Genomic DNA, 112343 nt, shown 5'->3' with positions numbered 1-112343 from the left:
TATGCAGAGTACGTCATGAGAAACGCTGGCCTGAAAGAAGCACAAGCTGGAATCAAGATTGCCAGGAGAAATATCAATAACCTCAGATATGCAGATGACACCACCATTATGGCAGAAAGTGAAGAGGAACTAAAAAGCCCCTTGATGAGAGTGAAAGAGGAGAGTGAAAAAGTTGGCTTAAAGCTCAACATTCAGAAAATGAAGATCATGGCATCTGGTCCCATCACTTCATGGGAAATAGATGGGGAAACAGTGGAAACAGTGTCAGACTTCATATTTTGGGGTTCCAAAATCACTGCAGATGGTGATTGCACCCATGAAATTAAAAGACGCTTACTCCTTGGAAGGAAAGTTATGACCAACTTAGACAGCATATTAAAAAGCAGAGACATTACTTTGTCCACAAAGGTCCGTCTAGTCAAGGCTATGGTTTTTCCAGTGGTCATGTATGGATGTGAGAGTTGGACTGTGAAGAAAGCTGAGCACCGAAGAATTGATGCTTTTGAACTGTGGTGTTGGAGAAGACTCTTGAGAGTCCCTTGGACTGCAAGGAGATCCAACCAGTCCATTCTAAAGGAGATCAGTCCTGGGTGTTCACTGGAAGGACTGATGTTGAAACTGAAACTCGAATACTTTGGCCACCTCATGCAAAGAGTTGACTCATTGGAAAAGACTCTGATGCTGGAGGGATTGGGGGCAGGAGGATAAGGGGATGACAGAGGATGAGATGGCTGGATGGCATCACTGACTCGATGGACAAGAGTTTGAGTGATCTCTGGGAGTTGGTGATGGACAGGGAGGCCTGGCGTGCTGCAATTCATGGGGTCACAAAGAGTTGGACACGACTGAGTGACTGAACTGATTGACTGACCCACTCCAGTATTCTTGGGCTTCCCTTGTGGCTCAGCTGGTAAAGAATCCACCTGCAATGCAGGAGACCTGGGTTCGATCCGTGGGTTGTGAAGATCCCCTGGAGAAGGGAACAGCTACCTACTCCAGTACTCTGGCCTGGTGAATTCCAGGGACTGATAGTCCATGGGGTTGCAAAGGGTCTGGCATGACTGAGCGACTTTCACTTCACTTTAGGGGAAGTTTCAAAGGGAGAAGCAGCCCTGAGATAGGAAATAACAAGAGGACATTCTTGAGTAAAGAAGAAAGAATAAAGAAAGATGGAGAGGAAGCAGAGCTCAGAATAAGTTCAGAGGACAAGGAGTCAGCAATCTGGTACGTGTCAGGGAGCCATGGTGGTAAGTTGGATTCATATTGGAGATGCGAAGTCTATATTAAAAAAAAAAAAAGGAAGAAGAAGTCTATACTTAATCCTGTAGGTGTCACAGATGTTTAGTTGAGGAGAGACGAAAATAAAGTAGTGCTTTAGGGCAATTACTGTGGTGGCTAGGGTGGGGAGGGATAGCATGGGGGTAAAAGGAACAGGTGAGGGTGATGGCAGAGCATCACAAAAATCTTCCCTGACCTGCAGTGAATCTCTGCATCACACACAGTAAAGGAAGAACTTCCCTTCTAGCACTTACATATTCAGCATTTTCTCTTAGCCCAATTCGGTTTTGGTGAGCCTCTCTTTTCCAAGCATGACTCCTGGCTCCTCATCTGGCCTGGAGAATTCCATGGACTATATCCATGGGGTCACAAGGAGTCGGACACGACACAGCGACTTTAACTACACTTTGCTGAGAACAGGGCCTTTATTTGTTCCTTTCCTCTTCCTCCTCTCTGTGCCAGCAGCCCAAATGCCCTCTCTGCTATGGCCAGCCATAGTCCTCACTCAGGGTGGAAAGACTGGAACTTTCTGCTTTTGTTTAAGCACTTTTCAACATCAATCTAGGACATCCACTTAATTCAGAGGTTAAAAAAAAAAGGAAAGAATTGATAAGCAGATGAGGGAGGAGGAGATGTACCTGTGTCATAATGAAAAGCCAAGCTTCAATTATGATCCTTTAAAGAAAAATGCAAGACAGCATTCTTTGAACATTATTATATATCTTGTATTTCACATGTGTTATCTCATTGGGTTCAGTTGGCAATCCTGTGAGATAGTTACTGTTATTTACAGGTGAGAAAACCACACAGAAAAGTTCAATAATTTGGTCAATAGTCCATAACAAGTGACAGAGTCAGAATTTGAATGACGTCTCTCTGCCCATAATCTTAACCTTGTGGACCTAGATGTTGTTGTTTAGTCGGTAAGTCCTTTCCAACTCTTTGCGACCTCATGGACTGTAGCCCACCAGGCTCCTCTGTCCATGGGATTTTAATTCCTCAACCTGAACCCTTCTGCAACACAAAGCCACTGTTGCTTAAATGTCTACTGAAGGAGTTGATCCCATCAGGGTAAGACTTTTTTCAGTTCAGTTCAGTCACTCAGTCGTGTCCGACTCTTTGTGACCCCATGGACTGCAGCACGCCAGGCTTCCCTGTCCATCACCAACTCCCAGAGCTTACTCAAACTCATGTCCATCGAGTCGGTGATGCCATCCAACCATCTCATCTTCTGTCATCCCCTTCTCCTTCCGCCTTCAATCTTTTCCAGCATCAGGGTCTTTTCAAATGAGTCAGTTCTTCTTCACATCAGGTGGCCAAAGTATTGGAGTTTCAGCTTTAGCATCAGTCCTTCCAATGAATATTCAGGACTGATTTCCTTTAGGATGGATTGGTTGGATCTCCTTGCAGTCCAAGGGACTCTCAAGAGTCTTCTCCAACACCACAGTTCAAAAGCATCAATCTTTTGGTGCTCAGCTTTCTTTATAGTCCAACTGTCACATCCACACATGACTATTGGAAAAACCATAGCTTTGACTGGATAGATCTTTGTGGGTAAAATAGGTTGGTCATAACTTTTCTTCCAAGGAGCAAGTGTCTTTTAATTTCATGGCTTCAGTCACCATCTGCAGTGATTTGGAGCGCCCCCCCTCCAAAAAAAAAGTCTGTCACTGTTTCCATTATTTCCCTTTCTATTTGTCATGAAGTGATGGGGCTGGATGCCACGATCTTAGTTTTCTGGATGTTGAGTTTTAAGCCAACTTTTTTGCTCTCCTCTTTTACTTTCATCAAGAAGCTCTTCAGTTCTTCTTCACTTTCTGCCATAAGGGTGGTGTCATCTGCATATCTGAGGTTATTGATATTTCTTCTAGAAATCTTGATTCCAGCTTGTGCTTCATCCAGTCCAGCATTTCTCATGATGTACTCTGCATAAATAAGCAAGGTGACAATATATAGCCTTGACGTACTCTTTTCCCAGTTTGGAACCAGTCGGTTGTACCATGTACAGTTCTAACAGTTGCTTCTTGACCTGCATACAGATTTCTCAGGAGGCAGGTCAAATGGTCTGGTATTCCCATCTCTTTCAGAATTTCCCACAGTTTGTTGTGATCCACACAGTCAAAGGCTTTGGTGTAGTCAATAAAGCAGAAGTTGTTGTTTTTCTGGAACTCTCTTGCCTTTTCAGTGATCCAACAGATGCTGGCAATTTGATCTCTGGTTCCTCTGCCTTTTCTCAATCCAGCTTGAACAGCTGGAAGTTAAGCATTCTTTGGCATTGCCTTTCTTTGGGATTGGAATGAAAACTGACCTTTTCCAGTCCTGTGGCTGAGTTTTCCAAATTTGCTGGTATATTGAGTGCAGCACTTTCACAGCATCATCTTAGGATTTGAAATAGCTCAACTGGAATTCCATCACCTCCACTAGCTTTGTGGTGATGCTTCCTAAGGCACAATTGACTTTGCTTTGTTACTGGGGATTAAATTGTAAAGCCCTAATATTTTCAATGCTAAATAGCTCTCAGGTGGAAAGATTTTAGCCTGACAGACAAATTTCATTTTTAATTAATTCCATATCATAGAAGACAACCAGACCTCCTAATTGAGTTGATGGGACTTCAGACAAAAACAAATGTGAGTGACCTAAAAAAAAATTGACAATTTCTATTAGGCTTATTTGAAATAGAGAGGGGAATTCTCAGGTCTCCTTGGAGCCTCAGTGTAGTGCCCTGAAGAGTAGTAAAAATTCTGTTGCTTGAGTGTCTGGCATTGTCTAAGATTTGATAGGAAGGGAGCTAAGAAAGGGAAGAGAGTGGGGCGTCTGAAGTATGAGGGAGGAAGGGATGCTGAAAGGGAGGGAAGGAGAAATTAAGGGGAAGAGAGATTTTCTGGGTATTCTGCCTTGAGAATGATGCTTTTAGCTTTTGGTGAATTAATTAAGTTAGAGTCTCCTTTGGTTCAGTTGAGAAGGCAGTATGATAGGATGGAAAGATCGTGGATTCTTAAGGGAGGCATGTTTGGATTTCAAGTCCTGGTTTTCCCACTGCCTGCATAACTTCTGAGTCTCCTGAAATAGCTAATTTTTTTAGGATTGTTTTATATATATATGAGAGGGTGAGAAATGGAATATTTCCTGCCATATCAGTAAACAAAGGATTTCACAGTCATCAGAGATTGCAACCCACCAAAGTGAGCCCCTGAGTCTAAGGAAACTCAGAAAAGAAAATACCCGCCACCTATCAGCCATCAGTCTGCAGCCACTCCCTGCAGTCACTCCCTAGGGTAAGTGTGATGTCAAAATATAAGATACTGACCCCAGATAGCATATCAAAAGAATAATTTCAGTGAGCCCAGATTCTTACATCTTCCCATACAAAGAAAAGCACTAAATTCCTTAACTTGGATTGTCTGGTTTTCTTTACTTAACAATCATTTTTTGATATTCTGACTACCTGCTCTTCATTCCAAGACTTCTATAGAGCCCCTGGCTCCTCCTCTTGGCTCCTCAGAGCTGGTTTCTCAGGATTACTTGAGATGCTGCCTCCGGGCTTAAGTCCTAAAAATTCCCACTGAGTAAAACCTAGTTCTCCACTTTTCAGTTCAGTTCAGTTCAGTCTATCAGTCGTGTCCGACTCTTTGTGACCCCATGAATTGCAGCACACCAGGCCTCCCTGTCCATCATCAACTCCTGGCATTCACTCAAACTCAGGTCCATCGAGTCAGTGATGCCATCCAGCCATCTCATCCTCTGTCGTCCCCTTATCCTCCTGCCCCCAATTCCTCCCAGCATCAGAGTCTTTTCCAATGAGTCAACACTTCGCATGATGTAGCTAAAGTATTGGAGTTTCAGCTTCAACATCAGTCCTTCCAGTGAACACCCAGGACTGATCTCCTTTAGAATGGACTGGTTGGATCTCCTTGCAGTCCAAGGGACTCTCAAGAGTCTTCTCCAACACCACAGTTCAAAAGCATCAATTCTTCGGTGCTCAGCTTTCTTCACAGTCCAACTCTCACATCCATACATGACCACTGGAAAAACCATAGCCTTGACTAGACGGACCTTTGTGGACAAAGTAATGTCTCTGCTTTTTAATATGCTATCTAGGTTGGTCATAACTTTCCTTCCAAGGAGTAAGTGTCTTTTAATTTCATGGGTGCAATCACCATCTGCAGTGATTTTGGAACCCCAAAAAATAAAGTCAGCCACTGTTTCCACTGTTTCCCCATCTATTTGCCATGAAGTGATGGGACCAGATGCCAGGATCTTCGTTTTCGGAATGTTGAGCTTTAAGCCAACTTTTTCACTCTCTTCTTTCACTTTCCTCAAGAGTCTTTTTAGTTCCTCTTCACTTTCTGCCATAATGGTGGTGTCATCTGCATAAGTGAGGTTATTGATATTTCTCCCAGCAATCTTGATTCCAGCTTGTGCTTCTTCCAGCCCAGTGTTTCTCATGATGTACTCTGCATATAAGTTATATAAGCAGGGTGACAATATACAGCCTTGATGTACTCCTTTCCTATTTGGAACCAGTCTGTTGTTCCATGTCCAGTTCTAACTGTTGCTTCCTGTCCTGCATATAGGTTTCTCAAGAGGCAGGTCAGGTGGTCTGGTATTCCCATCTCTTTCAGAACTTTCCACACTTTATTGTGATCCACACAGTCAAAGGCTTTGGCATAGTCAATAAAGCAGAAATAGATGTTTTTCTGGAACTCTCTAGCTTTTTCCAGGATCCAGTGGATGTTGGCAATTTGATCTCTCATTCCTCTGCCTTTTCTAAAACCAGCTTGAACATCTGGAAGTTCATGGTTCACATATTGCTGAAGCCTGGCTTGGAGAATTTTGAGCATTACTTTACTAGCTTGTGAGATGAGTGCAATTGTGTGGTAGTTTGAGCATTCTTTGGCATTGCCTTTCTTTGGGATTGGAATGAAAACTGACTTTTTCCAGTCCTGTGGCCACTGCTGAGTTTTCCAAATTTGCTGGCATATTGAGTGCAGCACTTTCATAGCATCATCTTTCAGGATTTGAAATAGTTCAACTGGAATTCCATCACCTCCACTAGCTTTGTTCATAGTGATGCTTTCTAAGGCCCACTTGACTTCCCATTCAGGATGTCTGGCTCTAGGTGAGTGATCACACCATCATGATTATCTTGGTCATGAAGATCTTTTTTAAACAGTTCTTCTGTGTATTCTTGCCACCTCTTCTTAATATCTTCTGCTTCTGTGAGGTTCATACCATTTCTGTCCTTTATCGAGCCCATCTTTGCCTGAAATGTTCCTTTGGTATCTCTAATTTTCTTGAAGAGATCCCTAGTCTTTCCCATTCTGTTGTTTTCCTCTATTTCTTTGCATTGATCACTGAGGAAGGCTTTCTTATCTCTCCTTGCTATTCTTTGGAACTCTGCATTCAGATGCTTATATCTTTCCTTTTCTCCTTTGCTTTTCTCCACTTTTAGGTTGTGAATATTTTTTAAGTCCACAAGAATATAAGTTTTTAAAATTCTTGGTGATAGTACGCATTAAATGAAGGCCCATTTATTCAAAGTCTTGAAAACTGCCATCTTGTAGTAATTTAAGAGGCCTCAGAATTAAACAATTTGCATAATTCACACCTTCTTTTGTAATATCAAATCTGTTATTGCTAAGAAATAATGGTTGAATTAAACTAGAATGACCTCAGATAATTTTAGTAGATGATAGTGGCCATCTGAAACAGGAACAACCTTAATGAATTTGCTGATCCATTGGGAAGAGAGAATGTTGGTGAAGTCACCAAATTGTCAGGATTTTTCATTTAGCTTTTCTAACATCATCTCGATCAGTTTTAGAGCAAAATATAATTATTTCCAACATAAGAATCACCAAGAATGTGCTAAGTTGCTTAGTTTCAAATTCGATCTTGAGCCAAGATGTGTTTGTGGGTGTGTATGGCTGTGCAGGGTGGTTTACAGGATCGTGGTACCCCAACCCAGGGTTGAACCTGGGCCCTCAGCAGTAAGAGTGTCGAGTCCTAACTACTGTACTGCCAGGGAATTCCCCCCAATTTTGTTTATTTCTGTTTTTAAGAGTTCTCTTTCCAGGATCTGCTGGGTTGGAAGCTTGATACTTCAAGGGTCTAGTCTTAGCTTCGAAGCTTTTCCCTGACTTTCCTGTTTTGTTTTCTTGCCTGAGGCCAGATGTTGAGCTCTAGTGCCAGGGTCTTATCCAAACAAATGACCCTATCTCTCCGATCTCTGTGGGAGATGTTGTGGGGCGCGGGGTAGGAATGGGGTGGGTGTGGAGGGCTGGCTCTCCAACACTACTGTAAGTGCCTCTTAAGCAAGGCTATTGTGTTGGGGGGGCGGTGTTTTTGTTTTTATAAATTATCCCCAAGTAATGACAACAGTTGTATATTCAATAGATATTCTTGCTGGATTTCTGAGTTCCTTAATTTCAGAAAGTGTAAAAACAATGTGCTTCCATTGTAACCAATTTCAAAATTCAGGGAATGAGCAAGATAGGTGTGCATGCTGTAACTTTTCCCTGCCCAACACAGAACTGGTTTGTGGGGGAGGGGTGCGGAATAGAGTAGGGAGGAGGGGGTAGATATCTTTCTCTCTTCAGTTCCAAGTATTATCCAGAGATGGAAGTTGAATATCAATGCAATTTGTCAGATTTCCCTGAAATTAGGAATCCGATGTGTTAATGTAAGAAAACAGCAAGACTGTCACAGGCTCTGGCAGGATCTCTGCCTGAGGCTGCCTCCCTCACTTTTTCATTTGGTTAGAGTCAGCTCAGCCACCACTCCTCAGGGAAATCTTTCCAAATTTTCCAAAAAAACCCACCTCTCCAAATACTATAGGTTAGGGGCTCAAACTTCCTTTTTACACTGTCTTCACCTCTGTGTAACACTCTCAGTCATTGATTACAAGTTGATTGCCTTGCCAGAGCATTTGTTTCTCAATAGATTTTTTTTCACTCCATTTGTTCAAAGTAGGGGAAGATCTGGTATATGATAGGCATTTGAGAACACTTCGCTCACCAAAGGAAGGAAGGGGGAGGGAGAGAGGGGAAGAGGAAATTCCATTCATCTTTGTCCTCATTCTCCACCTCACTTCTCTCCCTACCCCTACCCTCTACCCTGCTCTGCTTGATGAGGTAACAGTTTCTACCTCAGTTACCAGCAGAGATCCGCAGTAGAGGTTCTGTGCATTAACAGGAAAGGAAGGAAGGAAAAAAGAAACAAAATGCATTTTGCATTCCCAGTTAATCAAAGTTTCTCCTTTTACTAGGTCTCTTCAATCTGGCACTGAATAATTGAGAATGGCAGAAAGCCCACACAAAAACGGACAAGACTTTCATGCACCAAAATAGCAAACTTTAAGAATTCTCCCATTCCAATCAAACCTTTTGTTCATAGTCACATCTAGCTAGCTTCCTGCAAGAAAAGAGTTGTGAGTTCTAACTTTGGTTGTGATGGGAGTGGTGATTTGGGTTTTCCTTTTGTTTCGGTTTGTTCATCTGTAAAATGAGTCTGTGTTTCAAAATGTGAGTTGTAATTCATTAGTAAATTATTTTATCAATTTGGTGGGTAGTGACTGGCAATAAAATTGAAACCAGAGTGTAATGATTTGGGTAAAATAAGGATTGTTTCATAAAACATGGTTTTGGTTATATTGTATATATACTAGAGGGTTCCTGGGTGGCTCAGACAGTAAAGAATCTGCCTGCAATGCAGGAGACCTGGGTTCGATCCCTGGTCAGGAAGATCCCCTGGAGGAGGACATGGCAACCCACTCCAGTATTCTTGTCTGGAGAATCCCATGGACAGAGGAACCTGGTGGGCTAGTCTCCACAGGGTTGGAAAGAGTCAGATACGACTGAGCGACTGACACTATAATTGTGTGTACTAGAGGTACTAGGTCATGGCGTAAAATGTACTTCTTAACTGTGTCATCAAAGTCAAAATTTAAAAAAACTGGATTGTATGATAAATGAAGCCCCTCTAATCTTAATCTGTGTGAATTTGGCAGGGCTGCAGTGTAATTACTCTAACAGAGGGGAAAGAGGGACTGGCAAGAATTAAAGAGAGATCAGGACAGTTTAGAACAGTAAACAGACTATAAGAACAGGAGGAACTGACAAAAGAGCACCATAAAGTTTCAAAATAGAAATCCTTTACAAAATTGTGCAATTGGGCCCTTCCCACCTTCTGAGTCTTAAATCTCTGACCTGTCTGTTACTTTTATTTAATGAGTTGGGAAGAACAGTGGTATTTTCATAAATTGTTCCTTCTGGCCCCACCCCTACTGTTCTCCTCTGCTTATATATAACTCATCTTCTTCCCTCTTGGCAACCCCCCCTCCATCCCATCGCCATGCTCCCACATACATGTGCTCACACCTCTTTCAATTCATGTTTGTTGGTCAGTTGCATGTACCCCACATGGAGCCAAGAAGTGTGTGTCAGTGTCAGAATGTGGGGTCTAGACACATGTCGGGTGGGTAAAGAGGTGGAATGATTCCCTGCAGCATCCTGAATCTTCCCAAGGACACAGATCAATATAAATTCAAAACACATATGTAAATCCCAAACATTGTTTCAATTCACATTAAAGGACTATATCAGTATTTATTATTATTAATTTTTAATCAAGAAGCATTATGAGCTTTAAAAGTTTGAGAATCACTGGTCAATAGAGTCAAAAGTGCTCCCCTCTCATTACCCAGTAACTCCAATCACCTGTCTTTGTTTCAGGGTATTAAGGCCAGCCAGCATCAAGGAGATCCAACTAGAGAGAGATGGAAGTGGGTCTTCGAAACCCTAGTGCAGAATGACTGGTGGGAAGGGTTTGGGCCACAAAGCAAGGACTGTCTGATTTCTAAAGTCCCTCCTAGTTATTAGACTCTTAAAATCTAAGATTTCCAGCATTTAATGGACAAATGAGAAGTGATAGGAGGTTTTAGCAAGTACCTACGTCTGTTTTGTGATTAGGGGGTCGAGCCATAGGACAAGGAGACAAGAGAACTTTGTGTATAAGCTTTGGCTCCCTATTGTGGCTATGGATGCTTCTGGACAATGCTTAGCCGAAACCTGTGAAAGAATGGATTGTTCTCAATGTTTGTGTCAGGAAAAGGTGTTAGGAACCTTTGCTCCAAGTTCTCTAGTAAGCTCTGAGTCACTGCTGGAAATTAGAGGTGGGTGGGCCATATCCTGGCTTCCCAGGGTTTCAGTTCTTTGCAGCTGACCAATCAGATGACCTTTGACATCTGGCTTGACCTCTGTTTCTCATTCCTTTTTTTTTCCTGTTAAATGAGTACGTTTAAAAGTAGTGGTAGTAGTAGAAAAAGTAGTAGAAATGGAAGAAGCAGTAAATATTTTTCTCATTTTACAAATTAGAAGAGAGCTGATGCACAGAAAAGTTAAATACCTTGCCCAAGGGTACCTGGGTATTCATGTACGTGACTGAGTCTGCAAACGCCTGAGTCTGTGTGACTTCAAAGTGAGTCATTGGTATTGGTTGCTGGGAGCTGGGGTGAAAGGGTCTGAGGAGAAAGCTGAAGATTGGTCTGGCCCCGCCCAATGAGTCTTGGAATGGTGCTGAGTCACAGCCCTTCTAGATTACCACTCTGAAAATGTCTATAGCCTAGAGCCAAAATCCTCAAATGTTTTTGCTCCTGTATCTTTCTGAAGGAGGTTTGAAAAACCATATCTCTTCATATATTTTTTTCTTTTTCAGTCTCTTAGTCGTGCCTGAATTTTGTGACTCAACTGCCTGTAGCCTGCCAGTCTCCTCTGTCCATGGGATTTTCCAGGCAAGAATACTGGAGTGGGTTGCCATTTCCTTTTCCAGGGCTTCTTCCCACCCCAGGAACGAACCTGAGTCTCCTGTTTGGCAGGCAGATTCTTTACTACTGAGCCACCAGGGAAGCCCTCTCTATATACATTTTAAACTTGACATCTAACATTTATCATTGTAAGCTTAAAGAGTTGTGACTCAAGGGCTTAGTTGCAATGTGGCATGTGCAATCTTCCCCAACCAGGGATCAAACCTGTGTGGGAGGCAGAGTCCTATCCACTGCACCATCAGAGAAGTCCTGAAATCATATTTTGATCCCTTTTTTTTTTTTCCTTTAAAAAAATATGATTATTTATGCCCACATAGCAATGAAGACCAAGCACAAAAATAAATGAAATTAATTTTTAAATGTATTATTTATTTATGTGGTTGCACCAGGTCTTAGTGGCAGACTGTGGATCTTTTAGTTGTCAAACTTGGGCCCCTGCATCACTGGACCACCAGGGAAGTCCCAACCTTGTCTTAATATAATTTGGTAACAAAGTATTTTATTGATTCTCTGTTATACATACTTTTCTGTCAGAAAAAAAATACATGAATTGACATTCATTTTATTTTATTTTATTTTTCATTTTAAAATATTTCCAATGACAGAAGGTTCTAATTATTTAAAAAGTAGTGCTGTTACTAGTAGTAGCATTTATCAAAACAACAGATATTACAACTCTTTATAATTAGTCAGCATTATTTCACTTCTTAAGAATTAGCATTATTTCACTTCTTAAGGAGTGAAATTTTATTGGGAATTTGTCTCTTCGGGAGATGAAAAAAATGGGGAGGTGTTTATGGCTCCTTGGATTAAAATAATTGTGGGATTGTCCCTTTGAAGTCCCAGAGGATTTTATACACTAGAGCAATGAATGCATCATTTAACAGGATTAGGGAAAAGGGAGAGGTAAATTTTTTTTTCCTGTAAAATGGCAAGAGGGCAGTTTCGAAAGAGATAGGAAAAGAAAACCAGGGTTGCAGATGCCCTCTGAGGCACGCCAATTTTATGGAAGAACACGAATGAAAAGAGTGGAAATTGAGTCCTTCAAAACAATCTGTGGTCCTATACCCTTCTTAAAGGATTACCATGCTGGAACCCCTAGCAGCCCTGCCGGTCTCCATGTTAATTGGATCCCCTCATGAGCCCAGGTGAAGAAACTGGGTCATGGTAGCAGTAACCAAACAGGGCTCTTTGTTCCCTACTCCAGGGAAATGGCACCTCACTCCAGGGTTCTTGCCTGGAGAACCCCAGGGACAGAGGAGCCTGGTGGGCTGCTGTCTGTGGAGTCGCACAGAGTCGGACACGACCGATGCGACTCAGCAGCAGCAGCAGCCAGGGTCTTTAAACAACCTAACCTCTCCTTCGTGATCCTCCTGAGTCATTCTGGAGTCACTGGGAGTGGCTTTCTTGTGCTCACAAAGCGATCTTCTGGGCTCTTTTGTAGTTTCTGCACGTTTGCTAATCTGCTATAGCCTGGCACAGCCAGCTGCTAGCCCTTTAGCTGCCAGAGCCAAGTAAAGGGTCACGCAAGGAAGCTGAGCATCAGTCCTCTAGACCCATCGATCTCCTCTGGCTCACACAGTGGCCCCACCCCAGCCCAGTGTCTTCCCGGGGAGCCAGAAGGTCTCAGCAGGGAAAGTTCCTCCAGCTGACAGTTATTAACAGGAGTTTGTGAAATCTAATCTTCCCATTTGGTCTCCCATTTGGTTCTGGAGTGGTAATAAATGCCCAAAGTGGGCTGCAATACCAGGTGCTCTGAAAGAGGACCCTCATCCCAGCCTGCCTTTTATATTTCAGCATTTCCCATCCCAAGCAGATGGCTCTTGCCCTTGACTTTTTGTCTTCTTGGTGAACTCATACTGACCCTTCCCATCTCAGTGCAATCTCTCTTATTTCAGGATGACTTCCCTTTCCTCTGATGGCTTCAAGGTTGGTTTGTTTGTTTTTTGCTATCTCTCTGCTCATTTTGGTACATTTGCTCTCACATATTACACTTCTTTCTCTCCTATGGACCTATGGGCTCCTTAAGGACTAGGACTGGGTTTGCTAGACTTTTCTCTGTCTTGTTATCTTTTGGTGCAGAAACAGAAGCCAGTGGCTCTCCTTAAGACACTCTAAGTGTCTTTGAGTGCTCAGCTATCTGGAGAATAACCGGCTTATTCCACAAACCTCTGAGACTATAGAGAAGTTTGAAGGATGCTGAAGGTAGGGGTCAGAGGCCTCTGGGCCACAAGCTGTTGAACACAGCCATGGTAGAGACAGCATGCAGACAGAATCTCCATTCCCTGCCTACTGTGAAGCACGGCCTATGGGATCTCCTGCTTTTGGGGATGAGATAAACAGTTAACGGAGAACCAGCCTATTATTTGAACTCATCCCCCTCCAAACAATGCTCTGCTTGATAAAGTCTCTGATCCTTTTCCAAGGGGAGGCAAGGGCAGGAGGCTGAGCGATAAGATCTTCTGGCCTGGATTTGGAAGGATCTGGACTGTTCTAGGGGAATTCACCTTATCAGGATTTTATTCAAAAAAGCCCCTGACTCAGATCTGTAGAGTCTATTCACTGCATTTGGTGTACAACAGTGCTACTCAAGATGTGATCTACCACTAGCAGCGTGAAAATATCTTGGGAGTATGAAGAGTGTAACTGTTGGGCCCCTCTCCAGACTTACTAATCAGAATTCCTGGGTGAGGCCCAGGAAGCCGCGTTTTAACAAGCTCTCCAGATAATTTTTCTGTATACTGAAATTTAGCAAGTACTTGCATTGGATACACACACACATTCCTTCTCTGGCTCTCTCTCTCACACAGACACAGACACACACAGACACAGACACAGACACAGACACACACACACACACACACACACACAGAGCTGCCTATAGCTGCTAATGCCACTTGGTCATTTCCCTGTGGTTTCCCTCATCAGGGCCCTGGGATTTGTTTTTCTCCACTGTGGACCTTGTTCATTTCCTGCAGCTTCCCAGAGGTTGGGAGAGGAAAGCGAGACAGCCTGAAGGCAGGAGGGAGGGGGAAGGGGTTAGCTGAGGCAGTGAGCTTTCTCGAATGAAAAGGAAAATGCTTAGTGACAATGTTCCTTTGTGAAGAGGTAGCTTTATGTTGATGGAGCTGCAAGTCATTAGCGATCTGGGTGCGTGCGAGAGGCGGGAGCTGACCCGGTCATTCTCCAGGGACAGATCGCCCTCTGCTGCCAACGGATAAATAATACTCTGGGACTCTAGGACAGCCAAGGAAAAGAGAAAGAGTCCCTGGGGCTGGGGTGGGAGAGAGGACGTGACTAAGGCCAAGAGGTCACAAAGTCAGCACTTCAGGCAGTAGATGAATCTTGTTCCAATCTTGTTTGCAGGAAGGACGAAGAAGCCAATTCAGTGCGCGTTTCCAGGACCCATTCAACAAATAGCCGAGTTCTGCCAAGATCGCTGCTGGCTCCCATGATTCCAAGCTCTCAGCTTGACTTGGCTCAGTGGACACTCATTCCCCATTACCTCACCTTGAAAGGAAAAGAAGGGGTGTTTAAAATAGGAAGAGGGATTACAAAAAGAAGAAGTTTTTGTTTTTGTTTTCCCGGTGAGGGCATCTAGGGGGAGTCAGTCAAGCCTCAGACTTTTTTCTAAAAATCTCATTTTCTCAGAATCTCTCATTTCCTTTTGTCTCCACGAAAGCATTATGTCTCTCCATCTTTCTTCTCTTAGGAGGGAACACTTACCCTGCAAATGTGGAATCAGCCCTTCTTTATTGCTCCATTTTATTGCTGTTGAGAATTATGGGTCATGTGGGTCACTGGTGAAGAGAGCAAAGATTTGTTCCCAGAATAAAAGCTCAGGCACAGCAGTTGCTCCTGCCAAGCACGGGCAGTGACCCATTTCTTCCAGGTTCTTGTTTTTGCCATTTCCCAGCTGTGACTGGAGCTGAGCACCAGTAGACCATCAGCTCTGTATCCCCAAGTCTTGGAACTTCTATAGACTATAGGACTCCTGCTGGGGAGATACCATGAGGGTCTGGTCTAGAAAGTTACTTAAACTGCCCTAAAGGGGTTAAGGTGGAGTGGAGGAAGGGAGGAGAAGGAAAGGGTGGGAGACTGGGGAGATGAAGGGTGGAGGTGAAATGAGAACAGCAAAATTTTCAGAATGTTCTGGTATCATGAAACATTCTGGCTTTTCCTCAAAACATCTATGTGTAGAGTAAGTCTGTGTAGTTCCAAATCCCTCAACCAAACCATGTCTTAGGTAAACTTGGTTGTTTGCTTGGTTTTTGGTCTGTGCTGTGCTTAGTTGCTCAGTACTGTCCAACTCTTTGTGACCCCATGGAATGTAGCCCGCCGGGCTCCTCTCTCCGTGGAGATTCTCCAGGCAAGAACACTGGAGTGGATTGCCATGCCCTCCTCAGTTTTTGGTCTGCTTGGGACCAAATATCTTTTGTAAGTCGCTCGACCCTATGGACTGCCAGGCTCCTCTGTCCATGGGATTCTCCAGGCACAAATACTGGAGTGGGTTACCATTCCCTTCTTCAGGGGATCTTCCCAACCCAGGATGAAATATGCGTCTCTTATGTCTCCCGCATTGGCAGGGATGTTCTAACGCCACCTGGGAAGCCCCGTCTGGATCTTTAGATAACCACATTTGGATGATCTGATCTGTATGACCCCCAGATATACGCTGGTTATCTATTCATATTAAAATCAGAGCACCTTATACACTGCCTTGTGGTTATGGTACTTGGCGGACGGACATAAGTGACCTACTTTGTTGTGGGTAAGGTTGGATCTCTGGAACAGTTTTGTGCCTGGAGTTGGACCAGAACTCCAGGTACAAGGGGCATAATCATAGACACTTTGGGTGGTGAGAGTGATCTGGTCTCTGCAAACATAGGCAGGTCGGGAGTTTGGGAGAATAATGCTTTATAGAGGGCGTGATTGTAACAACGTATGGTGGTGAATTGTAACCAGAATTATTGTGGAGATCTTTTCACAATATGTACAAATAGTGAATCATTATATTGTATACCTAAAATAAATATACTGTTATATATATGCCACTTATATCTCAATTAAAAAGTAGAGAGTGTAAGTAGCTACATAATTTGCAAGACTCAAGGCAAAATGAAAATTCAGGGCCTCTTGTTCAAAACTGTATTAAGAATTTCAAGATGGAAACAATAAACATAACATTGTAAAGCTCCAACATTGTAATACTCCAACACAAATTACTTAAAAAACCAAAACAAACAAACAAACAAAGAAGGCAACAGCAGAACATTAAATGTGGGGCCCTGGTAAGCATGGGGGTCTGTGTGATTGCACAAGCTGAAGGCCATGGAGCCAGCTCTGATAGAGGCTCGCCCTGTGAGTGTGTGGACTCACAAACTCAGAAAGCTGTGATATGTCCTTTCCAGTTTAGGAGTCTCTCCATTTCAGTGTCATGACTCCCATGAGACTCAAATCTTCTGTCAGACATTTTTTGGACACTCACATGCTGGTCTTCTCTGTGCTTTGGGGAGGGAAGGATGAAGCCTATGTCCATGTTGGGGAGACACGCCTTGGGGAGAGCAGCAGCAGTATCCAGCGTCAGGGAGGAGACAGTCCAGTCCTGGGATGGCATCTCGTGGTCTGGGAGATGTGGAGCAGCGGCAAAAGTGGCAAGTGTACCTGGGGAGGAAATTGCAAATGTCAGGATCATGTTGGGTTTCTTCTGTGATTCCTGCTACCAACAAACAAGAAAGAAAACTAAGATCCAGTGGGAATCAGCTACTCACATTCTAGAGAAGATGACTTGGAGTCATGGTTCGGTTCAGTTCAGTCACTCAGTTGTGTCCAACTCTTTGCGACCCCATGAACCGCAGCACGCCAGGCCTCCCTGTCCATCAGCAACTCCCAGAGTCTACCCAAACCTATGTCCATTGAGTCGGTGATGCCATCCAACCATCTCATCCTCTGTCGTCTCCTTCTCCTTCTGCCCTCAATCTTTCCCAGCATCAGGGTCTTTTCCAATGTAGTCAGCTCTTTGCATCAGGTGGCCAAAGTATTGGAGTTTCAGCTTCAACATCAGTACTTCCAAAGAACACCCAGGACTGATCTCCTTTAGGGTGGACTGGTTGGATCTCCTTGCAGTCCTGGAGTCATGGTAACATGTATATTAAAGAGGTGTGACTTTATAGTTTTGGGCTAATGAAATCTTGGGACACTTTGGGTTGCGTAATCAGACATAACTGGTCTGACATGCCTTGTAGCTTAGTCTCATCTTTTTTTTTTTTTAGTCTCATCTTTTAATTTTCTACTTATTGAGAGAGTCAATTCCTAGGCAGGTTGAAAGAAGTCCGGGGTCCCCAAGGAGGAGAAAGGGGTCTGGGGCTCTCCAAGCAGAGATAGGGGGCTGGAATTCTCAAGGAGGAGGAAAGGCAAACATCTTTTTTTTCTCTACATTCCTTAGTCACATAAAACGTTTTTTTCTTTAAGTCCAGAACTGATGATTACACAACAAACAACTCAGTTTAAACTAAGGATTATATAACAACATGGAGAAGGCAATGGCAACCCACTCCAGTACTCTTGCCTGGAAAATCCCATGGACGGAGGAGCCTGGTGGGCTGCAGTCCATGGGGTCGCTAAGAGTCGGATACGACTGAGTGACTTCACTCTCACTTTTCACTTTCCTGCATTGGAGAAGGAAATGGCAACCCACTCCAGTGTTCTTGCCTGGAGAATCCCAGGGACGGGGGAGCCTCGTGGGCTGATGTCTATGGGGTCACACAGAGTCGGACACGACTGAAGTGACTAAGCAGCAGCATATAACAACAATGTATCCTGCTTGAGGACAGTTTCTCCTTCCTGAAAACCTTCTGGCTAATCCTGTTATTTTAAAATGCAAATTATGGGAGTGAGTCTAGTAAGATCTTTACTGCATTCTTTTGATGTATTGTAATAACTAATTTAAAAAGTATCTAACTCTCTTGCTAACACTAGTGAGGGGGGCACTCTCTGTCCCCCTTCTGATGTCTGTGTCAGAAGCTTTCTCTGTCCTTTTTCTTACTTTAATGACACTCTGCTTCACAAAAGCTCTTGAGTGATCAAGCCTGGTCCAGAGATCATGAATCAATGACTTCGTTCACCGTAAGCTATCGTTACCACCTAGCCCCCAACTGCCTTTAGTGGTGGGAAGTCCAGTATCTCCTTGGAGACCTTCCCATCTCCCTTTGGAATTGTTTAGGAATAGGGGGCTCCTGCAGGTCTGGCCAGGTCCTTGCTTGGAGGGAGAAATAGCAACTGGGAGAACTTGAGAGAGTGGAGGAGGAGATGCCTGGTCATTCACTGAAACCAAGGAAGCAGCACCCCTCAAGTTCTACTTGTGATTTCCTTCCCCTCTTAGGCAGAATCGGGGCTGTATCTGTGGGTGAACGAGCCAGTTACATCCTTCTTCACTTTTTCTCCTCAGAATTAGGATACCCAGATGAGTTTTCAAAACCTCACTTTTCAGTGACATCAGACTAATTAAAATATCAAGACCTAAGCAACACACTGATGACATTTCATATTAAGGAAGTTAATAGAATATATTAAAATATGTTTAAAATGTGTGTTTTGAAAATGAAAGTGTTAATCTCAGTCGTGTCCCACTCTTTGCAAACCCATGGACCGTAGCCTGTAGCCTGCCAGGCTCCTCTGTCCATGGGATTTCCCAGGCAAGAATACTGGAGTGAGTTACCATTCCCTCCTCCAGGGGACCTTCCCAACCCAGGGGTCAAAACTGTGTCTCCTGTGTCTCTTGCATTGCAGGGAGATCCTTTACTGTCAGAGCCACAAGCATAAGGAAGTTAATAGAATATTAACATATTAAAATATGTTCAAAATGTGTATTTTAAAATGTGTTTAAAATATGTATTTAAAATGGTTATAAGTCTCAGTAATTAAAATTGCAGTTTGGACTGATAATTGATTGTTACAGATTCTTTCTTTTAAGGAAGGTAACAAAATGCGTATTGATAGGGAAATGAACCTCTACCTTGATTCCTGATTTTCCCAGGGGCTCTTGGGGAATACGAAGAGAAAAGGGCTCTCTAAGTGTCCCTGAAAGGTTGGCTCTGGGGAGAATGCTCACTGGTTAGCAGAGCACAGTCAGGAGTCTGTCTTTGTAGAGAAGGGTTAGGGTTGAGTTAGCCGGTGAAGAGGTCAGTTGTTTTGCATAACAGAGATAGGGGAACAGCGTTTCTGAGAGGTCAAAGGAAGGGGAATGGGGTTTGAAAACTGGATAAGCAAGGAGGCTTTGGGGAAGAAATGATGATCAAGTTCAGTTTGTTTTTCTATAATGTCTCCTCAAGTGTTCAGTAATGTCTACTACACACATGCATGCCTTGGGCTAACAATGAAACAACAGATAATACTTGCTGTGTATCACATACTATTCTGAGTACTTGACATATACAAACTTATTTAATCCTCACAATAATTGTATGAAGCCAGTACTGTTATCCCATTTTTATGGATGAAAAAACTGAAGCACAGAGAGGGTAAACAAATAGCCTAAAATCATTCATGGTTATTTTGAAATTTCACTAGAAATTAATATGCTTTTATTTATTTAAATGCAAGTAATTCAAAAGGTTCAAAAATTATACATCAAAATACCTGATGAATGAATTTTAAGTTATCAAGTTTAAAATTAATGGAGAGATGTAATAAGGATGAGTGTGGGCCAGGACTGACTTTTGTTGATTTGGCTGTTTTCTGTTTTTCTTTCTCACACTAAAGAGGCACTGAGACCACAACTCTAGACACACAGACACTGTAAGGTAAAAGGAGCTAGTGTAGCAAGGATAAAGACATGAACAATGCTGTGAAGAAACTGAAGTCAGAGCAAGTAAGGAGATGGTAAATGAGCTTTTAAAAAATGTTCCTCCCAAATTTCTTTTAAAGAATGCCCCCCAAATTTCTGGGCCCAGAGAATTATATTCCAGTAGTAAAATAATTTGTTGATGGTATCACGGATCTACCAGCAATTTTTTATCTTTGAGCATAAAGTTATAAATATTTAACTTTAAAAGAACCCTTGAGAAGTTGTGGCAAAATGAAAGGGTGTCAGAAGGCAGGAAACATGAAAACATCAATTCCATAAATGAGAAAGGGGCAGATTTCAGAACCTCAGTAGCAGGATATTGATCACAGGAAAAAATAAATCTCAGAATAGTGTATTCAATCATTATATTGACACTTCATAAAGAAAGATGTTATCACTTGGAATGAGTTTTCTAGGAATATTTCCTATCAAATTGTATTTTATTTTATGATTAAGTTACTAGATGTGTGAATTCGGGTGATGCAATAGTTTTGCTCTATCTTGATTTTAGCAAGACATTTACAGAGTTCATTGATATTATCATGGAAATGATGAAAAATGTGACAAGATTCTAATATGGTGTGCTAGGTTGTATGGGTTAAACAGCTCATGTCAATGTGAACTGATTCAGGGTCGTTGGTCCTGTCCTCCTTGGTATTTTCATCAAGGGCTTAAGAAAGTGTTTTTATTAAATTGGTAGATAACAAATTTGGGAACAGTATCTAATGAATTAGCTAACAGGGCCAAGATTCAAAAAGATGTTGTTATTTTGGAATAATTACCCCAAATCAATGAGAATATTGCATCCTGTAATTAAGTCTAGAAACAGATTGAACAGGTATGAGACTTTGAATGAATGATTCTAAAGAAAATCCTGTGGAAAACCCTGAGGGGAGGGGATCTTCATTATTTTTTTTTTTTTCCTTTTTTTTTTAATTTTTTTTTCCTTTTTTTTTCCATTATTTTTAGTATGACTACTAAAAACAGATGAAAAACAAAAGAATTATTCCTGGAGTGGCCATATCTGGAGCCTTGCATGTGGTTTGGTGGATGTTCGTTTAGGCAAATCTTTAAAGAACTGGAGGATATTCCATGTTAATAACACTGTGCAAGAGGCTTTAGTATATTTTCTTGTTTAATCCTTGCAACAGTCTTATTTGATAGCTCTTACTATCTTCATTTCACAAATGAAGAAACTTGGACATAATAAGAGTAAACATTTGTGCCATATCACACAGCTATAATTAGGATTGAACACAGATCTGGCAGGTTATCCCACACATACACTTAGCCACTATGCATGCTGATTTTCAGAATGACCAGGTCAGTGTGGTCTTAAGTTAAACTGTGACTTAACACAAATGGTTAGTGAGTCTAGGTCTGTATTTTCAAATATTTTTTCGTTTCATGTGGAAAACTTGGCTCCAGAGGGCATAATTAAGACAAAAAGTGTAGTCAATATCTGCTATGCATAAGGAAAGACTTTATAATCATTAGAACTGTCCAAAAATGAAATGAGCTACTTAGAAAAAAATTTTTTGTTTGTGTGTGTGTGTGAGAGAGAGAGAGAAAGAGAGAGAAAGAGAGTCCAGGCTCTAGGTGCTGGAATATGGCAATGATCAAAATTCCTACCCTGAGGGAGTTTCTTGTCAGTGTTTCATTCCTTGCACAGTGTATTCAGGATGACTGGTGCCTGTCCAAATTCTTCCCAGAAGTGATGGTGTTTGAGTTGGGTCTGTACAAGGTGGGAACTTGGGAACATGGACTGGTGAAATCAAAGTTTGCAGTCAACTCAATGATTCTTATCTGTAAATGTTTAGATAATTTGATGCTTAGGATTTTATGCAAATATTAGCTAAACATACTAAAAAGAAACAGTATTTTTGAAAAATATTTGAAAATGCAGACTCAGACTCTTTAACCATTTATGTTAAGGCACAGTTTAACTTAGGACCGCACTGACCTGGTCATTCTTCTGAAAGATAACATGCATGCTGGCCAAGCATATGTGTGGGATAGCCTGTCAGATGTGTGTTCAATCCACATGTCACCACGATCACTCACGGTTGTTGCTGTTGTTGTTTTAACAGTTGTTCAAATCAGACTGGCTTTTATGTCTACACAGACTTGTACACAAACGTTCAGAGGAGTTTTATTTGTAATAGAAAAAAACTGGAAATATCTCAAATATCCATCAATAATGGATGGATAAATATATTGAGATATATCTATAGCATGGAATATTACTCAGCAATAAAAAGGAACAAAATATTGATGTATACAATAACCTGTTGGATCTCAAAATAATTATATTGCATGGAGTAAGCCAGATTCGCCCCCCCCCAAAAAAAAACAGAGTACTTTTTGTCCTATTTAATTACTCTAGAATATGTAAGCTAATCTATAGTGATAGAAGGCAGATCTGTGGTTTCCTGTAGACAGGGCTGGGGAGTAGGGGAGTGAGGGATGGATTACTAAGGAACAGAAGGAAATTTAGGGAAAGCCATGGACAGTACATTATCTTGATCATGGTTATGGCTTCACAGGTATATATGTGTGTTAAAACTCACCAAGTAGTACTCTTTAACTAAAGGCAGTTTATGATTTGTCAGTTACACCTCAGTTAAAGCTGAAACTAAAAAAAAAAAAAGTGTGAAAGGAAATACAGGAAGCAATAAGCAATAATTACCTCTTAAGTTAGGACTAGGGAGGTGATAATTTATTTTCTCCTTTTTGTGCTGTTTAAGTTGTTATAAAAAAAAAAAGGAACTTAAAATGTTTGAAAAATAGGACCACACAAGCCAAAAAAAAAAATCAGGCTGTTTAGAGCCCAGAAATTAATGGATTTGGGGAGACCTCAAAATGGTTACATGCAGAACAAAACGGGCCACTGTAAGAAGCTGTTCAGAGGTGGCCTAATTACTAGAACTGCAAAGGCTGAGCCATATAAGCTCCCTCAGGGGCCTCACATTCCTCTTCCCTTGGGGTCAAAGTCTTTGGGATTCAGCAGTAATCAGAGAATAGCATTCTGCCTCTCTGGGATTAAATTAAAGGTCTTTAAGAAATCTGACTATTGTTCACTTTTTGGGAAAAAAAGTTATTTATCTGGCTGTGTTGGGTCTTAGTTGTGAACTCGGGACCTTCACTGCATCCTTTGGGATTTTTCTTTGCTGCGCACAGACTCTTTAGTTGTGGTGCATGGGCTTAGTTGTCCCAAGGCATGTGGGATCCTAGTTCCTAGACCAGGAATCCAACCCAAATCCCCTGCATTGCAAGGTGGATTCTTAACCATTGGACCACCAGGGAAGTCCCTATTGTTTACTTTCAACACTGTGCTTAGAACATGCAAGGGACTGGGATGGTACTAATTGTCTTTGCTGTTAGTTGTAACCATTGTCATAGCTAACCTGTGCAAAGCCCTCTGCCAGAGGACTGTGTTTAATTTTAACAGTCATCTATGATATGGATATTATTTTTAAATCCCCATTTTACAATGAAGAAATTGAGGCAGAGACTCTCTTATCCAAGGTAATATAGCTAATAAGAGGAGGAGCTGGGATTTTAAAGTAGGCAATGTCCCTCTAAAACCAGTTTACTGAACCACCAGTTTATACTGCCTCTTTAGGGATATTGAGATGAAAAAGACAGAAGCCCTGCTCTTGAGGTGCCACGGCCTCGTGGGGAAGACTGGCACAGAAACACTGGACCGTAGCATGTGAGAAGCACTATGATGAAGGTGTGTACAATGGAGTGCCACAAAAAGACCAAGGAAAGCCTCCCTGCCCTGCCTCTGAAAAATGGGGGCAGTGGCCCTTGACTTGCACCTTGAAGGTGGATTTGCCATGTAGAGGAGGGAGAAAAATATGGCAGGCAAGGGGAACTGCTTGTGTATAAGGTACTGGCGAATGGAACATGAAAGCACATTGGGTTTGTATGTGTGCTCATCGTGTCTGACTCTTTGCACCCCATGGACTGTAGCCCACCAGGCTTTGCTGTCCACGGAATTTTCCAGGCAAGAATACTGGAGTGGGTTGCCATTTCCTACTCCAGGGGATCTTCCCCATCCAAGGATTGAACCCATGTCTCTTGTACTTCCTGCATCAGCAAGCAGATTCTTTACCACTGCACCACCTGGGAAACCCCATATTGGATTTGGAGAATAGCAAATAGTCTGACGAGAGAATAGGGTAGTGCAGAGGGAGATGAGGATAGAGGCGAGGCGGCTTGTTAAGGGTCCTTAACGGGTGTTCAGGAGCCATGGAAAGTGTATGAGCAGTGTACTGGGGTCCGAACTGTGGTGGTGATGCTGGTGTAACTGCCCCTCAACAGCTTAACAAGGAGAACCTAAGACTTTTGCCATGGGTTCGAGACCTGAGTTCAAATTGGTTATGACTTTGAAAGAAGAGTTTTTGCTCTGTTTGTTTATTGTTTATTTGCTTTTGCTTAGAGAAGCCTACCTTGGGCTATGCGTTCTAGAAAGAGAAGGAAGAGGCTCTAGCAAAATACTTGTTATTTTCTTGTGAAATAGGAAGAAACACTAGACATTCCTTGTCCATTGTTACTGCTACCTATATAAGAAATACTTTTCTGGAATGCTTTCAAACAGAAAAAATAGGCTTGAATAAGGAATTTATCAAGAAAAGACCCTGATGCTGGGAAAGATTGAAGGCAGGAGGAGAAGGGAACAACAGAGGATGAGATGGTTGGATGGCATCACCAACTCAAAGGACATGAGTTTGAGCAAGCTCCGGGAGATGGTGAAGGACAGGGAAGCCTGGTGCGCCACAGTCCATGGTGTCGCAAAATTCGGACACGACTGAGCCAGTGAACGACAGCAACAGAAGAATTTATCAGTTCATGGAGTTAGAAAGTTCAGAGGCAACTTGTTTTAATTATTATTTTTTATTTTTAAATTTTTGGGGTATACCATGCAGCATGTGGGATCTCAGTCCCCTGACCAAGGATTGAACCGACATCCCCTGCACTGGAAGGCGGATTCTTAACCACTGGACCTCCAGCTGCTGCTGCTGCTGCTAAGTCGCTTCAGTCGTGTCCGACTCTGTGTGACCCCATAGACAGCAGCCCACCAGGCTCCTCGGTCCCTGGGATTCTCCAGGCAAGAACACTGGAGTGGGTTGCCATTTCCTTCTCCAGTGCATGAAAGTGAAAAGTGAAAGTGAAGTTGCTCAGTCGTGTCCGACTCTTCTCGACCCAACAGACTGCAGCCTACCAGGCTCCTCCGTCCATGGGATTTTCCAGGCAAGAGTACTGGAGTGGGGGTACCATCGCCTTCTGGGACGTCCCTAAATCCTTGATTTTCATATAACCTCATTCATGGATTTTAGTAGCCTCCAAACCGTCACACTCATGGCAGCCTCTGTTTAAGGTGTGATTCTTAACACCTTCAGAGTTTCTGATTTCATTGGCCTAGACATCAGTAGTTTATTTTCAGCTTACCAGATGATGATTCTAGTGAGCAGCCAGGGCAGCAATGGAGCATCATTATGCTAATCTTCATTATTGCCACTTCTTCCGTCATAGGCTTAGTTCTTTGTGCAGCTGAACTATGTTGAATATAATAAGAAGAATATAGGCAAACATATAAGAATTAATAATAACTACTCTTACTGAGACTTATATGTTCCTTATAAGACTTATAAGATATTTCATAGTATTATCTGATTTCATCCTCTCAATAGCAATCCTATGAGATAGAGACTTTTATCTCTTTATCACAGATTAAGAACCTGAGGCCCAGAGAACTGAACTTGGAGTCCAAGGTCATGCATCTAGCATGTGGTTAAGTTAGGACTTGAATCCAGATGATCTGATTCCAAAATTCCATTCACTTAACCCCTGTTACACATCGTTTGTTCCAGAACTGTGACTGTAAGCGATCTTATTTAGAGTTCCTTTCCCAACTCTTTTTAGTCTCTGACATACTTTTTTTTCTCCCAGTTTTATTGAGATATAATTGACATATAGCCCTGTATAAGTTTAACGTTATAGCATAAGGATTTGATTTATATATATCATGAAGTGATTATCACAAGAAGTTTAATGAACATTCTTTATCTCATATAGGTACGAAATTAAAGAAATAGGAAAAACATTTTTGTTGTAATGAGAGCTCTTAGGCTTTATTCTCGTAACAACTGACACATGTAACAGACAGCAGTGTTATTTTGTCATGTTGTAGTCCCTGACATATTTTTGTCAGGAATTTGTCAGGGCTTGCCAGGCGACATTTAGGTGGGGTTTTATTTTTAAACCACCTCTTAGTGTCTCCTGAACACAATATATATAAAATCTATTACATTTTATAAACGTTGTATCAGTATTATACACATAGAGATTATACCTAGTATATGTCTGTTGGTATAAAACAGGGTGTGATCTAAATATGTGCTCACAAATTACACATTGTGCACATATTGTTCATACACACACACACTTATATTTTATTTACACAAATATAAAAATCGTGGATGTGGCGTAAGAGGGAGAATACTGATTTAGAGTTCCACTTTTGACTAGCACTGTGACCTTAGGCACATCGCCCAAATTTGTTAGTCTCCTTTTTATCAGCTCTAAAATAGGGAGATAACACTTGCTTTTTTAAACTGCATGATTATCTGATGATTGAATGAGATCCCAAACGTAGCAAGGAGTCTTGAACATACTTTTTTTTTTTTGGTCGGTCAAAAAGCTGTACATTTGAACTCTAGTATAGGTGATGGGTTGACATAACCTTTTACAGAGGATTGCATCTCTGTGTATGCCAGTTGATGAGCCATAAAATCCCCCTCCCTTTGTTTTTTCATTGGCTGACAAACCTTTGAAATTCTGTAATGTGCATGGGTCAGAGGTTGTGAATTTAATGGAAAGTAGGTGAAAGGACAGGTTTCCCAGATGGTGCTAGTGGTAAAGAACCTGTCTGCTAATGCAGGAGACATAAGAGAGGCTGGCTCGGGTCAATCCCTGGGTTGGGAAGATCCCCTGGAGGAGGGCATGGCAACTCACTCCTAGACAGAGGAGCCTAGTGGGTCTGTGGGTCGCAAAGAGTCGGACACGACTGAAGAGACTTACTATAGCACAGCACAGATGAAAGGACAGAAGGAAAGGAAAAAAGTGGGAGAGGTTTTTTTGGTTTTGTTTTTACTTTTGGCTGCACCATGCAGCATGTGGGATCTTAGTTCCCTGACCAGGGATGGAACCCAAGTTCTCTGCAGTGGAAGCTTGAAGTCTTAACCTCTGGACCTCCAGGGAAGTCCCAGGAGAGATATTTTTACTGTTTACATACTAGCACTTTTTTTCACTACAAAATAAGTCACTGTTGGCTAGGATGGGAGGAAATGTACTCATTTATACACTCTTGGTAGGAGGGTAAATTGGTGTTGAATTTTGGAAAGCTTGTTATCAAGTTGAAAGTCAGCATATCCCTCCCATTTTATATTAGATAATAAAAAATTTAAAGTGTAAGCTCATAGTTATGCCAAGATTTGGCTGAAAAAGATATGAAAAGATAGACAGCAAATAGCAGTCGTGAGTGGGAGATCTGGGAAGAGGAGTTTCAATTTATACTTCAGTTTATACTTTATATTCTCCCATATGATTTGAACTTGCCTTGTAAGCATTTATTTTTTGCAAAAAAAAAAAAAAAAAGCCCAGAGCAGAAGATTAGCTAGACATGCACACATCAGCTGTGCTCCTGTGTCTCTATTCCTTGGCTCCTATCAGCAAGACAAGGCCCTCAGTCCCGGGAGGGCACTGACCCCTGCCTGCCAGGCCCTCCTCATGTTGTTTTTGCAGTCCATTACCAGCTGCTTAAGCAGCAGGTTCCCAGTGGCTGGTCAGCTGGAACTGCTTCAGAAGGACAAACAGGAAGGACACAGCTACCAGTGCAGATTATCCTGTTAGCCTTGTGGACAGCAAAACATTTTTTTTTTTTAGATCTTAAAATGTTGAGGAAAACTTCATGCTGTTAGCAACTCCCTCAAACCTCTGCCTGGAGAGGGCAGTGAGCCGGATTTAGCTTGTCCTGAAGGAACCCTTGCAGTTGCATCCAAATAAGCTTCTAGCTCCAGGTCCTGGCGATTTATCCCCTAGGCTTGCTTGGTTAGGCTTCAGCTCCACAGGCTAAAGCTCAGGGCTATCCTTATCTTCTATGTCAAACTGTAGTTTCCACTAGAGAATAATGACGTCTCACCATTTCTGCAGCTAGCCTTCTTTTAGGTAAGATGCCTGCAGGAGCTTGGAGCAAAGAGAGATTAAGGGAGGCAATGAAAACTGTTCTCCCCCTACCTGAGGTGTGTGCTCAGTCACTCAATCGTGTCCGACTTTTTGCAACTCCACGGCTGCAGCCCGCCAGGCTCCTCTGTCCATGGAATTTTCCAGGTAAGAATACTGGAGTGGGTTGCCATTTCCTCCTCCAGGGGAAAAATGAATGCAAGGAATTCCCATCTCATATGGCTCTTGTGAAGATTAACTGAAATAATGTTCCTAAAACAATCAAGTAGGGACTTCTCTGGTGGTCCAGTGGCTAAGACCCCGTGTTCCCAGTGCAGGCGACTCAAGTCCAGTTTTCTAGACAGAGAACTACATCCCACCCACCACAACTAAGAGTTCACATGCTGCAACTAAAGATCCCATATGCCACAAGGAAGATGGAAGATCCCATGTACAGCAACTGAGACTCGACACAGCCACATAAATATTAATAACAAACAAGCCAACGATAAAGTGCCCAGAGCACAGGCTTTTAGGACATGGGATGGTACAACTTGCTGATGAAAATGATCATGTTCCCTATAAAAAGTGTGAGGCTTGTAAAGCCACTCTTCAAATCCCTGCCTGCCCACTCCCTAGATACACAGAAAGTGAGTTGCTGGTTCCAGTTTGAAATCTTGTCCTGAACTCCTGTGCTGTAGATGTTCCTGTCTTTATCACCTTCCTTCTTACTCTTCCAGCTTCTCTTTCTCTCCCTGCCTAAGCCTCTCATTAGTCCAGTTAATAAACTGTTGTTGTCATTGTCCTGTCAGTTCAACACCCCCGTCCCCCCCCCCCCCCCCGAGGAGCAGGGTCCTCTAGGGATGTGCATCAAGCTGGGGAAGGGAGGCGGAAGGGGAGCTGCAGGGACATCCTCATTTCCATGGGGGAGTCGAACAAGGAATCGGAGTTGGCAGCAGATGGATCATCCTGGGCCCTAGTCTTTTGGTACATCATCAGGATAATCAGGGAGCACTTCATTATACAGAGAGAGTCTGGTTGTTTGGAAGAGTCCCATTAAGGGACTGAAAGGTTCTGGCCTGGAGATAATGACTACCCGGAAGCCTTTAGCTTTCTTCTGTGCACTGGCCTTCGGCTGCCCCTCGGCACGTGCACACGCACGCGCACTTTCTCATACACACACACACAGAGTTCCCTGGGCTTTTAGTCAGCTGAAGAGTTTGTGGGTGCATTCCAGGCCTGGAAGGCTGGTGAGCAGAGTCAAGCTGGAGGGGCCAGATACGCACGACTGCTCTTGCTGATTGCTGAGAATATGCAAACCCCCAGGTTCCCAAGGACCCATTAAACCGTCACTAATGCCTCACCCAGGCTTCCCAGGTGGCGCTAGTGCTAAAGAACCCGCCTGCCAATACAGGAGAGGTAAGAGACTCGGGTTCAGTCTTTGGATCTAGACGATCCTCTGGTCCCCTGGAGGAGGGCATGGCAACCCGCTCCAATATTCTTGCCTGGAGAATCACCATGTAGGAGCCTGGCGGGTCCGCCAGGGGTCGCAAAGAGTCAGACACAACTGAGTGACTTAGCAGGCACATGCAGTGCCTCATCCAGAGTGGGAGTGGGCTCCCTCCCGACCTGGGAAGGATAAAGGAGCAGACCTGGGGAGTGGCCCCGCCAGCTGAAAACAAGAAAATGGACTAACAGCTTACCTCAGAAGTTCCAGCAGCCCAGGGACAGTTGGTTCGTTGGGTACACACAACGGAGTCAGCATTTTCAACTCCCTCCCTCCTACCATCAGGGTGTGAAACTAGAGTTTATTCTGAGGATGGGGAAGTGGGGACAGTGCGGGTGGGGGGTAGGGGCTCATGGGGAGGGGGCATGGTTTGATGGGAAGTCAGTCAAGTTACTTTCTCAACCAGTTACATCATACCTACCTGTTCGGGCATATATTTAGGGAAAAGGGAATTCAAGTCAAGCTCATTCCCCTGACGCTTGGCTCCTACCACTGCCCTGTCAGCACTACTGTTCTCCACCTAGAATTATGAGCTTCCATGCTGGCCTCCGCCCAAGGTGAAGGTGGAGAGCGCCGCACTTTCTTTCACTGCTTTGTCTCCTAATTCCCCACAACCACAAAAACACATGTACGGTGTAAGACACACTTTACTGTAGGTCTCAAAGTGTGGCCCACGGACCAGTTACTTCAGCATCACCCAGGAACTTGTTAGAAAAGGAACTTCTCAAGTGTCAACCCACACCTACTGAATCAGAAACTCTGGGATTTGAGTGTTAACAAGCCCTTCAGGTGGTGCTGATACTTGCTGAAATGCAAGAACTGAAGCTATATGTTTGTGTATAACTTGAAAAAAAAATTACAATGTAGAAAGGTGACTAAATTAAAACAGAAATGTAAGTAGGACTGTTTGCAAGACTATGGGAATATAAAAAGGGTCTTTCATGAAGTTTCACTTCCCTCTCAGGTGGCCCGCATGCAGAAGTTAAAATGTTGCCAGAATCTTTTTGTCGTGTCTTTTGTAAATTCAAATTTACTATAATGTATTAAAATTTACTGTTCTTATATTTATGAATTTTTTTTTCATTTTAAGATATAATTTTGTACTCAAGTGAAAAAGATAGTCTTTACTATTCTCTTCTAAAAGAGTCTTGATTTTGCTTTTCATTTTTAGGTCTTGAATTGATTTTTGTATTGGGTTAGCCAGAAATTTTGTTCAGGTTTTTCCATGACATCTTACCTCTTAATCCCCTATCTCTACTTTGTCCCTCTCCCCTTCACTCTCCCTACTGGTAACCACTAATTCGTTTTCTATATCTGTGAGTCTGTTTCTTTTTGTTGTATTCACTAATATGTTTTACTTGTTAGATTCCACATGTAAGTGATATTATCCAGAATTTGTCTTTCTCTGACTTACTTCACCTGGCATAATGCCCTCCAAGTCCATCCACGTTGTTTCAAATGGCAAAGTTTCACTCCCTTTTTATGGCTGAGGACTATTGCATTGTATACACACACCACATCTCTTTATCCATTCATCTGTTGATGGACACTTAGATTACTTCTGTATCTTAAATGTTGTAAATTGTGCTTCTATGAATATTGAGGTGCATGTATCGATTTGAATTAACTCTACACTTTTTTTTTTGGTCTTGCTGCGAGGCATGCTGGATCTTAGCTCTCCGAACAGGGATCAAACTCATGCCCACTGCAGTGGAAGTGTGGAGTCCTAACCACTGGACCACCAGGGAATTCCCCCCAATACTACACTTTTTAATCACTACTACTTTAAAACCTATTTTGAAATTTGGTAAAGCAAGTACATATATACAAGACTTTTTTCATTATTATTTTCCCCTTGCAATACCATGTACATTTGGGAATTTTGAGGAGATTGTATTAAATCTACAAACTGACCTGAGGGAATTGACATCTTTATAATAACCATTCTTTCAGTGTAAATGCATAATAAAAAACTCTCCATCTGCTTAGGTCTTTTAAAAATGGTTTTCAATATGTTTTATAATATTTGGTACATATGTATTCTCTTGCACTTCTTTGTGTGATCTAGGTATCTCTCAGCTTATCCTAAAAATCTTTTCATTTTTATTGCTATTACAAATGCTATCTTTTGAAAATTGTATTTTATTATTGCTGACTTATTAGAACAATATTTGTTTTAGTATTTTGATCTTGTAGGCACAACTTTGTTGGAATTTTTTGCTGATTCCAATAGATTACCTGAAGATTTTTTGGATTTTTTTTCTTCAGACATTCTTATCCTCTGTGAGTAAGGGTAATTTGTTTCTTCTTTTAAAATCCTTATGTCTTTATACTGGCACAAGAAAAGGGATGCATAGATCAAAGGAACAGAATAGAGAGCCAGAAATAAACCCATGCCCTTACGGTCAATTAATCTATGACAAAGGAGGCAAGCATATACAATGGAGAAAAGACAGTCTCTTCAATAAGTGGTGCTGGGAAAACTGGACAGTTGCTTGTAAAAGAATGAGATTAGAAAATTTCCTTATGCCATATACAAAAATAAGCTCAGAAATAAAAGGATTAATGACCTAATGTAAGCTTTTGGACAGCAAAGTAAACCATTAACAAAATGAAAAGAAAACCTACTGAATCAGAGGAAATATTTGCAAATGATGTGACTACCGGGGGTTAATATCCAAAATATATAAACAGCTAATACATCTCAATACCAAAAAACCACAAACAATCCAATAAAAAAATGGGCTGAAGATCAGAGTAGACATTTGCCCAAAGAAGGCATGCAGATGGCCAACAGGCACATGGAAAGATGCTCAACATTGACAGTCATCAGAGATATGCAGATTAAACCCATAATGAGACCACTTCACACCTGTCAGAATGGCCATTATCAAAAAGACCACAAATAGCAAATGTTGGCAAGGATGTGGAGAAAAGGGAATGAAAACTGTTGGTGAGAATGCAAATTAGTGCAAGCACTATGGAAAACAGTATGGAGGTTCCTCAAAAAAATAAAAGTAGAGCTACCATATGACCCAGCAATTCTACTCCTGGGTATCTATCCAAAAAAAAAAAAAAAAAAACAACCCACAAAACACTTAATTTGAAAAGGTACCTGCACTGCAATATTCATTGCAGCATTATTTATAATTACTAAGATATGGAGGTTACTGAAGTGCCAACCAACAGATGAATACATACAGAAGTGGTATATACATACCACTGAAGTCATTCAGTTGTGCCTGACTCTTTGTGACCCCCTGGATAGTAGCCTGCACCAAGCTCCTCTGTCCATGGGATTTTCAAGGCAAGAGTACTAGAGTGGGTTGCCATTTCCTTCTCCAGGGAATCTTCCCAACCCAGGGATTGAACCCAGGTCTCTCACATTGTAGACAGACACTTTTACCATCTGAGACACCAGGGAAGTCCATATCCATACAATGGGATATTATTTAGACCTAAAAAAGAATGAAATTCTGCCATTTGCAACAAGGTGGATGGAACTAGAGAGTATTATGGTTAGTGAAATAAGTCAGACAGAGAAAGACAAATATTCTGTTATCACTTGTGTGTAGAATCTAAAACATTAACCAACTAGAGAATACAACAGAAAAAAAACAAACTTGCAGATATAGAGAACAAACCAGTTGTTACCATTGGGAAGCAGAAAGTGAGAGGGACAAGATAGGCATATGGGATTTGTTGCTGTTGTTTAGTCCCTAAGTCATGTCCAACTCTTGGGACCCCATGGACTGTGGCCTGCCAGGCTTTTTTGTCCACGGGATTCTCCAGGCAAGAATACTAGAGTGGGTTGCCATTTCCTTCTCCAAGGGATCTTCCCGACCCAGGAACCGAACCTGGGTCTCCTGCATTGCAGGCAGATTCTTTACCGATTGAGCTATGAGGGAAGCCCTGTGTAAAATAGATAAGCAGCAAGGACATGTTGTACAACACAGGGAAATATAACCATTATTTTGTAATAACTTTAAACAATTATTCATGTGTTTTTGGCTGTGCTGGGCCTTTATTGCTGTGTGTGGGCTTTGGGCTTCGGTAGTTGCTGCACGCCTACTCAGTAGTTGTGGCATACAGGCTTAGTCGCCAGTGGTGTGTGGGCTCTTCCCAAGGACTGAATCTATGTCCCCCGCCAGTGGTGTGTGGGCTCTTCCCAAGGATTGAATCTATGTCCCCTGCATTGGCAGGTGGATTCCCAACCACTGGACCACCAGGGAAGTTCCTGTCATAACTTTAAATAATCTATAAAAATATGGAATCACTATGTTGAACACCTGAAACTAATACATATTATTGTAAATCAGCTGTAGTTCAATTTAAAAATCCTTGTACCTTTAATATTTTTGCTTGTATCTGTTAGGACCTCTTTCTGTACTTGTTACAACCTCTAGTACACTGTTGTGTAGCAACAGTGATAGGCATCCTTATCCTGATCCTAATGTAAAATAAATATTTTTTAATATTTCACTGTTAAGTATGAAGTTTGTTGTTGCTTTTTGGTAAAGGCCTTTTATCACTTTAGGGAGGTTCACATATTCCAAGCTGGTGAAGAGTTTTACAATGAATATGTCTGGAACATTACGCTTTATACACATATGTGATACACCTCAGGCTCCCCAGGTGGCACTAGTGGTAAAGAACCTGCCTGCCAACAGAGGAGACGCAAGAGACACAGGTTTAATCCTTGGGTGGGGAAGATCCCCTGGAAGAGGGCATGGCAACCCACTCCAGTATTTTTGCCTAGAGAAACCTATGGACAGAGGAGCCTAGTGAGCTACAGCCCATAGCATCACAAAAAGGTGGACACGACTGATGTAAGTGACTTAGCTCACACATAGATGATATACCTCATATCGTAGATGTTTACAAGTATCTTAGATGGTATATGTGACCTATATCATATATCATATACTAGGATATGTGTGTGTGTGTCAAAAAAGAAAAGCCTTACAGTTATTTCAGTACATATATCTCTGTACTGAAATAGAGACAATGGGAGATATAATGGGAGATAGATATGGAAGATGGGGCAGCTAAATTTTAACAAGGTGGTGTTATACAAAGGTCTGGAACAAGGTAGCCAAAGTAAGCAGTTTTATTTTTCTTTTTTAAAATATTTATTTATTTGGCTGTGCTAGGTCTTAGTTGTGGCAAATGGGATCTTTAGTCATGGCATGTGGGATCTAGTTTCCTGACCAGGGATTAAACGGGGGCCTCTTGCATTGGAAGCTCAGAGTCTTAGCCACTGGACTACCAAAAAATCCCAACCTGTCTTATTTAGGAGTCTGGAACTGAGTTATCTCTGCTTGTAGATCACACTGAACTCTAAAGGTACTATGGCACCCAAGGATTAATTAGATAATTCTAGAGCAATGAATACAAAACTCTTTATTCCATTTTTAATGAGAAGCGAATCACTAAACTCTTTATTAAAAACATGCATTTGCTAAATCTATTTGGTTACATGGGGGGTTATACTGTGATTCTCTTTATTTGGAGTTTTTTCACACTAAAATAGTTTCAAAAGGAAAATTTTCTTTTATTTTTTAAAGGTTTATTTATTTATTTACGGTTGTGCTGGGTCTTTGCTGCTGTGCTCAGGCCTTCTCCAGTTGTGGTGAGCTGGGCTTACTCTCTAGTTGCGGCGCACAGGCTGCTCATTGCAGTGATTTCTCTCGTGGAGCGTGGGCTCTAGGCATGCATGCTTCAGTAGGCATTGGGCTTAGTTGTCCCGCATCAGAGATCGAACCCATGTCCTCAGCCTTGGCAGGTGGATTCTTTACTTGAGCCCCAGAAAAATGTTTAGATGACTTTATTAAGTAGAGTGTAATCTCATCATCTAGTCATTTATCAAACATTTATTGAATGTTTATTATGTGGCAGTATCTGTGCTAGTCTGTTTGGGAGTATAAAGATATATAAGGTACATATAAGTGCTACCAAAATGGAAAAAATAATGTGCAGAAGAAATTAAGAGCTGGGAGGGACACCTTGCGGGTGTGACCTGCACCACTTATTGGAAAAGACACTGGCTAGAGAGCCCTTTAGTACGTCTAAAGGGCCCATGGGGAGCTTTGAAACTATAATGCACAGTGGTACTAAGATGCCTCATTGTTTTTTTCTTTTTTTTTGTGGGGCTCTTTTCTAGGCCCAGTTTCTTAGTTGAGGTTGTTAAGCATTCTCAACAGCAGGGAAGTGAGGCTAAGAGCAAGTTTCACTCTGCTCTCTTGGTTTTTTAAGTTTAGTTTGCATTGGAGCATTGGATATGTCCTTGAGTCCAAGAAATATTTCAATATTAAGAAACAGAAAAAGGTCCTTAAAACCATAATTGTGACTCCAAACCTGCCATGGGAAGATTGATTTTTATTACTTTCTAGGATAACTCTATGACCTAGGCATTATCATTCACTTTAACCTGCTCAGGTTTTTAATTTACAAGTCAGAAAACCCACAGTAATGCCAGCTTGCCTCTGTTTCTGGCTAAGTTAGTTTAACCTCTCTGGGCTTGTTTCCTCAACAGTAGTAACTGTCTTGCCAACTTCATAGTAGTTGAGAGATCAGACCATGTAACTGATGTAAATGCTCCTTGAAGAGCATAAAAGCACTATATGTAAGTGGACTATCACTATTATTCTTAATGTCTATTCATAATCTTGGGTATAACATATGACTGAATGAATATAAGGCTGTAATCAAGCAGGACCCTATGGGGCCTTCCCTCATATCTTCTGCTTTAGCTCCTGTCTGAAGTACCTAGATAACAGTATTTGATGCACATTTCCTGAGTTGTTTTACATATGTGAAAGTTCAGTTCAGTTCAGTTCAGTCACTCAGTCATGTCCAACTCTTTGCAACCCCATGGACTGCAGCACGCCAGGCTTCCCTGTCCGTCACCAACTCCCGGAGTTTACTCAACTCATGTCCATCGAGTCAGTGATGCCATCCAACCATCTCATCCTCTGTCATCCCCTTCTCTTCCCACCTTCTATCTTTCCGAGCATCAGGGTCTTTTCGAATGAGTCAGTTCTTCGCATCAGTTGGCCAAAGTATTGGAGTTTCAGCGTCAGCATCAGTCATTCCAATGAATATTCAAGACTGATTTCTTTTAGGATGGACTGGTTGGATCTCCTGGTTAGACTCTTCTTGCGAGTCTAAGGGACTCTCAAGAGTCTTCAAAAAAATCAATTCTTCGGCACTCAGCTTTCTTTATAGTCCAACTTTCACATCCATTCATGACTACTGGAAAAACCATAGCTTTGACTAGATGGACCTTTGTTGGCAAAGTAATGTCTTTGCTTTTTAATATGCTATCTAGGTTGGTCATAACTTTCCTTCCAAGGAGAAAGTGTCTTTTAATTTCATGGCTGCAGTCACCATCTGCAGTGATTTTGGAGCCCCCCCAAATAAAGTCTCTCACTGTTTCCACTCTTTCCCCATCTATTTGCCATGAAGTGATGAGACCGGATGCCATGATCTTAGTTTTCTGAATGCTGAGTTTTAAGCCAACTTTTTCACTCTCCTCTTTCACTTTCATCAAGAGGCTCTTTAGTTCATCTTTGCTTTCTGCCATAAGGGTGGTGTCATCTACAAATCTGAGGTTATTGATATTTCTCCTGGCAGTCTTGATTCCAGGTTGTGCTTCATCCAGTCCAGCATTTCTCATGGTGTACTCCACATATAAGTTAAATAAGCAGGGTGACAATATACAGCCTTGATGTACTCCTTTTCCGATTTGGAACCAGTCAGTTGTTCCATGTCCATTTCTAACTGTTGCTACTTGACCTGCATATGGATTACTTAGGAGGCAGGTTAGATGGCCTAGTATTCCCCTCTCTTTAAGAATTTTCCAGTTTGTTGTGATCCACACAGTGAAAGGTTTTGGCATAGTCAATAAAGCAGAAGTAGTTGTTTTTCTGGAACTGTCTTGCTTTTTTCATGATCCAATGGGTGTTGCCAATTTGATTTCTGGTTCCTCTGCCTATTCTTCTTTTTTTTTTTTTTTCCTCTGCCTATTCTAAATCCAGCTTTAACATCTGGAAGTTCATGGTTCATGTACTATTGAAGCCTGGCTTGGAGAATTTTGAGCATTACTTTGCTAGCATGTGAAATGAGTGCAGTTATGCAGTAGTTTGAACGTTCTTTGGCATTGCCTTTCTTTGGGATTGGAATGAAAACTGACATTTTCTAGTCGTGTGGCCACTGCTGAGTTGTCCAAATTTTCTGGCATACTGAGTGCAGCACTTTCACAGCATCATCTTTTAGGATTTGAAATAGCTCAACTGAAATTCCATCACCTCCACTAGCTTTGTACATAGTGATGCTTCCTAAGGCCCACTTGACTTCACATTCCAGAATGTCTGGCTCTAGGTGAATGATCACACCATCATGATTATCTGGGTCATGAAGATCTTTTTTGTATAGTTCTTCTGTGTATTCTTACCACCTCTTCTTAATATCTTCTGCTTCTGTTAGGTCCATATCATTTCTGTACTTTATTGTGCCCATCTTTGCATGAAAACTTCCCTTGGTATCTCTACTTTTCTTGAAGAGATCTCTAGTCTTTCCCATTCTATTGTTTTCCTCTATTTCTTTGCATTGATCACTGAGGAAACCTTTCTTATCTCTCCTTGCTATTCTTTGGAACTCTGCATTCGTATATGGGTATATCTTTTTCTCCTTTGCCTTTTGCTTCTTTTCTTTTCTCAGCTATTTGTAAGGCCTCCTCAGAGAACCATTTTGCCTTTTTGCATTTCTTTTTCTTGGGGATGATCTTGATCCCTGTCTCCTGTACAGTGTCACAAACCTCTGTCCATAGTTCTTTAGGCACTCTGTCTATCAGATCTAATCCCTTGAATCTGTTTGTCACTTCCATTGTAAGGGATTTGATTTAGGTCATACCTGAATGGTCTAGTGGATTTCCCTACTTTTTTCAATTAAGTCTGAATTTGGAAATAAGGAGTTCATGATCTGAGCCACAGTCAGCTCCCAGTCTTGTTTTTGCTGACTGTATAGAGCTTCTCCATCTTTGGCTGCAAAGAATATAATCAATCTGATTTCAGTGTTGACCGTCTGGTGATGCCCATGGGCAGAGTCCTCTTGTGTTGTTGGAAGAGGGTGTTTGCTATGACCAGTGCGTTCTCTTGACAAAAGTATATTAGCCTTTGCTCTGTTTCATTGTGTACTCCAAGGCCAAATTTGCCCGTTACTCCAGGTATTTCTTGACTTCTGCATTCCAGTCCTCTATAATGAAAAGGACATCTTTTTTGGGTGTTAGTTCTAGAAGGTCTTGTAGGTCTTCACAGAACCGTTTAGCTTCTTCAGCATTACTGGTCGGGGCATAGGTTTGGATTATTGTGATATTGAATGGTTTGCCTTGGAAACGAACATTGACCATTCTGTCATTTTTAAGATTGCAACCATACTGCATTTTGGACTTTTATTGTCTATGATGGCTATTCCATTTCTTCTAAGGGATTCTTGCCCACAGTAGTAGATATAATGGTCCTCTGAGTTAAATTCACCCATTCCAGTCCCTTTTGGTTCTCTGATTCCTAAAATGCCGATGTTCATTCTTGCCATCTCCTGTTTGACCACTTCCAATTTGCTTTGATTAATGGACCTAACATTCCAGGTTCCTATGCAATATTGTTCTTCATAGCATCGGACTTTACTTCCATCACCAGTCACATCCACAATTGGGTGTTGTTTTTTTTTTGGCTCAGTCTCTTCATTCTTTCTGGAGTTATTTCTCCACTGATCTCCCATAGCATATTGGGCATCTATCAACCTGGGGAATTCATCTTTCACGGTCTTTTCTTTTTGCCTTTTCATGCTGTTGATGGGGTTCTCAAGGCAAGAATACTGAAATGGTTTGCCATTCCCTTCTCCAGTGGACTGCGTTTTGTCAGAACTCTCCACTATGTCCTGTCCATCTTGGGTGGCCCTATATGGCATGGCTCATAGTTTCATTGAGTTAGACAAGGTTGTGGTCCATGTGAACAGATTGGTTAGTTTTCTGTGATTGTGGTTTTCATTCTGTCTGCCCTCTGATGGATAAGGATAAGAGGCTTATGGAAGCTTCCTGATGGGAGAGACTGATTGAGGGGGAAACTGGGTCTTGTTCTGATGGGCAGGGCCATGCTCAGTAAATCTTTAATCCAATTTTCTGTTCGTGGGGCTATGTTCCCTCCCTGTTATTTGACCTGAGGCCAAACTATGGTGGAGATGAAGTTAATGGCAACCTCTTTCAAAAGGTCCCATGCAGCACTGCTACACTTAGTGCTCCCGACCCTGCAGCAGGCCACCATGAACCCATGCCTCTGCTGAAGACTCCTGGACACTCATGGGCAAGTTTGGGTCAGTCTCTTGTGGGGTCACTGCTCCTTTCTCCTGGGCTCTAGTGCACACAAGGTTCTGTTTGTGCCCTCCAAAGTGCCCAGTGCCCAGTCCTGTATAAGCTCTGGTTGCTCTATGGTGGGGTTAATGGAGACCTCCTCCAAGAGGGCTTATGCCATGCCCAGATCTGCTGCACCCAGAGTTCCTGCCCCTGCAGCAGGCCACTGCTGACTGGTACCTTTGTAGGAGACACTCAGACACACAGTTCTGGCTCAGTCTCTGTGGGTTCTCTGGGTCCTGGTATACCCAAGGTTTGTTTGAGCCCTCTGAGTGTCTCTGGTGGGCATGGAGTTTGATTCTAAATGCGATTTCATCCCTCCTACCATCTTGCTGGGCTTCCCGGGTGGCTCAGAGGTTAAAGCATCTGCCTGCAATGAAGGAGACCTGGGTTCGATCCCTGGAGAAGGAAATGGCAACCCACTCCAGTATTCTTGCCTGGAGAATCCCATGGACGGAGGAGCCTGGTGGGCTCCTCCAGGTTAACCCGGTGACACCACCCTGTTACCTCACTGTCAGTCAGAGAACTGTGCCTGAGTTGATCACACACTCTGTGACCCCTGCCCTCACTTGGCCTTTTTGTAGCTCAGCCGGTAAAGAATCTGCCTGCAGTATAGGAGACCCACTCCAGTATCCTTGCCTGGAAAATCTCATGGATGGAGGAGCCTGGTGGGTTGCAGTCCATGGGGTCGCAAAGAGCTGGGCACAACTGAGCGACTAACACTTATTTACTAAAACCTTTTTTGTGTGCCTGAGCCACCAGTCTCTCTGCATGACCCTCAATAAAACTTTCTCTTCTCCAAACTCTTACATTTCAGGTTGTTTGGCCTTACTGTGCCTTGGTCATATGAATTCACACTAACAAGGTGGCCAGACTTCACTGTTCTTGTTACATTTTCCACAGGCTCTGCTTTAGAATAAAAAAAATTCCTCACACCCAAGCCTTTTCTTTGTTGACAGTTCAACAGTCTCTGTCTATATGTCCTGCTTGCTTCTGTGAGAGTGAGTGTAAATACACCACAGCATTCTCCGAATCAGAGGAAAGAGGAGTATTTTCCTTAAACACATGCCTTGCAAGTGTGGCCCCATCAACATTTACTGAACTCCAAGACAGAACAGAAGCTGGAGGTACACAGATGAATAAATAGGTTGTCTGCTCTGATGAGCGTAAGAGTCCACCAACGGATGGGGCTTCCTTTTAGGAGACTGGGAGTTGCCTTGCATTTGCAGGAGCCATAGACGAGCAGGATTTGCAGAGGAGGCCCAAGCTTGGCTCTGGAGTCCAATGGGCTGATGAAAGCTCCCGCACCCCCTTAGTGTTTGCCACTCGGAGGCACCTCTTCTGCCATTCCCCTTACTTGATGCCCAGAGACGATTAAAGATCCTTTTCTAGTACCATAGCAGATACATTGCAAATCAGGACTTCGGACTTCAGCGCTTCTGCCCTCACTCCCTCCTAAGGAGCCACTGCGCCCTCCAGCGGAGAAATGGCAGTGGAACTCCAGGGGCCGCCCCCAAGCTCTGGACACCTTAAAGTCCTCCTTAAGGAGCTCGCTGTCTCCGACACCTCCCCTCGTGGAGTCCCGCCCCTACGCGCCTCGTCCTGTGGCACCGATTGGTTGGCTCCTGTGCGTGAAGACGTTGCGTCGTGGGGCGGGGCGAAGCAGCGTTGACCACAGGGCCTGTGTTCTGTGTCCTCGGCCGCCGCCCCCGCTGCCGCTCTGTATCCGCCCCTCGCCTTCCTTTAGAGGGTACAGGCGACCGCCGTTTCTCTGGGTGGTCGCGCAGCCACCAGACGTCTCCGCCGAGCTGCTTTTTCTAGCTGGCTGCTGTTCTCTGCTGGGTCCAGGTCTGGGGGGTGGGGAGTAGGGAAAAATGGCGCCGGCGCCCCAAGGCGTTCGGGAGGAGCCGCTGCTGGAGTGTGGGTCAAGATTGCTTTCCCGACTGCTCTTCCTCGCTCAGGCAGTGGTGCTCCTGCTGCCAGCCGCCCGTGCAGGCCTCTGCCCGGTGCCCTGTTCCTGCCGCATCCCGCTGCTGGACTGCAGTCGCAGGAAACTACCAGCGCCCAGCTGGAGGGCGCTGTCGACCTCGCTGCCCCCCGATGCCGTCAGCCTGTGAGTAGAGTTGCTGGGCGGGGACCAAAGGAAAGCAGGGGAGAGTGGGTGGGTGCTCCCCCTCTCAGAGGGGCAGGAGAGAGATGCTTGGCCGGAGGGTGCGGCCGGGAGCCCAAGTTCTGAAGGGAAATGCCATTGCGATGTTGTGAACTTTTCGGGAGGATGGTGGGAGCCTGAAATCCTGGTGTTAAGGTTCTGGAGACTTGTATGAAGACCACAGTTAAAATTCTCGGGACCAGGGAATATGTGAGTCCTGGGCTGGGAGGAGTTGGGGCGGGATGCTGTTAAGGGCTCGCTGGTTCTGGGCACCGGCATTGGCTCTGAATGGTTGGGGCTCCTCGGCCACTTTGGGCTGCATCATCCAGTGCATCAGCTTGAATGATCCCCAGGTATGTGGTTTTATATCCTTTTCATGAAGACTTGTCTACTCTTTTTTTGGCTGCCGTTCACGTTTTGGCAGGTTTTGTGCTGTTTTTGATATTTAACTGGGTTAAAATTTCATGTGTTACTACATCCAGTACTACCTCGAACAAGCATTTTTATAAATAGAATTTTTGTTCTACTTTAAGAGTCATTGTCTGCCGTCTATGGGGTCGCACAGAGTCGGACACGACTGAAGCGACTTTGCAGCAAGAGTCATTGTAAAGAAGAAGACTTATCCTTGACAGAATTAAGTGATGTGCATTTCCTTGTGGCAAATAACCTAAGAATCAGTACTCTTTGTTTATGTATAAGAAGCAAGTACAGTGGTTGGATGAATTCTTCTGGGGACTCCATTGCTGAGTCCTCGTCTTGACAGGCCTGTGTTAGACAGTGGCACCTGGAGAGTTCATTAGTCTGAGTCAGCCTGATGGCATTAGGAACAACAGTAGGTATTAAATGCTGCAATTATGGAGCTTCTTAACCACTAACATACAGTTATTTTCCTGCCACTAACTGAACAATGTATTTATTAATTGACAGACTTCTAATAGAGTCGTCTCTGAAAAAAGTCCTGTCACACACATGAAAAATAGCTGGAGGTGTGACTAAAAATAGCTCGAGGGGCTGTTGGATGTTTGACAGAAAACAACAAAATTCTGTAAACAATTATCTTTTAATTAAAAAATTAAAAAAGAAATGGAATACAAGTAGAATGTCTCTGTTTGCAGTGGTTAAAGCATTTATACATTTGTAAATAGGTTATGTTAGGAAAGAAAGCTACCTTGTAAATTCCTTGAGGAAATTCATGTTAACAACCAAGTGTTGTCATAGCATAGATCTGCAGTGTAATAATATGGTGTTTTCTGTTGTTTTATGATAGTGACACCTTTAACTAATTCTGATTCTGTTGACACAGATAAAAGGTAAAAATTTATATCAATGTGCAGCACAGTCTGAATTAAACCTAGCATGCTGCTGCTGCTGCTGCTGTAATGCAACAAGTACCTTTTCCTAAGAAATTCTTGAAACAGCTATCTGATTATGACAAACTACATCTGGTGCAGGTTTAAAAACAACACAACTTCATGTAGCTGTAATTGAAATAAATGTGGCCTACTTTTCAAGCTCATCCATTGGTAGATAAACAATAATTAGCAGTGGTTTCATGCCGGATACATTTATTTTGTGTTGAGGTTTGATTTTTGTGTAATGAAGACAAATTGCCCAAAGCCAAATAAAATTCAAAAATTTTGTGTCCTCTAGTGAAATTGACATTTTCAGTTGAAGTGAGATGCCTTGGAGAGCAGTTCTCTTGAAGAAATGTAACTGGAGGGAAGTCTTACATTAGCAAAAGAACTCTTAGGATATTAAAAGATGGGATTGTGCTATTTTAAACTGAGAAATGTAACATTTAAAAAAAAAATCAGTTGCTTTCAGCTATGAAACCACCAGTGTACATGGGTTTATGTATTTTTGAATCTTTAAAACACATGCAGTGCTTTAAATTATTAATGATTCAAACTCAAATGCTCTAACTTGTAGTCATCAGAAAGTTGGCAGACAAAATTCATTAATCCTGGGTTCTAAAATATGTATCTGTCCCCAGTTACAGGCTTCCCAGGTGGCTTACTGGTAGAGAATCCACCTGCCAATGCAGGGGATGCAGGTTTGATCCCTGGGTTGGGAAGGACCACTCCAGTATTTTTGCTGCGAAAATCCCATGGACAGAGGACCTGGCGGGCTACAGTTCATAGATTCACAAAGAGTTGGACATGATTTACTGACTTAATATAAATGCCCCAGTTACTGACACAGAGCCCCTGAAACCCTTGTAATTTCCAAAGTGATAGGAGAACTATGAGCGCCTTTCATTTTTGTGTTTGGCCTTTGACCCTGATTCCTGACATAGAACTCATACATCTCTTAGAATTTTCTGGATGATAGGAATGTCTTTTGACCAAATGAAGTGACTTTTAGTTGGCTCCAGGATGGCTTCAGGATGGGGGCTGGTCACCAGAAAGACTAAGCTGTGATTAGAAGCTTGGAACTTTCAGCCCCATCTCCCCTCCCCATCCTCCTGAAAGAGGAGAGGGGCTAGAGATTGAGGTAGTATTTGATCATGCCTGTGTGATGAAGCCTTCATAGAAGTCCTAAAGTATGGAGTTCAGAGAGCTACTAAGTCGGTGAACACATCCACAGGGCGTTATGCTGTGAGGGTGGTGCATCCCAACTCCATGGAGACAGAAGCTCCTGCACTGGACCCTTCTGGATCTCACCCTCTGTATGTCTCATCTGGCTCTTCATGTGTGTCCTTTATTGTATTTTTTATTATATAGTAAACCGGTAAATGTAAGTAAGTGTTTGCCTGAGTTCTGTGAGCTGCTTTAGCAGGTGGTTGAATCTAAGGAGGTGGGTCTTGGGAACCTCCAATTTATACCAGGTTGACGGAAGTTGCAGGCAACGTGGGGACTTGTGATTGGTGTCTGAAGTGGGAGGCCGTCTTGTGGGACTGAGCCCTTAAGCAGTGAGGTCTGCAGTAATGCCAGTTAGTGTCAGAATTGAATTGAATTGCAGAATATCCAGCTGGTGAAGGAGAATTGGTTGGTGTTGGGGGGAAAAAGCGCACATCTGGTGTCAGAAGTACTGTATGTGTGAGTAAAGGAAAAAACCAGTGACAAAAATTTTTTGCTTGACCAAACTTCAGTCAGGTTCCTGAACCTTATCCCAGACCATTTCTGCACATTCTTGTAAAATGTAGTTTTAGCAGTATCTCTACTGAGTCAGTGTAGTGGGAATCCCCCATCCTCAGTGTCTGATCAGATTCCTCCACCTATACCACCCCCCAGGTGATATTTGATTACCCTGGCCTGTCTTCAGCAAGAATCCTGTTGGATCTGTTTAGTTAAAAACCCCCTTACCTTGATGTTTACTCTTAGTAATTTTCCATTCACCAACCCTACTTTGCTCCTTAGCTGTGAGTTTCCTCTTATTCATGGAGTATTCAGAGTTAAGCCCACTCTCTTTTCCCCAACTTCAAAACTTCTTTGCAGTGGTTCCTATATGGAGAAAGCATCCCCAAAAGTCTTCCTTATCATGCTTTAACAAGTATCATTGAATATTTCTTTCCTTTTAACAGTTTGTGGTGCCACAACTCGGGATAGGATCAGATTCATCATTGGACCCCCGGACCTCTCACCCAGGACCCTAAGTGCATACCTTTGAAGTCTTTATCTTCACTCCTGACTGATTGATCGGGGATCCATTGGTGAGTCCGACTCCTGAACCATTGCACCGGACAAACATCTGTGGAAGCTGGTAAGGACAGATTTAGATTTTTAAGAGTCTGAGTACAGTTGACCTTGAACAACATGGATTTGAACTGTAAATAAATACTCCAGTACTACACAGTCCATGGTTGGTTGAATCCACAGATGCAGAACCTTGAATACAGAGAAACCTCATGTTTGGAAGGCAATTACAAGTTACCTGTGGATTTTTAACTTTGCACATGGTCGGTACCCCTAACCTTCATCTTGTTCAGAGGTCAACTGTATGCTCCAGAAAATGGGATAGAGTCCTAAATAAACACAGGCTGGGTTAGAGTCCCAGATTCTGTGTTTGTAAGAAAGCTCAGTTAGAGTCCTAGGCTTCTTTGTTTGAACCGTACTTACTGGCCTGGAAATCTCTTCTTCCTAGCTCTGTTTTTCCTGAGTGGGGATTATTCCTTGACTCCTTACACTGGAAATCTTTCTTCCTGGCTGTCTGTGAGGCCTCTCTCTCTCTTGGGTCCTACTTCTTCCATGAGAACTCATCAGATGGCCCAAACCCCCTTCTTGAATCCCTGCTGACTCTGTCTGCGTCCATTCTTGTTGTCATGCTTTTATTGAGGATAATGTGGAATTTCACTGACTTCTTTGGGAAACTGGAGATCTTTCTACACTGACTCCTCTAAGCCCTCTCCTTTCTCTTTGCTTCTACTCCTCTTTTGCTCTCTCACCGCCTTCAGTCTTTCTTCCAATTCCCTTGAATCCTATGATACATGTGTGCGTGCTAAGTCACTTCAGTTATGTCCGACTTTTTGCAACCCCAGAGACTGTAGCCTGCCAGGCTCCTCTGTCCTTGGGGTTCTCCAGACAAGAATACTAGAGTGGATTGCCATTTCCTTCTCCAGAGGCTCTTCCTCACCCAGAGATTGAACCCATGTCATGTGTCTTACATCTCCTGCATTGGCAGGCAGGGTCTTTACCAGTAGCACCACCTGGGATATGTCTCCCTCAAAATCCCTTCATCCTTCATCCGTATGTCCACCCTGCTAAACCTTTTTTCACCTCCATCTTTATAGTCACTTGAACTTTGGACCTCCTGCTGTCCACTGGAGACTATAAAGAAACTTAGGGACCCCCAAAAACAACTGAAAAAGAAAAAGGCTAATTGGAAATACTCTGGATGTTTTCACCAGTTGAATGGGCTTTGGAGACATCCATATAAGTCTCTTGATATCTCCTCAGTCAACACCTAAAAAATTTGGTCCATAGTCTCCATATGATTACGTATTAGGGCAAGGGAAGGTGGTCTGTACAAAATCGGTAAACAGATAACCTTAACTTGTCCCATTTGCCATAAACACAACTCACATAAAAATACAGTGAAAATGCAAGAGGTTATTATTTTATGTAAACCAGTAAGTTTATATTTCTGTGTTTACTAACTTATGACTAAAATTTTCCATTGAAAACTGAGATCTCTTAGAATCTGTATGTTTATATAGGTCTGTAGATATGTTGTAGATACGTGAATTTTTCTATTTCTAGATGATATTACCAAATTAATTTATAAAATCCAGGTCTGTTCAAATTGGCTTAGAGATAAATAAGCGATTACATAAGTATTCCTGATGCAAAACTAGAATCCCAAAGTTTTATTGGATTATTGATCCGCTCCTTTTAAGATCTGCTCAGTAGTTGTGGTACGTGGGCTTAGTTGCCCAGTGGCATGGGGGATCTTCCTGGACCAGGGATAGAATGCTAGTCCCCTGCAAGTGGATTCCTAACCATTGGCGCACCAGGGCGGTCCTTCCTGTGCCTTTGCCTTCTAAGTAATCTTTCTAGGAAACAAAGATTTTGTATCTTATCAAAATAATTTCCTGTATTTCATGTTGTCTTTTTCAGATCTTTGATTACTTTAAAAAATTGAGTTGTCTCTTATTAGAAGAGCTATTTTTTTTTTTTAAGGAACTGTGAGCCTTTGAAATCTTTTTTCACTTTGTTTAAATGGATTACTACGTATTATTTCACAATGACCTGTGATCTTAGTCAGATTTTTAAAACTTTTTGATATTTTTAACGTCACAAAATCAAATTCTGAATGGAATCTGTTTGATTTCATACTAACTTTGAGACTTTCCAGAGGGTCCCTGGAAAATCTCAAAGGATATGTCTCTGACCTTGTAAAAGGATCAGATCAGATCAGTTGCTCAGTCGTGTCCGACTCTTTGCGACCCCATGAATCGCAGCACGCCAGGCCTCCCTGTCCATCACCAACTCCCAGAGTTCACTCAGACTCACGTCCATCGAGTCGGTGATGTAAAAGGATACGTTAAACTAATTAGGTTTATTTGATATTTTAAATTACATGAGAAGCATAGTAAATAAATGAGGACAAACCTTAGGTTATACATGTATGGATATAAGTTACTAATATAGGTGTTTCAGAAAAGTTACGAAGTTCATAGAGATATGAAATAGCCTTGTTGTCTGGTTGTTAGGTTGAAGTATTGTATGCCACAGAGGTAGATAATTTTCTTTATCAAATGAACTCTCATCAGAACTTTAATCATAGCCATTTTAAGTCTTTTTTCATTCACGAACAAGTTGTTGTTTTACTCTCCTTCTCTGAAAGTATAAACAGTCAGTCACAGGCAAGACTGCTCCATGATGGCATCAGGAAGGCCATGCCACAAGACTGAGAATTTCCAGAAGTAGTGAAGCTGATGAATTGATAAAACTGTTAACCCAAGATCAAGTAGAATAAGAATTAATTACATCAGACTGATAAACTAATGAGAATGGTTATAATTTTTTATCACTCTTTATTTGAAGCAGTGCTGGTTCTTTAATGTTTTTTCCTTCAAATTTAAATAACCTTTTTCTTTTCTGTTGTGTTATGTATAGCTTACAACAGTAATACCTTTGTGAACAAAGAAGAAACAGTTACTTTTTCTCCCTACCTGGTTCCTCCAGAATTCAGAAACTTTTAGCTAGTACTCTTATTTTCATGACAGTGTAGTAATTTGAATAAGTTCAATAATATGCTCTTGTAACAGGATTGAACTTGGAAATGATTGATATATTACCATGGCTTTGGTTGAAATGTTATATTGAGGAGTGAACTGTGTATGGAATCTGGTTTAAGCTACCAAGGTTGAGGTCATGGACCAGTGTTCTTGGGAAAACTGGCCTGGTATCTGGGTGATAAGGTTCCCAACCCCATAAGTGAGTAAGGAAAGTTGCTTCTGGGCTGGCTCAGGACCCGTAGGATATCTTGGGGACCCCAAGAAAAGCGAAATTCTCCTGAATCTTTAGGAGTGGGAGATAAAGTCTGGTGGCTGCTTCCTGAGCTGTCTTCCTAGCCTCGAGAGGCTTTTAAAAGCCTAATCTGAGTTTTCTTTCAGCAAGTTTCTTATATGGCCTACTTATATGGTCAGTCACTATTCCTGCTGCACTTATGTAAATAATCAGGACAAATCTAATGAGATCGGAATTTGTAAGCAAGAGTTAAAAGATTGACTGTAGAGAGAAAGTTTTTTGTTTCAGTATAAAACTGTAATGCAGTCTTGTGAATTCTGTCTTGCTCATTGGCCAGTCCTTACCACATTTTCAATTCTAGTTTCCTCTGATATCTGGCTATGACGCTCCAAACTGATGTTTGCAGTTTTTCTCCCACCCTCCTGACGTGGCATCCCTGAGAACTAAAATTGCTGTTTTCCTGAAATTGTGCAAGATGAAGCTGGATGACTTGGTATAAACTTGAAAAAAAAGACCACGACACCTTGCATATGGGCAGCCTCTGTGCCTGCTGAATACTTAGTGCCATCACCACAGACATTCAAACTGCAAACCAGGAAACTTCAGGTGACCACTGCCATCCTCACTCTACCATTAAAAGATGCTTCAAGCTCAAAATCTAAGAATCCCAACTGGCTGCGTCTGGGTTGAGAAACTGGGTCTCTAGCTATTAATTTTGGTTTCTCTTTTATTTTCATAGAAACTGCCATTATTAAATGCTTGACTGCTGGCACCATTGAGCAAATATCCACTAAAACCAAGTCTCCACAGAAGGTTTACCCTGGTCCTTCATGAGCAAAAGACCACTGAATGAGAAAACAGACTTATGTTTCTCCTGTCTTTAAACAGAAAGGGGCCTGACAAAGATTCTTTGACTACATTTTAATTGGACTCCTGAACCACCTTCTACTAGGCTCATCTGTATACTTCCTTGTAAGATGCAGTTTTAGCAAGAATCCTGCTAAGTCAGTTTAGCAATAAACCCCTGATATCTGATCACCCTTGACCTATGATCTGGTTTCTCATCTTCTGCCACCTCTTAGGTGATGTCTAATCACCATGGATCATCTTCAGCAAGAATCCACTTAGGTCTATTTAGCCAGAACCCCCCTTACCCTTGTTGTTTCCAGTTTTCCATCCATTGACCTTGTCTGTCCACCCTGCTTCATGGCTATGAATTTGTATTAGCCCATGCAGTATTTGGAGTTGAGCTCAATTTCTTCCCCCACTGCAGAATTTCATCATTTTAGTCCCTGTACTCATAAAGATAACCTGCATCACCTTGAATAAAGTCTTTCTTACCAGGTTTTAACAAGTGTCATTGATTATTTTTTCTTTTAGCACAGGGAGTTTTTCCTGGACATTTGGTATCACAGGAGTGAGACTTGCTAGAATGGACCTGGCTCATGGAAACATGGTTTGGGAAGAGAAAGGATAAAAGGCAGGGGATACAGAACCTTTGATTCCTGGGAGAGCATGTGGTCACCCATGGTATGGAGCAGCAGCTTTGCTGCTCTCAGTTACTAAAGGTGAAAGTTACCAATGGAATTTAGAGATGAATCCAATTCCCAGCATGTTGGTCCACTGGATGCATAAGGACATGGAAACTAATAAGAAGGTGAAATGTTTAATCTCTTGGTTGTTGTGATAACCAAATTATAATAGTTGACATTGAAATAATGTAATATAATGCTTCTGCTGCTGCTAAGTCACTTCAGTTGTGTCCGACTCTGTGCAACCCCATAGACAGCAGCCTACAAGGCTCCTCCGTCCCTGGGATTCTCCAGGCAAGAACAGTGGAGTGGGTTGCCATTTCCTTCTCCAGTGCAGGAAAGTGAAGTCATTCAATCGTGTCTGACTCTTCGAGACCCCATGGACTGCAGCCTACCAGGCTCCTCCGTCCATGGGATTTTCCAGGCAAGAGTACTGGAGTGGGTCGCCATTGCCTTCTCCTTGTAATATTATGAGTAAGAGCTAAAATTGAAATTAAAAGCGAGTCCTGAGTCAGACCTTGATATTGGACCAAGGTCAGATTTCACTAAGTCAGAGCTTTGGTCATTGGCCCAAAGCTGCCCACCAAGGAAAAAATTACGCAAGGACAGCAGAAAGTGCCTCTTAGACCTCTGGTCACCAAGAATGTAGCCAGGGTGGGAGGAGAGGAAAACCAAGAAACTACTGAAATCAGGCAGTATAGTGTGAAGAAGACATTTGCTTTTGTAGATCAGTAATACCAGCTAACCGAAGACCAAGGCATACCCTGAAGAACCTTTATTAAAATGGATTGTGGAGTAATTAGGAACAGTATCTGGTTTTAGATGCTACAGTGGAGAAAAGCATGTTTGAGTTGATGAAGGACCCACAGCTTAGCGTGAAACAACTACTGATGGCCATATGTGATTCAGACACAAAGCAGCTTATTCCTGAGGGAACAGCCAGCCTAATGGATTGGACAGAAGCCACTGTAACGTCTCTTTATGCCTGAAAAAGAGGACTGCCCACCTCCTCCAATAAATATTAAGTGAAAACAAACAGTGTGTTTCGTATATAAGCCATGTGGGTTTATCTTTCCGATAATTGAGATAGTCAGCTGCTGAATAGTTACCCAGTCCATGGTAAATGCTGTGGTTGAGGGGGAACTCTTATATGGACACCCCATATAACCTTGCTGATGCAAAGCCAAGGGACAGATGGGGAAGCCTTTTGCATTTGCTGCTTCAGCTTGTCCTTTGGATCTTATATAAGTAAGTAAGTGTTAGTTGCCCAGTCATGCCTGACTCTTTGCAACTCCATGGACTGCAGCCCACCAGGCTTCTCTGTCCATGATATTTTCCAGGCAATGATACTTGAGTGGGTTGCCATTTCCTTCTTCAGGGGATCTTCCCAACCCAGGGATTGAACCCAGGTCTCCTGCACTGCAGGCAGATTCTTTACCGACTGAGCTACAAGGGATCTTACATAGATGCCAATAGAAACATTAGGTTAGTAATAATGAGGAAAGGCAAAGGAGAGAGTCAAGGAACTGATCTTAGCAAGGTGAACATTTTTAAACAGGTTTTAGAAATGTGGGGAATAAAGCAAATATTTTTAGCAAAACGAAACCGGGAACAATCATGGGATCCAACCTATGGAAAGCAGAATAGAGAATGGAAGGCTTTAAGATGACTTTTAAGAAATGGGATGAATAAAACGGACTTTAATGGGGTTGAAACAAAGGCTTTAATACTGCACTATCCAAGGCTGGGCAGGCTGAAGGGACCTCTTCCTGATCCCCGGAGAGTAAAGGGCCTTGAATCTGCTCTGTTTAATAGTTTGAAGAAGTCTAAAAGTCCAAAGACTGAGAGTGCAGTGAAGAACATGACCAGCAAATGCTTGAGTCATTGGTTAGGCAGATTAAATGGGATAAAAACTGACCCAAAGGGGGACTTCTCAGGCAGTCCAGTGGTTGGGATGCCACACTTCCCACCTCTACTGCAGGGAGTGTAGGTTTGAACCCTGGTCGGGGAACTAGTATCCCGCATGCCTTGTGGCATGGATGAAAAAAAAATTGACAAAGAGGACCAGGGTCCCTTGGCTCAGCCTATGGTGGGAGTACCGTGAAACCTTTTGCAGTAGAGTGGATAATGGTTAGAAGGCAGAGAATTTGCCAGGATTTTTTGATAGGAGAGCATCTTGCCCTCTGGTACCAAAACCATTTGTGAAATCTGACGCAGCTGAGAACATAAAAATATAAGAGTTGATAAGTAGGAATGTTTAAACAGGCTTTATGTAAAAAAGCTGTATCTTCTTTATCTGAATATTTTATGGGAATGGGTGTTACATCTGGGGATTGCTTCTCTTACTTAGTATTGTAAAATGAAAACCTGTTAATATCAGCCCTAGTGGAGACTACAGTTAAGAATGTAAGGTTAAAGTTTGTAGGAGAATGATATGTTTGATCAGACTTTTTACCTGATTATATAATGAGGACAGACATTGTATCTGATCAGGGAATGTTTCCTCTACCACATAGTATCATAAAACAGAAGGCATGTAAATCTACCCTTCGAGCAATATTAATTGGACCTGCTAAGTGGGAGCCAATCAGATGGACCAGGCCCACACATCATAGGGTAGAAGCTGGAGTGTTGGTATGAACAAATTCTCTGTGTGATATCCCTGTGTGTACCTGAATGCCTCCCAGCAACAACTACTAGGACTTCAGACTGCAGAATTCCCAGTTGAAGGGTAGCTGTTGGCTTGCTACCACACATTCATTGAAACTGCCACTATGACTAAAACTCATAAAGTAATCTTGAAATATGAAATAGTCATGGTGTGTTGCATAATGTCTGATAAACACTCCAGGGGAGGGCAGTGCCCAGAAGAGTAATAAAGTGGAAATGGTTTACACAGGATCATACTGCCTGGGGAATGTGAGGAGGAGATCCTGAAGAGTAGGGAGCCTCTTTTCCCCTAGGACTGGCTCTGGAACTGTGTGAAGAGCTGCTGGGTTCTCTTATCACCTAGCAGTGTCCTATAACTGACCAGCAAAGAGTTGCTTAGTTTTTGAATGACAGTTGCAAGGTGAATGGACAGCATTCTATTTGGAAGGTCATCACTGATTGAAGAAGGTAAGGACATGAGCTAATTGGGTTGAATTGCATGCTGTTTTCCTAGAGTCCTCTTCTTTCCTAGAGTAGGAATTGAACAGTGGTAAAAGCCCTGTGTTTGAGTTTGACTCATGGGCAGTGGCCAGGCCATATGGTCAGGCAGAAGAGCAGTGAAAACCTGGCCTGTGTAAGGAATGCCCTTAAGGGGCAGAACCCTGTGGGAATTACTGTGGGAATTTGAAGGGTGTATTAAAGTGGGACTTTCTTGATGCCCACCAGGAGAAGCCCCTTCTAGGTTCAGAAGGTGAATAGGATCAATAAGCCAATACACCTGTGTGCTTTCTTGAGGTGGCCACCTGGGTCCCTGAATGAGTAGATACGGGGACACTGCAGGAATGCAGAGATAGTCTGAATCTATAGACATAGTTGTCTTGTACCCCTGAGGCATGAAATGATGGTAATCATTGACAGAATAATGTTCTGTCTTCAAGTGAAAGAGACAAAGACAGCAGATGGTTGTGTCAGATTGCTCTGGTGGAAAGGCTTGAACATAGCTGGTAAATGAGCCTGGTGCTGGTAGGCCTGAGGGGCTACAAATGAGTCCTGATAGAGTAGATACTGACTCTGGACCAGGCTTTGTTTACCTGATGGTAGATGCCAATGTTCAAGGGTGCTTTAAAAGAACCAGAAAGTGAAAATTAAGTCGCTCAGTCGTGTCCGACTCTGCAACCCCATGGACTGTAGCCCACCAGGCTCCTCCGTCCATGGGATTCTCCAGGCAAGAATACTGGAGTGGGTTGCCATTAACCAGAAGAGAAGATAATTGTACCAATTTAGATGGTTGACCGCCATCTCTTCACATCAAAGTATATACCTTATAGGCCATAATGTCCCAACAGTGGGCAGAGAGAGATCCTCCTCAGGGTACTAGTTTGATGGAGAACTGGAATGGGCAGTTAAAACATTGGTTATTTAAGATGGGGGAGATAAAGACATGAAGGGCTGGCTTATTATATACCATCAAAGTGTACTCACAACATGGGGTGTGGTTAAAGGAGTGGCCGTACTCTATAGGTGAGTCTGGGGAAGAGGGTATGGAATGACTGTGCACTTCTTACCAAGGGAGAAGAATGCTGGTGTAATAACTATACTTTTTTCTTTCTTCCCCATATCATATCAGCTTTTTTCACCTGCTTGATGCAGTGGTTACCAGGACCAGGGCTGCAAATATAAGTGCTGGAAATGGATGATTTTTAAGCAAGAAACTAACTCTAATTTAAAATTTGGGGTCAAGGTTGCTAAGTGTCTAGTTGGGTATGTTGTGCTTTCATTCCATCTCGCAAAATTGAGGTCAACAGTGAATGTCTCTATATTGCCTGGTGGTAGAAATAGCCCAGTAGTTCTGTACCTGTGTAACCTTACCCTAAATGAATGAGTGGATTGAAGGGGAGGAACTTGCTAAACTAGTATTGCTGTTTGTTATCTAGATCAGCACAGTGGCTGAACCTGATGTTCCTTCTAAAGTTGGAAGAGTTTGGGTTGGAAGAGCTGAAGATAAAGAAATAAATGGGTGGTTATAGTGAGGGAAATCCAATATTAACACCTCAGAAGGGCTCAGAGTAGTAGATGATATCATATCTTAGTTCAACCAGACAACTAAAAGAATGAAATCGTATGTTTGCCTAGACCATACCTGCATTTGGAACCTGACAAGATTAACTGGAAGCGTGCAAACCCAAGTGGCCTTGCCTGGAAATTTATTTTTCATATCATATGATGACGGATGGTCCAGTTATTAATGACTGAATGGGATTCTAACAATATGCCAGTGTCTTTTTTGAGTTGTGTGTCATTTTGCTGTAAAGGGGGTTGGCCAGAGACCAAGAGTGTGAAGTAACAAAATATGTGAATTGATCTCTGCCCCCGGTTCCCGGCACAAAGCTGAAACCCTTGTGATTTCCAAAGTGAAAAGAGTATTTGGAATGCGCGCTGGTCTAATATTTGTTTTTAGACCCTTGATTCCTGACAAAGAGCTCCTACATCTCTTGGGATTTCCTGGGTGATAGGAGTGTCTTTTGACCTAATGAGGTGACTGTTAGTAGGTTCCAGATAGCTTCAGGACGGGGGCTGGTCACCAGAAAGACCAAGCTGTGGTTAGAAGCTTGGAACTTTTCAGCTGCATTCCCCTGCCCCCTCCATCCTCCTGAAGAAGGAGAGTGGGTAGAGATTGAGGTAGTACTTGATCATGCCTGTGTGATGAATCCTCCATAAAAATCCTGAAAGTATGGAGTTGAGAGAGCTCCTGAGTTGATGAATACACCTGCTGGTAGGTATGCTGTGAGGGGGCTTCATCCCAACTCCATGGAGACTGAAGCTCCTGCTCTGGACCCTGCTGGATCTCCCCCTGTGTGTGTCTTCGTCTGGCTGTTTATCTGAGTCCTTTATCATATTTTCTTATTTTATAGTAAACTAGTAAACATATGTGATTTCTTGAGTTCTGTGAACTGTTCTAGCAGGTGTTTGAATCCAAGGAGGGGGTCATGGAAACCTCCAGTTTGTAGCCAAGTCAGACAGAAGTGGGTAACATGGGGACCTTCTATTTGTGATTGGTGTCTGAAGTGGGGATGGGGGCAGTCTTGTGGGACTAAACCCTTAACTTATGGGGTTTGCACTGACTCTAGTTAGTGTCAGAATTGAATCGCAGGATATCCAGTGGGTTTTGGAGAATTGGTTCGTGTGGGGGGGAAACCCCAAAATATCTGGTGTTAGGAGCATTGTGTGTGTGAGTAAAGATAAAATTTTTTTTCCTGGACAGAAACTTTATTTATTTTTAGGTACTGTCTGTAAAAATTTTTTATATTGACTTACAGTGTTGTGTTAGTTTCAAGTGCACAGCAAAAGGATTCATTATATATATATATATATTCATGTATCTATTCTTTTTTAGGTTCTTTTAGCATATAGATTATTACAGAATATTGAGTAGAGTTCTCTGTGCTGTACAGTAGGTCCTTGTTGATTATTTTATATATAGTGTATATTTTGCTAATCCCAAATTCCTAATTTATCCTTCCCTCCCATGTTTCCCCTTTGGTAACCATAAGTTTGTTTTCAAAGTCTGTGATTCTTTCTGTTTGTAAATAAGTTCATTTTTACTAAAAAAAGATTCCATATGTAAGCAGTATGTGATATTTGCCTTTCTCTATCTGATTTAGTATGATAAATACTTCACTTAGTATGACCATCTCTAGGTCCATCTATGTTGCTGAAAATGGCATTATTTAATTCCTTTTTATGGCCGAATAATATTCCACTGTGTATATGTACTACATTGTCTTTATCCATGCTTCTGTCAGTGGACATTTAAGTTGCTTTTGTGTCTTGGTTGTTGTAAATGGTGCTGCAGTGAACATTGGGATGCATGTATCTTTTCATACTGTGGTTTTCTCTGGATATATGCCCAGGAGTGGGATTGCCGGATCATATGATAGTTCTAGTTTCAGTTCTTTAAGGAATCTCCATACTTTTCTCCATAGTGGTTGAACCAGTTATAGGTTCTGGGGTTTTTTCGGTCATGTTACTTGGTTTGCAGGATCTTAGTTCCCTGACCAGGGATAGAAGCCAGGCCCCTCAGTGAAAGCATCGAGTCCTAATCACTGGACTGCCAGGGAATTCCCTAGATACTGTCTTTGCATGTCAGAAACTTCTAAATTTTATTCGGTTATTTAAAAACTGACTGGATTCTTCATGAGTGGTGAGGGCTGTATCACACTGTTCTGATTTTACACCTCTACCACCCCCTATACACAGAGAATTGAAGGACCAGGTGTATTAGTTAATTTTTTGTTTGTTTCAAGTAAGGGCATTAGAACCCCTCTTCTCCAACATTTGTTTTTATGGTCATGATTACTGTGATACTGAATGGTTTGCCTTGGAAATGAACAGAGATCATTCTGTCATTTTTGAGATTGCATCCAAGTATTGCATTTTGGACTCTGTTTACTATGATGATTACTCCATTTCTTCTAAGGAATTCTTGCCCACAGTAGTAGATATAATGGTCATCTGAGTTAAATCCACTCATGCCAGTCCATTTTAGTTCACTGATTCCTAAATGTCGATATTCACTCTTGTCATCTCCTGTTTGACCACTTCCAACTTGCCTTGATTCACGGACCTAACATTCCAGGTTCCTATGTAATATTGCTCTTTACAGCATTGGACTTTACATCCATCACCAGTCACATCCACAATTGGGTGTTGTTTTTGCTTTGGCTCAGACTCTTCATTCTTTCTGGAGTTATTTCTCCACTGATCTGCAGTAGCATTTTGGGCACCTACTGACATGGGGAGTTCATCTTTAGGGTCCTTTTTGCCTATTCATGCTGTTCACAGGGTTCTCAAGGCAAGAATACTGAAGTGGTTTGCCATTCCCTTCTCCAGTGGACACATTTTGTCAGAACTCTCCACCATATCCCATCCGTCTTGGGTGGCCCTACATGGCATGGCTCATAGTTTCATTGAATTAGATAGGGCTGTGGTCCATGTGATCAGTTTGATTAGTTTTCTGTGATTATGGTTTTCATCCTGTCTGCCCTCTGATGGGTAAGGTTAAGAGGCTTATGGAAGCTTCCTGATGGGAGAGAGTGACTGAGAGCAAAACTGGGTCTTGTTTTGATGGGCGGGGATATGCTCAGTAAATGTTTAATCCAATTTTCTTTTGAAGGGCGGGGCTATGTTCCCTCTGTGTTGTTTGACCTGAGTCCAAACTATGGTGGAGGTAATGAAGATAATGGTGACCTCCTTCAAAAGGTCCCATGCATGCACTGCAGCACTCAGTGCCCCCGACCCCGCAGCAGGCCGCTGTCAACCCACACCTCTGCAGGAGACTCCTGGACACTCACGGGCAAGTCTGGGTCAGTCTCTTATGGGATCACTGCTCCTTTCTCCTGGGTCCTGGCACACCCAACGTTCTGTTTATGCCCTCCAAGAGCCTGTTTCCCCAGTCCTATGTAAGTTCTGGCAGCTTTATGATGGGGTTAATGGTGACCTCCTCCAAGAGGGCTTACGCCATACCCAGGTCTGCTGCACCCAGAGCTCCTGCCCCTGTGGCAGGCTGCTGCCGCCCCATACCTTTGCAGGAGACACTCAAGCACAGTGCTAGCTCAGTCTCTGTGGGGTCTCTGGGTCCTGGTGTGCCCAGGGTTTGTTTGAGCCCTCTGAGTATCTCTGGAGGGTATGGGGTTTGATTCTAAACGTGATTTCACCCCTCCTGCCGTCTTGCTGGGGCTTCTCCTTTGAAGGGGCTTCTCCTTGAAGACTGGAGATCCAGCATTCTCCAGTTGATGGTTGTTTAGTAGCGAATTGTAGTTTTGGAGTTCTTACAGAAAATGAACACAGATCCTTCTACTCTGCCATCTTATGCCACAAAATGGTATAGACCTAAAGAAGCAGAAGAGGTGGCAAGAATACACAGAAGAACTATACAAAAAAGATCTTCATACCTCAGATAACCACGATGGTGTGATCACTCACCTAGAGCCAGACAGCCTGGAATGCAGAGTCAAGTGGGCCTTAAGAAGCGTCACTACAAACAAAGCTAGTGGAGGTGATGGAATTCCAGTTATGCTATTTCAAACTCTAAAAGATGATGCTGTGAAAGTGCTGCACTCAATATGCCAGAAAATTTGAAAGATGCAGCAGTGGCCACAGGACTGGAAAAGGTCAGTTTTCGTTCCAATCCCAAAGAAAGGCAATGGCAAAGAACGTTCAAACTACTGCACAGTTGCACTTACTTCACATGCTAGCAAAGTCATACTCAAAATTATGCAAGCCAGGCTTCAACAGTAGGTGAACCATGAACTTGCAGATGTCAAGCTGGATTGAGAAAAGGCAGAGGAACCAGAGATCAAATTGCCAACATCCGTTGGATCATCGAAGAAGCAAGAGAGTTCCAGAAAAACATCTGCCTTTCACTGTGTGGGTCACAACAACTGTGGAAAATTCTTAAAGAGATGGGAATACCAGATCACCTGACCTGCCTCCTGAGAAATCTGTATACAGGTCAAGCAGCAACAGTTAGAACTGTACATGGAATAACAGACTGGTTCTAAATCGGGAAAGCAGTACATCAAGACTATATATTGTCACCCTGCTTATTTAACTTATATGCAGAGCACATAATGTGAAATGCCAGGCTGGATGAATCTTGGAAACAAGATTGCCGGGAGAAATATCAATATCAATATCCTCAGATATGCAGATGACACCACCCTTATGGCAGAAAGTGAAGAAGAACTTAAGAGCCTTTTGATGAAAGTGAAAGAGGAGAGTGAAAAAGTTGGCTTAAAACTCAACATTCAGAAAACTAAGATCATGGCATCTGGTCCCATCACATCATGGCAAATAGATGGGGAAACAGTGGAAACAGTGTCAGACTTTATTTTTCTGGGCTCCAAAATCACTGCAGATGGTGATTGCAGCCATGAAATTAAAAGACGCTTACTCCTTGGAAGGAAAGTCATGACCAACCTAGACAGCATATTCAAAAGCAGAGACATTACTTTGCCATCAAAGATCCATCTAGTCAAAGCTATGGTTTTTCTAGTAGTCATGTATGGATATGAGAGTTGGACTATAAAGCTGAGCACTGAAGAATTGATGCTTTTGAACTGTGTGTGGTGTTGGGAGAAGATGCTTGAGAGTCTCCCTCAGCAAGGAGATCAAACCAGTCAATCCTAAAGGAAATCAGTCCTGAATATTAATTGAAAGGACTGATGCTGAAGCTGAAATTCCAATACTTTGGCCACCTGATGCGAAGAACTGACTCATTTGAAAAGACCCTGATGCTGGGAAAGATTGAAGGCAGGAGAACAAGGGGACAACAGACGATGATAATGTTGGATGGCATCACCGACTTGATGGACATGCGTTTGAGTAAGCTCCAGGAGTTGGTGATGAATAGGGAGGCCTGGTGTGCTGCAGTTCATGGGGCCGCAGAGTTGGAAATGACTAGCAACTGAACTGAACTGATGGTCATGATAACATCAAAAGATTAGGAAATACATGTTTTTAGAGTTAAGGGCAATTTTGTAGATTAAGTATATTTAGCTTCATGGAAAACTTGTAACCTTGACTTTATTTTCATTTCTTGTTGACTGGTGGAAACTTCATCATGTAGTTGGGAACCACTGCTGGACTAGATTAATTGGGTTTCATATACATTCTTTGGTTCAGTCACTCAGTCATGTCAGACTCTGTGACCCCAGGGAATGCAGCACTCTAGGCTACCCTTTTCTTCACTGTCTCCCAAAGTTTGCTCAAACTCCTGTCCATCGAGTCGATGATGCCATTCAATCATCTCATCCTTTGTTGTTCCCTTCTTTTGCCGTCAATCTTTCCCAGCACAAGGGTCTTTTCAAGTGAGTTAGCTCTTTGCATCAGGTGGTCAGAGTATTGGAGCTTCAGCTTCAGCATCAATCCTTATTTATTTATTTATTTTTTTAGCATCAATCCTTCTAATGACTATTCAGAGTTGATTTCCTTTAGGATTGACTGGTATGATGTCCTTGCTGTCCAAGGGACTCTCTAGAGTCTTTTCTAGCACTGCAGTTCGAAAGTGTCAGTTCTTCAGCATTCAGCCTTCATTATGGTCCAACTGTCACATCCATACATGACTACTGAAAAAACCATAGCTTTGACTATATGGACCTTTGTTGGCAAAGTGATGTTTCTACTTTTTAATATGCTTTCTTGGTTGGTCATAGCTTTTTTTCCAAGGAGCAAGTGTCTCAATTTCATGGTTGCAGTCACTATCCACAGTGATTTCAGAGCCTAAGAAAGTACAGTCTGTCACTATTTCCATTTTTTCCCCATTTATTTGCCATGAGGTGGTGGGACCAGATGCCATGATTTTAGATTTTTGAATGTTGAATTTTAAGCCAGCTTTTTCACTCTCCTTTTCATCTTCCTCAAGAGGCCCTTTTTACTTTCTGCCATTAGGGTGGTGTCATCTGCATGTCTGAGGTTATTGATATTTCTCCCGGCAATCTTGAGTCCATCTTGTTCTTCATCCAGCCTGGCATTTCACATGATGTACTCTGCATATAAGTTAAATAAGGAGGGTGACAATATACAGCCTTGACGCACTCCTTTCCCAACTTTGAACCAGTTCATTGTTCCATGTCCAGTTCTTACTGTTGTTTCTTGTCCTGCATACAGATTTCTCAGGAGGCAGGTAAGGGGGTCTGGTATTCCCATCCCTTTAAGAATTTTCCACAGTTGTTGTGATCCACACAGTGAAAGGCTTTGGTGTGGTCAATAAAGCAGAAGTAGACGTTTTTTTGGAATTCCCTTGCTTTTTCTATGATCCACAGAATGGTGGCAATTTGATCTCTGGTTCCTCTGCTTTTTCTAAATCTAGCTTCTACATCTGGAAGTTCTTGATTCACATATTGAAGCCTAACTTGAAGGATTTTGAACTTTACCTTGGTTGCATGTGAAATGAGCATACTTGTAGAGTAGTTTGAACATTCTTTGACATTACTTTTCTTTGGAATTGGAATGATAACAGACCTTTTCCAGCCCTATGGCCACTGCTTAGTTTTGCAAATTTGCTGGCATATTGAGTGCAGCACTCTAACAGCATCATCTTTTAGGATTTTAAATAGCTCATCTGGAATTCCAACACCTCCACAAGCTTTGTTTGTGGTAATGCTTCCTAAGGTCCATTTGACTTTGCATTCCAGGATGTCTGGCTCTAGGTGAGTGAACACATTATCTGGGTCATTAAGACCTTTGTATAGTTCTTTTGTGTGTTGTTGCCACCTCTTAATCTCTTTAGCTTCTGTTAGGTCCTTGCCATTTCTGTCCTTTATTGTGCCTGTGTTTGCATGAAATGTTCTCTTGGTATCTCCAGTTTTCTTGAAGAGATCTTAGTAGATCTCTCTAATTGTTTTCTTCTATTTCTTTGTATTGTTTACTTAAGAAGGATATCTCCAGGGAGATTTCCTCTCCCTCCTTGCTGTTTTGATTTACCATCTAAACTTGTTTTGACACTGAGAGTGCCTTTCTTATTACACTTTCCCTGGCATTGATTATCATCATCTAAATTATTTTTTGTTAATTTGGTAGGGGAAAATCATATTGGTTTAATTGCTTTTCTTTATATAATTTGATTCTCTTAATATTAACTTTGCTTCCACTGCTTCCTTTGTCCTGAATGGCACTTAATTTTAGGTGTTAGAACCACTTGGAAAGAGGAGAGTAGTGTGCTCAGTATCAGTTAAGTTCAGTCGCTTAGTCGTGTCCGACTCTTTGCGACCCCATGAATCGAAGCACGCCAAGCCTCCCTGTCCATCACCAACTCCCGGAGTCCACTGAGACTCACGTCCATCGAGTCAGTGATGCCATCCAGCCATCTCATCCTCTATTGTCCCCTTCTTCTCCTGCCCCCAATCCCTCCCAGCATCAGAGTCTTTTCCAATGAGTCAACTCTTTGCATGAGGTGGCCAAAGTACTGGAGTTTCAGCTTCAGCATCATTCCCTCCAAAGAAATCCCAGGGCTGATCTCCTTCAGAATGGACTGGTTGGATCTCCTTGCAGTCCAAGGGACTCTCAAGAGTCTTCTCCAACACCACAGTTCAAAAGCATCAATTCTTCGGCGCTCAGCCTTCATTAGGGAGATGCAAATAAAACCCACAATTAGATACTACTACTTATCCACTGGCATAACTAAAATTTAAAAAGGTCACATCAGATCAGATCAGTCGCTCAGTCGTGTCCGACTCTGCGACCCCATGAATCGCAGCATGCCAGGCCTCCCTGTCCATCACCAACTCCCGCAGTTCACTGAAACTCACGTCCATCGAGTCAGTGATGCCATCCAGCCATCTCATCCTCTGTCCCCTTTGGTCTTTTTGACAAGATCTTGCTGGGCAAGGGAACAGTAGTTAAGAGATGAAGACAGACAGACAAGGCTACTGCTGAACAGTGGTAAGGAAACCTAGAGTCATTTTACCTTGCTAGACTCCCCCGCGGGCAAAGTCGCTTTGGTTGTGTCCATCTTGTTGCAACCCTATGAACTGTAGCGCACCAAACTCCTCTGTTCATGGAATTCTCCAGGCAAGAATACTGGAGTGGGTTGCTACACCCTCCTCTAGGGGATCTTCCCAACCCAGGGATTGAACCCACCTCTTATGGCTCCTGCATTGTCAGACAGGTTCTTTACCACTACCACTACCTGGGAATCCCATTGACTCCCCTACCTAAACCTATTTCCTGACTCTGTTCTCCAGTGAGATATCCAAGGAGCTATCCAAGAATCTACTAGTATGTCTTGCTGTGTTTATCTAAGACCTCACTTTTAAAATCTAATTTTAGAAAACACGCATAAAGTATAAAAGGGTATATATTCTTATTAAAAGAAATAAGCAAAACAGAGGTGAATTAATTAGAAAAGCATCCATCCCTTCTTCTACCCCTTCTATCCTAACTTCCTGTGGTATAAATAGGGATTTATAGGAATTTCATCTTGATAATGAATACTGTTTAGTGACATTTTGGTGTCAGTGAGACTTTATATTAAAATGATCCTGTAAACTCTAAGAGGGATTGTATAACCCCTTTAATGCCTATTTTATTCTGTGCTACTTAGTGCAGTGCCTGGCATATGGTTCAGTTCAGTTCAGTCACTCAGTCATGTCTGACTCTTCGAGACCCCATGAATCGCAGCACGCCAGGCCTCCCTGTCCATCACCAACTCAAATATTTGTTGACAGGTTTATTGCAGAGCATCCTTTTGGGTATTAGATTTCTGGAGAAGCGCAGTGGCTCTCAGCCCTGGCTGCAGGTTAGACTACTACTTGGAGAACCTTAGCACAATACCAGTGGTTGGGGCGCACACCCCAGTGATTGTGCTTTGATTGGTCTGAAGGAGACCCCTGCATCAGTGTTTTAGGCATTCCCTGGTAATGCTGAAGTATAGTGGTGGTGAAGAACTGCTGAACCATAAATGGTTGTTGCTTACTGAATGTTAATTGAAAGATCTGTGCTTTACTTAATTCTTTAAAAGTCCTTTATGCTTTGGAAGACACTTTTATTTTTATAGAGATTGTTGTCCTAATTATGTTTCATTATATTAAAAGTATTTTGCATTTCCTTATATACAACATATATAATCAGCACGTGAATGAAAAATCAAAGAATTACTTGTACATTAAGGTAATCATTTGGCTTCCCAATGCTAGAAAATACATTTCCCTCATCTTAGGTTCGTGACATTTTATGTAGTATACTTTCTTTATTAAGGACTCTTTAATCATAATGGAGGACTGGCATTTAAGCAGTAGAGAAAACAAATCATATTAAGAGATTAGCAAAAATGTTTAAAAAAAATGCATTTGTATGTTGTATTTTCTTTTTTATGCCAAACTAAATGACACAGCTTGTTTTTTCTGTATTATTCAAGTCATCAAAAATGTTAAGATGTTCTGGTAGTACAAATAAAAAACAAAAGCAATTTAAGTAATTAGATTCCATCCAAATTATTCATTTCATATTTGGAATAAAAACCAGAATAGAGCATTTAATGCAAGCTTTTTTTACTTTGCTGTAAACCTTTTTTTAAGTGTGTTTCTTCTTTTCCTCTGCTTCTCTTGTTGTTCCCTAACTTTTCCCCAAAAAAGAGACCATAACTATGTTGTTTGTAATAAACTTAAATAACTGTCAGAATTACTAGTAGTGAAGAATAGTTTAGACGTTAAACCATAAAAAGTGCAACATTAATGAAGTGTGGTGTAAATAAATTTGTTGCTAAATGCTTCTTAACTTTGGATTTCTCTTATATGTTTTTATTTTTTGTATTTCCTTTTCAAAATCACTCTGACATACTGCTTATATAATAAAAATCTTGGCAGGTTGCAGCCTGAAAACCATAGCCAACCCTGAGCATAATTAGGCATATTTGAGGAGATACTAGACTTGGTGCCAGGTTAAGCTACATGAGTATTAAGGAATGATGGATTATGTTAATAATGAGAAACCAGCTGATGCTTGGCTTTGATTAGACCTGCCTTCTCTGCCAATATTGTGACAAGATAACTTATATTAAACTTATTGCATATCTATTCACTTCCCAAAATCTTTACAGTAACTTAATAATTTTTAGGTTGGTGCAAAAGTAATTCCAGTTTTTCACTATTGAGCTTTGCCATTTGATACTGGAATACATTCTTAAATAAATGTGGTTATGTTATACATAATTTTAATACACATTTCTCCCTTTTTCTTTTTTCAACTGCTGCTAAGTTGCTCAGTCGTGTCTGACTCTGTGCTATCCCAGAGACGGCAGCCCACCAGTCTCCGCCGTCCCTGGGATTCTCCAGGCAAGAACACTGGAGTGGGTTGCCATTTCCTTCTCCAGTGCATGAAAGTGAAAAGTGAAAGGGAAGTCGCTCAGTTGTGTCCGACTCTTAGCGACCCCATGGACTGCAGCCCACCAGACTTCTCCTCCATCCATGGGATTTTCCAGGCAAGAGTACTGGAGTGGGGTGCCATTGCCTTCTCCATTTTTTTTTTTTTTCTACTAATGGCTTGTATTTGCTTTTTATATTTATTTTAGACTAGGAAAATGATGTTAGACAAAAGCAAATTTGAGCGATATTCTTATTTGACTTCAAAATGGGTCGTAAAGCAGTGGAGACACTTGCAACATCAACAACGCATGTGGCTTAGGAACTCCTAACAAACATAAGTTGCAGTGGTGGTTCAAGAAGTTCTGCAAAGGAGATGAGAGCCTTGAAGATGAGGAGCATAGTGGCCGGCCATCTGAAGTTGACAGTGACCAATTGAGAGGATCATTGAAGCTGACCCTCTTAAAACTACATGAGAAGCTGTTGAAGAACTCAGTATCAACCATTCTACAGCCATGCGGCATTTGAAGCAAATTGGAAAGGTGAAAAAGCTCAGTAAGTGGGTGCCTCATGAGCTGACTGCAAATCGAAGAAGTTGTCATTTTGAAGTGTCATCTTATTCTACACAACAAAAATGCACCATTTCTTAACTGGATTGTGGCATGAGAAGATCGGATTGTGACTGAGAAGAAACTCCAAAGCACTTAGCCAGACTTGTACCAGAAAAAGGTCATTGTCACTGGTGCTCTGCTGCCAGTCTGATCCCCTACAGCTTTCTGAATTCCAGCAGAATCTTTACATCTGAGAAGTATGCTCAGCAGGTCGATGAGATGCACTGAAAACTGCAGCGCCTGGAACTGGCACTGGTCAACAGAAAAGGCCCAGTTCTCCGTGACAACACCCACTGCACGTTGCACAGCCGGTGCTTCAAAAGTTGAATGAGTTGGGCTATGAAGTTTTGCCTCATCCATCATACTCACATGACCTCTCACCAACCGACTACCACTTCTTAAAGTATCTTGACAGCCTTTTGCTTCTACAACTAGCAGGATGTTTTCAAGAGTGTGTCGAATTGCAAAGCACGCATTTTTATGCTACAGGAATAAACAAACTTAGTTCTTGTTGGCAAAGATATGTTGAAGATCATGGTTCCTATTTTAATTAATAAAGATGTTGTTTGAGCCTAGTTATACTCATGTAAAATTCATCGTCTGAAACCACAAAGTTATGTTTGCACCAACCTAATATAGGAGGAAAGTTATGACCAACCTAGATAGCATATTGAAAAGCAGAGATATTACTTTGCCAACAAAGGTCCCTCTAGTCAAGGCTATGGTTTTTCCAGTGGTCATGTATGGATGTGAGAGTTGGACTGTGAAGAAAGCTGAGTGCTGAAGAATTGATGCTTTTGAACTGAGAAGACTCTTGAGAGTGCCTTGGACTGCAAGGAGATCCATCCAGTCCATTCTGAAGGAGATCAGTCCTGGATGGGTGTTCATTGGAAAGACTGATGCTGAAGCTGAAACTCCAATACTTTGGCCACCTCATGCGAAGAGTTGACTCACTGGAAAAGACCCTGTTGCTGGGAGGGATTGGGGGCAGGAGGAGAAGGGGACGACAGAGGATGAGGTGGCTGGATGGCATCACCGACTTGATGGACATGAGTCTGAGTGAACTCCGGGAGTTGGTGATGGACAGGGAGGCCTGGCATGCTGAGTTTCATGGGGGTCGCAAAGAGTTGGACATGACTGAGAGACTGAACTGAACTGAATATGATAAAATATAGTCTGTCCAAATATAAATATAAAATAGTCCGATACACAGATGTGAACCCATTTGATACCCAGAAACTGATGATGGAATGTATCTTAACTTTTTGTATATTTTCATATATAAGCAAAAGCCTTTGTCCTGCTGTTGCTGAATTATTTATTTTATTGAGTAAATGGAAAAAAAATTGAAAACATGGGATTACTCTGCAATGACCTAGATGGGTGGGGTGAGGGGAGGTGGGAGGGAGGTCCAAGAGGGAGGGGACTTATGCATACATATAGCTGGTTCACTTTGTTGTACAGCAGAAACACAATATTGCAAAGCAGTTAATGTCCAATAAAAATAAAAGCATGGGATTAGTATGCCATGGTTTTGTACTGCTTACTAAAAATTCAGCTGTTCATTGGCTTAAAATTTGAGGGCCAGACACTGGGATATAAGGTGCAATGCACTGTTTCGTAAGTCAGTCCAAAAACTAAGTCTAGTATATATATATTTACCACTCTCTTTCTGAGGTATATTACTAATTAGGAATACAAAAAACATCTGATTATTATTTTTTCCTTTGTCCAGTGTCATAATTAACCTTATTGGGTCAATTTAGGGCATTATTCTGAAGGAGATTCCTAATCTCTTTGAAAAAAAAACAGAATTAAAATCTTCTTTCCCAGTCATATCTTGGGCTAAAGATAGGTTTTATGTGTGAGTTTATTTTTAAATAATATTTTCCTCTGGTAAACTATTAAAAAAGTACAGGAGCATAAAAAATAGAAAAGTGAAAAGTTCTTTTGTTCCATCTAAGGAAGGCTCACTGTTAACTGTTTCTTGGGTGTACTTCCACAAAGTTTTACATATATGGCTTTTCCTTTTTTTTTGGTCACAAATCACAGGGATTCTTTTATTTTTGTGGCTGAATAATATTTGTATATGTATGTTTATAATACAGATATATACATATATAATTATAAATTATATATTATATATTATATATAAATATATAAATACAGATATATGTGTGTATATATATATTCACACACATATACATATATTCTTATATTTCCTTTTTCTATCCATTCATCAGTGAGCACTTAGTTTCCACATCTTGGCTATTTTAGATAATGCCACATTGAACACAAGGGGCCAGTATCTCTTTAATGATTTCATGGGACGTTACTTCAAGGTGGCGGAGTAGGAGGATGTGCACTCATCTCCTCCTGCTAGTGTTGGAGCGTCTCCCTTGGAGGCACGGGTTAGCAGTGGCCTGCCTTAGGGATAGAGGCATTGGCAGCAGCAGTCTTAGGAGGTGCCCCCTGGTGGAACCTTCCTGGAGGTCCTCCCGTTTCTTTAAGCAACCCTCCCCAATGCTGTTCTATGTACTATGTATAAATATCTCTTATTCTTTTGTTTTTTAAATTGAAATATATAGTTGATATACAGTAGATATACAGTATTATGTTCATTTCAGGTGTGCTACATAATGATTTGACACTTGGATACATTATGAAGTGACCACCATGATAAGTCTGGTGTCATGATAACCATCTGTCTCCATATAAAGTTATTACAGTATCATTGACTATATTCCTGATGCTGTTCTTTTTACTGGCTGCAGAGATTTCCACTGTATGGAACTTTCATGAGTTATTTAATTGATCATGTTTTAATGGACATTTAGGTTTCTCTTTATTTTATGGTTTTGCTATTATAGTAACTTCCTGGTTCAGTTCAGTTCAGTTGCTCAGTCATGTCCGACTCTTTGTGACGCCATGAACTGCAGCACGCCAACCCTTCCTGCCATCACCACCTCCCGGAATTCACCCAAACTCATGTCCACTGAGTCGGTGATGCCATCTGACCATCTAATCCTCTGTCGTCCCCTTGTTCTCCTGCCCTCACTCTTTCCCAGCATCAGAGTCTTATTCAAATGAGTTAGCTCTTTGCATCAGGTGGCCAAAGTTTCAGCTTCAACATCAGTCCTAAAGTGAACACCCAGGACTGATCTCCTTTAGGATGGACAGGTTGGATCTCCTTGCAGTCCAAGGAACTCTCAAAAGTCTTCTCCAACACCACAGTTCAAAAGCATCAATTCTTCTTCACTCAGCTTTCTTTATAGTCCAACTCTCACATCCATACATGACCACTGGAAAAACCATAGCCTTCACTAGACACACCTTTGTGGACAAAGTAATGTCTCTGCTTTTGAATATGCTATCTAGGTTGGTCATAACTTTCCTTCCAAGGAGTAAGCGTCTTTTAATTTCATGGCTGTAATCACCATCTGCAGTGATTTTGGAGCCCCAAAAAATAAAAGTCAGCCACTGTTTCCCCATTTATTTGCCATGAAGTGATGGGACTGGGTGCCATGATCTTAGTTTTCTGAATGTTGAGCTTTAAGCCAACTTTTTCACTCTCTTCTTTCACTTCGATCAAGAGGCTCTTTAGTTCTTCTTCACTTTCTGCCATAAGGGTGGTGTCATCTGCATATCTGAGGTTATTGATATTTCTCCCAGCAATCTTGATTCCAGCTTGTGCTTCCTCCAGCCCAGCGTTTCTCATGATGTATTCTGCATATAAGTTAAATAAGCAGGGTGACAATATACAGCCTTGACATACTCCTTTTCCTATTTGGAACCAGTCTGTGTTCCATGTCCAGTTCTAACTGTTGCTTCCTGACCTGCATACAAGTTTCTCAAGAGGCAGGTCAGGTGGTCTGGTATTCCCATCTCTTTCAGAATTTTCCACAGTTTATTGTGATCCACACAGTCAAAGGCTTTGGCATAGTCAATAAAGCAGAAATAGATGTTTTTCTGGAACTCTCTTGCTTTTTCAATGATGCATCGGATGTTGGCAATTTGATCTCTGGTTCTTCTGCCTTTTCTAAAACCAGCTTGAACTTCTGGAAGTTCACGGTTCACGTACTATTGAAGCCTGGCTTATTTTACTAGCGTGTGAGATGAGTGCAATTGTGTGGTAGTTTGAGCATTCTTTGGCATTGCCTTTCTTTGGGATTGGAATGAAAATTGATCTTTTCCAGTCCTGTGGCCACTGCTGCATTTTGCAAATCTGCTGGCATATTGAGTGCAGCACTTTCACAGCATCATCTTCCAGGATTTGAAATAATAGCTCAACTGGTATTCCATCACCTCCACTAGCTTTGTTTGTAGTGATGCTTTCTAAGGCCCACTTGACTTCACATTCCAGGATGTCTGGCTCTATGTGAGTGATCATACCGTCGTGATTATCTGGGTCGTGAAGATCTTTTTTGTACAGTTGTTCTGTGTATTCTTGCCACCTCATCTTAATATCTTCTACTTCTGTTAGGTCCATACTATTTCTGTTTTATCGAGCCTATCTTTGCATGAAATGTTCCCTTGGTATCTCTGATTTTCTTGAAGAGATCTCTAGTCTTTCCCATTCTGTTGTTTTCTTTTATGTCTTTGCACTGATTGATGAGGAAGGCTTTCTTATCTCTCCTTGCTATTCTTTGGAACTCTGCATTCAAATGAATATTTCTTTCCTTTTCTCTTTCGCTTTTTGCTTCTCTTGTTTTCACAGCTATTTGTAAGGCCTCCTCAGACAGCCATTTTGCTTTTTTGCATTTCTTTTTCTTGGAGATGGTTATGATTCCTGTTTCCTATACAATGTCACCAACTTCCATCCATAGTTTATCAGGCACTTTATCTATCAGATCTAGTCCCTTAAATCTATTTCTCTCTTCCACTGTATGGTCATAAGGGATTTGATTTAGGTCATACCTGCCTGATCTAGTGTGTTTTCCCCAAACTCTTCAATTTCAGTCTGGATTTGGCAATAAGGAGTTCATGATCTGAGCCACATTCAGCTCCCGGTCTTGGTTTTGCTGAGTGTATAGAGCTTCTCCATCTTTGGCTGCAAAGAATATAATCAGTCTGATTTCAGTGTCAACCATCGGGTAATGTCCATGTGTAGAGTCTTCTCTTGTGTTGTTGGAAGAGGGTGTTTGCTATGACCAGTGCATTCTCTTGGCAGAACTCTATTAGCCTTTGCCCTGCTTCATTCCATACTCCAAGGCCAAATTTGCCTGTTCCTCCACGTGTTTCTTGACTTCCTACTTGTGCATTCCAGTCCCCTATAATGAAAAGGACATCTTTTTTGGGTGTTAGTTCTAGAAGGTCTTGTAGGTCTTCATATAACTGTTCAACCTCAGCGTTACTGATCAGATCAGATCAGTCGCTCAGTCGTGTCCGACTCTTTGCGACCCCATGAATTGCAGCACGCCAAGCCTCCCTGTCCATCACCAACTCCCGGAGTTCACTCAGACTCTCGTCCATCGAGTCAGTGATGCCATCCAGCCATCTCATCCTCTGTCGTCCCCTTCTCCTCCTGCCCCCAATCCCTCCCAGCATCAAAGTCTTTTCCAGTGAGTCAACTCTGCACATGAGGTGGCCAAAGTACTGGAGTTTCAGCTTTAGCATCATTCCTTCCAAAGAAATCCCAGGGCTGATCTCCTTCAGAATGGACTGGTTGGATCTCCTTGCAGTCCAAGGGATTCTCAAGAGTCTTCTCCAACGCCACAGTTCAAAAGCATCAATTCTTCGGTGCTCAGCCTTCTTCACAGTCCAACTCTCACATCCATACGTAACCACAGTAAAAACCATAGCCTTGACTAGACGAACCTTTGTTGGCAAAGTAATGTCTCTGCTTTTGAATATGCTGTCTAGGTTGGTCATAACTTTCCTTCCAAGGAGTAAGCGTCTTTTAATTTCATGGCTGCAGTCACCATCTGTAGTGATTTTGGAGCCCAGAAAAATAAAGTCTGACACTGTTTCCACTGTTTCCCTATCTATTTCCCATGAAGTGGTGGGACCGGATGCCATAATCTTCGTTTTCTGAATGTTGAGCTTTAAGCCAACTTTTTCACTCTCCACTTTTACCTTCATCAAGAGGCTTTTGAGTTCCTCTTCACTTTCTGCCATGAGAGTGGTGTCATCTGCATATCTGAGGTTATTGATATTTCTCCGGGGAATCTTGATTCCAGCTTGTATTTCTTCCAGTCCAGCGTTTCTCATGATGTATTCTGCATATAAGTTAAATAAGCAGGGTGACAATATACAGCCTTGAGATACTCCTTTTCCTATTTGGAACCAGTCTGTTGTTCCATGTTCAGTTCTAACTGTTGCTTCCTGACCTGCATACAGGTTTCTCAAGAGGCAGGTCAGGTGGTCTGGTATTCACATCTCTTTTAGAATTTTCCATAGTTTATTGTGATCCACACAGTCAAAGGCTTTGGCATAGTCAATAAAGCAGAAATAGATGTTTTCTGGAACTCTCTCGCTTTTTCCATGATCCAGCGGATGTTGGCAATTTGATCTATCGTTCCTCTGCCTTTTCTAAAACCAGCTTGAACATCAGGAAATTCACTGTTCACATATTGCTAAAGCCTGGCTTGGAGAATTTTGAGCATTACTTTACTAGTGTAGAGAAAACCACTAGACCATTCAGGTATGACCTAAATCAAATCCCTTATGATTATACAGTGGAAGTGAGAAATAGATTTAAGGGCCTAGATCTGATAGATAGAGTGCCTGATGAACTATGGAATGAGGTTTGTGACATTGTACAGGAAACGGGGATCAAGACCATTCCCATAGAAAAGAAATGCAATAAAGCAAAATGGCTGTCTGGTGAGGCTTTACAAATAGCTGTGAAAAGAAGAGAAGCAAAAAGCAAAGGAGAAAAGGAAAGATATAAACATTTGAATGCAGAGTTCCAAAGAATAGCAAGAAGAGATAAGAAAGCCTTCTTCAGCGATCAATGCAAAGAAATAGAGGAAAACAACAGAATGGGAAAGACTAGGGATCTCTTCAAGAAAATCAGAGATACCAAAGGAACATTTCAGGCAAAGATGAGCTCGATAAAGGACAGAAATGGTATGGACCTAACAGAAGCAGAAGATGTTAAGAAGAGATGGCAAGAATACACAGAAGAACTGTTTAAAAAAGATCTTCATGACCCAGATCATCACGATGGTGTGAACGCTCACCTAGAGCCAGACATCCTGGAATGTGAAGTCAAGTGGGCCTTAGAAAGCATCACTACGAACAAAGCTAGTGAAGGTGATGGAATTCCAGTTGAGCTATTCCAAATCCTGAAAGATGATGCTGTGAAAGCGCTGCATTCCATATGCCAGCAAATTTGGAAAACTCAGCAGTGGCCACAGTACTGGAAAAGGTCAGTTTTCATTCCAATCTCAAAGAAAGGCAATGCCAAACAATGCTCCAACTACCGCACAATTGCACTCATCTCACATGCTAGTAAAGCGTTTGTTACTGGTAGGTATCTCTTAATAATTATATGGCTGTATATGTAGAATGGTTTCTTAGAAGTATTACTGGGTTATTCTAAAACATCTTGTGATATAGGTTTCTTGCTCAGGCATGTCTGACCCTCTGAGATCCCATGGACTTCTATAGCCTATCAGGCTCCTCTGTCTATGGAATTTTTCAGGCAAGAATACTGGAATGGGTTGCCATTTCCTCCTCCAGGGAATCTTCCCGACACAAGGCTCAAACCCACATCTCCTGCATTGGCAGGTGGATTCTTTACCACTGAGCCACCCGGGAAGCCCTTGTGATGTAGGTTTATACCTCAATAATTTGACCAAATCTTTGATGGACTGCCTTATTACTTACATTTTTCTCATGAAATTGGAATTCAGAAGCAATATATAGTTTATTAACTGTAATAAACTAATTTAAGGGAGTAGTTCCAGTTAATTAAAATTTTGCCTGGACTTCCTTGGTGATCTAATGATTAAGACTCTGTGCTTCCAATGCAGAGGGTTCTATCCCTGGGATGGGAAATAAGATCCCACATTCTGTGGCATGACCAAAAAAAAAAAAAGATTTTACTTTGGGGAATGGATTATGCCTTTGTATACAAAAAAATAAATACTTAGAAGAGGTGATAGTGTTGAGCCACCATTCTATTTCAAATCTAGTTTTCTTGGGCTCCAAAATCACTGCAGATTGTGACTGCAGCTATAAAATTAAAAGACGCTTCCTCCTTGAAAGAAAAGCTGTGACAAACCTAGACAGCATGTTAAAAAGCAGAGACATTACTTTGCCTACAAAGATCCATACAGTCAAAGCTGTGGTGGTTCCAGTAGTCATGTATGGATGTGAGTGTTGGACCATAATGAAGGCTGAGTGCTGAAGAATTGATACTTTTGAACTGTAGTGCTGGAGAAAACTCTTGGGAGTCTTTTGGACAGATAGGAAGTCATACCAGCCAATCCTAAAGGAAATCAACCCTGAATAGTTATTAGAAGGATTGATGCTGAAGTTGAAGCTCCAGTACTTGGGCCACCTGATGCAAAAAGCTAACTCACTTGAAAAGACCCTTGTGCTGGGAAAGACTGAAGGCGGGAGGAGAAGGGGACGACAGAAGTCGAGATGGTTGGATGGCATTATCAACTCAATGGACATGAGTTTGAGCAAGCTCCAGGAGATGGTGACGGACAGGGAACCCTGGCATGCTGCAGTTCACGGGGTCACAAAGAGTCGGACACAACTGAGTGACTGAACAACAATTATGTGATTACCTACAGTTTACGCACTGACCTGTATTCTAAACATTTTATCTGTATTATTTTAATCATCTGAGCCATCCACTGAGGTTGTTACTATTAATAGTATCCTTATTTAATGGTAGATAAGACTCAAGTTTAGAGAGGTTAAATGAGTTGCCCCAGGTACAAAGACTGGGTATGCAGAAACTCTATTCTTAAATGTAATTATAGAATTTGTATTTTTTGTTTTGTTGTTTGGTCCCCACAATGAAGCAATATTTTCAGTCATTAAGATCTCTGAGAAAGATAATGAAAGAAAATAAGATATGCCTCTTATTCTTGAAGTTAATGCTCCCATTTTCCTACCACCTTCATCTTTTTGTATTCATGGAGAAGGCAGTAGCACCCCACTCCAGTACTCTTGCTTGGAAAATCCCATGTACAGAGGAGCCTGGTAGACTGCAGTCCATGGGGTCGCTAAGAGTCGGACACGACTGAGTGACTTCCCTTTTGCTTTTCACTTTCACGCATTGGAGAAGGAAATGGCAACCCACTCCAGTGTTCTTGCCTGGAGAATCCCAGGGACGGCAGAGCCTGGTGGGCTGCCGTCTATGGGGTTGCACAGAGTCGGACACGACTGAAGCGACTTAGCAGCAGCAGCAGCAGCAAAAAGTGTTACACAATGTATTGCAAATAAGTAATGCAAATGATGGATAGAAACTTTAATTTGGAGTAGCATTATGTTTCATGCCATAATACAGTCTTATTTATACTAAAAGATATTTGCCCAGTATCTCCAGCCTTGCCTTTTGTTGTCCAGTTGCTAAGTTGTGTCCGTCTCTTTGCTACCCCATGGACTGCAGCACCCTAGACCTCCCTGTCCCTCACCATCTCCCAGAGTTCACCAGAGTTCATATCCATTGAATCAGTGATGATGCCATCCAACCATCTCATCTTCTGTCATCCCCTTCTCCTGTCTTCAGTCTTTCCCAGCATCAGGGTCTTTTCGAATGAGTTGCTCTTCACATCAGGTGGCCAAAGTATTGGAGCTTCAGCATCAATCCTTCCATCGAATATTCAAGGTTGATTTCATTTAGGATTGACAGTTCAACCAAAAAAGCAAAAGTGCTTCCAGGAAGCACTTATTTGTAAAGGAGCTTCTATAGTCTCACACACATCTATCTCATTTACTCCTATTTCAGACAGTTCTAAGAGGTACTGGGTTTTCTAGCCTGTGATAGTTGATAAGAATCAACAAATTAGAAAAAAATGCAAGTAGTACTGTTAGAGACAGGAAGACTGACAATTCCAGGAAAGGGGATAGCTTTGTATACAGCCGTTAGTGGTAAACGAAAAGTAAACCTAAAAGCAGACAGCATTTCGAGTTGTTTTGGAATCTTTGTCTTTAGTGTACTCCAAGAGCCCTTAAGGCTGATTGAACATCAGCCTGTTAAATCATAGTGCTATAATTTACCAAAATGATAATCCTGAGTTTTATTTTTAAAAATAAATTATCCTGGATACACTCTAATTAGCAAAACAGGGATTTCCATTTACAGAAAAAAAAAGTGAATTATACTGAATAAATACATAAAGCATTGTCATACCCAAACTATTGGACTTAATATATATTGTTACTATCTTGTAACTTTTGCAAAGAGCCCCTTTATCAGAAATTTTATTATTGTTGAAGTTCACAGTTCAGAACTATTAGTGCTACATATTCTGAAAAGCAAAAAATATTGATGATGGCTCAAAAATGTACATATATGACTGGACAGAAGAAAACTCCAGTATCTCCAGTGCTACAGGACTTCTTTGCAATTAGTTTGCAGAACTTGATTCTCCTCAGACTGCTGTGATTGCTCTGCACATCCTATAAATTATTTACACCCTGATGATGCTAAATGGCTGCATTAATGGCACCTCTGGCTCCACATGATATCAAGAACTTAAATAATTCATCTTTTATTACAGCTGCATCCCGGTAGATTAGCATGAGTGAGAGCTGAGTATAACACTGAGCTAAGGCCTTTGCTCAGGTCTTTATTCTCCAAATATCATATCAGTAAATATTCAGATATTAGTGCTGTTAAAAAATAAAGATTATTGACTGTTAGAAAGCTAGACTCTTGAGGTTATGTTTATGAGGCATTAAATCGCTTCACCTATTTAAGTGCATTTTAAGGATACTTCAAGAGGAAAATCTTTGAAAGACAGTTCTCCATTTTAGGACTTTCACTTAAAAAACAAACTAGCATTAGTTTTACTGAATTAAATGACTGGCCATTGGCAACAATAGTGAGAGAGACCTTAATTTTGAAAACTATTCAAATTGTTAAGGGTTTTTATATCTGATATTTGAAGTCTTCAAATTTGTCTTCTTTGGGCTTTATGGAGTACTTCAAAAAAAAAGAAGGAAGGCATGCTATGGAGAGCAAGTGTGTGTGTGTATATGTATGTGTGCATGCATGCACACACACCTCCATATGCCTGTGGGTGTGCTAAGTTGCTTCACTCGTGTCCGACCCTTTGCAATCCCATAGACTATATAGCCCATCAGGCTCCTTTGTCCATGGGATTCTCCAGGCTGGAGAATGGTTACCATGTTCTGCTCCAGGGGATCTTCCCAACTCAGGGATCAAACCTGCATCTACTTATGTCTCTTGCATTGGCAGGCGGGCATTTGCCACTATGGCCACCTGGGAAGCCCCTTCACATGCCCATGTAACATTAAATGCCAGAGTGAAATTAAGATATAAAAAAGCTAATTTACACCTTTTCCATGAAGGCTAGTAGCTGAGTTGATGTTGGATTCATGTTTACTCTTTTGAAGTGACTCCACAGAGTACTATACATGCTGCTTTTGAAAAAGACAAAAAGATTACTAAAGTTGACAGTGGTTGTAACCTTAGCACTTGCACAGTACCTGGCATATGGTTCAGTAAACGTTTATTGCATAAATATCTGATGATCAGATCAGTCCATATAATTGTAGTTACAAACCTGGTATTTTGATAGAGCAGCTATATGATTTATTTGATTTATGGCACCCCACTCCAGTACTCTTGCCTGGAGAATCCCATGGATGGAGGAGCCTGGTAGGCTATAGTCCATGGGGTCACCAAGAGTCAGACACGACTGAGCGACTTCACTTTCACTTTTCCCTTTCATGCATTGGAGAGGGAAATGGCAGCCCACTCCAGTGTTCTTACCTGGAGATTCCCAGGGACAGAGGAGCCTGTTGGGCTGCTGTCTTTGGGGTCACACAAAGTCGGACATGACTGACGCGACTTAGCAGCAGCAGTATATGATTTATACTAGTTGCTTTATATGATAGTACTAGTTTGGGGAGTGAATTTCAGTTTGCTGTATTTTTTAATCTGTACTATGTGGATTTGTGGCAGAAAAGTCCAGAGAGCCTCATTATATGGGGTTCTATGAGCCGTATATTCTTAAGACAGCATTAGTCTGTAGAGAGGCTCCAGAGTTTTTCAGGTATCTTTTGCGTTCCACTGAAAATCCTTAGAAGTTCTTCAAACATACAGAGAAAATTATTCTTTACTCCAGTCAAGACACTGGACAGTTTTCGCTGATACTGAATACATAGTGGTTTATACTATATATAAGTTGAGTTTCATTTGATTGCTTTAGATTTCTTTAATAATGGTTTTCTTTAAAACTGATTGTCTGATCATCATTGACATCCATGAGAGAACTGTAGGGGATCGTACAGCCAAAAGTTATAATGTCAAGGAGATTAGGGTTTGGAAAGGCATTAGAGGCACTGATTAAAATGAAAGCCCTTAATCTGTAAAAGGAAAAAAACCTAATTTCCAGAAAGCATGAAATATAAAATTAAATCATACTGTGGTAGCCTACTATACAGATGATGTTAGCTGTCTGTTTGCCAGACCAGCCACCTTGAAGCAGAATATGGAGTATCTAACTTAAATTAGAACAGTGGAATTTCTCCTTCAGTTGAAGCACCACAATAAATAAATATCTTTTTGCTTGTATTAATATGAAATTCTGTGTTTATTGTTCAGTAACAAGTGTGAATTGGATGAAAGTGTCTGCATAAGGGCAGCAAGAGACACACAGATGTAAACAACAGACTCTGTGGGAGAAGGCTAGGATGGGATGATTTGAGACAATAGCACTGAAACATGTATATTACCATATATAAAATAGATGACCAGTGCAAGTTTGATGCGTGAAGCAGGGAACCCAAAGCCAATGCTCTAGGACAACCCAGAGGGAGAGGGTGAGGAGAGAGGCGGAAGAGGGGTTCAGGATGGGGGAACACATGAATACCCATGGCTGATTCATGTCAATGTATGGCAAAAACCATCACAATATTGTGAAGTAATTATTCTCCAATTAAAATTAAATAAAAGAAAGTGCATATAAGATTTTTATGTGGAGTAAATTCATATTTTTATTTCTTAACATTTTCCAGCACATCCCTCCATTCATGAGTGTCTTTGAGCTGATATCTGGTGCCACGTATCTTAGAATATAGATTTTAGAACTGTATGAAAAAGGCTTTAAAACTATGTGAAAAAGTGATGGTTGGATCTAGCCTTAATTACATTATGGTGTAAATTAGGCTCTTACATGAAAGTGGCTAGGTTTTACAGATGCACAGACAGGAATCTAGCTGAGAACAAATTGTTCTGCTGTGATAGAGACATCGTTCAAACTGCATGCATCTGTCAGCTGCCCATGGTGGCACAGTGAGATAAAGTGATCTGTAATGTGTCTCTAGTGTGTCCCATTGCTAGCCATATTGTAATGTATAATACATCTCTTGGGCAGACAGCTTGTGTGGGCTGGATTCCATCTCAGCCTTGAAAAGATGCCAGAAAGCATCAAGGTGAATTTTTAAGCCTATTTAAATATTTAGACTCATGACTAAATATCAGTGAAATCTCTGCTGTATCTGATTGAAGTGAGATGGAATTTCAAGAATACAAGAAGTGAGATGGAATTTCAAGATTACAACTTCCTCACTTATTAGCTGTGTGACCTTGGATTGCCAAATTATTCATTTCTCCATCTGTTTCTGTGTTGGGAAAGTGAGGATTGTAAAAGTATTTGCCTCATAAGGTTGTTGTATGGATTTAGACAGTTAATATGTATAAAGTGCATAGAAGAGTGCATGGCACTTAATAAATGTTAGCTGTTGCTCCCACTACTATCATCATCATTAAGGTAACTTGGAGTGAGATGAATTCCCCTTCTCTGAAGCTAGATCCCCCCGCCCCCCCGCCTTTTTTTTTTTTAAAGGAAGACTGCATCTCTATCAGGGATGTGGTCAACCTCAATTCTAAAATAGAAACTCACTGTCTTGACTTGTGAAATCCAGTCCATCTGCAAGTTTATCTATAATTAAAGTGTAATACATATGTGAAGTTTATATTACTTTAGAAGTATGTATTTTTATTACTTTAAAATGTGTATTTCTTTCAAAAGTATATAGAATAAGAATATAGTTCATTATAATAAAAAAGTATAATCACTAGAAGGGATGAAGAAACCATATCACTGAAATGATCTACAAGATGTATCGTTAAGTGAAAAAGGCAAGAGGCAAAATAATGTGTAAATTATTCTACCATTTGTATAAAATTTTTCTGGTATATCTGACAGGCTATAAAAAAATGGTATTAATATATTTTTCACTTGATGTTGGGGAGGAAGGTTGAATGACTGGAGAAGAGTGTGGGAGACTTGTTACTGTGCATCCTTTTATAACTTCTTGATTGTTGAACCACTTGAATGTATTTCCTAGTGAGTAAAAACAAACATTAAAAAGCCCTCAATAAAACTGAAAAAGCTGTTTTGAAATCTAGATGAATTTTTATTCATCCTTTGTAAACACTTTTTTATCTGTGCTACTCAGATTCATGTTTGGTAGTGCTTTTAGATTCCTATTTTAGTTTCATTGTTTTTTCTTTCCTTTAAGTGTGATTCCCAACATTAACCTAAGAATGGTCTTTTGTCCTCCATTTAGGGATTTGAGTCATAATCGGTTGTCTAACTGGAACATCAGCTTGGAGTCTCAAACATTACAAGAAGTGTAAGTTATTTTTATTTACTTAAATTTACATTAAATTCTTTGAGGTGATTTGTTGAATTAGGAATTACAGAATATTCAGTCCAAAAATGTCACCAAAAGAAATTTGAAGGAAAGAAAACCTTAGATTAAAATATGTTTAAAAACCTAAACTTATGTTTAGCTTTGTTACTATCACAAACTCTTTGGGTATTATGCCATTGAGTTGATGATTTCAAGTTGTAAACTACATAGCAATACTGTTCTACTTCCAAGGGCCCTAAAGTAAGATTTCTCCCCTCTTTAGAGTGATGAGTGTGTGTGTGTATATATATATATATATTTTGACAGAGTTTTAGCCTTAAAACTCTCTGTTGTGTAAATTTATTTATCTTTTACCCTTTGACTTGTCTGAGGTGGAAGTGTCATGTCTGAAGTAAATTTATATGAAATACAATATTTTTGGTATCATGTGAAGTATGTTGTTTAATGTAATTCAATATTCTACTTCACTGACATTTTTCCTTTAGTACTGAAATGTATTATTACTTAGTTTTTGGAGAGGATTTTCTAAAATATTATTAATGTAGTTATTGCATTGTGATATTCTCAGAGGCACAACTGTTTACCTCTATACTGAACACCCCCAGAATCTCAGATGAGTTTTTCTTTTGAATATTTTTGTGACAGAGGGTACTTTGAGCTCTCATTGTCTCTGCATTCTCTTCTTCCTTGCCTCAAATTGACCACCTCTAATCTGCTGTAGACTGAATGAACAATTAACAAGTTTATTAGCTGCAAGAGTAGGCCCTGAGGAAAGGAAAATGCTCAGTGGGAAGTGCATGAGCTTTATTATATATTGCATGGACTTCGTTACTTCATTTGGTTGATTGGAGGCATTTTACTCCTGGCTTCTTTTCTGTATTCTAGATTGTTGAGGTTGCTGTATTCTAGATTGAAAACCAGGTTGGTGAAATGTGATTGCATTAGATTTGCTACTAAAACAACTGAGATAATCTGTTAGGTCTGTGGTCTCAAACAGCTTTCCCTAACTTGGAGTAACTTAAAAAAAATTGGTGTGTGTATATTTTAAAACTGTATTTAATAACTTATATAACTATTGAAAGAACCTTGCTGGGAATTAAAAATACATAGTGTTGCAAAATATTTCCCAACCTTTCAAATGTTGGTATCAAATTATAGTTCTATACTAGGAAAACTTGTTAATTAAAATTTCTAATTTCTCAGTAGAATACATTTAGTCTGACTCATTCTCGGTCATAGGCTTTTTTTCCAAATGTGGTGTCTATTCTAAAGAATATGTATTAGCTAGAAACTAGAACTCGAGAGGTAACATTTCCCTCACTAAATTTTTAAATCTATTTTTCCTCCTATCCAGGAAAATGAATTATAATGAACTAACAGAAATCCCGTATTTTGGAGAACCAACTTCTAATATTACTCTCCTCTCATTGTAAGTAAATAAGATGTCAGATCTTCTACTTAAATTGTGAATAGTACACGGTTTTTTAATTTTTGTTTTAGGGACCCTTGTTGTTAACCGTAGTTATTTTTGTGCTCTAGGGTGGATCCCTGGCAATAGCTTCAATGTAATCTTTGTTTTGTAGAGTTCATAATATAATCCCAGAAATAAATGCAGAAGTGTTCCAGTTTTACCCTGCTCTCGAGACTTTAGATCTCAGTTCAAATCAAATATCAGAAATCAAGACATCTTCATTTCCTCGAATGCAACTTAAGTATCTGTAAGTAAAATAAGAGTTTCAACTAGATTTACTTTGAAGTGCATGTTTATTATTCATTGGTACCCAGATATGTCTGTTGTTTATTGTGATTTTGCTTGTGTGAAACAAACTTAGGTTAGATTTTTTTGTTTTTTTCCTTGCCCTTGAAGAAAGAGTACCCTATTTACAGAAAATATTAAGTATCCAGGGCAAGTTTTGAGATTTAATTGCGGATTGTGTTTTACTAACGGTCAGTTTTGTAAAAGATAAATGGTAGTGGTCTGTTAAATAGGTGCTTACTCTGTGTGATGATGATGATAATTAGTATGTATGCTGGTGTTTTACAGTTTACAAAACATGTTCACACTGTTTCAGCCCAAATGAAGTAGGTATTACCCTTGTTTTGTGTTGAAGAAGCACAAAAGCAGTTACATGATTTGTAAAGTTGTTTACAATTGCTAAGTGGTAGAACTGGGACTCAGTCATAGACTTGGGGCGGCTTTCTGGTGGTAGAATGTTTATTTAGTTTCATTAAATTTTTTTTGTCGTTACCTTGTTCATTTTAGGAATTTGAGTAATAATAGGATAACCGTCTTGGAGGCTGGTTGCTTTGACAATTTGTCAAGTTCCTTATTAGTGGTGAAGTTAAACAGGAACAGAATTAGCATGATTCCACCCAAGATCTTCAAGCTACCTCACCTCCAGTTCTTGTGAGTAACTGAATAGATCGATTATAAGAAGATCATTTTTTTCTTACAGTGTCTGTTTCTTTTTATTATTATTAGGGCAAATCAGCAAACCGGTTTTCTGACTGTAAAACAATTTTTTTAAAGGGAACTTAAAAGAAACAGGATTAAAGTTGTGGAGGGCCTCACATTCCAAGGGCTTGACTCCTTAAGATCTTTGAAAATGCAACGGAATGGAATTAGCAAACTTAAGGATGGAGCTTTTTTTGGCTTGGATAACATGGAAGAATTGTAAGTACTGTGAACTAGAATAGGAGATTGTTAGGAAAGGAGTCTTGGACTTTTCAGTGCTAAACAGCTAGGATGGTAACTTTAATTATAACAAAGTATTTTAGCTTTTATGTGAAATAAGTTAAACTTTAAGCTTTGTTATCTAACCAGTATTTTTATCATTTTTCCAAACATTTCATCTAAAATGTTTATATTCCCTTAATGTTAGGTAGGTGAAAATTATCAGAATTTATCTAGAACCAGGTATACTATATCTTTTGGTGAGTTTGTTTTATAGATACATTTTAGACAGTCTCACCACTTTCTTGCACTAAATCTAAAGTAACATTTATGAAAAGAATTTGTTCACTTGGGTTGAGCAAAAGTGTATGGCTCTCTGTTCAAGCATTAATGAAGATTTTGGAATCTCCCATTGCAGTGCCTTGTTTAAAACATATTTCCTCCTTTCTCAAATTCTGCAGAGAACTAGAGCATAATAACCTTACAGAAGTGAACAAGGGGTGGTTGTACGGCTTGCGAATGTTACAGCAGCTCTATGTGAGCCAGAATGCTGTTGAAAGAATCAGCCCTGATGCGTGGGAGTTCTGCCAAAGACTGTCTGAACTGTGAGTGTGGGATGGGATTTCAGTGGGGGCTGTGAGACTAGAGCAGATTGAGTAAGTCATTCCCATGGCTAGTAATGAGATCTAATATCCCTTTTTATTAGAAGTTTGAAAGCCCTAAATCTATCATGTAAGTAGAGTAAGAATATGAAAGTTGAACTGAAAGAGAGTGAATTCTTTACCTTGTTTACCATGTTTCCTATGTTTAGTGATTTGTCCTATAACCAGTTGACCCGTCTGGATGAATCTGCCTTTGTGGGTCTGAGCTTACTGGAGAGATTGAATTTAGGGGACAACAGAGTCACTCACATTGCTGATGGTGTATTTAGGTTTCTTTCCAATCTACAAACACTGTAAGTACATCTGTCCTTTTGGGGTTTTTTTTGCTGACTTTTTTTTTAAAGCAGTGAAGCAAAATAACTAACGAATCTACAAATTTATGTATGTTAATATTTGCAGTTCTTCTCTCCTATGTCGTGGGGCAAGAGGGTCTTGCTTATCTCTATCCCTGTACATAAATTTTACTTATCTCTAGTGATTTCAGCTTGTACTTGAATTCTGAGTTAACTAAACAACAGAGCATCTCTTACTGTGGAATAATGCACAGTTGCTAGTGTCAAGAACGCACATTTTCTTACTCTTCTGACCTTCTGCTAATAGTAGTATTCCAGAACTACCGCTTCTCATTCAGAAGAATGCAGGATATATTATGGGAACATTTCTGGCAGGAGACCTGCTACTGTTAACAATTTGCTGCATGATTTTGGACAGAAAAAACCAACATTTATTAATGATCTGATATGGGTCAAGGGCTTTCAGAGTATTAGGATATTACTGGTCTTTTCCATATTGGGGGACTGAAGTTCAGAGAGATTAAAATGATTTATTTAAAGTCATATCCCTTGTAAATGTTTGGGCCAGGATTAGAACCCAGGTCTTTTTTATACTAAAGCTCGTGTGATTTTTTTACTTTACTGCCAGACAAATGGAATCACTTAACCTTTCCTGGGTGTTATTTTTTTCTTTATCTTTTTGTTCAGTGAAGGATGGACATAGGATTAGATAGTTGGAAAAGGCAATTTCAACTCTGTGGTTCTGTAAGTTGAATGTTTTATCTTTATCATGGAATATAATTGAATGAAGAGATATTTTAATGAGATACAGTAATCTCAAACATAGACCATAATAAAGTAAGAGTAATTAGTAGAATTTGTAGATTGTTAAGGTTCTTCAAGAACCTTAGGGGACTCTCTGGTCATCAGGTTTAGTTGATAAATGGACTTAAAAAAGAGGCAAGTTCCAAACTTTGGGACCTAACCATCAGTGACAAAGCATGATGATTTTGTGAAGGTGTCTGTGGGTGCACAAGTATGTGTTTGATTTTTTTTTTAACTTAATGAAATAGTCCTCCTTTAGATTTGACCTTGAAAAATTAAAAATGCTTATTTTTTCTACATTATCAGAGGTTAAATTAGATCAGTGCAATCTCAGGAATTTATTTCTTTAGGAATTTATATTAGAAGCAGCTGTAGCCTTTTGGCAGTGCATGGGATGGCAGACAGGTTCTTTTAGTACAGCACTGATTATTACTTTTAGTATTAAAGCTTAGGAAAGTAATTGCAGCGGTAATAACAAATGCTACAAAGATAGTTAAGGCAGAATTAGGAACAGATCTGAAATATTCTGGCTTTGGATCAATGCTCTTGTCAGAGTAGATATACTTGTTACTCACTTTGGTGAGTGAGTTCTGCAGAGGAGTGCAGAGTGCTGCAGAGTTGAGCCATCAGTTGTTTATTCTTTGGTAAAATAAGAAGATCTTTTGTAGCTTTCACTTCAAGTAAAGACATAGCTAAATGGGAAGAGTGATCTATCTCTTTACTATTATTCACATAACTTTACATATGTCTTACAAAGCAAAAAGCTTTGTGCTTTGTTCTGAGATGACTTAAGGAACAAAAGTGACTGACTAACTTTGACTGGATTTCTTCCATGAGGACAAGGTGCAGTGCAGTTGTACCTTCTGAGAATGGAAGAATGAATTTTTAAAAGACTCATATTTTTTCTTTTAAAAAAAGCAGAGTGATCACTCTAGCACATGGGTATATCATTGTTACTTCCCAGGGGTCATGTTTAATTGCTTTTGAGCTGTGAAGCTCTCTATTGACATTAGTTTTTGTCAGGTTTGAGGTCTCAGGGGAAGGTGTGGGTCACCCCAAATCCCATCAGTCTGAAATCAGATTGGTAAGCCATACACCTTGCATCTTGAATTCCTCCTGCTTTTTGTAGGTCCTTGATTAATTTCTAATAAACTAACACAGTTACAGGCTATTAACTAGGAAGATTAATACTCTTAGGGGGTTGCTTAATGTATTTATCAAGGTTGGCTTAATTCTTAGCTTATGAGAATTAGCGCTTACATGCTTATCTCAGTATTTTTCAAAAAGAGGAATGTTTATCATAAATAACCTTTAATATAAGGGTCAAAATTAGCATTCAGGATGATGCCTGATGGTGTGATGGTCATGCTGACTAAAGTAATCTGTTTATCCTTGACATTTTTGCAGAAACTTAAGAAACAATGAAATTTCATGGGCCATAGAAGATGCTAGTGAAGCCTTTGCTGGACTCACAAGTCTCACTAAATTGTATGTATTTTTCACATTTATGTATGTTTACAAAGGTCAAGAATCAGTTGTAAATGTGATTGGATTATATCTATTTGCTATGGCTAGAAAGTCAGCCTTCTGACTCATCCACTAAAGGAAGAAGCTTTGTTGTTTATTAAGGTTTTGTGTTTTGGTTTGTTTTTCTTTCTTTCTCTCTTGTGTGTGTGTGTGTGTGGTGGGGCACTTTCTTCTCTGAAAGAGCATTGCTAAGGTCACTTAAAGAGAAGTTATTTGTGGAACTAAAATTTCAATTTAAGTAAAAGAAATGCACTGAAACCACAATTGAACCAGTGATCTTTTTAATCATGTGAGATTTATGAGTAATTTAACCAGCAAAAGAGAATTCTCTCAAGTGAGATTTTAGATCTCCCATTAACAATGTCTCCAAGGCTTCACACTTGCCTGAATTTCTTTGACTGAATGATCTTTTGCTGAGAAGGGAGAAACTGGGAATATGATCCAGTTTATTATTGAAAACCACAAGTGTTATCTGTGGTCAGGATAGTTGTTTACAGGTACCTCACTGAGTACCAACATATTAATAGATGCCTTTATTCTGTGCTTTGCATTAGTTGATAATAAAGATTCACAACTTTCTTAAAAATGCATGTTAAGCTTATTTTCACTTTTTATAGGTAAGTGTTTATTTTAATGAACTTAATTTTGTTTAGTGGAGAGCTTTATTAGAAAGGTTTGTTTGTATTTCAGAATCTTACAAGGAAATCAGATTAAGTCAGTTACAAAGAAAGCATTCATTGGTCTTGAGTCCCTTGAGCATCTGTGAGTATTTATCATTCATTTTGATTAGTATATAAATAATCTTTGCTATTAGCAGAGGTTTTCATGACCATTTAAAGTGTTTATATAACTTAATTATAGAAGTGGTGACTGGGAATGTTTCATTTCTCTTCATTTCAGAGATTTGAACAACAATGCTATAATGTCTATCCAAGAAAATGCTTTTTCCCAGACTCGCTTGAAAGAATTGTAAGTAACTTAAGTCTTTTTTTGTCACTAATTAGATAGTTATCCATGCTTGTTGTGTATGTGTGATGAATGTGACCCAGATATTTCCCAAAGCACACAATTCAGGCAGGAAAAAAGAAAGTGGTAACATTCAGTTATTTTGGTGGTTGGATGTAATTTAAAAATAACTCAACATTGAAAAGCCCAGTGTGTGTGGCTCCAAGACCTTCTGTTTCTTTTCCTATGCTGCTGATGCTTATAGTTAAAAGAGACCTTAGCGCTACTCCTTATGCTTTCTGTTTATCCTTCTGTTCCTTTTTTATTCCTTTCTTCCTTTTTGGACTGTTGGAGACATGTGTTCCCTTGGGGTGGGTTACAGTTAAGATATTACATAATTTTTTGGAGGTGATCTGAAGGCAATGGCAACCCACTCCAGTACTCTTGCCTGGAAAATCCCATGGGTGGAGGAGCCTGGTGGGCTGCAGTCCATGGGGTCGCTAAGAGTCGGACACAACTGAGCGATTTCACTTTCACTTTTCACTTTAATGCATTGGAGAAGGAAATGGCAACCCACTCCAGTGTTCTTGCCTGGAGAATCCCAGGGACGGGGGATCCTGGTGGGCTGCAGTCTCTGGGGTCGCACAGAGTCGGACATGACTGAAGTGACTTAGCAGCAGCAGCAGCATAGCACTTTCATTTTAAGGTGATGTCTGTAATCTATTCAAACTACTAAAATGTTCCAAAACTATTGAATAGTTATGATAGAAAGATACATATCATTTTAACCATTTTTTATTCATGATTTTTAAAAAATTATTCTTATTTCCTAGGGGGGTATTTCCCAGGGGAAGGGTGGTTAGTCGGGAACTGCTATTAATTTTAAGCTCTGGTGATTTGAATATTTAGCCACTGGTGAGAATCAATGGAGTATATCAACTTATCTACCTCAAAGGGAAGTCTGTGGATTCAGAATGGATTCATGACGAGATAAGGACAGAAATTCAGAACACACGGTTTTAGAAACTTTAAGAACAATTTGACATTACTATGATACTTTTGTTGAATTTTATAAAAGTATTGATCAAAACAGATTGAGAATTTAAAAAACTGGTCCTTCTCCACATATAGTTTGCAATACACTGGAAGTATGTGAGTTCAAGCTGTCTAGGTTTGGATTCTTGTTCCATTCTTTATTACTATGTATTTAGTCTGAGACTCAATTTCCCTTCTCAGAATGGGAATAGCACTGTCCTCAGGGTTGTGTGAGGATAAAATGAGATAATTTGTTTGTTTGAGAAATATTTATTGTCATTTGGTATGTAGGATACTGTTCTAAATGCTAAAAATGCAGTAGTGAACAAGACAAAGCCTCTGTCCTCACAGCATGTTGCGGTGAATTCTAAAGGGAAATAAATTGTGAACAAGTAGGCATATGATGTCTCATCAGGTAATGTTCTGAAGAAAAAACTGGGTCAAAGGTGGTACAGAGTGACAGGGGTTGTTATTTGAAATAGTAAGGGAAGGCTTTTCTGAAGATAACAGCCTTAGAGCCAGGCCCTTAAGTGAGATGACATGGCAAGCCATTTTATACTGGGTGAGGGGCTGTCTAGGCACAGGGAAGAGCAGGTGAAAAGATCCAGAGGTAGAAACTTGCTTTTTGTGCTTGAAAAATGGCAGACACACTGGTGTGGCTGGAAGACAAGAGCGAGGGGAAACGTGGTAGGAAATGAGGCCAAGAGTTAAGCTGACCTGACCATGTAGGGCCTAATAGGCCGTGAATAGTTAGGATTCCCCCCACAAATGCTTTAGAAAGCTTTTGAGAAGATGTTTGACGCAGAGCTTGGCACACAGAGATGAATAAGATAACAGCAAAAGTTAAAATATGGAGATCATTTTTTGTTACTTTCTGCCAGATTTTTAAAGTGGCTTTTTTTTGTTGTTTTTGGTCTCTTGACATATTTTGAGTTATTTCTCTTAAGGCTTACTTGAAAAGGCACAACTTACTGCATAACAGTATATCAGTATTACCAGTTTTTGGTTGTGATAATCTGAGGGCCAGCAAGAAAGTTTTAATTCTAAAGAGAACTCTGTTTTAAATATAATTTATATAGTAGGTGAAAGCAAATACTGTAGTTTCATTCTTAAGAGAGTAATTTGGTAATTTTGTGAGTTGGTTTGAATAGGCTGCTAATGCAGGAATTCTAATACTGATTTTTTTTACTGAGAAGTTTTAGTTGCTCTTAAATTTAAGTCATGATTATAATACTGAGTTCGACATCACCATTTGTTAAAATATCTCTTGATACTTTTTTGTATCCTTCACAGTGCTTTGCGAAAATTTTGAGGGGAGATGGGAGAGTCAAATATAAATTAAAAATTGTTTTGCATTAAAGTTACATAATCATGGTAGAAAATTTGATAATTAAACCAAGGGAGAGAAAGACCCTGAATCCTCAGTACTCCAAAGACAACCACTGTTAGTATTTGATGTATATCTCTCCATATACTTGTGGAGAGAACACAGGGTGTACTCCGTTGGTGAGACAGGGTTCATTAGCTTGTGAAGAGTGGAAAGATGCAAAAGAAGTAGAAGTGAAGTGAACTACTGTGGATTCTGTAGTATCTGTGGCCAGGCACTGTGCTAAATGCTTTATTCAAAACAATCTTTGAGGTAGGCACTGTCAATCCCATTTTTCAGAAAAAGAAACTGAGATTTTGGAGGCATTCAGTATCTTGCCTAAGATAAGTAGTGAAATTAGGATATGAGTCCAGGTTTCATGCGCCAACTTACATTATACCTAAGAAAGCATAAATCAGACTGTATTATTCCTTTGTTCTTTACTTTCCAGCGTATTCCAGCACATGTAGGAAAAGAACAACTTAGCTTCTTTCCTAAGTTTATAAAGCACTTGTATGGCCTGGTCCTTCTTGCCCAGCTCTTGGAGCTCATTCCCATCCTTGTCCCTCACTTTCTGTGCTCTGCCGTCAGCGACCCCCTTTCTTTTCCTGGAGCTTTTCCTGGTAGATGCTTTTCGAAAGCATTGGCCTCAAAGTGTTGTGCAGTTTCCTCCATTTGTGACACACTTACCCCAGATCACGTGATTTGCTTTCTTTCTCTGACTGCTTTATCTAAACTCGTAGCTGCTGTCTCTAAAGTGGTAGCTGCTTTCCTTCTGTCTCTGCCCAGCTTTGTTTCTCCTTGATAGGACTTAACTTTGTAACTCTACTTTGCATTTGTTTGTTTATTGCTTGAGTCTAAATATGCAAGCTTTGTGAGGGCGATAGTGCCACAGCCTAGGACAGTGCCTGGCATATAGTAGTCTCAAATATTTCTCTGTGAATGAATGCATATAGCATAAGAATTCTTAAATGCAGAAGGTAGTCTTTGGCCTGCTTACTTAAAATTGCCCTTAATAAACTGTGGCTTTTGGGGTACCCTTAAAGACTGTTTGAAACTTCTTTGGAATCAGATCTTAGGTATTTTTATACAGAACTGTAAAACTACTTGAGGATTTTAGAGATGCACACAAAGCAGGTTATAATATTGTCAAAATCACTTGCTTTCGGGACATTTAAGGGTGATTAAAAGAAAACACTGACTTTTCAAATGTATTTTATAGGCCTATTATGACCATAAACCATTTTTCAGTGGTTCTTAGTTTAAATTGTAGTACATGTTGCCACAGGGCTGAAATGTTTTTAATCTTGATGAAATAATTTGAGAATAATTATGCCCTCTCCACAACAAAGTTGTCTCTTTGTTCTAATATATATAGTAAGCTCTTCCCCAAATTTCTTTGGGAAAATTTTTAGACCTCAAAAATTTAAAGGAAGGCACAGTGAACATCAATATTCTGTTTACCTGGATTCATCAATTCAGAACTATTTGCTAAGTCTGTTACATATTTTTCTCTCTCCCTCCTTCCTTCCTTTTCCCTCCCTTTCTCTCTGTCCCTCTCCTTCTTTCCGCACACACTCATATACATATATATATTATTACTTTGTTTAACCAGTTGAAAGTAAGCTACAGACATATGACATTTTACTCCTAAAATATCTTAGCATGTATTTCCTATGTAAGGTTATTTTCTTGCATAACCACAATACTATTATCACACCTAATGAAATTAACATTGATAAAATAATATCTAATATGCAGTCGATGCTTAGATTTCCCCAGTGTCCAAAAAAATGTCCTTTGTAGATATATTTTCTGAATGAAGTTTCTCACTCTACATTTGATTGTAATGACTCTTTAGTTTCCTTTAGACTAAAAATAGATCCCTTACCCTTATTCCCCAACACCTTTTGTTAGCGTCTTTTATCACGCTGTCATATTTCAGGAAACAGTTGACCGCTTGAATTTGTTTTCTTATGGTTAGAGTCAGGTTAGGCATTTTTTTGGCAAGAAAAGTGAATAGATATGTAGTAAGCTTAAATGCTGGAGAAACTTGGAATGAAAAATAAAGAGCATTTATTTTCCTCTTTATTTCTACAGGATTCTGAACACAAATAGTTTGCTTTGTGACTGCCATTTGAAGTGGTTGCTTCAGTGGCTGGTTGATAATAACTTTCAACATTCTGTGAATGTAAGCTGTGCACACCCTGAATGGCTTGCAGGGCAAAGCATCCTGAATGTGGATCTGAAAGATTTTGTCTGTGGTTTGTATTTTTGTTTTAAATTTTGTATCTTATTCCTTACTGTCTTAACAACAGAATTAAAAAAATTTAAAGTAGAATACTTTCCCACTAGCCTGTTTCCATTTCTTTACTTTTTTCACTAATATTGTAATTGTAGCTTAAATTTTGTGTTCTTTGACTTAATATAACCTAGGAAGTCTTTTTTCCTCTGTGTATTCTTAAACAATCATTTAAAATAATGTCAGTATAATAGCATCTTTGTGAATGTAAGCCTTTTCTTTTTAGGGGATTGTTAGCCGTAGAATAAATATCTAGTAAGATTCCTGCATCAAAAAGTATGTTTGTTTATGAATTCATTCAGAAGTATGATTTTATATTTAGTAGATCTTGAAAAAGCGCTCCCAGGCATTTGCAAACAGAGAGCACTGGTTTATGTGGTCACTAGCAATGTATGATGTACCAGTTTCATTTGTTTTCTACTTTTAATACATTTTCTTAAGACAAAAGCAGCAAGGTTTGGCAGTTTTTTGGAGGACCAGAGGGAACGTAGACAAGTTGTCACAGACAAGTTGTCTTAATTCTAACGCTTAATCGTCATTTCAAGTATACATCTGTATTCTCATTTTGGAGATTTTTCTTTTACACTTACATTTCCTTTAAAGTAGTTAATTCTTAACTTTTACACGATGGAACTTTTAGGTCAGTGTATCTGTGTTGCTAGTGGCATTTAGATACCTGTATATTGCCAGATCACTTAAAAATGCTTAGGACATTTGGAAGTTCAGGTGCATAAAATACTTAACATGTTTTTACAAATTTAAAATTTGTAAAACAAATTTTAAGGAAGAAAGCAAAGAACCTAGTTATATTACCATGAATGGTTTATCACTTTACTTAGTTTTAAATGTGTAAATATACCCTATATATGAGATAGTGAAATGTTACTGAGTAAAGACATTTCGTTAAAAATTCATTTACCTGCTTCTCTGAATCAATTCAATAATATATTATTATTTATGAATCTATATTTATTAGCCAGTCCTAAGCCAGTCTTCAGTTGGACTTTGGACATATTTCAAATTTTTCACTATTTTAGTTGAAAGTTATACACAAAGTACTATCAGATAGTATGTTTTATTAATAGAATATCTATTTTTATATATGTTATATATACACATACACATACATACAAAGGGTAATAGAATTAAAGCTTGTTTTAAAATTCTAATTTAAGTTTTTGCTTTTGCCAGTAACTGGTAATACTTAAGATAGTGCATTCTAAGCATAAGTGACAGTAAGGGAGGGTGGAAAGAATACTAACCCCTGAAGTTTGAAAACCCGGGTTCCATTCCAGGCTGAGCTGCTGATTTACATATCTTAGAGCAAGTCATTGACCCTCTGGGCATCATTTTCCTCATGTTGAAATAAGGGAATTGGGTTCTAGTTCTGTAGGCCCTTTCAACCTTATGACATTTTGTCAACAGAACATGCAGTTTTATATTATTTGTTTTAAAATTGAATCTGTAGAAGCAAAAATAAATAAGTGACTTGGCTCCTGCCCTGTATTTTTTCCTCTTAGATGATTTGCTCAAGCCACAGATAAGAACTCATCCTGAAACCACAGTTGCTCTGAGAGGCGTGAATGTGACTCTGAGATGCACTGCGGTGAGCAGCAGTGATTCACCCATGTCTGCTCTGTGGCGCAAAGACAGTGAAGTCTTGTATGATGCTGATATTGAGAATTTTGTTCGTTATCAGCAACAGGCTGGAGAAGCTCTGGAATATACTAGTGTCCTACATCTTTTCAATGTGAATTTCACAGATGAAGGAAAATATCAGTGTATTATTACTAATCACTTTGGTTCTAACTATTCTCATAAAGCCAAACTGACTGTGAATGGTAAGAAATTATGCTCCCTGATGGTTTTATAGTTAGAAGGATTTTTCATGTTTAATTTTTGAACTTTTGACCAAGAAGATTACATTAAACCTGACACTGGGTGAGGGTCCTTACTGTTTCTGTCTTTAGGGTTATGATGGTATACAGGCTGGATTGTTAATTTACCCACTTGCTGTCCCTAATTAGTGTTTGACTGAGGGGTAAAGGTGAATTCCGTGGTTTCAGGAGATGAACTACTCTCTTTTGTGTTTTTGAAAAAAAATTATTTTTAATTCTCCATTTTCTTTCTAGAACTGTAATTCTGCTCTAAAAACTATAAAATTTATTCCTGACACTGTTCCCAGGGCCGTCCAGTAACTGGGAGTATTAACATTTCTGGGACCATTGATCATTATCATTGTCTAAAGGTAGTCAATGAAACCATTTTTGAAAATAATGCTCTTTTTCATTGTGTCTGTTGAAAAAATATACAACAGCTCGATTGGTCTGTTGCCTATTAGATTGAATAACTACAGCACTTCAGGCTTTGTGCAACGAAAGATGTACATATGTCTTGCTTTCGGGCTGTTTTATGAGCTGTTTGAAGGCATAAAATTTTTTTTTATCATGCATCTCTTAAGTAAGGAATAGTAAATATTAAATGCTAAAATATAGGTTCAGAAAAGTTTACGGCCTCAGCTTTTTCTTTCCCTGTCAAGGAGATCAGATAGATTTGTCATGCATTCTGGAAGAGTTAGTCATCACTGTACTCCACGCTCTGAGATTCTTAGAGAAAAGATGGCCTCTGCAGTTGTATTTACTGTCAATGCAGAGAGCATGTCTTCTTAAAAAAATGGAGCAGCACAACAGTTGGTATTTTGCCTAATAGATTCTCCCTTGTGTGTGTGTGTGTGTGTGTGTCTATGTATATATATTTTTCCCCACCCACTATCTTTTGGTGATCTTTTTTGGAACAGAGATGCCATCTTTTCTGAAAACTCCAATGGATCTAACTATTCGCACTGGTGCCATGGCCAGATTAGAATGTGCTGCGGAGGGGCACCCTGCACCTCAGATTTCCTGGCAGAAAGATGGTGGTACTGACTTTCCTGCGGCTCGAGAGAGACGCATGCATGTCATGCCTGAGGATGATGTTTTCTTCATTGCAAATGTGAAAATAGAAGACATGGGGATCTATAGCTGCATGGCACAGAATATAGCAGGCGGTCTCTCAGCAAATGCCTCGCTCATCGTGTTAGGTATGTTTACTGCTTTGTGGATCCATACTTTTGTGGGAGTCCTTTTATTGTGGATCAACTCTTGGTCTTAATGGCAAGAAAAATCTCAAGTTAGATTTCAGTTGGGATCATTGTTCTGCCAATTTATACAGGTATGTGTCAAGCTTGGATATTAGTGGAACAGTTAACTGGAATCTGGAGAAATTTTGAGGGCAGAATTGGAGATTTTTATCCCATGAATTGAAAATTCAAATCCCTTTACCCTGTTCTGTTCATCTCTGTCAGTTTTCTGCTTCATGTATATGTTTTTTCTACGATTCAGTGAATTTTCATCATACTGCTTCAGAGAACTTGAGACAATTTAACTTTTCCCCCTTCATTAAAAAAAAAATTTGTAAAAGATGAAAAGATCTGTCTTCTGGTTAGATTTCCTATTTTCCTTCCAGTGTGCTCCTGTTAATCCTGTGCTCTGGTAAAATGTCTTTTCCCTGTAGATTTCCCCTGATAAGCCAGTTTTTTTTTTTTCTTATTAGAACATTTGTCTTTATGGGACTCAAATCAAGGCAGATTCTCTTTGCCTCCAGATGTTAGGGTTTTTAAAAATGTTGGTTTGTTTAACTACTTGTGTAACCAGGAAAATAAATTTATTGTTTAAAAATTTTAAGAGATGCAGAAAATTTGAAAAAAGGAAGGTCACTCAAACCCTGTTTAGATTTTGACATATTCTGGACTTTTTAAAATTACTCATCTTCATGTGGTTATGTATACCTACTTTTTTCCACTTAATATTGTTTCACAGGGTTACATTGTCATTAAGTCTTCATGAAATATGTGACTGTACTGTTAAATTACTCATTTTTCTGCTAGATTTTTTCATCTTTAAAAATTACAATTAATTTTGTAATAAACAATTTTTGTATATGAATCTTGACTTCTTCACCTAGGATCGCTTGCTCTAGGTAGAATTCCTAAGAGGAAATTTAGATTTTTTGAGGCTTTTGCTTTTCTGAAAAACTTCTGATCTTCCCATGAGCTTATGAAAATGCTTATTTCGTCATAACCTCGTTAGTCTAATTCAGTAGAATTTTAAGGATAAAATTGCCTGATATTTTTTTTAATGCATCTTTCTGTTAGAGACACCCTCATTTATTAGACCCCTGGAGGACAAGACAGTAACTCGAGGTGAAACTGCAGTATTACAATGCATAGCTGGAGGGAGTCCCGCCCCTCGCCTCAACTGGACCAAAGATGATGGACCTTTGCTGGTGACAGAACGGCACTTCTTTGCTGCAGCCAACCAGCTTCTCATCATCGTAGATGCTGGGCTAGATGATGCTGGGAAATATACCTGCATTATGTCAAACACCCTTGGGACAGAACGTGGTCACATTTACCTAAATGTGATTTCATCCCCCAATTGTGACTCTTCCCAGAGTAGCATTGGACATGAAGATGATGGGTGGACCACAGTTGGCATTGTGATCATTGTTGTGGTCTGCTGTGTAGTGGGAACCTCTTTGATCTGGGTCATTGTTATTTACCACATGAGAAGGAAAAACGAAGACTATAGTATCACGAACACAGGTAAGTGGTATCCGGTTGACCACTGTGGCTTGTGTCTGAGTCAGAATGTAGTGAAGAGTTTTGATACTTTATGTGTGATAGAGGGAGAGTTTTTCTGTTAAAATGTCCTACTTCCTTGATGTGATGGAACCTCTCTAGTGAATAATTTTAAGAATTTCTAGACAGTCCCCCAGACTTTGCTCTTATAAACAGTTGCAGTGCACCTTCTTTCTTTAATTCCTAAGGCTCATTTCTCTTGTAATTTTCCTGTGGGAAAGAATGGAATCCTTATGACAGAGGTTAGTCTTTGACACTTCTCACTCACCCTGAAGTCCTGTGAGAGAAGAGATACAATACAGCCAGATAGATTGTGAAAGTGCATCTGTGGATTTCAGACTTTAGGTTTTGTTTCTTTTGCTAATACTTTTAAAATGAAGCTTGGGGGAGAATTCTAATAAGAAATAATTTTAAGAGAAAATTCTAAGAGCTCTTGAGTTCCTGGGTACATAACATTTTTTTGGTCATTAGTAGAGAAGTAGAATACATTTGCAAAATAGTCTTCTGAGTTAGGTAAATAAATTACCTAACTTTATTTGAGAGTTACAGATGTCTCTTTTACAGAGGAACTCAACCTGCCTGCAGACATTCCCAGCTACTTGTCTTCCCAAGGAACGCTGTCTGAGCCACAAGAAGGCTACAGCAACTCTGAGGCAGGCAGTCATCAGCAACTTATGCCTCCTGCCAATGGATATTTACACAAAGGCACTGATGGTAATGACTCTTCATTGTCTGTGCTTACCGTTTCAGCCTACCCGGTTGGGTTTAGTTTTCAGTGGATAGTCTTCCCCACTAACTTGAAGCAGTATTTTAAAATAAGATACACAATGAAAACATTTGGATCCATGCAAAATAGGATGAAAATTGACTAGAGTCCTAACAGAGGAGAAAATCATTTGACAGAAAGGAGGAACACTTTCTTCTTATTTTTTTTTTTCAAAAAGAAAAATAGTTAACATTTATTGAATGATGTTTACTATGTATCAGAAACCATTTAAATATTTTTACATGTGCACACTCAGTCCCCATGACAGTCTATGTATTCAGTACCAGTATAATCACTAATGCACTGATTAAAAGACTGAGGTACAGAGAAATTAAGACATTTATACAAGACTACACTTGGTGATCATTTAGAGGGAGAAAAAATTCAAACCTAGGTGATCTATTTCTACAGCCCATATCATTAGCTAATCTACTACATGACAAATATATTATAAATTATAAGCAGATAAAGAGAAAATGACACATATACAGTAATTATTTCCTTGTGTATGTGCTAAGTCATGTCCAACTCTTTTTGACCCAATGGACTGCAGCCCCCCAGGCTCCTCTGTCCATGGGATTGTCCAGGCAAGAATACTGGAGTGGGTTGCCATTTCCTATTCCAGAGGAACATATTCTTAAACAAGGGATTGGCGAACACAGCAAAGGCTTCCAAACCAAAGTATTGTTATGGGAGAGAGATGTTCTAGAAACTTCTTTCAGGTGTCTTTTATCCTTTTCAGGCATGAGCACCCTTCAGACCATGTCCAGGAAGTTTGGTCTGTCTGCTGACAGGTAGACATTCACTCAAGTTTAAAGGGCATTGATGATTCTCAGTATATATTGGAGAGTATCAGAGAGAGATAAAATAGTTAAGATATAAAATAATAATTAAGAGATATAAAATAATTAAGTTCTAATAATTAAGAACCTAACTTCTCAACAGTACTTTTCTCCACTCCACCCTTCCCATGGGGAGTTACAGAGCACAAGGAGGAGAATTAAGGGATAGAATTGGGTTTGACTCAGTTCTTCTTTCCAGCCATGTGGCCATGAACACGTTATTTAAAATCTGAGCTTTAATTTCTTCATTTTAAAAATAAAGCAACAATATTTTATAAAGCATTTCTCTCAAGATTCTTTTTTTTTTTTTCCTAATTTTATTTTATTTTTAAACTTTACATAATTGTATTAGTTTTGCCAAATATCAAAATGAATCTGCCACAAGTATACATGTGTTCCCCATCCTGAACCCTCCTCCCTCCTCCCTCCCCATACCATCCCTCTGGGTCGTCCCAGTGCACTAGCCCCAAGCATCCAGTATCGTGCATCGAACCTGGACTGGCAACTCGTTTCTTACATGATATTTTACATGTTTCAATGCCATTCTCCCAAATCTTCCCACCCTCTCCCTCTCCCACAGAGTCCATAAGACTCTTCTATACATCAGTGTCTCTTTTGCTGTCTCGTACACCGGGTTATTGTTACCATCTTTCTAAATTCCATATATATGCGTTAGTATACTGTATTTATGTTTTTCCTTCTGGCTTACTTCACTCTGTATAATAGGCTCCAGTTTCATCCACCTCATTGGAACTGATTCAAATGTATTCTTTTTAATGGCTGAGTAATACTCCATTGTGTATATGTACCACAGCTTTCTTATCCATTCATCTGCTGATGGACACTGAGGAAACCAGAAGGGAAAGAGACATGTGTACCCCAATGTTCTCTCAAGATTCTTAAAGATTCTTTGAATGAATCTGTGTAGTACTTCAAGTACTAATCAAATGGAAGGTCTGTTTCATTTCTACAGAGATTTTTTTAGACTGGATGTTACTAGAACTTCTGTGTAAATCAACAAATTGGATTTTCTTTTGGCTTTCCATGAAAAGGAGGGTATTTCTAGCCTTTTTTTGGCTGCACTCAGCAGTTTGTAGGATCTTAGTTCCCTGACCAGGGATTGAACTGGGGGCCATGGCAGTGAAAACATCAAATTCTAACCACTGCACTGACAGGGAAGTCCTGGCTGTTTAAAGAATACTTAAAAGCCTCTACTCTTTGCAATTTGTAGGAAATAATACTACTTTCTGGGTTAAACTTAATTACTTCAGTTCTTTTCCGAGTCTAACAATTCTGTTGCTTGATCATGAATAAGTAACTCACTCTCTAGTTCTCACTTTCCTCTCTTTTATCATTCAGTTTTCAAACACTTAATGGTCCAGGGAGCTCATTAAACTTCTACTTCTACCACACACACACTTGTCAGGCAGGACCCTTGACCGTCAGAAACTTTCTTTAGGAATCCTTTTAGCAATTAGTGTTGCTTTACCTCTTGACTTATGAAAGTCATAGGGGCTTTTGTGAAGTGAAGTCATCCTAGCTGCTTCTTCTCTGCTTTAGTTTGCTTAAGCCAAACGTGTCTTGTAGCACAGTGCCAACCTTATCTTGGCTCTCTTGATTTTAACATGACTTTATTTAGGCTGGACAAGGATGATTTAATGTACTATTCAAGAGCGTGCGTGCTGAAGTCAGAGGACCAGAGTTTCAGCTTTCCGCTGGGCAATATGTCTTCGGGCAAGTTACCCAGCCTCTCTGTGTTGTAATTATTCCGTGTGTAATATAGCGATAATAATTAGTACTTACCTCATAAGCATATTATAAGGATTAAATAAGTTAATTCACAGAAAGACCTTGAAACTTCATCATGTTTATAATGTAAGTTTTGAACAAATGCCAGCTGTGATGACAATGATGACAGCTGTTAGAGAAAACTAACCATTGGCAAAACTGAGTCCTTAACTGAAGGATGTTTGGTTTCTTTCCTGGGTTGTATTAGGTGGCGCTGGCACCAGAGTTATCTGCTCAGATTGTTATGACAATGCTAACATCTACTCCCGGACCCGAGAATACTGTCCGTACACCTATATTACTGAAGAGGATGTTCTGGATCAGACACTGTCCAGCCTCATGGTCCAGATGCCCAAAGAGACTTACTTGGCACATCCTCCCCAAGATGCCACTACCCTGGAGAGCCTGGTGTCGTCAGCAGAGAGAGAGAGATGTGCCTTTCCCACCAACCATGAGAGGATGAATGAGAAGAAGCCTTCCTCCACGCGGATGAGCAGTGGTAAAGGGCACGGCGTTGTTTGTTGTTTTGGTTTGTTTTCACTTTCACCTACTTGATTTTTCCTTCGATCGTGTCCGTGGCACTCTCATTTGACAGAAACAAACAAATTGGTATACTGTAATAATTAGCTACTGTTAACTTCTATAAACTAGAGCCAGAGATTTTTATGGAAAGAAGTCTGAAGTTGTAGGATGAAAACAGTTTTTGTGGGAGTAGCAAGATCTTATTTCTAAAGATTTAGGAAAAGTTACAGAAAAAGTTTCTATAAAAAAAGTTTCACATAGGCAGTACTTTTTTCTTCCATATTTATTTAAATAATGGAGACCTGAAATACCAAGGATACAATAATTTGGGCATAATTTGGTGAATATTTTCACTTCTGTGATTTAAAAACATTTTATTTGGTTGCTGTTCTATCAGGTAAATGTTGAATGTCAGTATGACTTGGCAGGTGTTTGCTTTCAGTTGTGTTGTGCAGGTGAGGAAGAGGAACACAGGTTGTATTGTGAAGATGGGGCATTTGAAACAACCCAGTAAAGCAAATCAAAACAAAGCCAAATGAAACTTTCTAGACCATGAAGATGTCTTCTTCTCCATCCAGGCTGTTGATCAGCTCTCACCCTCTTGTCAGCCTGGATGGAAGAGCGCTGGAAGTGGGGTGGGGCTGACCACTGCAGGGCTCCAGTGCAAGACGCCGTGCAGTGGTGACTCCAGGGACGGTTCTGGCTGGAATAAACGGAGTAGCATGGACTTTGGCTACGTGCTCTGTTGTTCTGTTAACTGATTACTGGCATGTTAGAAGCTGAAGAGGAATGGTTGCTTATTTTTAAAATGATTTTTTAAAGATATTTGTTATTTAATGATATAATGACTGCTTAGTCCATGTTTTTTTCTGTGTATTACGCAACTTTCATTACTATTTGGATACTAATTCTCTTGTAGTCTGTTCCCATGTGTGTAAAGAGTTTAAGCTTTCATTTTTATAGTAGCAGAAACACCAATAATAGGTGAAAGTAGATGACATATAGCATGATTTCAGTAATTAATTGGTGAGGTTGTTGGTTAGAAGGGTTTGAAAGACCATAGTTCCAGTTTTTGTTTTCTTTTCTTTTTTTGGTTGTTGCAAGAAAAGTGGCAAGTATACATTTGATCTTAACGTCCTTATTTAGGAATATTGGGCATCTTAATTTCTTTGAAGACTTGGGTAGAAGAAAATTAAGTCTTAGAAAATGTAAACTTGCGTTCACCACTGGTAATTATTCCTGTGTTTCATTCTCAGAAACTTTGCAGCGGCCTCTGTGGAACGTAAGCAGAGAACCAGGTATGCCTCATCCTCCTTTTCCCCAGCAGTCAGTCCTTGAGTCATCACAACTCCATCAAAACGAGGGCCTGGCAGAGAGTGATCCAGACTGTTCCACTTGCCCCACGCCCTGTCACAGGTTACACGACCACACTTTTGATTTTAGTAGGACTCGGAACGTTCACAATGGCAGTGAGGGCACATGAAACTCACTCTAGGATGCAGTTTCAGCAGACTCAGATTAATTGATTTTGTATTTACTACCTCAGTGTTCAGAAGAAACCCCAAAGTCAGCATTTGCTTTACTTACGTCTACAGTTCTATCTGACCACACCAAGGTAGGCCAGGCATTCGTTTGGCTTATACTTGATGAAGAAAGGGTAACGGCTGACAGAAATGGGTACATCTAATAGAAAATGTGCAACCCAGGCAGAGGAGGATACAGGACAAAGTGCTTTGTGATGGTTCTACCAGGATGTGCCCAGGTGTGCATAGCCTCTTAGGAAGACTCTCCTTGCTGCTTAACACCTTGGATTGTCTCAACCTGCAGAATGACCCTGAATAAACAACGCCATTTTGTTTTGCCTTCCAAGGACGAGAAATAACTTTGGAGGCCCCTGAGAAGTGTGCCTGGGATTCTGCAGTGATTTTAAACGTATAGTTGAGAGTGGGGCTTTGATATTCAAGGTCGTCGACAGGAATGCCAGACTTGACCAACTATTACCAGGTCAAGAGTTTTGTATTCTTGTGAATCTCTCTCTCTTTTTTGGTCCCTGTCATCCAGGGGTCTCATTGTAAATATATGTGCATTTATAAATAACTTTTGTATTCATTGATCATATGTGTTGCAATGTAAATATTTTTGATATGCTAAAATTATATATATAATATCCATGTATAATATTGACAACACCTTCTCAGACCACAGATTTTGTACAGCTGGTTTAGTGAATCCAAAGATTTCGTTTCAAGTTTTGAATACATACTTGTTAAGAAGTATAATAAGTACAGAAGCACGGTACCTAGTGATTGCGTACACACAAACACAGTCTTGGTGTAATTAACCACTTTCTTGGTACCTAAAGATTCATGCATCTAATCATTTGTCATCTGTTTACAAGTGCCAGGTAATATAATCTTTCTAGCATAAAAAGACTTTCAAAAGACTAGTAGTCTTGTTATTGCCATATACACACAGATAAAGGAAAACTTGTTTTGGGAATATCTACTGTGAGCAAAGTACTTTGTTGATGAGGAAACCAAAGAATGCTTTTTTTCTCTGTGTGTGTGTGTGTTTTAAACAGTTTAATATCTCTTCTACTAATGCACAGTATATCTTAAGGGAATATTGCTTTGGGGAAGAACATGCAGAAACTCATAAAACTTCAGCATGGTCCTTGTTTTGTACAAGTGATTATTTAAGCCAAAACATTTTCTTGAATTTCTGATAGCAAAAAGCTTTATGTTAACAAAAGACTTAGTGCTGTAATAAAGTGTAATGAACTAAAGCTCTTCTTTCTTTCTGCTTTCAGAAAGAAAGACTGTTGGATTCTGTCCTCTGAATTTAGTGAGGAGTAATTATGTACTAGATGAATTCAGTCACTTAAATGAAAATATCAGTTTTTAAGTTATTGTACATTTCAAGAGTTTTAAACTTTATGTAATTTCTCAGCTCTTTGCCAGGAAGTTTGGCTGAATTTCATACTAGTTTTCAATCCTAAGTTTTTGTCCCATAGGCAGCAGCACTTTTTTAGCTGTTTTATACCACCATGTCTGTCTTTTTTTTTCCTTTTTTTTCTTTTTAAATAGCCTCATTCATTTTCATTTTGAACTTCTTAAGTACCACTATTTTCCTCTCCTTTCAATTTTGGATCCCTCTTCCTACTTACTAGGTTGAATTAATAGTGTAGCTTGTACTGGGCTGACTTAGAATCAAGAAACCTGATTTAGTTTTAGCTCTGCTGCTTAAAAGTTGTATAATCAAAGGCAAGTCTCTTTACTTCTCAGCCTGACTTTTTCATTTATGAAACGACGTTTTACTAGATGCTCTAAAGCCCTTTCCAGCTGTAACGTTCTATGAATCTGTGGTCCCTCCAGGAATCAAGGAGGATTATCTACTCTAATAAAAAGCTGCTTTCATGAAATATTTGTTAGAGTAGAACAGGAGTGATGCTGCTTACTCTGACTTGAGCCAGATTTATTTCCTCTATAGCAAGAGTAATGCTATAAGAACCTTTCACGAGGAGAAAAAACCTTCAGCTTCTAAAACAGTATCAGTAAACGTGAAGAATCGTGATTAGATTGAGAACTACCCTTGGTGTGTTACAGCACACCAGAGTATCCGAATCTGTTGAGAGGTATGCCACTGCTAATGTGTGACCAGTTTATGACTCACCTTTCTAATGTATTCAAGGTCATTCTTCTAATTATAGTACTCTGACTCACATTCTGAGGGACTTTCTTCAGTGAAAAAGGTGGAGTTAGAGCAAGGCTGCAAAGAGCATCAGCTGTTACATGGGAGAGGACAAAACCAGTGCTCTAGAAAACTTAAAATCTACCATCACTGCCTCTCCTTCAGCAGTGGTCTCTCTGCTGCCACTGGTGTCAGGCTGCTCCTCTACAGCCAGGTTCTCTGTCGTGTCAGCTGGTTGAGATGTCCTCCCAGATATTGCTAGCTTTCCTAAATAAAAACACTTGCCTGAAAAACTAGTCAGGAATTTGATTAAATGGGGATAGTCTACCCCTGGTCTTAAAAATAGTAAATGTAATAAATTCTAATCTTAGGAGGTGGAATTCCTGAAATTTTTCATTATTGCATGTTTTTGACCAAGCAGATGCTCTGCTGTAAACAGGATTAGTGGCTCATCATTGTTTCTTCCCAGCAGTGTAATGTCTGCCTGCCACCAATTTAATCAGAAATGTTGTAAGAGCAAGGCAAACAAATGCCGAGAGAAATCCTCTGTCTCCCACCCAATTACCACTTCATATCAGTAGGGATGCATAAATTCTCTTCATTTGTTTGTGCCCCTCTGAGACTGATTCTGTAAGTCTACCTGGAAGAAGAAATAATGTTTTCCTTGTACTTCAAGCTTCCCTGCCACAGAATCGACAAGTGGACCCCATGAGCTTTCTGTCGTTCAGCCTCTGATGTGCTTTCCCTAGATGCAAGGGAATCTGTAGAACAGGAGGTACCAGAAACCCAGCCCAATGTGCTGTCCCCCTAATGTGCCATCTTACAATGCTCTAAATGTGTATTTTTCTGTAAAGTAAATGTTGTGTTTAAAAACAGTTGCCTTCATGTTGCCCATTGGGAGGTTTTGTAAAAGAAACATTAAGATGTTAAGCAACTTAAGAATCTTACCCATTTTCCTAAGAAGAGGGAGAGAAAGTCTTTAGTTATGTAGAGGGTTGTCATAGGAAACAAGGATTAGATGCACTCGTCTTCCATTGGACGGGTCATATCAGTGGGACAGAAGTTACAGGGAAATAGAGTATATATACCTGCCAATAATTCTATATACCCTAACACTCTAAAAATTAGATTTATCTGACAATAGGAATCATCAGCCTTTCATGGGAGAAGTATGCACAGAAGCTAAGTAATCATCTATGAAGAGCATTGGAGAAGTTTCTGTACTGAAATGGAATATGGACAAGATGACCTAAACCCTGTTTCAGTTTTATCGTTGGAATTCTCCAGAAGCAGTCAGACAATCTAAAATCTTCACCCTATAGAATCATTTGTATACAGTAAGTTTACTGTATAATTTAAAATTTTATTTTTAACTAAAAGATTATGTTCTTTGGTTGACAAAAGGAGCCTGTTCTGTGTTAATAATGGCAAACATGAAACTGGGCTTATTCTTTTGAGAAAATCTTTAATGTTCCTAACCCAAATGGCATTACCATAATAAAAAATGTTACAGCGTATAACCCTTTTACTCTTTAATTTTTATTCCTGTTTCTTTTTTATTTTATTCCCCACCCACCACCATTTCTTTTTTTGTCAGTGGGACTCCATGGGAATGGGAATGGGATTGTGCTGTTCAGTTTTGTAGCCAGTGTTTTACCCAAGTGTGTTGTGGCCTCTTCTAATCATGTTAATAGCCCCAGAAATGCCAGAAGAGTGGCGAAGTAACAGAGGTAAATTGGCTGTCATTTTATGCTACATCTTCCATTTCTTACTTTGCTTTTGATGCAAATTATAGAAGTAATTGTGAAGCAATTGGACCTCAGAAAGTTGAGTTAAGATTGCTAGGCAACCTGTTAGTAACGTTTCATTTTTCCATTACGTGGTCTCTTTCCTAGTTCAGTGTGGCAGATGCTTTTCCCTCTTGCTTCTAACCTAAAAATTTTGTTTGGAGTACAGTCTAAGTCAACATCAGTTAAGCTTAATTTTCTTCCTTCTTCCTCTCTCTTTCCTTTCTCCTTCCCTTACTTCCTTCCTTTCCTCAGTTCCTTTTACAGCTGCTTGGTTTGTTGACAAAAGTAACATGTTCTGAATTGAGATATGTTACAAACTTCTCTTAACAACACCTGAAAGCCCATGAATCACCTGGAGATTTTGTGGGTAGTGAGGGACGTGTGTGTGTGTTTTTGCATGCACGTGTGCATGTGTGAGGAGTGATACTTGGACCTGCTCCCTCAAGGTTGTATGTTGAGTGTTTCCTAGCAGTTCTGATAATCTCTACCAACAGGTGGGGTGAAGGTAAAGAAACAGCTTGATTTGAACCTGTTTTCAAATGTAAGGAGTAAAGTGATCTTTGTCAGCTCTAATTGATCAGCAGGTGGTCAAGTGCTCTTTGGATATCTCTTGGCTACTTAAAGTGGCCTCTTGATCCACTGAGACACTACTTCTCCCCTCTCCTTTCCCCTTCTCCCTTTTTACCCGTCAGAGGATGTCAGTCCGAGCAGCCATGGTACTCGATGTATGTAAAGAGAATTATAAGCCAAGTTGTCGTTCAGTGTGGCCCTTCCCTAGTATCTATTTATATTTTCTCACACATGAGAATGTATATTTTATAAAGCATGTGTTTGTCTACTTGTTTGTCTACTGTAATGTCTTCAATAAAGCTAAAATACATGATGATGTTCTGGTCTTTTCTTGCCTAAAGGACAGGAATGAAATGGTGCATTTTAAAGTTTGTGGTCCTTTCGAGAGGGACTCCAAGTAGCTGTACAAGTTAAAATGGGGAAAAGCCACTCTCCTGTAGTCCTGCCATGTTTAGCAGTCACACACAGCCTCCAGCCTGCCTCGGGTGCAGCCTGCACTGTGAGTTGCCCCAGGCGGGCACTGCTGGTTCTCCTCTTCCTCCTTAGGCTACCCACTGTGGTGCTGTATGCCTGGTGGATGGAAAGAAGCACATCTGACAGTTTGTTAGAAAATAAGCGTGCTGGACTTCCCTGGAGGTTCAGTGGTAAAAAGTCTGCCTGCCAATGCGGGAGACTTTAGTTGGCTTCCTAATCCAGGGAGATCCCACATGGCGCAGAGCAATTAAGCTCATGTATCACAACTTCTGAGCCCGAGCTCCAGAGCCTGAGAGCCGCAACTCCTGAGCCCATGTGCCTAGAGGCTGTGCAGCACAACAAGAGGAGCCGTGGCAATGAGAAGCCTGCACATTGCAACTAGAAAGTAGCCCCTACTCTCTCCAGCTAGAGAAAGCTGGTGTACAGCAATGAAGATCCAGGGCAACTAAAACAAGAGTGCTTTCTGCATCAAGAATTTGAAGACTGTTTTCTAATCTGGTAAATCTTTAATAAGATATTTGAAGAATGTCAGTACTCTGGTCAGCCTCCTTGCTGTACGGTTTTAGGGGCTATTTCCTCTGAGTTTGTCAACTGTTTGAAGGCCGAGCTCATAATACTGATCCCATTATCACCTCTGTTGCTGTTTATTCTTTGAGGCATGTTCCACAAACATTATTTTGTTTGACTCACACAGTACTCCTAAGATGTAGATTGGGCAGAGGATTTTAATCTCTCCTTTTTTGTAGTTAGCAAAAATGGCTCATTGAGATCATCAAACAGTGTTAAGAAGTTTTTAGGCAGTAGAGCCAAGATTTGAATTCAGAACTTCTGATTCATGTTCAGGATTTTTCCCACTGTGATATTTTCCAGTTCTGAAGAGTGCTTACAGTCTTCACAAACATTGGATAAAAACCTTCTGGGCATTGATCACTTTCAATATGGTCAAAGTCTAGACTGGAAATGTACAGTGGCAGCTGATTTTTACTTTATTCCTGATAGGAAAACACACTGTCATTGTCTTCTCTTATTAGGTGGAATGAAGAAAAATGCCATGATTTTTTCATTTTTTTGTCTTGAAGTGTGATGTACTAGGGCCCAAGTAATAGTCCTGCTGAGTTATGAAAGGTATTTGTTTGTACTCAGCTATTTGGAAGCTTGTAACCCAGTGCTGAAGCTGTCTGTGTTGCAGGGTCAGTTGCTATGACCTACATGTTTGTAAAATACACTAAGCCTTGTGTAATCAAGGCTCTATAGGGAATGTTCCATCTGCCACCTCTGCTGCTTTTTTCAGCCAATCAAGAAATCTTGAACTTTCTAAGGCCAAGTTTGGTCACTTTGTTTATTTAGGTCATAGGCCAACATGAAAGCCAGTTTCCAAAGCTCTTGACAAAAAGAGACAAGTAAAAAGCACAGTTGTTCAGTCTCTAACTCAGGTCTGACTCCTCATGACCCCATGGACTGCAGCTCACCAGGCTTTCTTGCTCCTTCGCTATCCCCTGGAGTTTACTCAGACTCATGATCATTGAGTCAGTGATACTATCTAACCATCTCATCTTCTGCCACCCCCTTCTCCTTTTGCCTTCAATCTTTTTCAGCATCAGGGTCTTTTCCAATGAGTCAGCTCTTTGCATCAGGTGGCCAAAGTATTGGAGCTTCAGCATCAGTCCTTCCAATGAATATTCAGCGTTGATTTCCTTTAGGATTGACTGCTTTGATCTTCTTGCTAAGGGACTCCCAAGAGTCTTCTCCAGCACCACAATTCAAAAGCATCAATTCTATAGCACTCAGCCTTCTTTATGGTTCAACTCACATCTGTACATGACTACTGGAAAAACAATAGCTTTGACTATACGGACCTTTGTTAGCAAAGTGATATCTCTGCTTTTTAATATGCTGTCTAGGTTTGTCATAGCTTTCCTTCCAAGGAGCAAAAGTGCCTTTTCATGACTGCAATCACCATCCACAGGTATTTTGGAGCCCAATAAAATAAAATCGGTCACTGCTTCCATTTTTTCCCCTTCTATTTGCCATGAAGTGATGGGACAGGATGCTATGATCTTAGTTTTTTGAATGTTTGCATTTTATGCCAGCATTTTCACTCTTCTCTTTCACCCTCATCAAGAGGCTCTTTAGTTCATCTTTGCATTCTGCCATTAGAGTGGTATCATCTGCATATCTGAGGTTGTTGCTTTTTTTCTTGGCAGTCTTGATTCCAGCTTGTGATTCATCCATGTGACACTTCATATGATGAACTCTGTGTGTAAGTTAAACAGGGTAACAGTATACAGCCTTGTCTTACTCCTTTCCCAATTTTGAACCCATCAGTTGTTCCATGTAAGGTTCTAACTGTTGCTTCTTGACCTGCATACAGGTTTCTAAGGAGACAAGGAAGGTGCTCTGGTAGCATTAATCAGTTACTGCTAGGAACAAATAATGCAGTTTTAGCAAACATATTCTGCCACCCCTTTCAGGTATCATTAAGCACTTTACATACTCAGCACTTCATCTTCACAACAGTGGTTTGAGGAGGGTTTTTTTAAATTTTATTTACTTTCGGCTGTGCTGGGTGTTCATTGCTGCTTTTTTTTTAGTTGGGGTGAGTGGGGAGTACTCTCTAGTTGTGGTGTGCAGGCTTCTCACTGTGGTGGCTTCTCTTGCTCTAGGCACGCAGGCTTCAGTAGTTGTGTTTCACGGGCTCCAGAGCACAGACTCCTTAGTTATGGCATATGGGGCTCAGCTGCCCCACGGCAGAAGGGATCTTTCTGGACCCTTGCATTACAAGGCAGATTCTTAACCACTGGACCACCAGGGAAGCCCTGCAGGAGGTTTTCACAGATGTTGAAACAAGAAACTTAGCCAAATTCACATAATTAACATGCAATAGAAGCAGGAGTTAAAATGAGCTTCATGATTTCAAAGCACAGGTTCTTACCCCATGCCTAGAAAGGAAAAAATTAACTTTTTATCAAGGCCTTGCTTTGTCATTTAGTCTTTGTTATGGGCTGAATTCTGTGCCCCACCTCCCTACCCCCCAGATTCACATGTTGAAGCCCTAATCTCCAGTACCCCAGAATGTGACTGTGTAAGATCTTCAAGAGTAATTATATTAAAGTGAAGTCCTTAGCGTAGGCCCTAATCCAATGTAACTGGTGTCTAACAAGAAGAAATCTGGGCACCAGACTTGCAAGTGCACAAAGAAAAACCACGTGCAAGAAGGATGCAGCGAGAAAGCAGGCCAACGAGAGGCCTCAGAAGAAACCAGACCCGCTGACATACTGACCTTGGACTTCCAGACTGCAAAATTGTGAAAAAATAAGCTGTCATTTAAGCCACCCACTCAGTGGTCTTTGGTTATAGTAGCCCCAGCAAACTAATTCAGGCTTTCAGTAACCCAGCCAGGTTGGTAGACTTACCTTACACCTCAGGCTAAGTGAATTGTGCAGTCACGTGATCCGAAGCCCGTGGTCTTCTACTGAGCTGCTGCTGCTTCTCTGCTTTATCTACTGAAATGTAGAGAGACTGGAAATGAAACCGGTGAACACTGGCTGGCATGCTTGGAGTTCTGAAGTATCGCACATCGCCAACCTCACAGCGGTTGCAACAGTTACTACAGTGCTGAACGATGCTTTGCCAGAACACAAAAAAGTGACACGTGTTTACGGCATAAATGATTGTATGTTGAGTGCCTCTGGAACCAAAATAAAGGTATTTGAAGCATTTAGAAGTGAGTGCTTTTAAGCTTCTGTTTTATTCTTCTTTCCAAAGGAGAGGCCAGGTTTTTAAATCAATAAATAGAATCCCATATGTGGAATGACTGGCTGCTTTTGAGTCATATGCCAGATCAAGTAGTTTAATTTTTGTCTTTTTTAAATGTGCCATCAAAGGCTGTGTGAATTCCTCTCTTTCAAAAACAGTAGGCATGTGGTTAAGGTCGGCAGTGCTAGAGGCTAGCTTGAATTATTTATTCTTCTGGGCAAGCTCCAGAGACAAGTGCAT

At 40.5% G+C, this 112343-nt stretch overlaps 1 protein-coding gene across 5 annotated transcripts; it reads left to right on the top strand.

The window, feature by feature from the left end:
* Positions 1–41733: 41733 nt before the first annotated feature.
* LRIG2 (leucine rich repeats and immunoglobulin like domains 2) lies at positions 41734–108189 on the top strand. 5 transcript variants are annotated; one of them, XM_070367474.1, is made up of 19 exons: positions 42067–42206; positions 45766–45894; positions 81533–81598; positions 82974–83048; positions 83203–83337; positions 83883–84026; positions 84150–84293; positions 84755–84898; positions 85105–85248; positions 87460–87540; positions 88270–88341; positions 88480–88548; positions 93026–93189; positions 94748–95068; positions 96025–96306; positions 97420–97869; positions 98470–98619; positions 101510–101830; positions 103080–108189. In XM_070367474.1, the coding sequence occupies exons 4-19, from the start codon at positions 82978–82980 to the stop codon at positions 103304–103306; spliced, it is 2919 nt and encodes a 972-aa protein (XP_070223575.1). In that variant the 5' UTR covers positions 42067–42206; positions 45766–45894; positions 81533–81598; positions 82974–82977; the 3' UTR covers positions 103307–108189. The 5 variants fall into 5 exon arrangements, with proteins under 5 accessions (XP_005887157.2, XP_070223572.1, XP_070223575.1 ...); XM_070367473.1 differs by having other exon boundaries at positions 45766–45944; XM_005887095.2 differs by lacking the exon at positions 45766–45894 and having other exon boundaries at positions 41734–42206; positions 101510–101800.
* The last annotated feature ends 4154 nt before the right edge of the window (positions 108190–112343 follow it).

Source organism: Bos mutus, chromosome 3, assembly GCF_027580195.1.
Source record: "Bos mutus isolate GX-2022 chromosome 3, NWIPB_WYAK_1.1, whole genome shotgun sequence".
NCBI classification, from domain to species: domain Eukaryota; kingdom Metazoa; phylum Chordata; class Mammalia; order Artiodactyla; family Bovidae; genus Bos; species Bos mutus.
This window is presented reverse-complemented; position numbering and strand designations above follow the sequence as displayed.

Coding starts and splice junctions, on each gene's coding strand:
- LRIG2 (XM_070367471.1), top strand. CDS start 41,968: ATGGCGCCGGCGCCCCAAGGCGTTCGGGAGGAGCCGCTGCTGGAGTGT. Junction 84,294..84,754: donor TTGGATAACATGGAAGAATT/GTAAGTACTGTG, acceptor CAAATTCTGCAG/AGAACTAGAGCATAATAACC. Junction 88,549..93,025: donor CAGACTCGCTTGAAAGAATT/GTAAGTAACTTA, acceptor TTATTTCTACAG/GATTCTGAACACAAATAGTT.